Source organism: Lolium rigidum, chromosome 2, assembly GCF_022539505.1.
Source record: "Lolium rigidum isolate FL_2022 chromosome 2, APGP_CSIRO_Lrig_0.1, whole genome shotgun sequence".
NCBI lineage: Eukaryota > Viridiplantae > Streptophyta > Magnoliopsida > Poales > Poaceae > Lolium > Lolium rigidum.
In genome coordinates, this window is record NC_061509.1 from 162,306,916 (window position 1) to 162,421,132 (window position 114,217).

The 114,217-nt window shown below is 46.3% G+C and overlaps 5 protein-coding genes and 1 long non-coding RNA gene across 6 annotated transcripts; 1 reads left to right on the plus strand and 5 right to left on the minus strand.

Moving 5' to 3' along the window:
- Positions 1-24,842: 24,842 nt before the first annotated feature.
- Positions 24,843-25,789, minus strand: LOC124687594 (transcription factor TCP7-like). The gene has a single exon (XM_047221373.1). The coding sequence runs from the start codon at positions 25,787-25,789 to the stop codon at positions 25,205-25,207; it is 585 nt and encodes a 194-aa protein (XP_047077329.1). The 3' UTR covers positions 24,843-25,204.
- A 15,936-nt stretch (positions 25,790-41,725) lies between these two features.
- Positions 41,726-45,077, minus strand: LOC124687595 (E2F-associated phosphoprotein). Its single transcript, XM_047221374.1, has 3 exons — positions 44,935-45,077; positions 44,596-44,761; positions 41,726-42,148 (listed from the first exon to the last, which is right to left on the minus strand). The coding sequence occupies exons 1-3, from the start codon at positions 45,014-45,016 to the stop codon at positions 41,893-41,895; spliced, it is 504 nt and encodes a 167-aa protein (XP_047077330.1). The 5' UTR covers positions 45,017-45,077; the 3' UTR covers positions 41,726-41,892.
- An 18,016-nt stretch (positions 45,078-63,093) lies between these two features.
- Positions 63,094-63,701, plus strand: LOC124687596. The gene is made up of 2 exons (XR_006998250.1): positions 63,094-63,242; positions 63,332-63,701. It is a non-coding gene; the product is annotated as an uncharacterized LOC124687596 (long non-coding RNA).
- An 8,164-nt stretch (positions 63,702-71,865) lies between these two features.
- Positions 71,866-83,461, minus strand: LOC124692523 (bifunctional nitrilase/nitrile hydratase NIT4). The gene is made up of 5 exons (XM_047225921.1): positions 83,143-83,461; positions 74,173-74,364; positions 72,935-73,228; positions 72,371-72,652; positions 71,866-72,249 (listed from the first exon to the last, which is right to left on the minus strand). Exons 1-5 carry the CDS (start codon positions 83,285-83,287, stop codon positions 72,080-72,082), a joined length of 1,083 nt encoding a protein of 360 aa, XP_047081877.1. The 5' UTR covers positions 83,288-83,461; the 3' UTR covers positions 71,866-72,079.
- Positions 83,462-85,492: 2,031 nt separating this feature from the next.
- Positions 85,493-89,156, minus strand: LOC124692524 (bifunctional nitrilase/nitrile hydratase NIT4-like). Its single transcript, XM_047225922.1, has 5 exons — positions 88,987-89,156; positions 87,682-87,861; positions 86,555-86,848; positions 86,068-86,349; positions 85,493-85,807 (listed from the first exon to the last, which is right to left on the minus strand). The coding sequence occupies exons 1-5, from the start codon at positions 89,120-89,122 to the stop codon at positions 85,686-85,688; spliced, it is 1,014 nt and encodes a 337-aa protein (XP_047081878.1). The 5' UTR covers positions 89,123-89,156; the 3' UTR covers positions 85,493-85,685.
- A 6,434-nt stretch (positions 89,157-95,590) lies between these two features.
- LOC124692525 (proteasome subunit alpha type-2) lies at positions 95,591-99,999 on the minus strand. Its single transcript, XM_047225923.1, has 11 exons — positions 99,866-99,999; positions 99,691-99,767; positions 98,486-98,550; positions 98,340-98,386; positions 97,642-97,717; positions 97,445-97,512; positions 96,815-96,884; positions 96,530-96,615; positions 96,269-96,331; positions 96,124-96,189; positions 95,591-95,852 (listed from the first exon to the last, which is right to left on the minus strand). The coding sequence occupies exons 1-11, from the start codon at positions 99,904-99,906 to the stop codon at positions 95,804-95,806; spliced, it is 708 nt and encodes a 235-aa protein (XP_047081879.1). The 5' UTR covers positions 99,907-99,999; the 3' UTR covers positions 95,591-95,803.
- Positions 100,000-114,217: the final 14,218 nt, after the last annotated feature.

A 114,217-nucleotide genomic window follows, 5' to 3' on the forward strand; every position in this document is an offset into this window, starting at 1 on the left:
TCCGTGTTAGTTGCATCCAAAATACACAAATTAGAGGCAAAACAATAGCAAAAGTGTTCGGGAAAGTAGATACGTTTTGGACGTATCAAGGGCGAGCAGGAACTAAGCTTGGGGATGCTTGATACGTCTCCAACGTATCTATAATTTCTGATGTTCCATGCTTGTTTTATGAAAATACCTACATGTTTTGCTCGCACTTTATAATGTTTTTATGCATTTTCCGGAACTAACCTATTAACAAGATGCCGAAGTGCCAGTTCCTGTTTTCTGCTGTTTTTGGTTACAGAAAGGCTGTTCGGGCAATATTCTCGGAATTCGACAAAACAAAGACCCTATCTTATTTTTCCCGGAAGACCCCAGAACACCGAAGGAGAGTCGGAGGCGGGCCAGAGGGCCACCACACCATAAGGCGGCGCGACCCCCGGGCCAGAGGGCCACCACACCATAAGGCGGCGCGGCCCCAGACCTGGCCGCGCCAGCCTATGGTGAGGGGGGCCTAGGCACCCTCCTGCGCCGCCTCTTCACCTATAAGACCCCTTTCGACCTAAAAACGCGACACCAATTGACGAAACTCCAGAAAGACTCCAGGGGCGCCGCCGCCATCGCGAAACTCCAATTCGGGGGACAGAATCTCCGTTCCAGCACGCCGCCGGGACGGGAAGTGCCCCGGAAGCCATCTCCATCAACGCCACCGCCTCCATCATGCTCCGTGAGTAGTTCCCCCATGGACTACGGGTTCTAGCTGTAGCTAGTTGGTACTCTCTCTCCCATGTACTTCAATACAATGATCTCATGAGCTGCCTTACATGATTGAGATTCATCTGATGTAATCGGTGTTGTGTTTGTTGGGATCCGATGAATATGGAATACTATGTCAAGTTGATTATCAATCTATCATATATGTTTTGTTTATGTTCTTGAATGCTCTCCGTTGCTAGTAGAGGCTCTGGCCAAGTTGATACTTGTAACTCCAAGAGGGAGTATTTATGCTCGATAGTGGGTTCATGACTCCATTGAATCTGGGACAGTGACAGAAAGTTCTAAGGTTGTGGATGTGCTGTTGCCACTAGGGATAAAACATCAATGCTTTGTCTAAGGATATTTGTGTTGATTACATTACGCACCATACTTAATGCAATTGTCCGTTGTTTGCAACTTAATACTGGAAGGGGTTCGGATGATAACTCGAAGGTGGACTTTTTAGGCATAGATGCATGCTTGGATAGCGGTCTATGTACTTTGTCGTAATGCCCTGATTAAATCTCATAGTAGTCATCGTGATATATGTATGTGCATTGTTATGCCCTCTCTATTTGTCAATTGCCCAACTGTAATTTGTTCACCCAACACTTGTTATTGGAGAGTTACCACTAGTGTAGATAGCTGGGAACCCCGGTCCATCTCTCATCATCATATACTCGGTCCTATATGTCATTGGAAGTAGTATCAACTATTTTCCGGTGCCATTGCTCTCATATTACTGCTACTCGTCTGTTGTGTTACTGTTACTACCGCTCTCATACTATCGCTCGCTTTCACATCACCCCCGTTACTAGTGCTTTTCCAGTGCAGTTGAATTGACAACTCAGTTGTTAAGGCTTATAAGTATTCTTTACCTCCCCTTGTGTCGAATCAATAAATTTGGGTTTTACTTCCCTCGAAGACTGTTGTGATCCCCTATACTTGTGGGTCATCAGTAACGCCCTTTCTCCTAGCCTGGCGACAAATCTGCTTAAAGCTGCGACTCGTCCAGTTAACTGATATATCTCTTTTAACTTTGTTGGCTTCCGCATCGTCACGATAGCTTGAATTTTCTCCGGGTTAGCCTCGATCCCTCTTGCTGACACCAGGAACCCGAGAAGTTCTCCTGCCGGGACACCGAAAGAGCATTTTGTCGGGTTTAGCTTGAGGCAGAATTTCTCGAGGTTATCGAAAGTTTCTCTGAGATCGTCGATCAATGTTGATCCTTCCTTTGTTGTTATGACGATATTGTCAATGTATACTTGGAAGTTTTTGCCAATCTGCGTGGCCAAGCACTTCTGCATCATCCGCTGGTATGTTGCACCCGCGTTTTTCAACCCGAAAGGCATTGTTCTGTAACAGAATACGCCATAGGGGGTAATGAAAGCTGTTTTAACTTCATCTTGTTCCTTCAGTCGAATCTGGTTGTAACCAGAATATGCGTCCAAGAAGGAAAGACGTTCACAACCTGCCGTGGAGTTGATAATTTGATCAATCCTTGGGAGGGGAAAGTGATCCTTTGGACAATGTTTATTTAGACACGTGAAGTCGACGCACATGCGAAGGACCTCTGTATTTTTCTTCGGGACCAGCACTGGGTTCGCTACCCAGGTGGCTTCTGTGTGTATCTCTTTAATGAACCCAACTTCTCTGAGTCGATTGATTTCTGACAGCATAGCTTTGCGGTTTGGTTTCGAAAAATGCCGCAGAGGTTGTCTGATTGGCCTAGCCAATGGATCCAAATTTAGGGGGTGCTCGGCAAGTTCCCTGGGTACTCCTGGCATGTCAGCTGACACCATGTGAAGATTTCCCAGCGCTAACGAAGGAACTCGACGAGCGCGCTTTCCTACGCAAGGCCCATGTTTGTGGCGATAGCTGTCGTCTTCTTGGGATCTGTCGGGTGTATCTGCACTTCCTTCGAGTTCTTGGTAGTATCAAAGGTTGGTTCCTTAAGCGGCCTCCCGACGTCTGGCAACACGTCGTAGTCTGTTGTCAGCTTTGACGCCATATACTCTGCTTGCATCCCGAAAGTTTCCGACAGACGATGGAAATCCTTGTCGCACTTATCCGCTAGCGCAAAACTACCTTTCACCGTAATTGGTCCCTTGGGTCCAGGGAGCCTCCACAACAAGTACGTGTAGTGGGGTACTGCCATGAATCTTGCATACGTGGGTCGTCCCAATAAGGCATGGTACTGTGATGGGAAATCCACGACTTCGAACTCCAGCCTCTTGATCCTATAATTCTCTCGAGTACCAAACTGAACGTCGAGATTGATCTTCCCCAATGGATAACTTGGCTTGTCTGGTGTGATACCATGGAAACGCGTATCCGTTGATTTTAAGTTCGCCAAGGATATATTCATCTTCCTCAATGTATCTGCATACATAAGGTTTAGGCTGCTGCCTCCATCTATAAATACTCGCGACACGTCGAATCCTGCAATCACCGCTGGTAAGATTAAGGCGGATTGCCCTGGTCGAGGAACTTGCTGCGGGTGATCCTCTATGGTGAAGCCAATATCCTGTCCCGACCAATTTAGATACTCTATTGTTGGTGGATGCATCTTCTCTGCCATAAAAACTTGTCGCGAAATCACTTTCTGAGCTCTGTTGGATGGCCTAGCCTTTTGAATCATCGAGACCGCGCCGTTGGCGTTGGTGTCGATATATGGAGGTGGGTGTGGTGCTGCCGCTATTCGGAGCTGGTGCCGATTTTCGTCCGTAATTACGGGAGGAGGCGGAAGGTGAACCTCGCTCCTTGGCTCCTGAGGGTATCTGTTTGCTGCCTGTGCGTTGGCATGCCCTGCAAATCTGTTCAACTCCTGAAAAGTTCGGCAGTCTTTCTGCAAGTGTCCGGACTATCTTTTTCCATTCTTGGCGAGATAAAAGTGCATTTGGCACGGTCCGTTCATCATATCTTCGGGGGATATGTATGACCTCTGGAACCTTGGACCATTATTTTGCCTGTTTGGGCGGGGACCATCCCGCTGCTCATTGCTTTTTTGACAATCATCTCGATTGTTTCCTTCATTATTTCCGCGGAAGCCGGCCGATATTTGGCCGGGACCGTTGTGATCTGAGTACTGTCGAGGAAAACGCTGTCTATTTTGGAAGTTTCTGTTACGATCCTCCTCGGGCGACCTATGCCGCTTATTATTGACAGCATCCTCTCCATCTGCCCAGCGATTTGCTATCTCCATGAGTGCTGCTATTGTCTTTGGATTAGTCCTTCCGAGGTCCTCGATGAAGTCCTTCCTTCGGATCCCACCGACAAAAGCATCTATCGCTCTCTCGTTAGATACATTTTCTGCCGAGTTTTTGATAATATTCCACCTCTGTATGTACGCCCTCATCGACTCGTCATACTTCTGTCGATGATGACCCACAAGTATAGGGGGTGTATCGTAGTATCTTCGATAAGTAAGAATGTCGATCCCAACGAGGATCAGAAGGTGTTGACAAGCAGTTTCGATGAAGGATTCACTGTAAATGCTCACAGACAAGTATTCGGGGGTTTTGATGTAACGGATGAATAAAGTACGAGTAAGTAAAATGCGAGAGAAATAATTGCAGCGAGTGGCCCAATCCTTTTTAGCACAAAGGACAAGCCGGTTTGTTTACTTATAATGACCAAACGTTCTCGAGGACACACGGGATTTTAGTCTAGTGCTTTCGCTACATACAGATTGATTAATCTTCATTGTTTTGATAAGTGTTGTGTGGGTGAACCTATGCTAATGTACCGCCCTTCCTAGGACTAATACATACTTGTGATTATACCCCTTGCAAGCATCCGCAACTACAAGAAAGTAATTAAGATAAATCTAACCACAGCCTTAAACTCGAGATCCTGCGATCCCTCCCGCATCGATATACCAACGGGGTTCGGGTTTCTATCACTCCGGCAACCCCGCAATTGGCAAACGAGTACAAGATGCATTCCCCTAGGCCCATAAATGGTGAAGTGTCGTGTAGTCGACGTTCACACGACACCACTAGAAGAATAACACCACAACTTAAATATCATAACATTGAATATTACTCAACCATAGTTCACTACTAACATTTAGACTTCACCCATGTCCTCAAGAACTAAACGAACTACTCACGAGACATCATATGGAACATGATCAGAGGTGATATGATGATGAATAACAATCTGAACATAAACCTTGGTTCAATGGTTTCACTCAATAGCATCAACAACAAGTAGAAATCAGTATCGGGAGAGTTTCCCCTATCAAACAATCAAGATCAAACCCAAATTGCTACGGTGGTGACGATGTCCAGCGGTGGAGATGGCGGTGATGATGGTGGAGATGATGATGATGGTGATGGAGATGATGTCCAGCTCGATGGCGGTGACGATGGCGTCGATTTCCCCCTCCGGGAGGGAATTTCCCGGCGGATTCCTGCCCGCCGGAGAGCTCTTTCTCTCTCGGTGTTCTCCGCCCCGCGAGGCGGCTGTAACCCTTCGTGAGGATTCCTCTGTGGCTTAGGTCTTCGGGACGAAGGGTTTCGCGAAGAAAAGGAGGCGAAAAGGCCGAGGGGCCCCACACCACATGGTGGCGCGGCCAGGCCATGGGCCGCGCCACCCTATGGTGTGGGCCCACCTTGGGTCCAGCTGGCTCCCCCTTCTGGCTTCCTCCGTCATCTGGAAAAATAGGATTTTTGGTAAAACTTGCTTCCACAGTTGATCTTCCGAAGTATTGCATCCTGACGGTGCTTTTTCCAGCAGAATCCTGGCTCCGGTGCTCGATCCCCAAATAATCATGAAAATGCAAAATAGATGAAATAACATAAGTATTGTGTCCCAATATGAAATATATCAATGAATAACAGCAAATTATGATATAAAATAGTGATGCAAATTGGACGTATCAGTCGACAGGCTCTCAACTCCTCTATTGACGCACGTTTCTTGCATGTGGACAAGAAATTATTTACGAATAGATCCTCGAAGGTTTCCCAACTGTCGATAGACTCAAGTGGTAAATACTTGATCCATGATCTAGCTGCGCGACTTAGATACACATGTATTCTTTGCATAGCTGTCGCCTTAGTTCCACCCGTCAGCTTTACTGTCTCCAGGTAATCAACCAACCAATCCTCGGGATCTTGCAATCCGTCGAATTTCTTATAACTATCAGGCAACTTGAATTCTGACGGTACTCGCATTTTGCGAGCTCGTCGGGTGAAACAAGGGAGTCCACACAGATCTTCATCATCCCCTTCAGGTGAGTGCCGACGTTCTCTCCTTTCTTGCCGCGCCCTGTCAACCTGTGTCTGCGCTACTGTGTCTCTAGCCGACGTTCTTGGGGGTGGTTGGACTGCTCCTGCAGGTCGTGGACTATTTTGTCTTGCGGCACCTTCAGGAGGTGTGCTCGTACTTGCAAACGCAGTTCCCATGACTCCTACTCCTGCCAAAGCCATGTTATACAGTGCCTCTCTTGGATCTCCTGCAGGTGGCCTGTTTGCTAGTATGAAGGCCTGTGTCGCCATATATCTTGCTTCCGGAGTTTTTGGGATAATGTTCCCTCTTGTGCCTATCGACATGAAGGACATGTCGAGGTTTTGGATCAAGTTTTCTCTGTCGGCCTCAGGTATATTTTGCAGCCGAGATCTGTTTCGAGCTGCTCTGTGACTATCTCCTGAAGTACCTGATTGTCGGCTCAACTCCGCCCTTCGCCTGCTTGACTCGGAAGGTGCCTCTCTTCTTCTATTCAGATCAGCTGTCTGTTTTTCTAATTCTCGTCCAACACGGGCGAGTCTGTATTGGTACGCTTGCAATTCTTCCGCCGTAGCAGTTGTGGTCAATGGTTCCGTACCATCCATGGCTCTTGCGGCTCTGTCCCATGCTGCTTGTGGGAGTTGAACCGTTAGACGCAATGTGGGCCCGAGATATTTCGTGCCTAAACCTCGCCTGAGATCAGCGGGATCGACATATGGGTTTCCCGCATTGTCGAAAGCCTCTGATGTTTCTGGCTCTGCTCGACTTGCCTCCACAATGGCGTATACTTGGTGATGTGTAGAAGCTTGATTGTCGTTGATATCGGTGACACCGTCATATAGATTGGCGAAAACCTCACGAATAGAAGTAGATCTGTCGACGAAATCGAAAGCGTCGATGCTGTCGGAGTCGCTGCTTATATTTGAGTCCGAAAACGACCCGACGGATATGTTGCTGGAGATCTTGATGAGTTCACGGCTTGATGCAAGCTTGGTGGAGATTGCCGACGAAATATCTTCATCGCCAGACTCGAACGATGAAAACGATCCCGATGAACCGGAGCCAGCTGCACCCGATCTCGCCGAATCCGATCTTGCAAGACGATGAGATCCTTCCTTCCCGACGCGGAATTGGAACTTTCCGAACGCCATGTCCATGGGCTCCTCTAGATACGCATATGCATCCATACGGGAGGGTGGGTGAGGAACAAAATCGACTAGAGTGGTTTCGATCTGTTTACCTTGATCCATCGCGTTGCTTGCTTCCGAAGATGTTGATGATGTCGAACGTGCCATCGAGATCAGAACCTTGTCGCCTCTAATTCCCACAGACGGCGCCAATTGATAAGGGATTAACTTATCAATGCCTACGAGTTGCAGACTAGGGTTTAGTTGGAAGTAGAGGGCAAGTAGATCTCGAAGGTTTCAGCCGGAAAAGTACTCGACTGCTATGAAAACTAGGGTTTCGTGAAACAATGAATCGATCCCCTATTTGTCCCTCGACTCCCCCTTATATAGGAGGCGGAGCCGAGGGTTTCGTAATACACAAGTTACAGAGTCCGGGAGGGTTTCTCAACCGTCCCGTAATAATTACAAGTTGATATTCCTAATACAATTCTATCTTTCCAAATTATGTAAAACCTCGGGTCGTGGGCCTGCAGTAAACCCCGGGTACCTTCTTCGGCAGGCCCATTGGGGATGCCTATGTCACCTGGGTACCATTTTAAGCCCGAATTTGGCCCGGCTCGGCTCGGCCCTACCATCTACTCCACCATCCGCCTAAACAGGCTAAACTGAATCAGTCCAGAGAGGCCCAGCCCAGGTAGGCTTGCCGGTGCCCTAACAGCACAGGACACCAGTACACCACGCCTAGCCCACGACCCCCACTCATCCATTCGCTCCCTCTCGTGTCCCAAACAGTGCTCACGGTGATGGCGGCACCCCTGATCTGCTCGCCATAGACCCTTCCTCAACGCCGACCGCTAGCTCCTTCCTCGCCATCGGTCGCTGCAGCTCCTTCCTCGCCGTCCCCCACAGCAGCTCCTTCCTCGCTTCCCCCCCGACAGCAGCTCCTTCCTCGCCGTCCCCCCGCAGCAGCTCCTTCCTTGCGCACAACTTCCGCATCCATCGGGGCCTCCGCCGGACCGAGGGCTTCCGCACGTCCGTCCTCGTCCGCGGCCGCCGCATCGTCCGGGCCTCCAACACGGAGGGATCTCGTCTCCACACCGCCATCTGCCATCGTCAAGACAGGTAAGTTAGTCTTTTTGCTTCTCTGTTGTTTTAGTTGTAGATTAATTTCTGTAGACAAGACATGCAAAAAGAGAACGAAAACTAGTTGACCTAGTTAGTTACACCCCATTTACCCCAATTTTGCGTGAAAACACGTCAGCCACCCAAAACACTCTATCAGACACACATTAATCCACGCGTGTCGAACGAGGCCTAAATAGGTTACCCCAAATTTTATGTGTTTGCTTCGACGTCCGTGAATCTTCCATTTCAACTTTAGGGCAACCTTTTAATTCTCAATCCACAAGGAGTGGCCCGATATAGTCACGAGGGCTGGTGGAGACATTCCAAACTCATGAGCTACAAAGATCTTGAGGGAACATAACACTCATACATGGTGGCCTAGGCCACCACACTCTTCTTTGTGATGAGTTGATGTTATTTGGATCTTAATTGACTTTATTTGACATCTACATGTTCTTATGGGAAATCACTCTAGTTTGGCCTTATTTGCTCAAATCTTCCAAACTTGAGTGATCATGTACCATTAATAGTTTGTGCTATCTAAACCCAAGCCTACACTCATCTATAGCCATTTCCATCTTGCACACAAGTCGTTTTTCTAAAAACTTGGTTTGGAAGTCGTTGGGCGGAGATTGTTGGTCTCCCATCTAGCTAGTCAATTTGCCACCGATACATGACATGATACTTATTGTATTATCTCATATATGGGTGAGTGCAAATAATCGTGATTGATGGGCCAGGTACCTCGAAATTCTGAGAATTTCAGAATTCCGAAATATCTGGCCCTGCTGGAGGCCGGAATTTCCGCCCCACCGGAATTTCCGGCACTTACTTGGATCGGAATTTCTGGCTTGGCGGTTATGGGAAGGATTTCGTAGGGCACGCGGGGTGGGTAGTTGCCCAGCAACCAGACTCCCACCCCCGCGCCCTCTCCTCCCTTCTCAGCCGCCGGCGACCTCCGTGCCTCGCCGGAGCAACTCCGGCCACTCCCCTCCGCGGTTTTTGGCCGGGGATCGTTCCCATCACTGCTAGGGTCAAATCCATCCAAGCACTTTTTCCCATGGACTCCGGTAAACCTTGCTATCTCGTTTTGGAGCCTCAAGTTTTTAATTTGTCAATATGCTTGGAGGATCTGCATCCCTAGTGGTCAAAATGCTGGGCAATACATAGTAGAATCAATCTAGTGTGTCGATCTACTGTCTAGACCTAGTTTTTGCTCGGATTTTGTGCTGTCGCCGGGATGGAAATTCTAGCCCCGACGTTGACCGGAAATTCCGGGGGGGGAGGGGGGAATTTTCGCCGCTCGACCACACCGGAATTTCTGGCCTGGAGACTCCTGCAGCACAACCTTTGAACAACTATGTCCACAATAGTATCGAACCTAGATTGTCTTTACTATATACTGTATTTTTTATATGACTTGTGTGCTCACTCGCCCTTTGCTATCCATCTTATTCCTCTCACAGGTAGCTCGCGCCCGCGTCGCCATCCCTGCAAAGAACCAGTGTTGAGCCATTCTGCTCCAAGGAAGTCTGCCACCATGGGTCGAAAAGGAAAGGAAATGCGCATCAACTACAAGGACATGGACTCCATTGAGTATGCAGCTATCCGACATAAGAACTGGTATGTGGACTTGGAGCGGGACTTGGATATAGAGGACAACCGTTTCTGGTGCACCGAGCAGTTGTTCATCTACAAAGACATTTATCAAAAGATGGACAAAGCAAGACCAATGCATCCTCCTGATCTGAATACCCTTGCTCACAAAGACCACTTTGCAGATGCAGTATGGGTGACTGAACAAATGTGGCTACATAAGCTGATGACACTGCAGCATGACTACATCGATCCACTGATTCATCAGTTTTACTTCACTCTTGCTTTCAAGAAGGATGAGGACCGTACCATGATGTGGATGACTGGCAGTACTCCTTGTGAAGCCACTTTTCACAGGTTCGCTGAGTTTCTTGCATATCCCTTTCGGGCTGGCATTCGTCTCCATGGTCCTACTCCACATGACAAGGACTCACTTGGTGACCTATATTATGAGCATGGTAAAGTTGGCACTATCACCGGTCTCCTGCCACTGTATGATCAGCTGCTTTGTTTCTTCCGGGACAACATTGCCCAAAGTGGAGGAAACCGTGATGCTATCCGTGGAGCCCTGGTGAGACTTCTTGCTCTTGCTGGCGAGTGTGCTGAAGATGAGGAGGAAAAGGACTACATTGTTGATGTTATGGACTATATCTTCCACGAGATACACGATGCGATGGTGAGTCCGACTACCATGCCCTATGCTCCATATATACATAAGCTCATTGATAGCACAGTTGTGTCTGAGGATTTGAGCGGTAACCCTCGATAGCACAGTTGTGTCTGAGGATTTGAGCGGTAACCCTCGAGAGGAACATAAGGTAAACAAGACATATCAGAAGAGGAAGTCTAACTCCCCTCCTGCTCCTTCGGCTGGGTCTTTTATGGGAGATGCCCGTGCTAGTGCCCCAACACGCTCAGATGCTTCTCCTCATCTTCAGAAGGAGGTGAAGAAGCTGAACTGGTTCCAAAGGAATGTTCTCTGCATGAACATTGAGATACACAAGGAGAAATACCAGGCTAGCTGTCAGCGTGCCGATATCCATCATACTCAGGCGGTCATTCTGCACAAGCTCAGTGGTGAGCAAGGCCCTCCTCCTGAGCCTCCTGTCCACCCCTCCTACAGCAGCTGGCACTCTTCTCAGGTTCACTGGCCAGAGATCGAGCAGAGTATTCTTAGGAGCAGCATCTCTCGCACTACACCGGCCATCGATGACAGCGAGGACGAGTACGAGACGGGCTCGGGCTCGGATTGATTTCCTTGGGGCGCTTAGCATCGCTCTTTCCCTTTTTTGGCATTTCGATGTCAAAGGGGGAGAAGTTGTTCTATGTAGGTATCTCCAGGATTTGCATGGGAGGACACAAACATGTGCCTTTTACCACTCTTTGAGAGCTTGTGTCCCTTTTATTTGTTGAACATTTGGCTTTCATTTGTGTTGAGCTATGTTATGTGTGCCTGGAGTATGGTTTATTGTAGGAGACATGGATTTCGGTATTTTATATATCGAGATTATTGCTGCGTGTAGTTGACACGTCCGTTGGGAACCCCAAGAGGAAGGTGTGATGCGCACAGCAGTAAGTTTCCCTCAGTAAGAAACCAAGGTTATCGAACCAATAGGAGTCAAGGAGCACGTGAAGGTTGTTGGTGGCGGAGTGTAGTGCGGCGCAACACCAGGGATTCCGGCGCCAACGTGGAACCTGCACAACACAATCAAAGTACTTTGCCCCAACGTAACAGTGAGGTTGTCAATCTCACCGGCTTGCTGTAAACAAAGGATTAGATGTATAGTGTGGATGATGATTGTTTGCGAAGAACAGTAAAGAACAAGTATTGCAGTAGATTGTATTTCAGATGTAAAGAATTGGACCGGGGTCCACAGTTCACTAGTGGTGTCTCTCCCATAAGATAAACAGATGTTGGGTGAACAAATTACAGTTGGGCAATTGACAAATAAAGAAGGCATAACAATGCACATACATATATCATGATGAGTACTATGAGATTTAATCGAGGCATTACGACAAAGTACACGAGACCGCTATCCAAGCATGCATCTATGCCTAAAAAGTCCACCTTCGAGTTATCATCCGAACCCCTCCAGTATTAAGTTGCAAAACAACAGACAATTGCATTAAGTATGGTGCGTAATGTAATCAACACAAATATCCTTAGACAAAGCATCGATGTTTTATCCCTAGTGGCAACAGCACATCCACAACCTTAGAACTTTCTGTCACTGTCCCAGATTTAATGGAGGCATGAACCCACTATCGAGCATAAATACTCCCTCTTGGAGTCACAAGTATCAACTTGGCCAGAGCCTCTACTAGCAACGGAGAGCATGCAAGAACATAAACAACATATATGATAGATTGATAATCAACTTGACATAGTATTCAATATTCATCGGATCCCAACAAACACAACATGTAGCATTACAAATAGATGATCTTGATCATGATAGGCAGCTCACAAGATCTAACATGATAGCACAATGAGGAGAAGACAACCATCCAGCTACTGCTATGGACCCATAGTCCAGGGGTGGACTACTCACACATCGATCCGGAGGCGATAATGGCGATGAAGAGACCTCCGGGAGACGATTCCCCTCTCCGGCAGGGTGCCGGAGGCGATCTCCTGAATCCCCCGAGATGGGATTGGCGGCGGCGGCGTCTCTGGAAGGTTTTCCGTATCGTGGCTCTCGGTACTGGGGTATTCGCGACGAAGGCTTTAAGTAGGCGGAAGGGCAGGTCAAGGGGCGTCACGAGGGGCCCACACACTAGGGCCGCGCGGCCAGGACCTGGGCCGCGCCGCCCTGGCGTGTCGCCGCCTCGTGGCCCCACTTCGTATCTCCCTCGGTCTTCTGGAAGCTTCGTGGAAAAATAGGCCCCTGGGCGTTGATTTCGTCCAATTCCGAGAATATTTCCTTACTAGGATTTCTGAAACCAAAAACAGCAGAAAACAACAACTGGCTCTTCGGCATCTCGTCAATAGGTTAGTGCCGGAAAATGCATAATAATGACATATAATGTGTATAAAATATGTGAGTATCATCATAAAAGTAGCATGGAACATAAGAAAGTATAGATACATTTGAGACGTATCAACTATGCATTATTATATGGTGTGTAATGTATGGTACTCGGTATTCTATCTCACTATATGGGTATGATCTCTATCTCAAGTCTCAACTATATGTGATCATGTCTCTTGCTCTTATTATTGTGTCATGTTGCCTAATCTATCTGTCAAGGTCACTCGAACCTATATGTGGTGCATTTGTATTCAAATACAAACTACTTATATGCACACAGCTAGGGGGAGTGCCTCCATCTTAATGTCAACATGTTGTATGGTACTAGTAAGTTTATTGCAAATCCGTATGTTGTCATCAAACACCAAAAAGGGGGAGATTGAAAGAACATCTCTCCACCATTATGTTTTGTGTGTTTGATGACAACATATGTGATGATCTAATGTGGCTTAGTGTGCAGATTTAATCTACATTAGAGTTGAGGTGAGAAGTATTAAAGAGGGAAAAGTCGTGGATGAAAAGGAAGAAGAAAGGGAGAAAGCTGGAATTTCCAGGCCAGAAATTTTGAAAATTTCCGGCCCCCAAATTTTCGCTAAGGACTTAAGGGTCCAAAGCCCCTGGATGCCCCCCGAAAATTTGCCCGGACATTTTTGTCGAAGGGGCGGAAATTCCGGGGCATTATCACAAATGTCCGGCCCCCCAAATTTCGCTAAGGACCAGAAATCCAAACGCTCAGTATACCCCCGGATTTTTGCCCGGACATTTGCTTTGAAGGGGCGGAATTTCCGGTGGGGGCGGAAATTCCGGCACCAACTTAGATCGGAAATTCCAGCCCTAGAAAGTCAGCAACGGCTACATTTGGTGGGGGGTATAAATACTCCCCCTTCTTCTTCTACCTCGTGTTGCTCATTCATCCCAAGTTCATCCACCATTAGAGCCACCTCAATAAATACAAGAATCACAAGATCTCCTCCTCCAACCAACCAAAACTCTTGATATTTGGCGAATCGAAGGAGAAGACACCGATCTACATCTTCACCGAAGCGATTTGTATTTCCTCCTCATATGCTTGAGGGCCCCTTTGCTAGTGTTCCTCTTTTGGAAACCCTAGTTGTTTGTGGTTGATTTGTTGTTTTTGTTGTTGTTGTTGTAGATATTGGGAGCTTTCAATTCGGTTGTGGATGTGTGCCCCAAGAACCTTGTAAAGGTCCGGTTTCCGCCTCGAGGAAATCCCTTAGTGGAAGTGGGCTAGGCTTTTGTAGCGTTGCTCACAGGAGACCTGAGTGAAGCCTTCGTGGTCTTGGTCTGGCTTTCATAACGACCACACTTCTCCAAACGTAGACATACTTCCTATCAAAAGGAAGGAACTACGGGAATCATCTCTGTGTTTTCGCGTGCTCCACTCTCGGTTACATTTATCCTTATTATCTCCCCTATATATAGTCTAGCTATATATTGCTTAGTAGTTGATCTTATCATATAGGTAAATTCACATAGTTGCATATCTAGAGAATTTACGTTTGTGTCAAGCCAAAATTGAAAAAAAAAAAAACTAAAAAATGGTTAGCACCTATTCACCCCCCTCCTCTCTAGGTGCGGCATACGATCCTTTCAAATTATCACACGGTCTCAAATTGGTAATAAGTAATAACCCTAGCATGCGCGTGACGAAGTACCCAAAACCGTGCATGAATGTGTTTGCTGATTCTCAGCTTGTATAACCATCGGATCCTACGTGAAGATCGTGCGTTTTTTCTTCCCAGATTGTATTGTTTTTCGTGGGATGCTAGCAGCTCTAGGCCGTCCCAGAAAAACAAAAGATATGGGAATATGGGATAAACAATGCTTCCGACGAGTGTTCAGCCAATGAATGAACACTCTTACCAACACAACACCTACTTGTTTACGGACCCTTTCACCCAGTTTACTGACGTTCCTATAGTTTAAGACAAACTTTAACCTTTAATTTGGTTAAAAATATATAAACGATATGTCTAAGAAAGCTATACCGTTCTATCCATGTTTCAAAAGCTATATGGTTAGAATCATATTTCAAAAAGCTATCCGGAGGGAGTACTCTTTAGCATGAATCGATATAGTCTAAAGTGTTAGCCCTTTGATTTACAATTTCCACTTTTTTTTATTTTCATTTTGTGCATAACCATGTTATAACAAAGAGCAAATGTAACAGTTTTATCTTCATGCTGTTGAATTTTATTACATTGACTTTTTCAAAAAAAGAAATAAATACTTTACTTTAGTCTATTAAATTCCTTGTCGCGAAAGAGTATTCTCAGTGATCTCTTTTATTACTACCTTATTGGTGCAATTGTTATATTTTATCGGTTTTCTAAGTCTCAGACGGCCAAGATTTGAGTTAGAGCTTGGTCGACTCTACCGTTGGATTGTATCATGGTTGGTGATAGCGTGGGATTCACATCTGGGATGCTGCCACGTCTTTTTAAGTTGTAAGTGGGATTTTCAGTTGCAAGTGGATTGGACATGTGTTTTTGTACTTGCAAGTGGATAAGACTAAGATTTTCGAGTTATAAATGAGTTTATTTCAGTTGCAAGTGAAGTTCAAAATGTGGGTTTTTAGTTGAAAAATGTGGTTGAAACGATTTTTCATAGGGTTGTAAATAGCATATTTTTAAGTTGCAAGTGGATCGCAACTAAGATTTTTTCAAGCTATAATTGGATTGCACCTAACATTTTTCTAGTTACATACGAGTTCTAACTATGTTTTCTTTCATCTTTAAAACTGTAAATTAAATTATAGAAAAAGTTCAGTTGCGTAATTTCTATGAAGGATTGTCCATGAAAATGCACAGCCGCTAAGGCCCACACAATTTTTTTTAAAAAAAACTAGCTCTAAAATAGAGGACACATTTCTTGAGAAACCAGAAAAAACATACAGAAAAACCCACAATATCAACTCGAGTCATACAATAGCCTAGGTAGTAGTGCGAGTCCACATAATCCGAGCAATTCCAATAGTGTAGCCAGCTGCTGGCTATAAGTCAAGTGACATGTCATTTATAGCTAATTTAGAGCCAACATATATAATAGTGAGCTATAAAAATGTAGTACTTTATCAATGTATGGCTCACCTTTCACTCTCACAAAGTGCCTAGGAGCACGTGCTAGAGCTGGCTCTTGCATAAGAGTCCACTCTCATTCTCTCTCCTCTTCTCTGTCCTCCAACTAAGCAATAATATACTATTTTAATCCTTATAGCCAGCTGACTAGGACTTATTGTACTTGCTCTAAGGCGACACCGTACCAAGGGCCCCATTTCACAATGGCGGAGCTTCCCAAGACCAAGGGGGCCATGGCCCCTCCCTATCCCCTAAAAAATTCTTAAATATGTTTCTATTATTGATGCACAAAATTTAAAGATTACTAAAAGTTTAAGCATAATTGTTGTTTTTGGGCCCCTCAACACCTCCGCGAAGCTCCGCCACTTGGTCACACAAAAAAGATTTCAAAAACATTAGTATTCTACATGATCTCGTCCCCGCTCCTCCCCTCTTGGCTTCATCTGCGATTATAGGAAATACTCCGACAATGAATCTTATACCCTCACACAACAAACACTCTTGCAATATTCCACGACGTGCAAAACAATCATAACAACCCGGCCCGCCACTACTAGGAAAAAGGCTACCGTTGGCGCACCGAAATCTCCTATCTTCGGAACACCAGGACACGCCGGCGGTATTGCCTTATCACAGGTGCACCAGCCAGGTGCGCCGACGGTATCTTTTGTTAGAATAAAAAATAAGCTCGATCTAGATTAATTGGTCGTCGCTCAGGAACCGTGGACACCAGTTGTGGGCGTCATGCCGAAGGCGGAGGTGGTTGTCGTTGCCAGAGGTGGTCACCGTCGCCGTAGAGGAGGGGTTTATTTTGGGGCCCTAGAGCAGCACGTCACAAGGGCCCCTTGTGCCCAAGGGGCCATGGCCCCCTTCTTACCCCCAAAAATTCCTTAAAGATCTTTCTAGTATTTATGGAAAAAAAATAAAGATTACTCAAAGCTTAAGCATGATTTGTTTTCTTGGACCCCTCGACATCTCCGCCGAGCTCCGCCACTTGGTCACACACAAAAGGCTTACAAAGTAACAGTATTCCGCAACAGAAATTACTAACATCATATAATCCTGTTGCAGTCCCTGGCTTGTGATGCCTTTGCTGCTTCGCTTGGACAGCTGATGGGCCCCTCATCCTCATGTACTATCTCCAGCACACACGCACACGTCACTCCCCTCTCAATCCCCTCTCTCAAACACGCACACGACCAGAGACCACGCTCGCTCCCTCCTGGCGATTTGCTCGCCGCCGTCCCGATTCCGGCCGTCGCCGGCCATATCCGCCTCCGCTGCTTGCCGGCGAGGCTCCGGCCCGATCTCCTCCTCTGTTTGCCCTGCACACGACGCATGCCCGCGTCCGCACGTGCAACCGCGTGAAACCCTAGCTCCAGCTTTGGTCTCGGTCGCCGGCTTGGTCCGGCGCCGCTGCGCCTTGGGCTACTCTCCACTGTCGCCTGCGCCTCCTCTACGACCCTCCTGAGCTCCTTCTCTACTACATCGACGCTGACGACCACCTCTTGGTACCCCGCGTTGACCTCGCCTTCTGGCAGGACGACCACCTCCTCCCCTCCGCCCTCCTGTGCTGCAAGCGGCTTCGCGACACCATGCCTGGCCGCCGCCTCCTGACCCAGCTCTTCTGCCCCGCCGCCGAGGCGCGATCGTCCGTCAGCATCGCCCTAGCCCTAGTTTGACTTTCTGAAAAAAAATAGGCCTTAAGCTTTGGGATGGAGGTAGTACAATAGTGAGCAATAAAATTATAGTCTCCGGGATGGCGACGCCAACACACGTTTTTTCCACCTCAAGATGAATGCGCGCCGCCGAAAAAACCATATCCACCTGCTCCAAACCGACAACGCCGTCGTCACCTCCCACGACGACAAAGCCGCCGCCCTGCTCGAGCATTTCATGGCCTCGCTGGGCACCGCCTCGCCCCGCTCCGCCTCCATTGCTTGGGATAACTTACCCCTTCCTTTGGTCGATCTGTCGGGCATTGATACGCCGTTCACACCTGCAGAAATCTGGGCCGCCGTCAAAGACCTCCCTGCAGAAAAGGCCCCTGGCCCCGACGGGTTCAATGGCATTTTCTATCGCAAGTGCTGGTTCATCATTCGGGAGGACATCGTCGCTGCCTTCGGCCAGCTCTATCGCCTTGCCACGGGCGGCTTCGCGCGCCTCAACTCCGCGCTTCTCTGCCTCATCCCCAAGCGCTGCCCTCCGGCGACTGCCAAAGACTACCGCCCCATAAGCCTTATACACTCCTTCGCCAAGCTCTTCTCCAAGGTGCTTGCTCGCCGGCTTGCTCCGCGCATGGCTGGCATCGTCTCCCCTGCCCAAAGCGCATTCCTGAAAACTCGCTGCATCCACGAGAACTTCCTCTACGTCAGAAACCTTGCGTGCCTTCTGCACCGCCGAAAAAAGCCGAGCCTCCTCATCAAGCTAGATTTCGCCCAAGCCTTCGACACGGTCTCCTGGGAATTTCTGCTGGAGCTGATGCAACGGCTGGGTTTTCCGCCACGCTGGAGAGACTGGATCACCCTTCTGTTCGCCACGGCCAACACCTCCGTGCTCCTCAACGGCGTGGCGGGCCGCCCCTTCAAGCACCGCCGCGGACTCCGTCAGGGCGACCCTCTCTCTCCCCTCCTCTTTGACCTCGCCATCGACCCTCTACAGTTGCTGATCCAGCAAGCAACCACGAACGGCATCCTCAACCCTCTGCCGGTCAGGGAAGCTTCTCTTCGACTAAGCCTCTACGCCGACGACGCGGTCATCTTCGCCAACCCGCACCGCGAGGAACTTGACGTGCTGCTTGACATTGTCGACGGCTTCGGCAACGCTTCAGGCCTCAGGATCAATGTGGCCAAGTGCACAATATCTCCGATTAGGTGTAGCGACATAGACCTGGAACCCGTACTCTCCGGCTTCAACGGCCAAGTCACCCAATTCCCTATCACATATCTGGGGCTGCCGCTTACTTTGGGCAGGCTGCGCCTGGCCAACCTACAGCCACTGCTCGATCGCAGTCGTGCCAAGCTTGCTGCATGGAAAGGAAAGCTCCTCAATGCCGGCGGACGGCGTGCCCTTACCCGCTCCGTCCTCGACGCCCTGACCACCTACGCGCTAACTGCCCTGACGCTGCCAAAGAAGTTCACCCCGGCCTTTGACCAAGTCCGCAGGCGTTTCACTTGGGACATTGATGAAACCTAGAACCGCTGGCGGTAAATGCAAAGTCAACTGGCCAACTGTCTGCTCTCCCACGACCTTCGGTGGCCTGGGCATCCTCGACCTTGACCGCTTCGCGCGTGCGCTCCGGCTTAGGTGGCTGTGGCTCCAGTGGCACCATCCGGAGCGCCCATGGACGCAGCTTGGCACGCCTTGCAGTGCTCTCGATCACTGTCTCTTCGCGGCCGCCACTAGAGTCACCGTCGGTAACGGAGCAAGGACCAGCTTCTGGTGGTCTAACTGGCGCGGTGGCGAGCCCCTGCGATGTCGCTTCCCTCTGCTCTACAAGCACTCCATCCGCAAACACCGGTCTGTTGCACAGGCGCTAACCGACTACCGCTGGGTACTCGACCTGCGACGCGTGCCCCATGGCACCATCGCAGTGGATTTCCTTACGCTTTGGCGGGAGCTGTCAACGATCGTCCTTCAGCCCGACGTCGACGACTCCATTGTCTGGATCCTCGCCACCGACGGCTGTTACTCGGCCAAGTCTGCTTACCTTGCACAGTTCGCTGGCCGCACTTCCGTTGCCCAAGACATCATCTGGGAGACCTGGGCGCCGGCCAAGTGCAAGCTCTTCGGATGGCTGCTGATCCAGAATCGCGTTTGGACTGCTGATAGGCTGCTGCAGAGAGGATGGCCAAACTGCTATTTCTGCCCCATGTGCATCAGGAACCTCGAAACTCATCAGCACCTCTTCTTCGACTGCCCTTTTGCTCGGATCCTTTGGGCGTCCGTCGCTTCCTGGCAACACTGCAACGGCCTTGCCCCAAGAGCTTGGAGCGCATGTGATAACATGCAAGACGCGTGGAATGCAATGATAGCATCAACACACAATGAGAACCAACCTGAGGTTGGGTGGTTAGGAGGGTGGTTGTACCCCCAGCCCACCAGAGTTCAAACCCCAGGTTTGACATCTGTGTGTCTCATAAAGGCGGAATATTCATTCAGTGGGAGGCGACGTTCCCGTCGACAGCGAGACGCCTGTGGTGACTTCGTCAATTTCAAGATCCAATCCGCCGGCTCAGTCTTCCGAAGGTGCTCATAGGGGTAGGGTGTGCGTGTGTGCGTTCATAGGGGTGAGTGTATGCGCGTGTATGTGAGTGTCTGCGTTTGTACTGTGTTTCTCAAAAAAAAGCATCAACACACAATGATCACCGAGACGGACTTAAGTCGATCATCATTCTAGTGTTATGGGAGCTTTGGACTGAAAGAAACGCTCGGATTTTCAAAGATAAAGCCAGCACTATGCGGCAGCTGTTACATCGGATTCAAGATGAAGCCAATGACTGGGCTTTTGCAGGTGCGAAGAAGCTTCAGCGTTTGATCTGGGAACCTCCCTGAGATCTTGCTTTACCCTAACTTTCTAGCTTTTAGAAGCTCTTCCTTCTCTTTATTTCTTTTTTCCTTCTTTCCTTGGCCAACGGCCGCGATGTAATTATCTCTACCTTCTAATGAAAATCGAAAGCCAACAAGTTGTTGGATCTTTAAAAAAAAAAAAAATTATAGTCGATGCATAGTCCACTTTTCACTCTCACAAGTGTCTAGAAGCACATGTTAGAGTTAACTCTTGCATAAAGGTCCACTTCTCTTCTTTCTCATTCTCTCTCCTCCAACTAAGCAACAATATACTGTATTATTTTAATTTTTTTTTTGAAATCGTATTATTTTAGTTTTTATAGCCAGCTGAGTAAGATTTACTGTAATTTAGCACGAAGGGCGAGGGAGTCATATGAGAAAAAAGACATTCCGTTGCAGTTAGAAATTAGGAAATCTTTGTTTATTATAGATAGACCATAGACGTATGGTATGGGTCTGAGAAACGCACACACGACCTCTTGGAGAAACAGCGTGAACTCTGGAGTAGTACGATGCACAGGCAACGACTCGCGAGGAGCTGGAAGTGTTTGGACCGCACGGAAAACAGTCAACAGCTAGCGGCACGGCTGGCAGCGGCAGAAGAGCTAGCACAGCCCAGCGCGGCGCCATAGCCCCCGCCGCCCCGCCGAGCTTCCAGACTCACGTTTCACTTGGGTCGGTGTCACACGCATGCACGGCAGAGACAAAGGTCGCAGCGTCTCCCCAGGCAGCCAGCCAAGCTTATCCACTGCCGCACGCAGGCGCAGGCGCCGCGCAGGCTGCACGAGCCCGACCGACGAGGCAGGAGGCTCCTCGGCGACCGGCGCGTTGCGTGCACCACCGGAGTAGCAGGAGCTGTCCGGATCGGCCAGCCGTTGCCTCGCACGTCGAGCAAGCCACCGGCCGGCCGGAAAACTTGCCCAAGCCTTTGACCGAACGGAAGCCCCGCTACAGGAGCGGTGAACGGCTGACAGACGAGGACAGTGCGCGCAGGGCGGCATGTGCTTCGGACGTACCGCCTCCAATGGCAGCGGAGGAATATGCAGAGCGGGGGACAGCTGTGGCGCGGCAGAGGACGGGCACGTCACCGCGTACGCCAGTCTGCGCGCGTGTTCGACCAGGGCTCCGAGATCTGTGCGAACGAGCAGCAGTTTTGCCCGCCGGAGACCCGGTGTCGATCGGTCACGCTCACGCCGCCCGCCGCTCCGCGCCATATCGCCGCACCGCACACGCGTACTTCTGCTGAGCTACCAGGCTGGCAGCCTGGCACCAAGATATGCATGGCATGCACTGTAGATACCGTAGCTAGGTTGCTCGCATTTTCAGTTTGCCAGCTACTTCCCGTTGCATCTACCTACACCCGTATCCTACGCGCGCGAACCTCTCATCTAAAATAATTAGTGCAACAATTTTCAGATCTACTACCCTATCAATGAAAAAATATCTTAGATTTGCCTAAATTTGCCAAATTCAGACAAATCTATGATGTTCTTTTACGGACGAAGGGAGTACGATCAATCGATGAGTATATAGCATAAAATCACCACTTCAAAACTGAAAATTACCATTTTACTACCGCTTTATGTTTTCGAAAAAATCCACCATATTTTCAAGTTTTTGGCGAAAACACTAAACGCGAATTTACGTGATTTCTGAACTAGTTAGGCCCATTATAAGGGATGAGGTGGAATATGTCCAACTTGCCACCCTGCTGTAAAGTAAAAACATCTTGAGGCTTTGTTCGGTTAATCCCGCCCCAGCCGGGATTCGGACACAAACCTCGGGGATTATCCGGGGTCAGTCTGGCTGGGGATCGATTCCAGACCCTGCTAAGAAACGCGTTCGGTTAATCCCGGCCGAAACCACCCTAATCCCATCCAAAACACCGGGTTTAAAAATATCTTGTGTCACCCCGTGGAACCGTTCCCCATGTGGTTCTGTTGAATCGGTACGACGGAAAAGAAGAATATCGCACTCCTCTGTCTCGTCTCGCTAGATTCAGATGTAGCTCTAGCGGGTAAGGAGGGACGGCGACTCCGGCGTGGACAATGGTACAGCCGCTCTAGCGTCGATGAGGGGACGGCCGCGAGGACGGGGTGGACGGTTGGTCCTGCGGGGACGGGGTGATGACGGGGTGGATGGCGACAAGGACGGAGGTGGTCGGCGGCGAAGACGGATGCTCCCCTAGCCTCGCAGAGTGCTCACTAGCGTCTCTCCCCGCTGCACTTTCTGGGGACTAACCGAACGGGTCAAAGCTTCGAGTGATTATAGGAAGTTTTTAGTTTCTTTGGAGAAAATTAGAACTATATGGCTATTTTTTGTTATGTACGATAATTTTGAGTTTTAAAGTGGCGATTTTATGCTATCTCTCAATGGATAAACAAAAAAGTCGGTGGATCACGTAATGTGTTAGCTGAAGGTAGGCTAGGGTGCTAGGATATGCCGGTGCGGAGTTTGCGTGAAATATTGCAGCTAGCTACGTGTGCACTCTTAAAAATTATTTTGGGGAGGGAACATATTGTACTGCCGCTGTAATGTAAGATGTTTTACATATTTTTAAAATAAGATAGATACAAACTAGAAGGAATGAATCTACACTCTACAAATAGACTTGATAGAAATAAAAGTTAGTGAACCTATAAAAGCGCTAAAACACATTACATTTCTGCAAGGAGGGAGTATTAATCAAGTAAGAGGAGTGTCATTCTAATTACAAACTAAACGAATCTCACTTTGAATTTCCGTCGTTTTAGTGAACATACATATATACTCTCTCCGTTCACAAATAAGTGGACATCTAGCATTAAACTTTGTCCATGAAAAAGTATACTTTTATGTTTTCAATGCACTTTAAATTAGCAAAAGTTGTTTCTCTCTCATTGCACGGAAATCAAACACAATAATATCTAGCACATATTATCTTAATTTTATATATGCACTTAGCCTATTGGAGGTGAAATAATTAAACAGGAGAGAGATGTTGGTTGCATCTTTTCAATGCAATTTTTCTCTCCTTTTACTAATTATTCTTGAAAATTCCGCACGTCCATTTATTTGTGAACGCATGAAGTATTTATTTGACAAAGTTAAGTTAAATAATTTGGAATACATAGTTTTTGTTGCGAGCACGCGGTGCGGTGTGTGCTGTACAATGTACAGTACTCATCGGAGCCTCTAGGCTGTAGAGGATGGTCAGCTGCATGCCGTGTACTGACACAAATGTACGTTGAGGTGCGACCACCAACCGACATGTACGTGCGTCTCTCTTTGTTGGGGACCTTCTGACATTTGACTCAACTTTCCAGTCGTCTACCACGTACGTGCATGCATTGATCATGATGCTGTATCAACATATCACGTGTAAAATTACCAAAATACGTCCATGGATTAGACGTTCTTAAGATTTCGCTATTTTTCATCTAAATCCAGAATATCACGTGTACCCGACGTCCCGACCCAAAACGTACATCAAACATGACTATTTTGGTCTGTTTGTTTAGGTGTGGACATAAAAATAATCATGCCCGCTATATCGTCCGACCAAAATAAACCGCATCGATCCGTCTGCATGGTCCATCGGAAATGCACTAACAATCAGCAGAATCAAAATCAACGGTTCAAACTGAGTAGTGTACCATCAGTTCGAACTCGCGTGTACGACGGCGTAGTGCAGCACGAAATCGCAGCAAGAGGTCAAGCTTGCGTGCTGCCGCAAGGCTGCAACTTCAAGGTCGTAGGAGCACGTATGGTGCTAGGCGAGCAGGGGTTTGTCGTACGAGCGGTAGGGCATCTTTACAGCCGAGAGGCCGAGAAGTTGGCTCCAGCTTTGACACGAATCTGGTCTACATGCACAACGCGGCCAGCCTTTCCCCAGAGGGCAACTGTGCGCCTGCAGCGCCGCAGGCCGCAGCCTTTCCCTTTGTCCCCTCGCCGCTCTCGGAATTCTTGGGACAAAAGTTAAACGGAACCAAAGGGAAGGAAAACTACCCACGGGGGCTCGGTCAGCCAACGTTGATCATTAGTGTAATCTTCATTCATGCAAGATATTTTTCAGAGTCGACCGAGTCCTCTTCGTCTTCCCATCTTACTGCTAACGATGAACTAATCCTTGTAAAAAACAAAAAAGAAGAAGTCAAAAAAATCCATGTAAAAGACAATCAACACAACAGAAATGAGCATATCGGTTTCATGCTTCCAAATGGGCAATGGAGGGAGTCTACGATCGATTGAAACACCAGACACTGCAGCTGCCGAATGCAACATTGTGTCCTCGTGACTGCTGAACTAGTAGTAGCTTCACAACGATACATTCATCGATATCACTAATTGAAACAAGGTTCCATAAGGAGTCGCATTACACGATCTACTTAGAGCAAATGACAAACACCAACACATGTTGTACTTGCAGAAATGTAATACACCGTACTGTAAGATCTAACGAACTCGCATTTACAGTAAGCCACTTGGTGCCGCGCGCGGCAATTCTTCACCAATTAGACTTCCAGAACGAACAAAGGTCGACGATCGATCGAGATCGAGATCGACAGGTACACGAGCAAACAGACCCAGCTGCTACGAACCTCCGATTAATCAAGAAACACTCGCGGTCACAGCTCCCCAAACAGATCACGGACGCCAACGCAAAACGGGCAAGAAGCTCGGTCGGTCGATCTCGAGCGAGTCACCGGGTCTCCTCCTCGGCGCGGCTGTAGGCGCCGGAGAGCGCGGAGAGGAGGTTCAGGTTGAGGTGGTGGTGGTGCGCCTGCGCCATCGGCACGTACGCCGCCTGCGCCTCCAGCGGCGAGAAGCCCCACACGTCCTGCCGCGGCGCCGCCCAGAACGCCGCCGTCGCCGCGTCGTGCTCCTGCTCCTGCTCGCGCGGCCGCTTGCCGAGGAGCGTGTGGTAGTAGGAGGCGGTGGACGGCGCCGAGGAGGAGACGAAGGCGGCGGGGGCGGTGCCCGTGCCCGTGGCCGCCAGGATGGACGGCTCCGCCTGCCGGAGCAGCCACTCGATGGTCTGCCCGTCCGACTTGAGCCCCAGCTCGCGCGTCAGCTGGAACACGCGCGCCGCGCACACGATCGGCATGCGCACCCGCCGCCCGCGCCCGTTCACCTTGCTGTGCCGGTCCTTCACGGCGGCCTTCTTGCGAGGCGCGGGAACCACGGCTGCTTCGGCGGGCACCGCCGCCGCGGGAGTCGTCATCGGTAGCTGCTGGTAGATGTGGAAAGGGCCGGCGGCCGCGGCTATGTCGTCGCGGGAGGTCATGGCGTCTGCTTCTTCCCTGTCACACGGCGGAGAGATAGGGGAGGAGGTGATCCGGTGGGGGTTTGTGAGAGGGCTTTGAGGTGACGGGGGAGAGGGACACACGGCGGAGAGATTTTATAAGGACTTGCTTGAGATGTAGCATTCGTTTGCTAATTTTTCGAGGGTGCAACGAATACGTTGCAATCATTTTATGTTCAGTTAGTACTAGTACAAAATTTTGCAAGCTTATTTTTCGAAACGAACGTTTTTGATTTTTATTTAGGCCTTTTGTTCACTGGTGTTTCACAATATTTTTGTTTTCTACTTACTTACTTCTCTGTGTAGTTCCATCTTTGCTGTTGTTTATTTTTAAACTTTGGAGTTATTACAAATGTGTTTCTATTTGAGGGAAATATTGAGCGAGTTTCGGTCCCGTGGAACAAACAAAGTGCTAATCGTTGGATCATTCAAGCGACCTAATTATCATATGTCACACCGACACGTGACACCTTCGGATTGGTCGCTACACATCTAGTTGCGCCATACTATGGTCCTTTGTTTGTACAACTAATCTTTGTGTAGGGTTGTACTTGATGAGCTCGCTCAAAAGTTATAAAAACTTGATTTTTTTTCCAAACCCCAAAGCTATACCCAAGTTGCAGCCTATAGAAAAACTCTCACTTCTTTCTGCCTTTCTCTCCAATGTCGGCTTAGCCAGAAGGAGTGATTTGGAGCGAGGAGGTCGGGCCCCTCCTGTCCATAGTACTGGTAGTATTTACTTTCTGAAGTATCCCTATGTGGAGTATGATGATATGCCGAAGGGGAGATAGTCTCCAGAGCAGTCGAGCGGCCCATGGTGGCGGTGCTCCGCCTGTTCATGGTGCTCTGGAGGCCGAAGCCGTAGATATAGAGGGAGATCCGCATGGTGCACACTCTAAACAGTCTCGCTTGAGCTTCAGCTCTGACGATTCTTCTTCTTCCTTTGACACCAAGGTGGGGGGAAGATTGAGACTGCCATGGCATTATATTGGTTCAGATCTGCAGTTGTGAGTGTCGAAGTTGATACTTTGGAGTTTTCTAAGAGCGCATCTTCAGCGACGGCGACGCCCCATCCCGTCGTTAATAATGGCTGTGAGCGGAAACTCCGAGCTCTGGTGCCATCTCTGTTTTTCCCTCTCAGGAGGCATGCCAAAGGGGATGGTATTCTGCAGCTCCGTCGCGGTGCTCAACGCCTGCTTGTCTTCAAGTGGTCTTGTCGATCCCCGGTGGCGGCGCGGGTGGCCGTGGTGTTAAACTTGCCTTCTTTGCTAGTAAAGAAGGACTCAATGGCGTCCCAAACTTTATTTTTAGGGTCCTTTTAGTAAAAGTTGAGGAGTGAAATGTAATTTCCTTATATTTTGAGATCCTCTTTGTATACTATAAGCCCACCGCTCTTCAGTAATACAACTTCTGGCCCCTTGAGGGTCCTACTTGTGTTAAAAAAATTGCAACCTATTATTATTACAAACTCCCCAACTAAACCAAACATGCCCTTGTAAGTAAGTAACACTAGCACCTCACCACTTAGCTCTCTGTCTCTAGGTAGCTACAGTTCCACATCATATCAAAAATCTAGGAATAGGAAAACCACAGTAATATGCTAGAAATGAATGTGCAAACCATAGGATTGTAAAGCACATGAATTTGCGAAATTAAGTGGTCCATTTGCAGGAATAGAAAAAACACAGAAATCTTAAAAACGACAATCAAATTATGGTTAGAACAAATGCAAAAGTAAAATTAGGTCATTGTGATGGAACTTATGGATTTGATCTCATTCTTGTGCATAGGAATATAAAAGAGAGATTTGAGTGGATTGTATAATCCTTTGTTTTCCTTTCGAAACATTAAAAAAAACAATGCTACATTTTTCTTATGATTCATTCCTTTGAATCAAATAGATTAATAGTGCCGTCAAAGGAAGATTTCCTACTTCTACATGTTTCCTCAGACGTTCCTATGAAACAAAGAGTCCCAAGATAGAACCCAATCGATATGCAAGTCGACAACGTGCAATTTGGTACTAATCATCTAGGCTACACTATTTTTTTTCGATAAAGGAGCATAGCCCTAGCATCTGCATCAATAGATGCACACGGCTTGCTTTATTAAACAAAGTATCAAGTCACAAAAAATTCATCATCACTTATTACAATCATGGAAAAGCTAGGGTCGATACATGAATCAACCAGCTAAAAATATGGCACTCAGAAAAGCTATGCATTTGCTATTCTATTAAGATGCCGCCACCTAGTAGCCTGGAAAAAGAAGTCCTGAGCAACCACTAGCATCCGATTGTATCCAATAACCATACCCTCCCGCTGCTCCATCGGGAGAAGGAAAATCCATTGCTGAATTGTATGAGCAGCTCGCCGGATAACCTGCAAAAAATTAGTTCCAATTTGCTTGTTAAAGATAATATCATTTCTAGTCCTCCAAATAGCCCAACAAATGGCCGACACACCAATTCTTATTTTTTGTTTGTCATGTTTCTTCGGACCATTCAGCCATCTACCAAATATATTAGTAATATTAGCTGGTGGCAGAATGTTATATGTAAGGTACATCATTCGCCATATTATCTTCGCAAATGGGTAATGGATAAACAAATGATTAACGGTTTCCGTGGAATCACAAAAACAACACTTTTGACATCTTTTCCACTTCCGTTTAGCTAGATTGTCCTTAGTTAAGAGCACCTTATTGCTCATGAACCACATAAATTTTTGATTTTCAAAGGGATCTTTAACTTCCATAAATATTTACGAAGATAAATAGCATGCCCATTCATCCAATCAAGGTACATAGACTTAACTGAAAAAAATACCCGAATCAGTAAGCTTCCAAATAAACTTATCAGGTTCAGATGTTAGGCTAAATGTAATAAGTCGTTGGCATAGATGTAACCATTGTACCCATTTATTTTCATTGAAACCTCTTTTAAAAGAAATATTGATAGGTTCAGTTGCAAGCATAGTCGAAACTAACACATTCTTATGTTGAACAATGCTATATAAAGCAGGATATTGATGAGACAAATGAGTATCCCCCATCCACATATCCTCCCAAAACCTAACAGATGTTCCATTCCCCACTCTAAAAAAACCTCTCTTGAAGAAGTCCTCTTTAACATGCATAAGACCCTTCCAGAAAGGTGAATGGTTTAACCTCTACTTGTGCCAACGTTTTATTTTTAAGGTATTTATTACATAAGAGCTGCTGCCACATATCCTCCTTTGAGAGAAGTTTAAACAGCCATTTGCTCAGCAAACATTTGTTTTTCAGTTCCAACACTTCAATTCCCAACCCACCTTGATCCTTCGATCGACACAAAATATTCTATTTAGATAATCTATATTTTCTCTTGTGCTCATCTGATTGCCAGAAAAGTTTTGATCTATAATAGTCTAACCTCTTTCTCACCCCAATTGGTATTTCCAAGAAGGAGAGCATAAACATAGGAAGACTATTAAGGACCAAATTAATAAGGACCAACCTATCTCCATAAGATAGCATTTTACTCCGCCAACACCCCAATTTGGAAGCAAACCGGTTTTCAATAGGATTCCACTCCGCATTCCTCAGTGTCCTATAATGTACCGGAATCCCCAAGTATTTTAAAGGTAAGGTTCCAGATTCACACCCAAAAATATGTCTATACTGGTCTTCCATATCCTTTGCCTTACCAAAGCTAAAAATTTCACTCTTGTGAAAATTAATCTTTAAACCCGATAGTTGTTCAAAAATGCATAAGATTAATTTCATATTAACAGCCTTAGCAATATCAAGTTCGAAGAACAAAATTGTATCGTCCGCATATTGTAAAATAGAGATTCCCCCATCAATCAAATGAGGCAACAGACTCCCTACTTTACCATCATCCTTAGCCCTAGCAATAAGAATCGCTAACATATCAACGACAATGTTAAAAAGAATTGGAGATAAGGTCTCCCTGACGTAATCCTTTCCTGGTTTGAAAATTATGCCCAATAACGTCATTAACTCTTATACCAACACTCCCTCCTTGCACAAATTGCTTTATTCTATCGCACCAAATAGGATCAAAACCCTTCATACGTAGAACTTGTTGCAGAAAGTGCCATTTAACCTTATCATATGCCTTTTCAAAATTAATCTTAAAAAGCACCCCATCAAGTTTCTTCCTATGCATCTCATGTATTATCTCATGAAGAACAACTACTCCTTCAAGAATGTGTCTCCCAGGGATAAAAGCCATCTCTGCGTTGGTCTAATTACTTTATGTGCTACTTCAGAAATTCGGTTTGTTGCCACTTTAGTAAAGATTTAAAAACTCACATTAAGCAGGCATATTAGCCTATATTGTTGTATCTGTGTTGCATTTTCTTTTTTAGGCAGCAAAGTAATCACCCCAAAATTTAATTTATACAAGGGCAACTCACATCTCTGGAAACTCTCAAATAGAGCCATCAGATCATATTTAATAATCCCCCAAAAGTATTGGTAGAATTCCGCAGGGATACCATCTAGTCCAGGTGATTTATTATGTTCCATTTGAAATATAGCATCGTGAATCTCCTCCATTGAGAAGTTTGCAATTAACACTCTATTCTCCTCCGCCGACAATTGCGGAATATCTGCAGTTCTACCTTGATAATTTGTCGTGCTAAAAAGCAAATGAATCGATGAAGATCGAATGCCTCACAAGTCCACTTGTACAGTTGTACCTTATAAAATAAGATAGAGCCAATTGTAGAGCAGGCATCCATGTCTTTCGTAACCCTCTACGGCCGGGCTCTAGGATTTAGATACAAGTATTGTTCTTTGGGCTTCCAGGAAATTAATTTTATGAAGTAAAAACTCCATTTGTGCGTAAGGTTTTTCAACTAAAATCTACGGGTGATATGTACATACAAAGCCACAAGATTGTTCATTGTCATCACGTAAGAAGAAGTATTGTTCGTTTTGGATTATGTTTTAAAATGAAAATTTTCTTCTTAATTAGTACTCCCTCCGGTCGGTTTAAATTGACGCGAGTGATGCACATACGGTAGGCAATCTGGTGTGTTAAGCAGCGTCGATTAAATACGACCAGAGGTAGTAGTACTTTTTACGTCAACATAGCCTTTATACTTTTCACTTCTACCAAACGAACAACTGATGGTCCACCATCAACGGTACAATGCAGTAGGAGCCTTGGAGGGGTCATCCAGCCAAACATGCATGTTGGATCACATCGAGCCGGACTAGAAATGACATGAGCTACTTTGTTTGCAACTTTGCATCACATGGGTAATGTTTACAGTATACATTTAACGAACTCTGGCGGTAAGTGGTACCACTAGCATTCATCCAAAAATGATGCTGCAATACCATTCCACGTTCTTAGGCGATGCCATGCTTCAAGAACAATATTCGGCATTATATAAGGATTATTGCGCCACAAAAACAATACGTTCGCCTGATGGAAACTTTCCTTCCAAATATATCCTTCATAAGAAGTCTCATTGGTCCTAGATAAGCATCTTGAAATGCTTTGTTTCAACATCTGGAATCGATCCATTTGACGCAAGGATAAAGGATCAGATGAATTTGGATGGAATCCAAATGAGAGTAGTAAAAAAAATTGGAAGATGAAGATCCGCTTAAAACTTAGATATTTGCGTGGTATCTTCGTCTAGAGGTAGTTCCCACCAAAGAAAATCTTAGAACACAATTGGCAGAGAAGTAAAAGGGTGTTATGTCATCAGGATGAGACTATAAAGCATTAAAGCATGGTGCACACTCTAGACAATCACGTTTGGGCGGTCGGCGCAGCGACAAATTCCTGTAGTGCAAGTGTAAATTTTCTAGATCTATACGGCCATCATCCAGATAGTTCTACCTTATACCACACCACGAAACATTGTGAATATATTAGACAATTGACTCAATGGTGATTCTAGATTTAAGCTACTTATTAGGGCGGGAGCAATATTGTCATTATTTGATCGCTTTAGCTATATAGAAATAACAAGATTTTTAAGGATACAAATAATTTTCTTATGCAGATCATCTACCGGTGCATAGCTCCGTTCCATGTATGATCGTCCGTATAATGTGTGGAGCATCGTGATCTATTTATGAACACATCTACACCTTTAAACGAAATTTAGCAAAAGGAAGGAGGTTGAGGATCTGCGAGGGATACATTTACTCTACATAGATGGCAGCATAATCTACGGATTAATCCTTTATCTTTTTTTCTTTCAAAACGGAGGAGACATCCCAGCCCTCCATAAACACTTTTTTACTGTGCATCTCATGGAACGGCTGCGTGCATCCAGTTATGTAAATCTTTTAACTAATAAAGCATCTTTATGGAAAAGAAAATCGGCATTCCTCCTGTATGCATTGTGTGGATCATTTCTTGGTGCATCGCGTAGAACAATCCTTCGTCAAACTTCATGGACACGAAGTTAAACAACACTGCACATCCAAGAGTCTCTTTGCACGGGGAGGCACATCCAAGAGTCTCTTTGCACAGGAACCATGATCGCGCGGGGAGATGGACGCCGTCGAACTGTACCCACTAGGGGGAGCATGGCACATGGGAATCTAGATCCAGCGCCTCTCACTTTGCTGGAATCTGCAGGTCTTTTACAAATAGTGGCAAGCCTAGCAGCGTATCACATCACAGGTCGATTAGCTAGACGGAGGAGGAGGTTAAATATGTTATCTGAAACGGAATCAACTGTGGAGGCACAGTGGAGATAGATCTTGATTCCACTGTCTTTCCCTCTCTCATGGCAAATTGGTTAAGGAGGCACGTCGTAGCGCCATGAATCGTTGTCAATCAGAAAAGGGCAAGAACGATTCACATCGATCTGCTGATGGGGGCCTGCGGAAAAGATTAGATGATTTGCTCTTGGCCTAGGTACGTACTAAAAATCGTTATCGCGCATCTCATCGCCATGGGTTCCGTGCGGCAGATGCCCCAACTTGCATTCGGTCGAATGGACGTGGACATGTAGATTGTACAAAAGCCGTACTGTACACTGCCGCTCCGGCTTGAGGGCGTTGCTTGGTGGTGCAGTAGTGTGACCAACCGTCAAGGAGAAGGCATGACTATGGATTGACGGCTCGACGGGACGGACTTGACGCACCAGCTGGAGCCTGGAGGTCGTTTGGGTTACGGAGTTCTTCGACGCCTTTTCTGGACACACTAAACCATTTTTGGTTTCGCTATATTGGATGGTTAGTTCGGGTCACTAAAGTTGGCTATTTTTAATAAAAGATGGGTCAAAAAAAGCTAAGAGATGTCCGTTTGTTTGCCAAATTTAGTTAGGTTGACTCAATGATGTTAACCCCATGAAAAAGTTTTTCAGGCCTGTGGAGGAAGCCGGGCGGCACGGCTACTTGGCCGGGGTCTGATGCTCTTCATCGGTAGCCATGGAGGATTCGGTGGAGCGGTGGCGGTCCCCGCCCCCGGTGACGGTTCAGCGGTGGTACGCATGATCCGCGCCGCCGTCTTCTTCCCTGGTGATCCGGCAGAGGGACTGGCGGCGTGGGGGCTGCTGGTCTTGCTTTGTTTTTGGTGGCGGTTCTCGGGTTTCTCGCAAGCGAAGATGAAGATCTACCGGAGATCAGTTTGCTTTGATCTGGCTGGAGAGATGAGTTCCGGAAAGCTCCGCTGGCGAATGAAACAGTGCATATTTTGCCTGCAGTTTGCTGGATCGGGTGGTATTCGGTCGCGCCCACCCATGTTTTTATTCCGACCGTTTGGTTCCGAAGGGAGCGCCGCGAAGCTATATTCTGTGTTGACATCAGGTGACTTTTTGGTCCAAGGTGAAGTCAGAAGAAGGAATATCATGAAGGCTGAATTGGTGGACTGGCTAAAGGAGGTTCGAGTCAACGTGATGCTGAGGGATCTGCTTGGCGTTCCGGGCTTGTAGCAGTGGTATGCATGTGGGGGCGGCAGCACAGAGTCTTAACTCTCAAGGTGAAAACCCAAGGTCTGGCCTTAACTGGTTGTGTCTGGCAATATTTTTGTTGGAGGCATTGTTTTGAGAGTGGGGACTGATACGTCTCCAACGTATCGATAATTTCTTGTGTTCCATGCCACATTATTGATGTTATCTACATGTTTTATGCACACTTTATGTCATATTCGTGCATTTTCTGGAACTAACCTATTAACAAGATGCCGAAGTGCCGATTCTTGTTTTCTGCTTGTTTTTGGTTTCAGAAATCCTAGTAAAGAAATATTCTCGGAATTGGACGAAATAAAAGCCCGAGAGGCCTATTTTCTCACGAAGCTTCCGGAAGATCGAAGACGAGACGAAGAGGGGCCACGGGGTGGCCAAACCCTAGGGCGGCGCGGCCCCCCTTGGCCGCGCGGCCCCGTGGTGTGGGCCCCCGTGCCGCCTCTTGACTTGCCCTTCCGCCTACAAATAGCCTCCGTGACGAAACCCCCGCATCGAGAGCCACGATACGGAAAACATTACCGAGACGCCGTCGCCGCCGATCCCATCTCGGGGGATCCCGGAGATCGCCTCCCGGCACCCTGCCGGAGAGGGGAATCATCTCCCGGAGGACTCTACGCCGCCATGGTCGCCTCCGGTGTGATGTGTGAGTAGTCTACCCCTGGACTATGGGTCCATAGCAGTAGCTAGATGGTTGTCTTCTCCCCATTGTGCTATCATTGTCGGATCTTGTGAGCTGCCTATCATGATCAAGATCATCTATATGTAATTCTATATGTTGCGTTTGTTGGGATCCGATGAATAGAGAATACTTGTTATGTTGATTATCAAAGTTATGCTTATGTGTTGTTTATGATCTTGCATGCTCTCCGTTATTAGTAGATGCTCCGGCCAAGTAGATGCTTTTAACTCCAAGAGGGAGTACTTATGCTCGATAGTGGGTTCATGCCTGCATTGACACACGGGACGAGGTGATGAAAGTTCTAAGGTTGTGTTGTGATGTTGCCACTAGGGATAAAACATTGATGCTATGTCTAAGGATGTAGTTGTTGATTACATTACGCACCATACTTAATGCAATTGTCTCGTTGCTTGCAACTTAATACTTGGAGGGGTTCGGATGATAACCCGAAGGTGGACTTTTTAGGCATAGATGCGGTTGGATGGCGGTCTATGTACTTTGTCGTAATGCCCAATTAAATCTCACTATACTCATCATGATATGTATGTGCATTGTCATGCTCTCTTTATTTGTCAATTGCCCAACCGTAATTTGTTCACCCAACATGCCGTTCGTCTTATGGGAGAGACACCTCTAGTGAACTCGTGGACCCCGGTCCAATTCTCTTTACTTGAAATACAATCTACTGCAATACTTGTTTTTACTCGTTTTCTCTGCAAACAATCATCTTCCACACAATACGGTTAATCCTTTGTTACAGCAAGCCGGTGAGATTGACAACCTCACCTGTTTCGTTGGGGCAAAGTACTTTGGTTGTGTTGTGCAGGTTCCACGTTGGCGCCGGAATCTCCGGTGTTGCGCCGCACTACATCCCGCCGCCATCAACCTTCAACGTGCTTCTTGGCTCCTCCTGGTTCGATAAACCTTGGTTTCTTTCCGAGGGAAAACTTGTCTGTTGTGCTCATCATACCTTCCTCTTGGGGTTGCCCAACGAACGTGTGAAATACACGCCATCAAGCATATTTTCCGGCGCCGTTGTCGGGGAGATCAAGACACGCTCGCAAGGGGAGTCTCCACTTCTCAATCTCTTTACTTTGTTTTTGTCTTGCTTTATTTTATTTACTACTTTGTTTGCTGCACTAAATCAAAATACAAAAAAAATTAGTTGCTAGTTTTACTTTATTTACTGTCTTGCACTCTATATCAAAAACACAAAAATTAGTTTACTTGCATTTACTTTATCTAGTTCACTTTATTTACTATCGCTAAAATGAGTAATCCTGAAGTTGAAGTTCGTTCATTTAAGCAACAAGGGGGAGAATGTTTAAAAGATGCTTGGTATAGAATTAGTGATGCCCATAATAGGTGCACTAAGAAACACTCCACCACTATCCTACTCGGGAATTTTTATGTTGGTATCTCTAGCTGGAATAGATATGTTCTTGATTGTCTCGCGGGAGGTAACTTCCTAGGTGCTCCCGCTTTAGAAGCTAGTTGCATTATTGAGAGTTTATTTGGAACACCACCTGTTAATGAAACTAAAAGTGAAACCTCCCTTGAGGATGTTATGAAAAAATTGGAAACCATAGAGAAAAATTTTAGCATTGAAACTAAAATGGAAATATTACTTGGATAATACTGATAAACTTGATAAAATCCTAGGAGGAATTAATGAAAGAATTGCTACTCTAGAAACTTGTGCTATCCATGATAATCAAACCCATAGAATTGGTAAACTTGAAGAAGCCATGAGAAAATTGGGTTCAACTTTTTCTTCTCTTAAATTTAATGAGAAAGCTTATGTGGGTAAGGAGCAAAAATTTATGTATGTCTCTAAGGTGCCTAAACCAAAGAATTACTATAGGCCTAAAATTGATAAAACTCCCAACACCGCTGGTAATGATGTTGATGCTTCATCTCTCGATGTTACTTGATACACACTTTCTGCGCCTAGCTGAAAGGCGTTAAAGAAAAGCGCTTATGGGAGACAACCCATGTTTTTACCTACAGTACTTTGTTTTTATTTTGTGTCTTGGAAGTTGTTTACTACTGTAGCAACCTCTCCTTATCTTAGTTTTGAGTTTTGTTGTGCCAAGTTAAGCCGTTGATAGAAAAGTAAGTACTAGATTTGGATTACTGCGCAGTTCCAGATTTCTTTGCTGTCACGAATCTGAGCCCACTGCCCTGCAGGAAGCTCAGAAAATTATGCCAATTTACGTGCATGATCCTCAGATATGTACGCAACTTTCATTCAATTTGAGCATTTTCATTTGAGCAAGTCTGTTGCCATTTTAAAATTCGTCAATACGAACTGTTCTGTTTTGACAGATTCTGCCTTTTATTTCGCATTGCCTCTTTCGCTATGTTGGATGAATTTCTTTGATCCACTAATGTCCAGTAGCATTATGCAATGTCCAGAAGTGTTAAGAATGATTGTGTCACCTCTGAATATGTCAATTTATATTGTGCACTAACCCTCTAATGAGTTGTTTCGAGTTTGGTGTGGAGGAAGTTTTCAAGGATCAAGAGAGGAGTATGATACAACATGATCAAGGAGAGTGAAAGCTCTAAGCTTGGGGATGCACCCGGTGGTTCACCCCTGCATATATCAAGAAGACTCAAGCGTCTAAGCTTGGGGATGCCCAAGGCATCCCCTTCTTCATCAACAAATTATCGGGTTCCTCCCCGAAACTACATTTTTATTCGGCCACATCTTATGTGCTTTTTCTTGGAGCGTCGGTTTGTTTTTGTTTTTGTTTTGTTTGAATAAAATGGATCCTAGCATTCACTTTATGGGAGAGATACACACTCCGCTGTAGCATATGGACAAATATGTCCTTGGTTTCTACTCATAGTATTCATGGCGAAGTTTCTCCTTCGTTAAATTGTTATATGGTTGGAATTGGAAAATGATACATGTAGTAATTGCTATAATGTCTTGGGTAATGTGATACTTGGCAATTGTTGTGCTCATGTTTAAGCTCTTGCATCATATGCTTTGCACCCATAAATGAAGAAATACATAGAGCATGCTAAAATTTGGTTTGCATATTTGGTTTCTCTAAGGTCTAGATAATTTCTAGTATTGAGTTTGAACAACAAGGAAGACGGTGTAGAGTCTTATAATGTTTTCAATATGTCTTTTATGTGAGTTTTGCTGCACCGGTTCATCCTTGTGTTTGTTTCTAAATAGCCTTGCTAGCCTAAACCTTGTATCGAGAGGGAATACTTCTCATGCATCCAAAATACTTGAGCCAACCACTATGCCATTTGTGTCCACCATACCTACCTACTACATGGTATTTTCCAGCCATTCCAAAGTAAATTGCTTGAGTGCTACCTTTAAAATTCCATCATTCACCTTTGCAATATATAGCTCATGGGACAAATAGCTTAAAAACTATTGTGGTATTGAATATGTAATTATGCACTTTATCTCTTATTAAGTTGCTTGTTGTGCGATAACCATGTTTATCGGGGAACGCCATCAACTCATTGTTGAATATCATGTGAGTTGCTATGCATGTTCGTCTTGTCCGAAGTAAGGGCGATCTACACTGAGTTGAATGGTTTGAGCATGCATATTGTGAGAGAAGAACATTGGGCCGCTAACTAAAGCCATGTTCCATGGTGGAAGTTTCAGTTTTGGACAAATATCCTCAAATCTCTAATGAGAAAAGAATTAATTGTTGTTGAATGCTTAAAGCATTAAAAGAGGAGTCCATTATCTGTTGTCTATGTTGTCCCGGTATGGATGTCTAAGTTGAGAATAATCAAAAGCGAGAAATCCAAATGCGAGCTTTCTCCTTAGACCTTTGTACAGAGCGGCATAGAGGTACCCCTTTGTGATACTTGGTTAAAGCATATGTATTGCGGTGATAATCCAGGTAGTCCAAGCTAATTAGGACAAGGTGCGAGCACTATTAGTACACTATGCATGAGGCTTGCAACTTATAAGATATAATTTACATGATGCATATGCTTTATTACTACCGTTGACAAAATTGTTTCATGTTTTCAAAATCAAAGCTCTAGCACAAATATAGCAATCGATGCTTTTCCTCTATGAGGATCATTCTTTTACTTTCAATGTTGAGTCAGTTCACCTATTTCTCTCCACCTCAAGAAGCAAACACTTGTGTGAACTGTGCATTGATTCCTACATATTCGCTTATTGCACTTATTATATTACTCTATGTTGACAATATCCATGAGATATATGTGTTACAAGTTGAAAGCAACCGCTGAAACTTAATCTTCTTTTGTGTTGCTTCAATACCTTTACTTTGAATTATTGCTTTATGAGTTAACTCTTATGCAAGACTTATTGATGCTTGTCTTGAAGTGCTATTCATGAAAAGTCTTTGCTTTATGATTCACTTGTTTACTCATGTCATCACCATTGTTTTGATCGCTGCATTCTCTACATATGCTTTACAAATAGTATGATCAAGTTTATGATGGCATGTCACTCCAGAAATTATCTTTGTTATCGTTTTACCTGCTCGGGACGAGCAGAACTAAGCTTGGGGATGCTGATACGTCTCCAACGTATCGATAATTTCTTGTGTTCCATGCCACATTATTGATGTTATCTACATGTTTTATGCACACTTTATGTCATATTCGTGCATTTTCTGGAACTAACCTATTAACAAGATGCCGAAGTGCCGATTCGTTGTTTTACTGCTGTTTTTGGTTTCAGAAATCCTAGTAAAGAAATATTCTCGGAATTGGACGAAATAAAAGCCCGGAGGCCTATTTTCTCACGAAGCTTCCGGAAGACCGAAGACGAGACGAAGAGGGGCCACGGGGTGGCCAAACCCTAGGGCGGCGCGGCCCCCCTTGGCCGCGCGGCCCCGTGGTGTGGGCCCCCGTGCCGCCTCTTGACTTGCCCTTCCGCCTACAAATAGCCTCCGTGACGAAACCCCCGCATCGAGAGCCACGATACGGAAAACATTGCGAGACGCCGTCGCCGCCGATCCCATCTCGGGGGATCCCGGAGATCGCCTCCGGCACCCTGCCGGAGAGGGGAATCATCTCCCGGAGGACTCTACGCCGCCATGGTCGCCTCCGGTGTGATGTGTGAGTAGTCTACCCCTGGACTATGGGTCCATAGCAGTAGCTAGATGGTTGTCTTCTCCCCATTGTGCTATCATTGTCGGATCTTGTGAGCTGCCTATCATGATCAAGATCATCTATATGTAATTCTATATGTTGCGTTTGTTGGGATCCGATGAATAGAGAATACTTGTTATGTTGATTATCAAAGTTATGCTTATGTGTTGTTTATGATCTTGCATGCTCTCCGTTATTAGTAGATGCTCTGGCCAAGTAGATGCTTTTAACTCCAAGAGGGAGTACTTATGCTCGATAGTGGGTTCATGCCCGCATTGACACTCGGGATAGTGACAGAAAGTTCTAAGGTTGTGTTGTGCTTGTTGCCACTAGGGATAAAACATTGATGCTATGTCTAAGGATGTAGTTGTTGATTACATTACGCACCATACTTAATGCAATTGTCTCGTTGCTTGCAACTTAATACTTGGAGGGGTTCGGATGATAACTTCGAAGGTGGACTTTTTAGGCATAGATGCGGTTGGATGGCGGTCTATGTACTTTGTCGTAATGCCCAATTAAATCTCACTATACTCATCATGATATGTATGTGCATTGTCATGCTCTCTTTATTTGTCAATTGCCCAACTGTAATTTGTTCACCCAACATGCTCGTTCGTCTTATGGGAGAGACACCTCTAGTGAGCTGTGGACCCCGGTCCAATTCTCTTTACTGAAATACAATCTACTTGCAATACTTGTTTTTACTTGTTTTCTCTGCAAACAATCATCTTCCACACAATACGGTTAATCCTTTGTTACAGCAAGCCGGTGAGATTGACAACCTCACTTGTTTCGTTGGGGCAAAGTACTTTGGTTGTGTTGTGCGGGTTCCACGTTGGCGCTGGAATCTCCGGTGTTGCGCCGCACTACATCCCGCCGCCATCAACCTTCAACGTGCTTCTTGGCTCCTCCTGGTTCGATAAACCTTGGTTTCTTTCTGAGGGAAAACTTGCTGCTGTGCTCATCATACCTTCCTCTTGGGGTTGCCCAACGAACGTGTGAAATACACGCCATCAGGGACTATCTTCAGGGTGAAATCCTAAGACCTTTAGTCGGGCGACGACGGTGCTGGTGCACGGTTTCCTTCTTGGAGGCGTCGCTTTTGGAGAGTCTCTACTTCAGGTGTTGTCACAGTGGTGGTTGTATTCATTGTTGCTAGGTCTAGAAAGCTGTAGCGGGACTTTTTTTCTTAGTTTTCTTTACTTGTTTTTAGCTGTGTGCATCCATACTGCCATGAGGGTGGGGCGTTGTTGCAGAGGCTGTGTGTATTTCGTATTGATATTAATATATTCCCTTTATCGGAAAAGATAAAAAACAAATAGCTAGGTCACGGCATTTTGGATGGCTCAATTGAACGGAAACTAGCCAAACTAAACAGCGTGTCACGTAAATCAGTTTAGCATCCAAAATGGCATGACCAAGAGGATAGAAGTTTTAAAGTGTTGAAAGGCGTCATAAATTAAGCGGTTTAAAGTTTTAAAAAAAGATCATTTAGATCGAGGAACTCAGTGTTACGCCGAGGAAACTTGGATCACAGTTCACAGATTCATAGGTAGGGTCTGAGACTACCTAGTTCTACTTTTTAACCCCAGCGGCATCATTCCACATGAAACTGTTCAAATCTTACGGGAATCCAAAAGAATTTCCGACAAGGTGACTAGAGAATGGCATATCGTTGGGAGAGGATAGGAGGTCCAGCGTGCATGATGATCTGTGCTGAAAGGGAAGGCTGGGGATGGACAGGCCACCATCCTTCCTAGTAGTTTTGGATATGCATGCACTGGTTGTCTACCTACCCGCTCTCTCTTTCAATCTCTCTGCTGTACAATTGGAGCCACTGCCGGCAAAGTCTCCATAGCTTCGTTGGCTATGTCGGCGACCTTTTCTGCCACCTGGTTTTTAACCCACCCAGATCTTTCTTATGAACTAGGATACCCCGAGTTGTTTTTTCTAACAGTTTCAATCTGCAAAAGCCATCTGCATTCCTTATGTTCATCAGGCCTGGCAGCTGCTTGTTATTACGAGCAACTTCTTCTACGTATTATAATGTTTTGAAAGTGTAAATCAGAACTCCCATAGTGTTGTACTTGCCAGAGATATGCCATAGCAATCACAAAAACCAATGGTTTTATGTTGAAATCACAAACTAAAAGAACTGCTGGGACAAGAGTATAGAAAAACTAGATCAAACGTCAATACTTATAATACCTGAGTTACTTGGCTGATTATATCACAGGATTGACAAGTAGAGAAAATATAATCCCCAGAATACTACAGCTGCTCATTGCTTAGGGCCAACGAACTACACTACAGGGACAGTTACCACGACATCACAAGGTTCACGAGTTACTAGGAATGACGTTAAAGAAGTGGTAAACTTCATCCTCATCAAACACGGCAACTTCAGTTGAGCAGACCTCACAGCAAACAGGGTGAAAGACTGGACCCTTGTTTTCAGCCTCTGGTGTGGTAGAATCGACAGCCGTTACTCTGCGATTCCTGCGCTTTCCTTTCCCCTCCCGTAGGATCTGATCGGTCTTGACCTTGCAGTTGCTCACGAACATTGCACGGTACTGGTTCACATACTTTTCATGCCTGCAAAAAACCATTCACAGTTTAAGTGTTTGGAATTCAAATAGAAAACAAATTTAAGCGTTGCAAGATCTACAGGTCAACTGAGGCATTCAGAGTTGTAAAGTGAAAGCTTCGATTGATCCCTCACAGGCTGTGCAATATGTGAATGCAGACAAAATTGACCTTTTTTTAGAAACTCAAGACAAAATAATCAACTGTGCTAGTATAGAAGTGAATAATCAGAAGGAAAAATAACAGGAGAATATTTGAGGCATTCAGAGTTGTAAAGTGAAAGCTTCGATTGGTCCCCCAAAGGCTGTGCAATATGTGAATGTAGACAAAGTTGACCTTTTAGAAACCCGGGACAAAATAAATAAATCCAACCCTTGTGCTCAGCGCCGGCGTCCCTGGCACTGAAGGTACGCAGGTCAGCGCCAGGTACCTTGGCGCTGTACAGTTTTTTCTGTGCTGCCAAATCGAATGCTGCTCGAATGATCTTACATCTGCATCGGTGGAGCTCAACGCCAATATCCCCAAGGGTAGTGATATGGACTTAACAGTTGAGCAGGTCAGTGCTATAAGTCTTGGCGCTAAGATATGTCAGCATACTATTGGTAGTAACTTCCGCATCTATACTGCTGCCTAAAAAATATACGGTTATCTACAAAGGAGCACACGAGGCAGCAGCAGCAGCGCTGCCCTGCACTTGGTGCTGACATGAGCCTGCACAAGCCAGACACCGCAAAGTGACGATAGAGAAGCCGCTGCTCTCCATTTACATACAACCGCACGCTACCACCACAATGGTGAGTCGCAAAGAAACACCACTAATAAAAGACAGAGTTTGGCTCGATCATGTACACAACATGTACACAACATACAGATCAATTCTTGGCTCTTGCAGATGAAATGGATTCGCAGCCGCGAGACTTCTTCTGCACACCGTCAGACAGCGAAGATCTACTAGCTAGTGGTAGTACCCTGGTTGATCGGGTTTCTCAATTTTCTTGTATCCCATCTTAGGTTCCTGCTAGTTTATTGATCAAAGTAATCTACAGTACTACTAGTGACAGTTCTCCCTTCTGTCTTCGTGGACATGATGAGGTTAAGTTTCCCTGACACTCTACTTTTAAGTCTCTGATCAAATGCAATGGGAACACCTTCTCTAAGTCCTCTTACTTTGATGGATTGTCACATCTGTAGATTCTTCCTTGACTCCAAATGGTCACTGCAGTGCCAGATCAGTATAATCTGGTCAAGCATGTAATGAAACACACTCTAAATACTCTTGCTTATCCAACAATGGATAATAGCGCAATCAACCGTGGAGGTGAAACGACATCTACAGTGGAGCTAACGTACACAGCCATGTCAACCCACATAGGAGCTGGTAAGCCAGCTTTGACAGGTGAGTTCAGGTCCATAGGGCCTGTTGCTGACCTTTCATATTCAACGGTAGGGGTACTGGTTCTTAGCAAAACAAAAGGTCAGATTTGGTTGAAGTTTCAGACTAGGGTCATATATTCCTCTAGTTTTGAAGAAGGGTCGATTCTGTGAAATTTCAAGTGCAATACAGTGACAACATTATGTAGTGCACAAGGCTTATGAGACAAACAATTACAGGATGATTACTAAGATGACTTGGCATAATAACATAACCGTAGTAAACTCGGTACAACACAGCACATATCCAAGCCAGGAGACCAACGTGTGTACATCACGGTTGGTTGTGTTATCTTACAGAAAATAAACTATACGTGAGCATTGTGCCAAGAGGAACAGCATCGCCGTGTTTACAGACATATTCAATCAGAGCTCTACAACAAACAAATTGTACTAAATTAGACCTCCAGAGTTTTGCACATATGGGGTCCTTATTCTTGTTCAAATAAATCAGATTGCAAGTTCAGTATAAAGAAAATTTGTACTTGCAAGTGAGCAAATGAACATGCATAGTCAAGTGTGATCCCTTTATACAGTTAACATTTCATCACAGGATAAGCCTACGAAAGTATATTCCCCTTACCGGCTTCAAATAGTGGCTTTTTTCACACAACAGCAAAACCAAATTAAGAAATGAAACCTTCAGGAACAACTGGCCTGTACACAGTTATCCTAGACAAATAAACCGAGCAGAAATACAGTTATTTCTTACTTATTATACCCACTTCAGCAAAGCAATTTGATCACTATGACCCCAAGATTTGCTCACATATACTCCTAATTAATGGCATAATGTACACCAATCCTAAACATGCCAGTAGCCCCTGAATTCTCTGTTAATTAATCAAATGATGGCAACTTTCCTACTCGTGTTCCACAGTGGCAGTAACAGGTTAACAGCACAGCCACAATCTGAGTGCATGTAACAGATATAATCTAACATCAGTCTGATTGACACGCGTCTTATAATGCAATAGAACCCCTCTTTGAGACGAACCCTATGTGAAGCATCGATGGTGGATTACCTCTGGGAATCCAGGCACAAGGTAGTGAAGCAGGCGGGGCAGCTGAGCACGGCGTCGGAGGTCCGGCCTTTCCGCTGCTTGTGCGCCCACCGCTCGTCAACATCGTCTATGGCGGGGTCGTAGAACTCGGGCTCGACAGAGTAGTCTATCTCATCGTCGCTGGATACTGTACCAAATTAGAAAGAAAAGGCGAATTAGATGCAATATTTTACCCAAGCGCAGCAATTAGAAGATAATAAGCATGCGCTGCAGCTTGCAGGAGGAAGAACAATACCAAAAAAGGTTTACATGTAAGATTGGGCATCTGCAGCAGAATAATCGGGGGATTAAGCGAGTTACCTAGGTCGCGAGGATCTTCTGGATCTCCGGCCTCCGCCTCCATCGGCTGCTTCGCGGCTTCCTTGGATCTCTCCGGCTCCATGAATCCTCCACGGCGCGCGCAGTCTAGCTACTCCTTTCCAGCCTTCTCGCTCTTTCCCGTTCGGCGTTCCGGCGTTCGCCTCTGTTCTCCTCTCTTCTTCTCTGAGAGGCTGCGGGTGCGGGGAGGAGGCACACAGCACTGTTGGGCCAAATCGAAAGCCTTGTGCTGGCCCATTAGGCTGGATCTTAGAGCGGTTTCAGTTTGGGTTTTCCTATTTCTGGGTTTAGTCAAGTCCCGTTTTTTTTCCCTCAAAAAAAAGTCCAGTTTTTTTTAACTGCAGTCAAGTCCAAGTTAAGAAACAGAGAAGAGGCCTTGGCCAAAGTGTGGTAAAAAGAGTTGAGGAACTCATTGAGCCTCCTAGCTAGCGATGACTAACACTCGAACGAGCCAAAGAGTCGTCGCCGTTTTCGTCCCTCCCTCGCATGAGTCGTGCAAAATGGGGAAGATATAAGGCATTTCTTATTTACTTGTGCAAAGGACAAAAAAGATATTTGGAAGGAGATAGGTCTAAGAGCATCTCCAGTCGCATCCCCCCAAAACCGTCCCACAAAGAGATTTGGAGCGCATCGGACAAAAAAACGTTCCCACGCGCGTCTCCCAAAGCCGTTTTTTGTCCGGCGCGGCTCGATACGGTGTCCGGCGCCCTGAGCCCGTCCCCGCCCCACAAGGGACGCTCCGGGCACGCCGGACACAACGAAAAGCAAGGCGGGGAGTGGCGGGGCCGACGCGTCAAAGACATATTCAAGTTTGGACCTAACCGTCGCCTACCTCGCGGCGGAAGTTATTCGCGCGCAGTGATACACGACCAAAGTGTCGCAGCTTTACCTTAATGGCGACAGAGGGGCAGGAGAGACGTCTCGTCGCTGTTGCGCAGCCTCCACGCGTCGCCGGCGTTCGCACGCCACCGCGCGTTCCCGCGCTTTCTTCCTGCCGTTTCTCGCCTCTTCCCGCGCTTTCTTCCCGAGGCCGGCGTCTATAAAAGGCCCTCCCGGCTCAATGGCATCCACCACAGCCACCGGCACCCTTTCTCCGCCACAAGCACATCCCTCGTCGCTCCACCGCAGTCTCCTCCACCACCAGTGCGCAATGATGAACCGCCCGGGCGATGGCCAGTTCCCTCCACCGCCGTCTCCTCCACCACCACCTCCACCACCGGATTCGCAGTTCGACATCGCCGCCGCCGCCCAGGAAGAGCGGCGGCGGCGCAAGGCAGAGCTTTGGCGTGGAATGCGTCGGCAGCGGCGGGAGGCACTAGAGCAGCGGGCCCGCCAGCAGCGTGAGGCAGCGGAGGCGGCGTCAGCAGCGGCGTTCTACGCTGGAGACCCCGCAGCTGACGAGAATGTGGCGGCAGCAGCGTGGGAGGAGGATGCGCTGGTGGACACAATTGTGGCGTTCGATGCCTCCACGGCAGAAGAGGCGCGGCGGCGCCGGACGGAGGAGATTGGCCAGCGGCGGGCTGATAAGCGTCGGGCGCAAGGAGCGGGAGGCGCAGTACCGTGAACGGCGGGAGGCTCTCGAGCGCTGGCGGCGGGAGTCGATGGAGCGCCAGCAACAGCTGGCGGCGGAGGAGCGTCAGCATCGGGAGGCGGCACTGGCGGCAACAGAGGCGGCATGGGGGAGGCGGGCGGATGCGTTAGCGGCGGAGGCCGACGTGTTGGCGGCGCGCCTGGAGGTGCGAATGGAGGAGGAGGAGGAGGAGGAGGAGACGGAGGCTGAGGCGGAGGAGGAGCATACGGAGGCCGAGGCGGAGGAGGAGGAGACGGAGAAGAAGGAGGAGGACGACGACGAGTTCGAGTGGTCCGACGACGACGGGCCGCACCCGGATGAGATGGCCGATCAGAAACGCGCGCTCGTCGAGTCCTTCAAGTCGAAGAAGAAGCTCCAGGACGTCGTCCGTGCCTGCGAAGAGGCGCAGATTCACCGCACCGTCGAGCTCTCCCTCTAGGCGGCGCAGCGAGGGAGGGCAGGCGACGACGCGCTGCTGGAGCAGCGGCGTCTGGCCACCTCCCTACGCATGGAGAGGCGGCGCCTGCAGTAGGAGCTGCGACGGAGGGGACATGACGACGGGGCAGGGCCGTCGAACGCACTGCCGGGTGGTCAGTAGGCTAGGGTGATGTGGCCTAAGGGCAAGGATGTGCCCAGATCCCACGAATTTGACCAAGTGAGTGGGTGATTGAGGGGAAGAGGATGAAGAACACAAGATCCAAATAAGAACACACACACACAACCCAACACAAACCAAATTTACTCCCTTGGTAGGTTAGACCAAGCTAATAGAACCACTTCTTAGAGAGACCCTTGGGTAGAATCTAACAAGTGGGAGATTGGTGAGGAGATCTCAACTAGAACTTGGATGAGAGAGGGGTAGCCTTGAATCATCCATGAAGAGTAGAAATCACTCAAGAGTGCCTTGATACAAAGAACATAGTTCTAGGGAGACAAAGCTCATGTAGTCTAAGCCTAATCTTGTCTAACCCTAATTTGGGGAGAGGGATGAGCTATATATAGGCCCAGATCCGTCCAGGGGTAAAAGGGGCATTACAATAAGGTAGTGGTGACAATAGATGATAAATAGACGGTTGGGATGAAGTTGACTTCGAGGGGGCCGGCAGTGCCGGCATGTTCGGGCGGCAGCAGCCGGTGGGGCCGGCAGTGCCGGGAAGATGGGCCGGCAGTGCCGGGTGCGCCCACCGGCGGTGCTGGCCAAGTGGGGGCGGCAGTGCCGGCCTTGTCGTGGCCGGCGGCCGGAGCCCTTCTCCTTCTTCTCGATTCTTCTTCTTCGGTCCTCCCTTCTTCTTCCATGAACCATGTGGCTTCCCTCTCCTCGGCTCCTTGACGCTCCCTTCGGTTCCTTGACGAGATTGGTACCTAACGACATATAGACATAGGCATGAGGTAGCAATCCGTCCAAGGTTATGTCGAGGTCACCCATAGAGAGGAAGGAGTTCACCTTGACATATATGGCGTGGGTTTGTGTTGTTGGTCCACTTGGGGGACTCGTTGGCCATGGTGTAGCGTCAACGATAGGCGGGGCTGCACTTGACGGTCTTGAGGTGGAGGTGTCCGAAGGCCACCCCGCATCATCTCCCCCTTGGGGAAGAGTCGTCCTCGACTCTTGTTCCTCCTCAACGATGATGTAGGCCATGACGGTTCTCCCATGTAGTAATGGGTGGACAAAGTCGCGGTCGAAGAAGAACTTGGGGAAAAACAACTTGCAAATGGAAAGCTTGTGGATGCCAATTTGGTGATCGGCGAATAAGAGGCTCTCAATCAAATACGAAGCATCAAGTCGTTTCTCCAAGAGGCATTTGGCAAAAATGGGAAACGAAAGTGTGTCGATGTATCCAAAATTTGGAAGGGCAAAAATTTGTGCATGTAAGAGTTGTAAGGTGTCAAAAATGTGTGGTGTAGCATTGTCCCAAACAAATGGAACAAACAAAAGGCAAGTATTGGCGGCAAAATTTGGGGCAAAATTGTTATATGCAATGGCAAAGCTATGGAGACTTCTAGCTTGGGAAAGTATGGTTGGCGTGAGCCAAGTATGGGTATCCTCAAGTGTCAAAGAATCCATTTCAATTGCCAAAGGTGAAATGAGAAATCCAAAGAAGAGCAACTTTATGAGTGACATGTGGCACAAGATGCATAATGTGTCTCTCACATGTATTACATGGTCCTTGAGATTCTTGGAGTGTATGATGATAACATCAAGACATACAACAACCATTGTGCCAACAAGATGTGTCAAGATATGTTGCATAAGAAGCAAAAGAGGTGACGAGGCATTGGTCCAAACCGAAGCTCGACAAGACAAGCCGGAAACACATGAGGGCGAAGGCGTTTGGGAACATACCCTTTGGCGTGAATCCCGTGGGTTGGATCATGTATCTCATCCGTGTTGGGGTAGCTCTCAATTGCGCGTTTCGTGAGCTCATGCTCCGTAGCGGTGGAAGTTGTCATTCGGGTACCTATACACACAAAAGAGAAAACAAAAAGCGTGTGTGCATGGTAGAGGAACACATCATCCATCATGATGTTCCTGTCTTGTGCACATCACCATTAGTGTCAATCAAGATAGTATGAAATGCATGGCGATGGTGCATATGGCAAGAAGGTGCATTCATGGCATGTGGTAACTCATGATCATCAAAAATAGAGAAGGCTATGGGGGCCATCTCATGGACAATGAAGTAAGCATTCTTGCATACCAAGCATAAGAAAGAGCAATTGTTCACAATTTTGGATGCAAGGATCATGGAATGGTGTAAACATTTGGGGCAAAGCATGTGGAACATGTTATCTTTGTTGTCGACAACCCTATGTAAAGAGCAAGTGTTCATCAAGGGTGTCACAACACAAGCATGATTATAATCATTATCATTGCAAGCAAGCGGGGAAAATGTGAAGCTCTCATAGCATGGCATGGTCATGGTATCACAAGCAATCAATTTCACATGATCAACAATGTTATCAAGCAAAGCATCACATGGGAAAGTGAAAGTAGCATGTGAAGAAGCAAATGGATCATCGAGATCATGCATGCACTCATAAGTCATCATGTCCACTAGTGGGATCATGGCATCATCAACACCTATGTTGTTACCTTTGTAGGCCGACTCATTTGAGGTAGGTGTTGTGGAAGTAGGAGGATCCATGTGGTCGACATGTCCATCTTGGAGCAAGCATGGTGAGATATCATCATCTTCATGCACCATGTACATCGTCTCCATGAGCGGGAACTCGTCCTCCGTGGAACCTAGTGCAACATAAGAAGACACAAACGAGAGAGAGGTTAATGTGTTAGCAAATGCGATGTCCTCCATGGACCTATCATCTACCTCTCTCAACTCACTTTGTGTATCACTCATGTCCTCCAAACGGAAGCACTCAAACTCACATATGGGGTGGAAGTCACTCAACTCACTATCACTCTCACTCAAGTGGGCTAGGTGGCTCTCATGCTCACATGGGATTGGTACCAACTCATCAATGAAGCATAGGGGAGTAGGCTCGACTTTCTCATCTCCAAGCGCCTCCTTGGTTGAAGGGAGAATCCCATGCTCAACCATCTCAATTCCATCGCCTCCCAAGTCGTCCTCCATCGGTGGCGCCATAGTGTCGTGGAGAGCTAGGCTCGGATCCACATCATCCTTGCGATGGCCTTGGAGGTCTTCATCTTGAAGTGTGGGCGCCGTAGGCTTCTTGGTGGCTTGGCCTTGTAGCTCGTCAAAGTGGAGCATGTCGGCGCTCGTCGATGTGCATTGCCATGCCATGTGACCCTTGGCCTTGCACACCTCACATAGAAGATTGGGACATTCCCGTGGAGGGTGGCCTTGTTGCTTGCACTTGTAGCATCGGAGTCCATAGGCATATGACGAGCGAGGGGCCATTGTGGTGGTGGCACAAGAGGTGGAAGTCGCCGTATGAGCAAGGTATGCGCGATGTGCACTTGCCATCCTTGGAGTGGTAGACACCCTATCATGGTGTTTGTCGCCTTCATGTCGAGGCTCTCGTCTTCGTGCGTCATCACCATGTCTTGAGGAGTGTCGTCGATGATCCTTGGAGGATGTTGGTCGATGGCGATCATGAGGTGGCTTGTGGTGGCGAAGATCATGTGGTGACGTGCGTCTATGAAGACCATGAGGTTGTAGTGGTCGACGACTATCATGAGATGGTGTGAGTCGATGACGGTCCTTGCCATGCCTAGATGATGGCTCATGCGACGTGGCATGTTGCTTGCGGCACCTTGTGGAGCTTGGAGAAGCGTGTCGATGACGATCATGTTGGGGACGCTCTTGAAGCTCCATATGATGTCCTTGATGTCGATGATCTTGTGCATAAGCACTCTCATGGTGGCGCCTTGTGGAGCTCGGAGAAGTGTGTCGATGACGCTCATGATGGGGACGCTCTTGATGATCCATATGGTGCCATCGTGGAGGTCCTCTATCTTCATATGTAGCTCCATTGGCCAAGTAGGGGTGCGTGGAGGCACCGGCGTTGCTCATGGTGGGGTCGAGGTGAGGCTCCGCCATGGTGTTGATGTCGTAGACGTGGCGTTGCTCCACCATGTCGTCCATGCTTGGTGATCCATTGTCGATGTAGAGCTCGTCGAAGTCGTCCTCAAGGTGGCGCTCCACCATGTCGTCCATGCTTGAGGAGCCATTGTCGATGTAGAGCTCCTCGATGTCGGTCATGTCGGTGATGCTCGCGGAGCCATAGTCGGTGTCGAGCTCCACATGTTCCTCCACATCCGCGGTGCTTGAAGAGGAATCCTCCTCGAAGTGCTCCATGTAGTCTTCCATCTCCTCTTCTTCACTATCCATGTTAGCACGATAAAAGCTATATGGTGGGTGTTAGTGGAGAGACTACCTTCGGGTCTTACCTTGAAGTGATGGAATTGGGTCAACTAACGATACCGAGAGCAAAATGATTTGTGTTGGGGTACACACACAAAAACACACGCAAAAGCTAGCAAATATGGTGGTAGGTGAGGAATGGTGGAAAGCCAAAAGTCAAAATCCGAAATCAAGTTTGTTGTTAAGAGTGGGTAAGCTCCAAAAATCAAATGTTCAAATGGTGATCACGGAAACACGAATGATGTGGAACTCACACACGAGATGAATAGGGTTAGTGCGACCAAGGAATGAGCGGAAAAGTTTAAGAACCCAAAAGTAAGGGTGCTCGGTGTCACACTAACACAAGAAGAGATCAAAGCTTTGGTTGCAACTTGAGAGACAACAAGATTCACACGCGGCCTCTCTTCTCTTTTCTCTCTTTTGCTTAAAAGCTTTTTCTCTTTTGTATTTGGTGGCACTTGACACTCTTTTGTATATGTATGGTGGCACTTGCACTCTTTTGCTCTTTTTGTGTTTTGGCGGCTTTTTCTCGCACTATGTTAGCGTTAGCTCGCTTTTGCTATCTTGCCACACGAGTTTTGCTTATAAGCTTAACTCCACACGACACACACACCTCACAATCGGGGCCACGTGCAATGTCTCGCAACACTTGATAAGCAATGCTCGATAGGATAGGTCGCAAAAGGAAGAGGGGCTACAAGGTGGGGAGCAAGTTATACCTAGATGAAAATGTTAGGCGGTGTCGGAACACACAACTTGCGATGATGGCGACGATGGTGTCGTAGTTGCGCCGGAGTCCGGGGTGCCGAAGGTGTCACCGCGGTGTTGATGTAGACGCGGAAGCTTGTTGGACAAACCTTGCACTCCGAAACGGAAACCGAACAAAATAAGTCAATGCCCGAAAATTTGGGTCACGACGAGCGATCGAAGGTGTCAAAATTTCGGAGTCGGAAAATTTCGGAAATGGTGTCTAAATTAGAGTCAATATGAAAAGGGATAACTGTGAAAGTTTGGAGTCAAACGGGCGCCGGAAAGTTGTCAAAATTTGGGGCAAAAATGTGAGTCAGAATGGAGCGAAACTGAAACAGCGTAGACAGTCAGGGCCGGCACTGCCGGGTTGGGACGAGCGGCACTGCCGGAGTGCATAGGCCGGCACTGCCGGGGCGATTCGGCCGGCACTGCCGGACTGATTGCTAGCCAGCGATGGAATTCGTCGGCCGCTTGGGCGGAAGTGGAGCTGGATGGATTCGTGGGCAGCGGTAGTGCGTGCGTTTGGTGAGCTGGGCCAGGCGCGCGGGTGTGCTGCAGCTTGCTGCGCGCGGGCAATGGAGGCGGCCTGGTGGCGTTTGGGTGGAGCAGGCGAGCGAGCTGGGGCGAGCAGCGAGTGAGCTGGGGGCGGGTGCTGTTCGCGGGCGGGGGCTGGTGTCGGCGGCGGCCGCGCGTGGAGGCGAGCTGGTGGCGCGGTGGTCTGTTGTGCTGCGCGTCTGATGCAGATGGAGGCGGGCGCGCTGTGGTGCGTGGTGGGGCTCAGCGTGGGGTGGATGGTGGCCGAGCTGGGAGAGGATGGGTGGCGGCAGTGCCGGCCGTAACCCACCGGCAGTGCCGGTCGAGCGGCAGTGCCGCCGTGCACTGCCCGGCAGTGCCGGCCACCCAAGAACAGCTCGAACTGTTCGTCGATTTTGAGCACGGGCGGACCGAAAATCGTCGGATTTGCACCAAATCGGATGAAATTGAAGGGGAAATGATGGGGGAATGATAGATCAACCTTAGGGACATGAAATCATTGGACCAAAACCACTCAAAACGCAACAAAATCCAGATCTGACCAAAGGCAATTTAGGACTATTTTTTGGGGATTTTTTGGAGAAAATTTTTGGGGCGAATTTGGGTGGATGGGGTCAAATCCGGGCTAACCAAGAGCTCTGATACCATTTGATGTAGCCTAAGGGCAAGGATGTGCCCAGATCCCACGAATTTGACCAAGTGAGTGGGTGATTGAGGGGAAGAGGATGAAGAACACAAGATCCAAATAAGAACACACACACACAACCCAACACAAACCAAATTTACTCCCTTGGTAGGTTAGACCAAGCCAATAGAACCACTTCTTAGAGAGACCCTTGGGTAGAATCTAACAAGTGGGAGATTGGTGAGGAGATCTCAACTAGAACTTGGATGAGAGAGGGGTAGCCTTGAATCATCCATGAAGAGTAGAAATCACTCAAGAGTGCCTTGATACAAAGAACATAGTTCTAGGGAGACAAAGCTCATGTAGTCTAAGCCTAATCTTGTCTAACCCTAATTTGGGGAGAGGGATGAGCTATATATAGGCCCAGATCCGTCCGTGGGTAAAAGGGGCATTACAATAAGGTAGTGGTGACAATAGATGATAAATAGACGGTTGGGATGAAGTTGACTTCGAGGGGCCGGCGAGTGCCGCATGTTCGGGGCGGCAGCAGCCGGTGGGCCGGCAGTGCCTGGGAAGATGGGCCGGCAGTGCCGGGCGCGCCCACCGACAGTGCCGGCCAAGTGGGCGGCAGTCGCCGGCCTTGTCGTGGCTGGCGGCTGGAGCCCTTCTCCTTCTTCTGATTCTTCTTCTTCGGTCCTCCCTTCTTCTTCCATGAACCATGTGGCTTCCCTCTCCTCGGCTCCTTGACGCTCCCTTCGGTTCCTTGACGAGATTGGTACCTAACGACATATAGACATAGGCATGAGGTAGCAATCCGTCCAAGGTTATGTCGAGGTCGCCCATAGAGAGGAAGGAGTTCACCTTGACATATATGGCGTGGGTTTGTGTTGTTGGTCCACTTGGGGGACTCGTTGGCCATGGTGTAGCGTCAACGATAGGCGGGGCTGCACTTGACGGTCTTGAGGTGGAGGTGTCCGAAGGCCACCCCGCATCATAGGGTTTAGATGAAATCTAGCCGTTTTCATTTAAACTTTGTAATATATAATCAAATTTGAATGAAAACCTTTATTTTCTGCACTAATATTTATTATTTTGTTTGGGGGACGCGACTGGGGAGCGACATCTCCCAAACACGGCACGAACAAAACACGTCCCCCAAACGCTCAATCCGGCGCCGTTTGGAGGACGGTTTGGGGGACGCGACTGAAGATGCTCTAAGTTGTAGTATTAGAGTATACTAGTTGAATGCCCGTGCTTCGCCACGGCGTCTTAATTGTTCTTAGTGTCACACATAAATATTCTTGAATAAAGTAAAGTGCACATAAATAAATGCATATACATTGCAAATCAGCTAGCAAGCATTATATTTTCAAAGACTAATGGTCTCAAATGTGGTCCAGCTACGCCAACATGAAACGCGCATGGGCTACCCGAGGTCTCTGTTATGTCCACATGCATCCTCTTATCCTATCGGTCTGGGTTGCAAGCCATTATCGGGAAGATGTTAGACTTGCCATACTTCATCGGGGTTTTCGTGATGTTCACATATGTCCTCTTATTTGGAAGTCTACCGGGTGCCACCGACGTAATAAAGATATCGACATTCATTCTCTACATTGTGGTCCTTGACCAGTGACCTCAAATTTAAAGAAAATCATTAGTATGCGAGTGAGAATAAACTAAATAATGAAACGTTGGTGCATGAAAAATTAAAGATCTCATCTCGATACATACCTTTCCGCGAGAAAAAAGTAGGCATTGACTAAACACCAACAATTTGAGTATCAATCTTCTAGGAAGTGGTCCTGAAAATAGATATAATGTGAAACTCAAAGTTTAATTCTGTAGGGTCGGGTCTAGAATAAATCATATATACTACTACTATAAGATCATGTAGACAAATATCTGAAGAGAGAAGGATTTGGTACGGTCCATAACATCTAAACAATCACATAGTTACGAACTATTAAGGTGAAACCTACGAATACATAGTGTCACAGATCAAGAAATTATGAACTAAATGTCACTCCCTAAAATACTCCACGCTTAACAAACCCATACCCGAAATTGCTTTATCTCTCTCTTCAAGTTTATATGATATAGTCTATCTCCTAGGGAAACAAATAACAGAAGAACCACTTATGCTAATTACAGTTTGAAAACCGAGCTTCCCAATTCTCTTGAGCCTGTAATCTACAAAAACCAAATAAATATAAGTAAAAAATGCACAAACTGACATATTTGTTATCTGATTGTATCCTCAAAAGATCAAGCCAATAGTACACCAGCTACTTGAAGTTGCAAAAGAAATTTCGGAAACTCTCTAGCTTCAGAATTCTACTTCAGAAATTGGAACTTAGACAAGCCTATCAATCAACACAAACAGTGCCATATTAAAACTTTAGTATACCTTGAACAGTAAGCACGTCATTGCTAGATTGTCAGATGTACAACATCTACTGCTGAAGTACTGTAATTTTCACATTTTAGTATGACTATCAATCTGAGAAAGAGGATAAATAGCTTAATGGAGGATGATAATCTTATAAAGCAGTAACCATGGAGAGAATAGTGGAGGATGATAATTTAGAAACCAAAAACAGTGAACGGTTTCCGCCTATAATACGTACTATTCTAGAGAACTCGCCAACATAGACTAACCGCAAAAAACATGTACATCAGTCCAGTTTCCTAGTTGCTGAAGAGCTTCGGTGCGTGTCACTTTCTGAAGGCAAACTAATTCGGCCCCTTGCAGTATCATGATCTCTCACATATTAGTTATGTAATGTCATATTCCCTCCGTCCATAAAAAGACGTCGAAGATTAGTTTAAATTTGGCTGTATTTATACACCAAAAGATGTCTAGATACATCTAAATTTAGACAACTTTCCAATATCCATTTATAGACCGGGGTAGTATTATTTCAGGGTAGAACTCAGTTGCACTATATGGCCTGGATGCTTAATTGGGTTTTATACAAGCATAGCCAAATGAATCTGGAAGCTAATATAACCGAGACAAACCACTGCATTTTAATTGGGTTTTATACAAGCATAGCCAATATAACCGAGACAAACCACTGCATTTTATTGAGCAGATTTTTTTTTTCGAATTTTCAACCGGGGGAGAGGTTCCCCACCTGAATTATATTGAAAAAAGGGGCAAATCCTCAGATGGTTACAGCAGAGGGGGAGAGAGAGAGAGAGAGAGGAGAGTTTGAACAAAAAACAGAAGAGAGATGGCAAGGAGGGAGGAGAGGGCTAGGAGCCTCCCAGGCAACCACGCCAAGCGTCAACATGAGGCCGTTGCTCGGCAGGCAAACGGCCGGGCTGGAGAGCCGCGTCGTCCTTGCAGAGCTTGAGAAGGAGTGGGAGGGAGGGTGCAGTATCCCTGAAGACGGCAGCATTCCGTTGCTTCCATAGCTGCCAGCAACACAGAAAGGCAAACGTCGGCGCCGTTTCTGCTGCAACCGAGTGCGGCATATGCAGGAGGTGGAGGTCGCGGACATGCGCATGCGGCGGCACGGTGACACCCACCGCAGCCCAGAACCGAGTAGCGATGGGGCAGCGCAGCGCCATGTGGCTCGCTATATCCAGCAGGTCGTCGCAAAGCGGGCAACCGGCCCCAGCCACCTCAACAATGGTCTTGCAGAGAAGGACGTCGCGCGTGTGTATGCGAGACATGGAGAGCAGCCACCCAAAGAACTTGACCCGCGACGGAGCATGGTTGTCCCAGATGAAGCGCGCGTTGGCGGAGGTGATGCCGCCGAAACTGCAGAGCTTGTAGAGAGCTCCTTCACGAGTTTATTTTCTGGCCCGGAGCAGCGGGCGAGTGTGCGATCGTCCGCCTCGGCACTGAGTGTCACCGCGTCCAAGAAGGAGCGGAGGGAGGCCAACTCCGCAGCCCCCACGCGGGTGAGATGTGGAGCCAGGATGCTTTCCACGCCGGCAGTGTGGGTGTGGGCGACGGTGGCCTCCAGACAGGTAGTGTGGGAGAAGAGCGCGGGGACATGGGTCGAGAGCGGACCCACCGGGAGCCAGGAGTCATGCCAGAACGACGTGCGTCGCCCGTCTCCGACCGATACGCGGGTGAGGGAGTGGTAGAGCGGTGCCAACCTGCGCAACGCCGCCCAGTGCCCACCCGAGGTGGGAGCAGTTGAGGTAGAGGCAATGGACCCGGCGCCGATCTCAGCCCAGCGCCATGCAGCCCAAGGAGAGTCGGACTGAGTATGGAGCTGGTGCAAAAGTTTGACGAGAAGGCACACGTTTTGCATCCCGAGGGCACGGACGCCGAGGCCTCCCTCCTCCTTGGAGCGGCAGACCTTGTCCCAGGCGACGAGGCACTGGGCGCCCGAGGCGCGGTCGTCGCCAACCCCCCAGACGAAGGAACGACGGAGGGCGTCGAGAGCAACGATGACTGCAGGCGGGAGCTGCAAGGCAGCCATCGCGTGCGTGGGCAACGAGTCCAGGACCGCATTGACGAGCACGAGGCGCCCCGCCGGCGAGAGCAAGAGGGCCCTCCACCCCGAAAGGTACCTGTCAGCCTTGGCGATGAGAGGGGAGAAGGCGTTGAGCGTGAGCTTGTCGCAGGACAACGGGAGCCCAAGGTAGGTCTGTGGGAAACCTTCCACGGCGCACCCGAGGGTAGCGGTGGAGACGACGAGGGCCTCGCGTCCACGGACATGGGGACGAGGGTGCTCTTGGTGAAGTGGATGACGAGGCCGGCCGCCGCAGCGAAGTCGTCGAGGATACCCTTGAGCCGCAAAAAATGTTTTTGAACTTCCATGTTATATATGCTTTATAGTAACAAGAGCTCAGATACTTAATACTCAGATGGTTTCATTAGCGCAACAGCCTACTGCTTACTTGAAATATCTTAAATGAAATAATGTCTAAACCAGTTTCTTCACATCATAGGCAAATTGTAAAATAAGAAATTTCCCTAAACTTCAATTCAGCCAAAACTGCGAACTGCCCTAGTTTCATATTCTCTCCGTCTAAAAATAGGTGGCTCACTTTTGTTTAGATACAGATGTATGTAGATGTATTTTAGTTATAGATATATCCGTATCGACACCTATTTTGAGACAGAGGTAGTACATGAATTTGTAATATTTTGGTTATCTAATTATTTTCAGTCCCTTAATTAGCTTTTAGAAGGCACTTATAGATAAATCCTCACCTTGCAAATTTGGCGCATCAAGACGAGCACCTCGTGGCATGCCTCAAGTACCAGTCCATTCTTTCCTTCACATCCTCCAAGCTGCACACTTCCCGAAGGCTTAACACAGCCACCACCATGGTAGGCGTCATTCCCTCCTCCCCTACATTGATCCCTTAACGGTGCTGCTTGTGGCTCCTCCGCACATCAGCATGTAATCGAGCATAGCGCGTGATTGCCTCCTCAGAAGATATTTGGATGGTTATGGGAGATGCAGCAGACGAAGGGGTCGCGCAGTAGGATAAGACTATCGGACAGAGCGCCATGACGAGAGAAGGCGAAGGTGCTCGCGGTTGGACTCGACATGAGCGGTCTAAACACAACTGGTGGACCTCTAGCGCACAGAGGCGTCGAGCGAGGGACGACATAATCGTGACCGTACTCAACAGTCAACACGACAGCGAGACGTGACTGGTCGAGCTCAAGCGCGTGCAGCCGGCGAGTGAGGGGAGCCGGACGGCGACGCCAACGATGGCTTCCTGCGGCTGTGGGCATATATCACAACGCCGGTGAGGGCCCTCCCACGGGCTAGCGCAACGGGATCGCAGCGCCGGCGAGGGGCTGTCCTACGGTTGAGGGGCACCGTGGCGGGCATGGAGTGTTGTTTTGCAGGCGGAGAAGAACGGGCAAAGAGATTTGAGGGCAAGCTTTGCGGACACGGAAGTCAAAGATGTTGCAACTAATATGCTGTGTTTCAGGTGGCGTTCTAATCGTGTGAGAATCAGGCGCGCAGCATAAGTAGGATCAGCATGCTAGTTTATAGGCAGATTTCAGTTGTGCCGTCTAGTTTGTTGAGAGTGCGTGTGCGGTGGCATATTTTGTAATTTCTAGTTTGTTGAGAGACGTGGGGGGTATTATTGTCCATCCTAAAAATATGACACCAGGCATTCACCAGTTTGCTCTTAATAGTAGAGATCTTGTGTTGTCTGAAGGAGAAAGCTCCGGTGGTCGATTAGTTGCACTTGCAAGATCTAATTGCAGTATCTTGTTGGTATATATGGTGGAGGAAGCGAGTGAAGGGAAATCAAGTTCCTACCCCTACTGGCTCGGCTTTTGCCATCAATTCTTTGACGACAAATTTCAGTTAAGTCCAACACAATGCAATACCAAAAAATCCAATGGATGACAAACCAAATTTTGGTGACCAAAATCTTAAAAATTTGTGCAGTTTTATGCAATCATTGAGGTGAAGCTATTGCGAGGATGACTTGCACTCTAGATAATGTGTTGAATGCAAACTACCGCTGAAGCTTTAGCCTTGTTGTGTTCGATATCAAAGACGACTAACTTAATCTCTCCTAAAGTAGGTCCAACTAGCATTTTCCTATGAGCTTCTCAAAGACATTTATGTAACTTCTCAACTAAAGACACACGCATAATAAATTTATCAACACCAAGCAAATGTTTGTATAATATTTGTAGCATATTTCAAAATATCATCACCCCAATGATCAAACCCAAGCACTAGATCAACCAAGGGATCTTACGGTGTGTTTGGTTTGTGATTTTGGTTGAGCTATTCCTTGCTCACAAGTTAGTTTAAGTTGGCTTAAAAAAATGAACTAGAGTTGGTAATGGAGCATTGTGGCAAGCCAAAAGGTTGCCAGCCTTTCCAAATAAGAATCAATCTTTTGGCTATGACAAACAATTTGGTAAGCCATGCTTTGGTAGCAATCCAAACACATCCTTATTCTTACACTCCTGACCACTAACTTTAACCATAAAATACTTAGTAGTACAATCCCCTTCTAGCAAGTCATTTTTTTGGATCTTTGTCTCCACTTGATCTCCTCACCCGTAATTCTATTCAACTTAACAACTAAGAACTAACTCACATCTTAGATTATATAAAGTAGGAGATAAATTAGAGTATATCTTGTGTTGTCTGAAGGAGAAAGCTCCGGTGGTCGATTAGTTGCACTTGCAAGATCTAATTGCAGTATCTTGTTGGTATATATGGTGGAGGAAGCGAGTGAAGGGAAATCAAGTTCCTACCCCTACTGGCTCGGCTTTTGCCATCAATTCTTTGACGACAAATTTCAGTTAAGTCCAACACAATGCAATACCAAAAAATCCAATGGATGACAAACCAAATTTTGGTGACCAAAATCTTAAAAATTTGTGCAGTTTTATGCAATCATTGAGGTGAAGCTATTGCGAGGATGACTTGCACTCTAGATAATGTGTTGAATGCAAACTACCGCTGAAGCTTTAGCCTTGTTGTGTTCGATATCAAAGACGACTAACTTAATCTCTCCTAAAGTAGGTCCAACTAGCATTTTCCTATGAGCTTCTCAAAGACATTTATGTAACTTCTCAACTAAAGACACACGCATAATAAATTTATCAACACCAAGCAAATGTTTGTATAATATTTGTAGCATATTTCAAAATATCATCACCCCAATGATCAAACCCAAGCACTAGATCAACCAAGGGATCTTACGGTGTGTTTGGTTTGTGATTTTGGTTGAGCTATTCCTTGCTCACAAGTTGGTTTAAGTTGGCTAAAAAAATGAACTAGAGTTGGTAATGGAGCATTGTGGCAAGCCAAAAGGTTGCCAGCTTTCCAAATAAGAACCAATCTTTTGGCTATGACAAACAATTTGGTAAGCCATGCTTTGGTAGCAATCCAAACACATCCTTATTCTTACACTCCTGACCACTAACTTTAACCATAAAATACTTAGTAGTACAATCCCCTTCTAGCAAGTCATTTTTTTGGATCTTTGTCTCCACTTGATCTCCTCACCCGTAATTCTATTCAACTTAACAACTAAGAACTAACTCACATCTTAGATTATATAAAGTAGGAGATAAAGTAGTAATTTCACTCTTCTTAGCAATAGTATCTATTATTTGGCTGGAAACAATCATCCTTCTTTTCTTGTTTTCGTCTTCTATATTTGGCTTCAAGCATTTCAAAATACGACTGCTATTCACAAGAAATCTATGCCAAAAACTCAAAGCACTTCTACCTCTTTTAGTTTCGTTCCAAATATTTTGCACCAAGTCAAAAGAAATTCTGGCCGTTGAAACCAACATAGTATCTCAAATTGGAAAGTTTCATTCTAGGGGAATTTTATTGTTCATAATTTTCCGGATTTGCATATATAATTCGAGATTGAATAGAGATGGGCTATACAAAGCAAGTCCCGAGTACGACCCATCTTTACAGCTCGGCCTCCTCCTGTCCTCCAACTCCAACTCAATTGGAATTACGCTCGGTCGATTCATCATGATATAACCTGACAACCTGAGCTGAGCTAAGTATAGATTAAGAAGTTGTCAAAAAAAGTATAGATTAAGAAAGAAAATATGCATGTACGTATGTGCGGATCCATGAGAAATTAGGGGAAAGGTTATGTTTTTGGCTGCTTAAGAGGAAAATTAGGTTGTGAACAATAGGGGAAAGTCGTGCCGGCCGGTGTGCCGATCGAACAGCAGATATACACAAAACCTAATCGTACGAGTAGGAGTACGACGATCCGATCGATTCCCCAGGGCTAGCTAGGGAGCTCGCCTCGCCATGGCGTCGCCGGACAGGCTGAGCCAGCTACCGGACTGCCTGCTCCAGACCATCCTCTCCTCGCTGGGCGCCAGGCAGCTCGTGCAGACGACGGCCCTCTCGCGGCGGTGGCGCCACGTCTGGCGTGGCGTGCCGCGCCTCGACATCGACCAGCGGGAGTTCCAGGCCGCTGACGCACCGGCCGACCGCCACGGCAGGCGCGACAAGTCGCTCGAGCTCGACGAGTGGGCGAGGTTCGACGATTTCGCCGATAACCTCCTCCTCTCGCACCACCACGGCGGCAGCGACGGCGACGACGATAACCTCCCCCTGGACGCGCTCCGCCTGCACGTCGTCGACAAACGGGATGCCAGCCGGCGGAGGCTGCCGCTCTACGCCAGGTGGCTAGACTGGATCCACGGCTGGCTCGACCGCTACCGGCCCGCGGCGCTCGAGATCCACAGCGATTTCGACATGACCGTCGACCTGCGTCTCATGGGCATCCGTTCCGATCTAAGCCGACTCAACGCCTTGCGCCTCCGCGGCATCCTCCACGCCGGCGGCTTCGGCGACGATTCCGAGTCCGCCGACTCCGTGTCCGTGTGCCCTCAGCTGGAGCACGTCGAGTTCACCAGCTGCGCCATTGGTTTCGAGGGGGTGGTCACCGCCCGCACGCTCAAGACGCTCGTCATCGACCGCTGCTGGAGGAGAGCCGATACCAAGGAGGAAGGTGCTCCGCGCCCGCGCGTCCAAGCTCCCGCCCTTACTTCTCTGCGCCTGGTCATGACCTTCCAGAGTGACATATGGGTGTTCGAGACACCGTCGCTCGTCGAGGCATCGATCCGTACCACGAGGTTCTTTGTCAACAGGGACGACGAGTATGAGCTTCTTTGCAACCTCTATAATGTGACAAGATTAGAGCTGTCCGGCTTCCTGGCGCTAGACAAGGTTTGGTTCTATGGCGATCTTCTTTCTCTGTTGAGAAATCTAGACATACACCTATATTTTATTCTTGAGACATTACACAGCGAGCAACCTCGTATATGGCACTGAATTATTCCTTGCTTCATCAGATTAGGCCGAAAAACGGAGCGCATCAAGATTTGCCAAAATTCCATAACCTGACTACGCTGCTCCTTGATGACTGCGACTTGACCGGTGAAGTTTACAACTTGTTGGACTTGTTTCTGTACAATGCTCCCAACTTGGAGAAACTTACTCTGCAGAACTGCAAGGTAACTTACATATCTTCTCTCAATATATATCATTTGCCTTCTTAGTGCTAACTAATAGTTAATCATACACTGATAATTAATGTTGAAAGCTTCCGCAAGAATGGTCCAAGTCGAAGAAGATGTGTCTGACCCTCAAGTTTACCGAGATCAATTGTCATAAGAAGGACGATGTTTGCCAGGTCAATCATTGACTTTTGGCTGGGCATTTCAAAGAACCGCCAGAAGACCGCGATATCAAGTAATCAGGTGCACTTCTCATATTAATCATAGCAGATTACCAGGTCAGCGGGTCGCAATAAACACTAGTGTTTTTCCGCGAAAATGCAAATTGCATTGAAAAGGCAGAGTTTAGAGTTACAAGCCTCCTAGGAGAATTTCCTTGGCATTTCTGACAACATCTGAAGGTTCAGTAGTTACTGGGAGTTTGGAGTTATTCATAGCAGGCATTATCCTTTCTTATTCCTTGATGTCCGTTTCAAATATGTACATGAAAATTTGTGATGCTGTGGATGCATACTGTGCTAATATTGTAGAGAAAAGAAAAAAATCGTGGCATTTCTGACAACATCTGAAGATTCGGTACTTACTGGGAATGGCATTGAAGAAGTGGTAAACCTCATTATTATCAAATACTCCAGCTTCAGTACCTCATAGAAAACGGGGGCCCTGTAATACAACAGAATTAGGGGGAACCGGTTCAACCCTCTAGAGGTGGCCTATCACATATATATATATATATATATATATATATATATATATATATATATATATATATATATATATATATATATATATATCCCTCAATCTTAGCCACTTTCTAAAGAATCGAGAAGGGTAAGATTGCGCCTACAGGCCTAACCTGATCCGTAATCGCTTCTCTGACACACGTTCCCGTACAAAGTGATAGTCAACTTCGATGTATTTCGTTCGGGCATGAAATACCGGATTTGCAGAAAGGTAAGTAGCACCGATGTTATCATACCAAAGGATAGGAGGCTGCGGTTGGGATATACCCAATTCCTGAAGCAAGGACTGTACCCAAATGATCTCAGCAGTGGCATTGGCTACAGCCTTATACTCAGCTTTAGTACTGCTACGTGACATAGTAGCTTGTTTCCGAGCACTCCAGGCGATCAAAGTAGAGCCAAAGAACACAGCATAGCCCCCGTAGATCGCCTGTCATCCGGACTGCCAGCCCAGTCCGCATCAGAATACGCCGAGAGGACCCCATAGGGAGTCGGTCGGATAGAGAGCCCATAAGACACAGTAAGTCGAACATAGCGCAAGATGCGCTTGACAACCGACCAATGAGTGTCGCGAGGCGCCTGTAAATACTGACAAACTCTGTCGACAGCATAGGATATGTCCGGTCGTGTGATCGTCAAGTACTGCAGACCACCAACAATAGACTGTCGCATCCTCAGAAGGCAGAAGCTCACCATCAACAGCAGTAATCTTGTCAGTGGAAGACATGAGTGTAGTAGTCGTCTTACACTTAAGCATCCCAGCCCGCTGCAACAAGTCCAAAGAGTACTTCTTTTGTGTCATAACAAGTCCAGCACCTCGAGACGCAACCTCCACGCCAAGAAAATAGTGAAGTTGCCCAAGGTCCTTGACAGCAAAATCAGCACCAAGTGAACGAATAAGAGCATTAGCAGCAAACTGAGAGGAGCTGACCAAGATAATATCATCCACATAGACCAACAAGTACATAGTGACTGCATGCTTCTGTAGAAGAAACAATGAGGAGTCAGCGGCGGACGGTGTAAAACCATGAGCACGAAGAGCGGTCGCAAGACGGGCATACCAGGCACGAGGAGCTTGCTTCAACCCATACAGTGCTTTAGTAAGATGACATATGTGATCAGGACGATCAGGATCAGAAAAACCAGGTGGCTGTCGCATATAGACCTCCTCCTCCAATAAGCCATGAAGAAAGGCATTCTGCACATCAAGCTGACGGAGGGACCATCCACGAGTGACCGCAATAGAGAGAAGAAGCCTGATTGTGGTAGGCTTGACCACTGGACTGAAGGTATCTTCATAGTCAAGACCATAACGCTGTCGAAATCCTCGAGCAACAAGACGCGCTTTGTAGCGCTCGATAGTCCCATCAGAATGCTTCTTTACCTTGAAAACCCATTTAGAGTCAATGACGTTAACTCGCGGTGGTGGAGGAACAAGAGTCCACGTCTCATTACGAAGAAGAGCCTGATACTCCTGTTCCATAGCCTCTCGCCAATGAGGAATACTCATAGCAGCCTGATATGTGCGGGGCTCGGAGGACGGATCCGCAATGGCAGCAGTCATACACGCAACATGCCAAGCAATAGTACCGTCAGTGCGCTCCTTTGGGCGAAAAATGCCATTGCGGCTGCGCGTATGCGGACGCAGCACGGGAGCTGTCGATGTCGAAGGAGCAGCCGAGGAGGGACTGGAAGACGTCGACGGAGAGGACCTAGCCGACGATGGGTTGGGCGATGGCGACGACAGTGGCCCAGTCGGCGAGGGACTGGGCGACGCACTGTGCGTCGGAGAGACCGAGCCAGGGTCCGCCAAGGGCGTCAGAGGCTGTGAGCTGCACGGCGAGGGAGGCAGCCCAGGAGAGTCTGGCGACGAGGGCGAGGCGGATGTGGGGCTCGGCGTGGCAGGCCAGGTCCGGGGCGAGGCCGGCCCAGCGCCAGGAGGCGAGGCAACCCGCGGCGTAGAGGGCGGGTCGGGCGAGCGTGCATGGGAGCTCGGACCGAGGCCATGCAGAGGCGCAACACGATCGACGTGCGCGTCAGATGGCACCGGCGGTGGAGGTACGGTGATACGGGGACTTGGCCCGATCTTTCACGGTGCATCTTCTTGATCCATAGGATCCGATAAGTCTCCCAACCACGTGTGCAATACACGCAGCCTGAAGATGGGGAACGCCAATCCGGCGAGCAACTCGACGAAGAACGCCGAACCTCAAGCAGAATAGACACGCCAAGAAGCTCGACTACCCTTGACAGATTCAAGGACCTCCGAGAACACACGATCACTCTTGACAACTCAAGAACTCTCATATCTTTATTAGATAACCGGACGAACGTCCAAGACGTCGTCACGCACGCCGATCCCATAGGGACGGTGATAGTATGAACTCAAAGTTCTACATATTCTGGATTCAATCTAAAACTTCCCTAACCCTAACCGTGCCATCTCCTTATATGAGAGGGAGAGCTGGCCGGCCGGCCCCCTTATTGGGCCTAACCTAGTTCGACTTGGACATGCCCAAGTCAAACAGACTCTATTAAAACCCTAGATGGCCCACAGCATGACCTGGCTACATTATTATTTCATAATAACAAGACTATGATAAAATACTGATACAACCTTAGACTTAATCATCATATCAATGGCTGTCCTAGTGTACCAGGCCTGGATATCCTCATCATCCTCCCCTTCTTCAAGAAGCGTTGTCCCCAACGCGTGTGGGTCTGCTAGAAAAAGGGTGATGTCAGATAAGTAACATCGCCGGTCTTCATCCTCAAGCCTCGCCAGTCTTCCACACCTCATCCTCCCTCTCGACTAGCTTGTCTTGACCTTGGCGCCCCTTTGGTCTTCGACGCCATCAACCTGATTGAAGACACAAGCATCCTCCCAAACGCAACTGAAGTGCGCCATACATATCACCCAAAACAAACAGAACAAACTCCTGTCCGCCATGGATCCAAATAAGCTGAACACACCCGAGTACGCACTCTCTTGGATCACCAATGTCTTCCTTCTTTGAAGAATTTTTTTCATACACTCCACGATGAACAAGCACCAGCAGCAACAACAGCAGCAGGAAACAGCCAAAAACAGACTCACGGCAGAAAATTCCTGTCGCGGCAGAGAAACTGGCAGAAATCCTGCCGCGGCAGAGAAAACTGTCAAAATTTTGGGAAGGCCGGCAGTGCCGGGGTGTTGAGGCCGGCAGTGCCGGTGTGGCCAGCAGTGCCGGGGTGTCAAGGCCGGCAGTGCCGGTCTCCTGACGGATCTGACCTTCTTCCTCGCGATTTTTCCTGCCGCGGCAGAGAATTCTGGCGAACTCCTGTCGTGGCAGAGAATCTGCAGCACTACTCCTTCCTCTCCCTTGCTTCCGCCTCCTCCTCCGCATGAACGAAGGCTTCCTCGATCTTCACCAACAGTATGGCGGCGACGTACCCAATGGTATCCACTCCAAATAGAGAAAAACAATGGCGAACAACAAACAAACCGCACCGTGATCAACCTAGCGCTCTGATACCAAGATGATACGGGGACTTGGCCCGATCTTTCACGGTGCATCTTCTTGATCCATAGGATCCGATAAGTCTCCCAACCACGTGTGCAATACACGCAGCCTGAAGATGGGGAACGCCAATCCGGCGAGCAACTCGACGAAGAACGCCGAACCTCAAGCAGAATAGACACGCCAAGAAGCTCGACTACCCTTGACAGATTCAAGGACCTCCGAGAACACACGATCACTCTTGACAACTCAAGAACTCTCATATCTTTATTAGATAACCGGACGAACGTCCAAGACGCTGTCACGCACGCCGATCCCATAGGGACGGTGATAGTATGAACTCAAAGTTCTACATATTCTGGATTCAATCTAAAACTTCCCTAACCCTAACCGTGCCATCTCCTTATATGAGAGGGAGAGCTGGCCGGCCGGCCCCCTTATTGGGCCTAACCTAGTTCGACTTGGACATGCCCAAGTCAAACAGACTCTATTAAAACCCTAGATGGCCCACAGCATGACCTGGCTACATTATTATTTCATAATAACAAGACTATGATAAAATACTGATACAACCTTAGACTTAATCATCATATCAATGGCTGTCCTAGTGTACCAGGCCTGGATATCCTCATCATACGGGGTCCTCCAGAATCTCCAAACGAGCTCCACATCCAGTGCCTGCACCATGGTTAGGCAATAGTACAGGAGAGTATGCAACATCATCAAATTGGTCAGAGGCAATAGATGATGAATGCAAGGAGGAAGACTCATCGGTGGAGACAAGGAGTTTGGCAAAGGGAAAAACATGCTCATCAAACACGACATCCCGAGATATGTAGACACGATTAGTAGGAACATGAAGACATTTGTAACCTTTATGAAGGGAACTATAGCCAAGAAAGTCACACTTTTTGGATCTAAATTCCAGCTTGCGTTTATTGTATGGGCGAAGATGCGGCCAGCAAGCACAACCAAACACTTTGAAGAAAGTACAGTCAGGCTGTTCATTCAAGAGAAGTTCAATAGGAGTTTTCATGTTGAGAACACGCGTGGGAGTACGGTTGATAAGAAAGCATGCAGTGGTGAAAGCATCACTCCAAAACCGAAACGGAACCGATGCATGGGCCAGAAGAGTAAGACCAGTCTCGACAATATGACGATGCTTACGTTCTACAGAGCCATTCTGCTGATGTGTATGTGGACATGCTAAACGGTGAGCGATCCCAAGCGACTGAAAGAAGGAGTTGAGGTTGCGATACTCACCACCCCAATCCGACTGAACATGAACAATTTTATGCTTGAGGAGGCGTTCAACATGTTTTTGAAACTGAACAAAAATATCAAACACATCAGATTTGCGCTTGATGAGATAAAGCCAAGTAAAACGACTGTAAGCATCAACGAAACTGATATAATAATTATGACCACTAACAAAGGTTTGGGCAGGACCCCATACATCTGAAAACACAAGCTCTAGAGGATGTTTGACCTCCCTAGTAGACTCCGAAAAAGGAAGTTGATGACTCTTCCCCTGCTGACAAGCATCACACACTGCTACATCTTTATTACTAGGTGTGGTAGGAAGCTCATGACGACGCAAAACATGGCGAACAATAGGAGTGGCAGGATGACCAAGACGAGCATGCCACTGTGACGGCGAGACGCAAACTCCACTGAAAACGCGAGAGACGCCAGGATGCTCCAGGCGATAGAGGCCCTGGCATAGGCGCCCACTAAGAAGCACGTCCCTCGTGTCCCGATCCTTAATAAAAAGACCAAACGGGTGAAATTCACAAAACACATTATTGTCAAAAGTGAGTCTAGGAACTGAGAGTAGATTGCGTGTCACAGATGGTACTCTAAGAACATTGCGAAGCTGAAGACTCCTATTTGCATGGCTAGTGAGAAGAGATGCTTGACCAATATGGGAGATGTGCATACCTGCTCCGTTGGCGGTGTGGACTTTTTCGGAACCGTGGTAGGGCTCGGTGGTGTGGAGCTTCCCATCTCGCTCGTCAGGTGCTCCGTTGCCCCAGAATCCATGTACCAATGCGGGTCGATGGAGTAGGACTGAGTATGCCCCTGGGACTTCGGAGGCGGCGCGGGGCGGTCAGCCATGGCTGCTTGACGCGCATTGTTGCGAGTACCCCGGCCATCATTGCCAAGGCCAAGAAAGCTCTACTGGAAGCGACGATGACACTTGGACGCCCAATGTCCATCAAGGCCACAGAGCTGGCAGACTCGCCGCCCCCCACTGCCAGGCAACGTCGAAGGAGGAGCGGACGAAGACGAGGACGGCGCGGGCCCCTTGCCGGACGTCGGGGCGCCCGATGCGGGAGAGCTGCCCTTATAGGCAGCATGCGGGGAGGGAGAGCCACGGCCGCGGCTAGCACGACGCGCCTCAACACGCTGCTCGGTGAGAAGAAGGCGGGAGTATATCTCATGTGCCATCATGGGATTGGAGTGCCCCCGCTCATTGATGATCTCAACCAGGCCATCATATTCTTCGTCAAGACCGTTGACGATGAAGGAGTTGAACTCGGAGTCCGTGAGCGGCTGTCCAATGGACGCCAGCGTGTCAGCAAGGGCTTTGACCTTGTTGTAGAATTCCGTGGCCGTGGTGTCAAGTTTCTCACACTCGCCGAGCTCACGACGGAGGGCACTAGCACGAGCTTGTGACTGCGACGCGAAAGAGCGCTCGAGAATGGTCCATGCCTCATGAGAAGTCTTGGCAAAGACGATGAGCCCGGCAACAGCCGGGGTAAGCGACCCTTGGATGGAGGAGAGGTTCGCCTGATCCTGCCCCATCCAAACACGGTGCGCCGGATTGTAGACCGGACCGTTCACGCTGTCCACCAGCGCAGGAGGGCAAGGAAGAGAGCCGTCGACATAGCCGAGCAGGTAATGGCTCCCAAGGAGCGGCAGGACCTGCGCGCGCCAGAAGATGTAATTATCTGGCGACAGCTTGACGGTGATGAGGTTGCCAAAGTGAAACGGCGGAGGCAACGAGCCCGTCGTGAAGACTGCCGGGGGCGCGTACGCCATGGGGGCAGAGACGGGCGGCACGGGCAGGGGCGCGGAGGTGACACCCTCAAGAGGCAATGGCGTCGTCGAGGATGTGGACCCTGCCGGAGGCACGGACGCCGTAAGGGCAGGGTGCACCGAGGCAGGCCCCGTGGCGGAGGATCCAACCGTCCAGGCCGGCGAGACGGCCGCAGGCGCGAGGGCCAGAGACCCAAGGGTGTCGGCCGAAGAAGCGGGCGAGGAGGCGCCAGAGGTGTGAACCATGAGCGCATGAGGGTTGGAGAAGAAGGAGCCAACGCTCCTAGTCCCGATCAGAGGCGACTGCAGAGCAGCAGAGTAGATGGGGCGAGAGAGCAGGGCCGCGAGCGAGGCCGGAAGGTAGCCCGCGTTAGAGGAGCCGGAGGCAGCAGCGCAGTCCATAGCGACGGCGAAGATCGGCGACGGCGGACAGCGCGGCGGCTAGGGTTTGATGGTGGCGGCGGAAGCGGAAGATCGAACCAAGTCTGATACCATGTAATACAACAGAATTAGGGGGAACCGGCTCAACCCTCTAGGGGTGGCCTATCACACACATATATATATATATATATATATATATATATATATATATATATATATATATATATGGGTGTGTTACAATGGTACAATACGTACACGTATACAGAATCTATACATAGTCTAACAGGCCCTTGTTTTCAAATTCTGTTATATTAGAAGCAACAACCATTGCATTGTGATTCTTCGTTTTCTTTTCCCCTCCCTAGGATCTGATCAGTCCTGACCTTGCTGTTATACACGAACATTGCGGCGGTACTTGGTTGCATGCTTTTCATGCCTGAACATGAACATACAGAGCCTCTAACTGCCAATGTTTCTTGCAATTGTAATGGTGGAGAGCTGCTATCTATTTTTTTCCAAATATTTACCGTCTAAGTAGAGGTGTTAAAACTTAGAATAGGCCGACGGGGTTGTCTATTTCAGCCTTTGAATAGCTTGGAGAAAACTGTATTGCACTCCAGTATATACAAGTCCTCAGCCGGTTGGACGTTTCTGGACTGTAAGGATCGTTGATTCAATCAAAATTCGTGCGTGGCTATTTGCAAGACAGTTCTCAATTATCAACATTAAGTTCCTCACATTTTACAGAAAAGACCTTCCACATAAGCTACTACACATTATTCAGCCCCTCCCATTCTTTGTCTCATTATGAGCATGGAGAAATGCATGAACATCAGTCTCGGAACATGAAAAAAGAAATGGCACAGTACCTGATCTGCAGAAAATTTCGTAAACCAGTATTACTCCCAAGCTAAAGCCAGCTTACCCAAAAGTCTGAAGTGATGTAGAGAAAAGTGGACAATGCACTCAGCCTATATTTATTTATTTATATTAAACGGTGAGAACATTTGGATATCAGATGCATCATGCGTTGTTGTACAGACCTCGGCAGATTGTTCTGGCAGGCGTTTGACAAGCAGCAAAAGTTACAGCGGCAGTATGAGCCTACATTTCATTGGCCTATTAATGCACCGACAGAAATCAATTGCTTGTAGATACTTGATGATCCTTAGGGCTTTGCAGTGGCCTCACTCTTCGCAATTGAAGTCTTCTCAGCAGCAGAAGTGAAAGACACCGGGAGATGAGGTTTGTCATTCACTACCAAGCTCAGTACCTCAGGTCGAGCGTAATGGCCCACCACGTCAAAATCAAACTTGGCTCTAACAATTTCTCCGAGATCTGCACAGAACATTTATTAGAATCTTCTGAGACGAACTGTGTGCCCAGCAACTCCAGAGATTGTATAAAAGCAACTGCATGGTCACTACACTAGAACCGGGTACAGAAACGAATGTCTTACCGAGGTCAGCTGTAATCAGTGCCTCTCCATCATAATTGGGGCCTGCCAATACTTCTCCAGTTGGTGAAATGATGACACTACCTCCAGGGCAGACAACAGTGTCTGGAGAAGGCTCCTCCCCTAAACTAGCAAATGCATACTCAGATGGCGGCGGGTAGTCCTTTCTGCGGCAGAATTGGTTTGCTGACAAGACAAAACATCCCCCCTCCAAGGCAATATGTGTCATGGAAGCTTGCCAAACTGGCCTCGAATCAGCCGTGGGAGCACAGTATATCTCAATACCTGCACACAACAGAAAATGTCTGAAAAACTCAAGTACTCCCTGTGTTCCATAATGTAGACAGTATGTGTTGGCGAACTATTTACGCCAAAACATACTACATTATGGAATAGAGGATGTATATAAGATGCCGGTGCAATTGTTCATAACCCATATGACTTGTAGTACATATTTCAAGGTTTTCAAATTATCATTTCATGAGGTCAAGACACTTCCTGATATGTTGGCTATAGACTTCTATTAGCGTACAACATGAGAGCATATGTTCCAAAAAAGAGTCTTACCTTTTCCATACAGAGCGGTCCTTAAAAGTGGCATCTTATTTTCCCAGCAAATAAGAGCTCCAATCTTTCCAAGTGGAGTATCATAAACAGGAATTGTTGATCCATCTCCAAATCCCCATATTATACGTTCTAATGCCGTTGGCATGAGCTTGCGGTGCTTGCCCAGGTATCGACCTAGAGGATCAAAGAAGAGCACTGAACAATACAATGTGTAACCTTCCCTCTCAATCACCCCCATCACCAAAAAAACCTTATATTTCCCAGCCATAGCAGCCAAGCGTGTCACCTCCGGACCTGCAGGCTTTTCTGTCAGTAGGAAGATACATATTGCTAGTTGAAAAGAAACCGAGTGTCAACAATAATGAAATAGCCAGAGAACTTGTTCACTACAACTAACAAAATAATTAACATAATGGAGCATGCAAAATATTTGTAAGATGTGGAGTTGCTGGGCGAAAATCAATAACAGAGACTAAAAACATGATCATAAAAGCTGGAGCTGCAGGAACAGGTATCAAACAATCAATGGTCTACGGTAGATAATTGTCCATACTTTTTGGAAAAACTATACTCCTTAATAATTATCACTTATATCAGGAAACACAACGAGCAAACGGATACTCAGTTTATTTTCATCATCAAACTAACCAAATGGATATCTACCTTTGACGACACCGTCCAAGAAATCCTTACTTCTCAAAACTCTTGGATGGTTTTATAGGAACCACATTTACGTAATGTTCAGAAAAACATGCAAAAAGATGTTTGATTTTCCATTTTATATCCAAAGAGCCAAAAGGTCACGAAAATAATTCACTTCTTCCCGTACCAAATAAACAAAAGGCATGACTCCGTAGTTAGGCGATTGTACATATACAGTACGGTCAGTACTAAGCTTGCGCCTTCAGTATAGTAGGCCGATGGTGTCATTAATTTAGTGCAAGGGGAATCCCCTTGAGTATTTTTTTAGGTCACCGGTGTCAATTGACACCAGACCTTGAGCATAGTTCCGCCCTTGATTTCGGTTCATGCTAAAAATGACTAAATTAGATTTCATCTGTTCTTCATATTGCATAGATATCCAGCCACATAAAAAACAGTACTGTAATAACAAGATCCAATTCGGGCAGAATAGTATTAGGAATATAAAACCTAAGTGCAAAAGTTAAACAAATTCAAGAAAAATAAAAAAAATTCTGTAATAAAGAGCAGACATACTCCACTACATTGTCACGTACCAGGTACCTCTATGGAAGCTGCATAATACTTCTGGAATTCACCCTTTCCCTTGTCTTTTGGGTTAGTGAGACTAATACTGATGCCAAAGCCAAAGGTGGATCCACGAGGATAACCACCAATAAAAGCTTCCGGGAACACAACCAACTGTGAACCATACCCAGCAGCCTCAGCTATTAATCTCTCTGCTTTATCTGCCATGGAAATAGCGGTATTAGCAAAAGGTTCACATACACATAAACCATGTTGGTAAATAACCATCTAGAAATGCATCCTCCAAAATGTTACTAAAGTACATGTATCCCAATAGCAGAGGTAGTGGAGATGGATGGGCACTTGGACGTGATAGTTTTTGTACCTTCATTATACATTTATACATGTTGGTATTTGGCTTGGTACAAGAATCTCAGATGGGTTTCATTAGTGGTTTGTTCCAACTGAATAAGTAAACGATGCATTACGTAAAAAAAAGTGGCATATATGTCACATGTCTACTAGATTTGTTTAACATCAAGGTAAAAGAGATAAATCATAATGAAGTCTTCAAAGAAGCTCTTAGTTTGAGTGATACCCTTGCTGCCTAAATGTTCTTTAGTGGTATGAATCAACCAGAGCGAATATACAACTCTAATTTCCCTATCCACAAAACCAAAGAAGCATCAACAAGCTTGCCATCGCTTTGCAGGGGGAGGCTAAGACAAGGCTTATGCATTAAAATCAAGGGATGGAGTCATTAATTACAGGCGCAAGCCTGCAGCTTCTCTATCACTGCATTGCTATCTTTTGTGCCACCATCTCATGATGATGTGGATGAGTATAAGAGAAAGCAATCTTCTCTACCGGTGTGCTTGCCCTAAGATGCAGTAAGAAGGTGTGGACTGAGGTGAGGGCCTAACCTGAGGTAGAAGGAGGCTGCAGGGAGGAACTCTCTCCTATTAGGGTTACAGAGATAGAAGCACCTTATATAGGTCAGGACTGTGCTGGGCCAAATGGGCCAGAACAGAGAACAAGAAGATAGCCCAACAGACACACCAATAGCTGTCCAACACTCCCCCTCAAGATGGGTGATAAATGTCAATCATCCCCATCTTGGCACAGGCTAGATTACACTCCTTTGAGCCCAGTCCCTTTGTTAAACGATCCGCCACCTGTTGTCCCGATCTCACATAAGCCAATGAGATAATCCCCGCATCAATCTTTTCTTTAATAAAGAATCTGTCTATCTCCACATGTTTAGTTCGCTCATGCTTCGGACGAGGTTATTTGCTATGTTTATGGCGGACATATTATCACACCACACTTTCAAGCTTCCTTGCCTTAAAATTTTCAGCTCTCTTAGAAGGTTTCGTACCCACAACATTTCACCCAGGCCCCGTGACATAGCTCGTACTCAGCCTTCGGCTGTTGATTTCGAGACAACAGATTGTTTCTTACTTCTCCATGACACCAAATTTCCTCCAACAAAAACACAATACCCGAGGTGGATCTTCGATCATCTAAGCAGCTAGCCCAATCCGCATCACAATATCCATCTACATTTAGGTGTCCATTACTTTTAAACAACACTCCTTTTCCCGGAGTGCCCTTCAAGTATCTCAAGATTCTTTGAGCTGCTTCCAAGTGTCCATCCCTCGGATCATGCATATAGCGACTCACTACGCTCACTGCAAATGATATATCCGGTCTCGTGTGGCATAAGTATATTAGTCTTCCAACAAGTCTTTGATATTTCTCCTTGTTTATGGGTTCCCTGTACTCTGCTGTGATTTTAGTGTTCTGGTCAATAGGTGTTGAAGCCACTCGGCACCCCAAGCATGCCCATATCATCTAAGAGATCCAATGTATACTTTCTTTGAGATAGTGATATCCCTTTTGACGATCTTGCAACTTCTATTCCAAGGAAGTATCTAAGTTTTCCCAAATCTTTCACCTCAAAGGCTCGACTCAAGCATCCTTTCGGCTTTGCGATTTCCACAACATCATCTCCCGCGATGATAATATCATCAACATACACAAGCAAGGATAGTGATTTTCCGCTCCGAATGTCCGTAAAATAAGGTATGGTCTCCATTGCATTGACCATAACCCATGCCACACACCACTTGTCCGAACCTCGTCAAACCAGGCCCGTGGAGATTGTTTGAGACCATATAGAGATTTCTTCGATCTACATACCTTCCCTTTAGTTTCGGGTGTGACAAACCCCGGTGGCATCTCCATATACACCTCCTCTTGAAGATCACCATGCGAAATGCATTTTTGACATCAAGTTGATGCAAGGGCCATCCGAAATTTGCCGCACAAGAGATCAAAATTACGACAGGTGCTCATTTTTGCCACCGGTGCAAATGTCTCATCATAGTCAATGCCATAAGTCCGACTATATCCTCTTGCCACAAGTCTTGCCTTATATCTCTCCACTTTTCCTTCGCATTTTGTTTTACGTAATAGATCCACTTACAGACCCTCATTGTATTCTTTCCTTTAGGGAGATCTGTCAACTCCCATGTTTTATTTTTCTTCAAGGCCTCTAACTCTTCCATCATAGCATTGCACCATCTCGGGTCCAACCTGGCTGCCTTCCAATCCTTAGGAACAGATACAGTTTGCAGTGAAGCAACAAAAGCCCGAAAGGTGGGTGATAATGCCTCGTAAGAAATATAATTTCCTATGTCATAGTCATCATAACTCAGTCGCTTTGGGGGCCCAACTTTCCTTATCCCTTTCCTGATTGCAATTGGCAAGTCTAGGCTATTATTGGACTCGGTCCGAGATTGATTCTCCTCTGCAGTAATCTACACTTGTGCTTCCTTGATTTTCCGGTCCAATGGGTTGCTCCCCCGTCCCTGGTCTTGTTGCTCCTCCGAGTGCATCTACTTGTTCCCTTTGTACTTGTCTTCTAGAGTACACAAGTGGATTCTGCAGACCATCTTTGTGGTGGTACAGGTCTAGGTGGTGTAGGTGTACCGGGAATTGCAGGAATCTCCGCAACAATAGGAATTTGTTGATGTTGTTGTTGGTCACCATCTTGTCTGCTCTTGATCACCACCTTGCCGTTGCCCCCCTCTTGAGCATCACCAAGATGGTCAAGCCCCCGGAACAAGCCACTAAGATCACTCTCACCGTCATAAAATGGTTCCGACTCGCGAAACGTAACATCCATGCTTACAAATGTCCTCCTATCGGTGGGACTCCAACACTTGTAACCCTTCATGTCCGGAGGAATAGCCAATAAAGATACATTTGATAGCCCGATGATCAAGCTTGCCAACAAGATGGCCCGTGATCCCTTACAAAACATGTACGACCAAAGAGTTTGGGTGGTACAACAAAGTCATTGTTATTGAGAAGGAGTTGGCAAGGAGACCGCATACCTAGAATCTTTGAAGGCATTCTGTTGATCAAATATGTAGCGCTCATAACCGCCTCACTCCATAAGAATTTTGGAACATTCATGGTAAACATAAGAGATCGAGCCACTTCAAGGATGTGCCTATTCTTCCGCTCGGCAACTCCATTCCGGGGAGGAGTGTCGGGACATGAAGTCCGGTGCGAGTATACCTTGCGAAGATAAGAAAGCAACAAAAGGTTTGTTGATATATTCGGCACCATTATCGGTTCCGATCACTTGCACTCGAACATTGAATTGGTTTTTCACATAGGCACAAAAACTCCGGAAACAAGTGAACACTTCATCTTTGTGACGCATAAGATAAATCCAAGTCATTTCGGAATAACAATCAATAAAAGTCACAAAGTACTTCATGCCACTTATCGACACAACGAGACACGTCCATACATCGAGTGCACTAACACAAATGGGGATACACTTCGATCCCTCTACTAACATAAGAGGTTCTCGTATGCTTAGCATATTCGCAGTGCATCACAACATAATTTGGTTTTGTCCACTCCATTCATTACATCGGAAAAACTCGAAACATTTTATCAAACGCCATGTGGCCCATTCGACAATGATGAACTAGTGCCATACTCTCCTTTCCTCCAACAATCGCAGCAAGCACCGAACTAGCATCATGCCCCATCTTGTCACGATCTATGTGCCAAAGACCTCTATGCCCGGTTGCAGTCCCAATCTTCTTGTCGCTCTCCCTTTCCCGAATTAAACACATATATCTATCAACTATTATACGGTAGTCCTGCTCGATCAATCGGGGCACTTAGAGATAGCAGATTTACTTGGAAAAGCAGGAACATGTAGAACCGATGACAATTTTATGTTGGGTGTACATTGAACCGACCCTCCCCTTTTATAGATTGTGTCTGTGCCATCTGCTGTTTGGATAGTGCCTCTATGTGTGGGAGGATACCGAGTATAAGAGTCAAACTCACTAATATTTCCGGTAACATGTTTGGATGCTCCGGAATCAAGAATCCAATCCGAATTAGCATTATGAGTGGCTATAGAAACTCTATCAATATTACCTTCATCTTTGTAGACATAGTGAGCAAAGTTCCCAAAGGTTGCTTCATTTTGTCCTTCTTCCTTTGATTTTCCCTGAGAGGTACTGGTAGTTGACTCTGAAGCTGCTGCCATATGTGCCTTGGGTGATATAGCGTGTTGCTGTCCTCCACCCTCGCCATATCGATATCCATATGGCTGTCCACTACCTCTGCCATAGTGTTGTCCACCACCTCTTCCATAGTGCTTGTCCATATGGCTGTCCACTACCTCTGCCATCACCTCTTCCTCTCGTAGCTTCCTCTCGCCATGTGTGTATCCTCCTCTCCCCCTACTGGATGTAGCAAAGGAGGTACACCGATGCTTCAAGTGTCCCTTCGCCCGCAAGTATAGCAGCTCTCTCATCTCTTGTCTCTCGGTAGTGTAGAAGGTCGGATGAGGGACAGAATCGCTTCCCTTTGTCATATTCGGACGCACTTCCTCTCCGGACATAGCCGCAATGGCTTCTTTGAGAGAAGGGGTAGTGGTTTGATGCGATAAAGCAGCTCTTCTCCCCTCAAAATCTTGATTAAGACCCTTCAAGAACTTCATGACTCGCCGACGTTCAATCCAGCTTGCAGCAAAGACTCACACATTCCCCATGGGCAAGTTCCGGAGGATCAACATGATCTAAATCTCCCCAAAGATGCCGCAACTCAGCCACATATGCCATCACGGCTTTGTTTCCTTGTTGCAAGTCATGCACTTTATCCTCAATCTCAGCAATCAACATAATGTTCCCCTTTCCGGAATAAAGATTTTATAGGGTGTCCCATACCTCCGAAGCTTTTGTGAGTGCCTCTACGATAGCAGCAATGTTAGGAACCAAAGAGTTAAGCAACCATGCCACAATCGGAGAATTTATGGCATTCCACTGTTTCCATTCCGGACCGGTCTTGTCCGTCGGTTCTGCAGCCTTCACCACTCACACGTTCATCCAGCCCTTTCGAGTTCAAAATCAGCGGCGCCCTCCTTGACCACCGGAGATAGTTGGCCACTCCTTCCAACTTGATTTCGTTCGCCGTGCACTCAAGTTTCGACCGATGTTGGTATGGGGAACGATTGCTCCCCTCCAGACAGATCCTCCTCCATCTCCTTTGGTAGTGATAAGTTCTGCCAGCCTTCTCCAGAGCCTTGGCCAAATCCCGTTGTCCCCCATGCTTGACACCAAACTAACCTCTCCGAACCACCAAAGGACTTACCCGCAGGATGCCTCTTCGTCTCCTTACTTGTCACCGCCTTCTCCTCCTTGCCGCCGCAGCGCACCTGCTCCCTTCCTCTTCCTCCTAGCCACCGCAGCAGCCTACTCCCTTCCTCTTCCTCTTCCTCCTAGTTGCCACAGCAGACTAGGCTTCCAGATCGGCAGTCCTTCCCATCGCTGCCCTCACTGCCCCTTGCTCTGATACCATGTGGACTGAGGTGAGGGCCTAACCTGAGGTAGAAGGAGGCTGCAGGGAGGAACTCTCTCCTATTAGGGTTACAGAGATAGAAGCACCTTATATAGGTCAGGACTGGGCTGGGCCAAATGGGCCAGAACAGAGAACAAGAAGATAGCCCAACAGACACACCAATAGTTGTCCAACAGAAGGCATGCCAATCATGGCAAAGCAACAACATATGACAAATTAGGTGCATGATTGTTCCTGGTAGACACAGAACACCAAAGTCGGAACTCCTGCGGATTCAGAAATAAATTGCACAAAAGACCATCTTAGACTAGTTACAATGCATAGTATCATATAAAAGTATCATGTGTATGATACTACTACATGTTACTATGTTCACAATGCATGGTATCATGTACTAGTATCATAATCTTCTTATATTAATTGATTTGTAGAATCTCAGTGCAGATCTATGTTTTTTTCAAAACGGGGGAAATATCACCCCAGCTTATGCATCCAAGGGATGCACACGGTTTTTTTATTAGATTATTCACAACACCTTACAAGAGCAATACAAAAGATCAAACTCGAAGCCACCTCGCTAAACCTACAGAGGTATGAAGGGGGTGACAATTCACCAACTCACATCATCCAAAAAACCAAATGCCTTCCCAGGCCGCCCAATAGCAGAAGGGAAGCACATCCAGTCAAGCAGACTCTCAGCGCACGTCAACGCACATGCCATAGAAGTTGCTACCGCCGTCTTCCTCGAGTCCATCTTCAAGAGAGATCATCGCATTGACCATGCCAAGCCTGCCATCGATGCCGCCACAACGCCAGACGACTCCACCATCCTGCGCGCGTCCATCACACTGCATCCGTCTCCGATACCACTGCACCATGCCACGGCGACTCAACGACGCCGACACAGCAAAGCACACCGCTCCACCTCAGCACCACCACCATCTGTTGTCTGCTCCAAAAACGATGTCCCCAACAGGTAGAACGGCGGTGCCCGCCGCCATCGTCCGATCCGGGAGACCCGGGTCTAGGGTTTCCCCTGGAGCAGCCCAGGCGAAAAACAGAGACTGCAGAGACAATGCCTTCAACAAGGTAACGACGAACTGCGCCGCCATGATCCGCCATGACCGAAGTCCGGGCCGGCTTTCACCGGCAGCTACGCCTCGCCATCGGGAGCTAGACGACGGATCGCGAGATCCGCCAAGGCTAGCCACACAACTAGCCGATCTCCTCCGGCGAAAGAGAAGACCACCACCGCGGTGCCACGTCAGCAGCACCGGACGCCCGCCACCCGTAGCCAGGTCGACGCCGTCACCGCCATCCAGGGCCGCCGCCCTTGCTACCGTGATCCCAGACTTGGACGAGGAGCAGCACCCCGTAGCCACCCAAGCCCGGCAAGGCCGAGGCGAGGAAGGGAGAGGAGGGCCGCGCCGCCAGGCCGGGGCCATCCCCCCAGCACGGAGGCCAGCCTCCATACTGCCGCACCAGGGGACCCGCGCGCAGATCCCCGCCTCCCCCATCACCGGCTGCGCCAGGCTTCGCCGGCGGCAGCCTCAGGGGACGGCGAGGAGAGGGAAGAGGGGTGGGGAAGGCGGGGGCGGGGGGTTAGGGTTTTCGCCCCTGATTCGCCAGGAGGGGACGACCCGGGGGGGTTCCCAAAGCTCGGTTTTAGGGTTGATATTAAATTTTCTAGTACTACATGCTATGATACGGTATCTACCTATGATACTACAATCCTCTCTCTCATCTTTAATTGCACTGCCACATCAACTTTTTTGCATGCATGAGATGCATATACTACCTATGATACTTCTATTGTGGGTAGTTTTAATGATTTCACTTCAGCTGATGACAACTATATAACTAAACCAACACGAGAGTAATTTATGCCAAGAAGAGATGACAACTACTACAACAGTTATGACACTGCAATCAACCCTGTTAGTGTAGCACCAGGGCCGGTCCATAGATTTCAAGGGCCCTAGGGCAACACGGCACCAAAGGCCCTTCTTTACAGTGTCGAGCTTTTTAGGCCAGGGGGCCATGGCCCCCTACTATGGAGAATTCCTTAAAGATATATATTTATGCTATTTTTTACATTTTATTCACATTTTAAGTACGATTGGTGTTCTTGGCACCCCTAACAATCTCTGTCATGTTCCGCCATTTGGTTACGCATAATTTTACAAAATATTATTAGTATTCCACAAGAGAAATATTCGGGTAATAAATAGCAAACTAAATAATATTTACATTTGAAAGATCCATGGTCTTTGAAATCTCAGTAAAGATATTGAAACTATTTATTTCTATTGTTCGAGAAAATTATATATCATTATTCTTATTTTTACCATAGCTACATATACATATATATCTCTAAAATTAATCGGAGAAAATTTATGAGAGTCGGTGTTGTGGTTCATATTTGGAAAGGCTAGAGAGAAATCATGTCACCAGGAAAAATTATTTAGAAGTATTGAATTATTTTTGTAAAAGGAGTCAGAGTAGAGGTATGATTGGATCTTTTGTATTTTCTAGAATTATTCTAAGCCGTATGGCCTAAAGAGTAATTGTTGATTCTTCTGGTATTAGGAATCAGAGTAGAGAAGCGGTATGCTACATCATAAAACATCTATATATTCTAGAATTATTTTAAATTATACAACCCAAAAAGTATATGTATAAGTGTATTAAATATGCAAACAAATCTTGGGCCAGGGCCCCTAGCTCCTGGAGGACCGGGGCGAGCGCCCCTCTGCCCCGTCCTATAGGCCGGCCCTAGCAACAAGAGTTACAATATATAAGGTTCGTATTCTAATCCCCAATCACCTAGAAACAGCATGCCACCAAAAACATTAGGTACACACTTTATTCAGTTCACGATGTAGGTTGTTAGAAGAGGAAGCAAATTCATATTTGTTAGAACAGCTCTGCAGAGACAATGAAGCTAACACCTCGCGCACAGGACCGGTCCAAAGCAACTAAGCAAGCACGTGCTGACAAGCTTGCCAGAGGCAACCGAGGAGCAGCAGGGCTGGAACACGGATTAGCTAATTCGTTCCATTTACTACTAACGCAGGGGAAACGCCGGCGCGAGTGCTTACCGAGAGTGGCGGGGGTGTCGTAGAAGACGGTGGAGGCCTGCACGACGGTGGCTCGTACCATGGTGGCGCCCTGGTCGGCGCCGCCGTTCATCTCCACCTCGGCAATCACCGGCGCGCTGCCCGAGCCCGATGGAACCAGAGCCATCAGTACGGCCGGGGAACTCGCTAGTCGCGGTACACGGGTAGGGGTAGAGGCTAGCCGCCGGCGAGCTGGAGCTCGATACGGTGGAAGGGGAGCTGCAGGCGGCGCGGAAGGTGGGGTGGTTGGGGGAGTGGGTCAGTGCACTACTGAACAAGAGAGAGCCAATCCGAACTGGTGTGGTGTGGGTGTGGTGATTGGTCTGATCGAGGACTCGGGGTCGGGGAACGACAAAGCACGGATGCTTCTAGGCCAGACATGCCTTCTGCCTTCGTTTCACACCACCACCTGGGCTCCCTAATAGTGTAGCCAGGTGTTGGCATTATAAGCGCCAATTATAAGTTAATTATAGCTAACTCATGCGATAATTAGGCTTAAGCGATCGATAACTTTATGTGTAAAAGACCCACCACACATACTCACAAAGTGTCTAGGATCACGTCTCTTCTATCTCCACTTCTCTCTCATCCACCTAAGCAAAACAATACTATTTTAATCCTTATAGCCTGCTGAGAGCAAGTACAATAGAGTCCAGTCAGCTGACTATAAGACATTAAATAATATATTTTATATGAGTTGGAGAAAAGTGAAGAGGAGAGAGAAGGGAGGTGGGCTACTATGCAATAGCCAGCTCTTGCACGTGCTCCTAGGCACTTTGTGAGAGTGAAAGGTGGGCCGTATGTTAGTAAAATGCTTCATTCTTATAGCCAACTATTATACATGTTAGCTATATGATGACTACAAATGATATGGCATCTTGTTATAGCCAGCAGTTGGCTATACTATTGGAATTGCTCTGAGTCAGACTTATTGTACTTGCTCTAACGAAATCTTCAACCTTGTAATAACAACAACAAAAATACTACTGCAACAATATTTTTGTAAAATTATTATCTTTTGAAGATGTTACAATCAACTACGCGGGCTAGTTATGGGACGATCTAGACCTAACTTAATTCTTTGACGTCACCTAATTTCATGTGTGCAATTTCTAGTGATCGTAGTGCAGGATGCGGAAGCGAGGGTGCCCGCCAGTACTATTGTGCCGTGTCGAAGACGAAATTGACGCGGTCGTTGCCAGACGGGCTCGAGGCAGAGGGGTGCAGTCACATGGCGCATCCGCGCCGACGCATTTCAACCCTAAATTTAGGTCGTGTTTGCGTCCCTGCGGAATGTCGGATATTTTGCGCCAGCCGATTGGGCTGGAGTACAAACCCATTTATAAGCCACGCAGATGCAAACGGTCGCTTGCATCGGGCAGATGCAGATACCATAAGGAGTAGATGTTGGCAGCTTTTATTTATTGAACTAGCGACGCAAAAACTCACGGGTCGTTGCCTCTATTCGCCGGCCCCGTGCGCGATCCGGTCCCGCTCATCATTGACTATCCAGAGAAGCAAGAAGTAGCAAAACTAATCACTCATCCAACGATTGAGGTGAAAAGTGGGGGTGAAATTGGTACGGCCTGGCCAAAATCAACGAACCAGATTGATGTGCCCCTTTGAAGCCCTCCAATGAGCGAGTAGTCTAGGAACATTTATAGATAGAAATTCGAAAGAACTTTGTCCAAAGCTCTCGAAAACTGATTTTGGAGTGGTGTAGCCCGTCGTTAGAGATGCTCTCAGCTAAGTAGATGTTGGAGGCTTTTAGAGTACTTATTAAATTCGAAAGAACTTTATCCAAAGCTCTCGAAATCTAACTTTTGATCCGAGTCCTAGATCTGGGACTGGGAGTCGGTTCTTTTGTTGCTTGCCGAGGGTGGTGTTTACTGTAAGAACTTAATCTTGTTAGTTGGTAACCCCATTAAAAGTAGGACGATAAGCAATTGATCGAAATGTACACCTACAACTGGCGGCTAAGAGAAAGGCCTGGCGACGAAGGGAAAGGGAAAGTTATGTGTTCAATGAATGCAGATGCTAATGCTCGAAAAGGCGATGGTGCGCTTCAATGTAAAATTCTTACTACAGCAACTAGGAGTGGCGGCTAATGGAAAGGGTTTTCAAGAGGCCTCGTGCGCTTTACCCACATAAACCTGATGGAGTTAACAATTTTAGCCACAACGAACGACAGTAGGAGTAGCATCCGAGCTATCTTCTTGATTGCTTAATCTTATCATATGAATGTGTGCTCTGCAAGAACTTCTTGACCTAGCTGGTGACTTCGATGGACTGAGACTGACAGCAAACTAAAAGGCATGACTGACAACAGAAGGAACGAACGGTAAGACCTGTAAATTAGGGTCGTAATTGTTTGTGCTGACAAACATCGCCTCCAAGTCTTTACAAGAAATACAAAGGCACAATTATTGTTGTAGTGTCAAGACAGAGGCCGAATGATAATTTTATTATACACAGCAATGTAAGATTTGGGTCTTAAAGCATCTTCGCACTTTGCGCCTAAAGTCTTATCCGGTGAAAGACACGGCGTGTTTTGGTTCGGTCTTCACATTCAAGCTCAGCACCTCAGGTCGTGCATAGTGTCCCACAACATCGAAATCAAACTTCGCTCTGACAATTTCTCCAAGGTCTGCAAAGCATATCACAAAGTTTCTACTAAGAATCATATGATTGTGATGTTTCGGTCACACTACAAATTTATTGAGGTGACAGCTGCTATGATTGTGATGTTTCGGTCAAACTACAGATTTGCTGGGGTGACAGCTGCAGTATTGATAATTGTAGATAACCAAAAGCATATAAAACATCAATATACACATGTTCTACTACGTAAAAATACCCAGATGACATGTATATTTAGCAGACTTGATGCCCTCAGGTTCTTCTTACCTAGGTCAGCTGTGAGGAGGGCCTCGCCTTCATAGTTGGGACCTGCCAACACTGTACCAGATGGCGAAATGATGGAACTCCCTCCAACACAAACAGCAGTATCTGGGGATGGCTCTTCATCCAGGCCACCAAAGGTATATTCAGGCGGGGGAGGATAATCTTTTCGGCGACAGAACTGGTTTGCTGTCAGAACAAAGCATCCCCCTTCAAGGGCAATGTGTGTCATGGAAGCCTGCCAACTTGGCAGTGTGTCCGCAGTGGGAGCACAGTATATTTCAACACCTGGATAAACATAGAAAAGCAAATAAGAGAAAATACTCAGGTACATGCCATGGTTCATTTGCAGCATTTATCTCTTGTTTTAGATACATCCTGCCATTCTTCTGTCCATCAATGCCTTGTGCGGATCCAGTAACTCCTAAGTAATCTTTACAAAGAGAAAGTATTGAGGTTGGGCAACATATCATGTTGCAAGAACTTGGAATACCTTTGGCATACATCGCTGTCCTGAGAAGTGGCATTCTGTTCTCCCAGCAGATGACAGCACCAATTTTACCAAGTGGAGTATCATACACAGGTATGGTAGATCCATCTCCGAATCCCCAGAATACTCGTTCCAGTGCGGTAGGCATCAGCTTGCGGTGCTTTCCTAGGTATTTTCCCAGAGAATCAAAGGAGAGCACTGTGTTGTACAATGTGTAGCCTGCCCTTTCAACAACCCCCATCACCAAGAAGACCTTGTATTTTCCAGCCAATGCAGCTAAGCGGCTAACCTCTGGGCCTGCATTTGTCGAATGTCTGTAAAATGATACTGGCGAAACATTTTGTGACGGGCAAAGATAAATCCACTGGGAACTAGAACATAAGTATCAAAATGAATCTATTAACAGAAATGGCAAAGATGGAAATATGCTCAATGCAAATTCTGACTACTAATATATGGTACCAATGCTGACAGTTGACCAAATGGCCCAAATTTACTGGATGTGCTTTGCTGATTTATTCATGTTCATCAGTGCCAGTTAACAAGAGGTGCATGCTCGCAAAAAAAATTTACTATGCGAACAATGAATTACACCATCAACCAGAAGAATAATACAGAAATTTAACAAATACAGGTAGCGAGGACAAAGCCTAAAATGTTTAGTCAGTTATGGAGCTGTACTTATAGAAATGATACAAAACACAGGAACAAAAGCCAAATATACACTTCAGTTCAGTAACATGCCACCTGTAATTTATCACCTGGTGGTCCGGACAGCAAGTTTGAGGTTTCTCTGGATTGGTTTTTTTTTTTTTGGATGATGCAGGAAAAGAGGGATGTGTTGTATTACACTTTTTTGTGGGGTATGGTTCATTTCTAGCACTGAATGTTCTAATATATTGTCAATGTAACTGTAATACATCAAATATAGTGGTGTACTTTGAAATTATGGATAGAAACTGTAGTTCCAAAACAGGATAGAAAGTTCAGTTCTGAGTCCATCTTTAGTTTCTCCAAAGCACAATGCGCAAAACTGATAAGTATAAAGCAAAAAGGCAAAAACATGAAGCATAATGACTATCGTGAAAAATAATGTACAGTGAGCATATATTGATAGTATCTTGGAATACCAGGCACATCTATGGCAGCTGCATGGTACTTTCGAAAGTCTTCTTTTCCCTTGGCAGATCGACTGCCAATAGTCAGGCCAAAGGTAGAACCATGAGGGTAGCCACCAACAAAGACTTCTGGAAAAAGAACCAACTGTGAACCATATCCAGCTGCCTCCGCTATCAATTTCTCTGCTTTATCTGCCAATAAATGCAGTTAGGAAATTAGCAGCAATATAATAATCTCCAATCCTGAAAGGGTTTCATCATTCATAAGTGGATTACGCATACAAGATATCCTACCAACATGCATTTTCCGTTTCAAACCTGGAACTATTCAGGCTTAATATTTATTTATTTATTTTGTTCTTCACTAGATTTGGTGGAACATCGTTTATTGCAGTTAAGTCACTGATGACATCATGAATGGAATGACTTCAGTAACGGGAAGTATCATACAAAACAAGGAAACAATGTATAGTCGGATTTTATCCACGCAAAAGGATTCTCCTACTAGGAGACTGTAACTGTAAGTTAGTCTTCGCTACCTTAAATATTGCCATCACAGCTATATTGCCAAGCAAATAAGTTTGATGCTGAGAAGTATCCAATGCTCCTACCCCATAACCACAAAGCGTAGAGCAATAACCGCTTCAACACATACATAATTGAGAAAAAACCATGTATGCCATTAACATTTGTCTCCTTGATATCCAAAATAAAAGTTTATATCACACCAGCTGACGCAGTATTCCATCAGCAAGGGGCGACTAATTAAGATACCTATGATCTTTTTGCCTAATATGCATCTGTCGCGCATCAAACACCTTGTTTTCCGAGCAAGAAAAACTGTCTATACAGCATACTAACTCGCTACTAACAAAACTACACTGACTACTCCCTCCATCCATAAATAGATGTCTTAGATTAGTGTCTATATACATCCAAAATTTGATAAACCTAAGACATCTATTTATGGACAGAGGTATTACTATTCAAGATAGTCTGCCAATTCCTTTTTGATTTAGCATCGACACTGAGAAAACACGGCACTCCATTTCTACATCTGCTGAGACCATAGTCAAGAAAGGAGAATAACATCACAACTCGACTTTGATCAACGCACCGATTTTAGTTTTATACTATTTGAGGCACCAGTCTAATCGATAACAGGAGGGCGAGCTCGCGCTAAGTAGAAAAGCAAGCAGGCGCCGGTGTGTGCAGCACCAGTTCCAAACACACACGAGCGAGGCAAACGATCGAACACCATACGAGCTACTAGCAACAACAGAAAACAAACAGCTAGACCAGAGCCGGAGCACGCACCAAGCGTTGCAGGGGTGTCGTAGAAGACGGTGGAGGCCTGCACAACAGTCGCCCGCACGGTGGTGGCACCCAGGTCGGCGCCGGCGTTCATCTCCACCTCCGCAACCACCGGCCCGCCGCTGGGTGCCAGAGCCATCGGAAGGGCGGGGATCTCGTGGGGATGCGCGCGCGGCTACTTGTCGTGCTTCCTGCGCAGGTAGTCGCGGACGAACTGATCGCGGGCGAGCGTGCGCGCGCGCTGTGGCTCGATGTTGACGTAGGAGAGGTGGACGCCGTAGCTGAGGAGGCCGGCGCCGAAGGCGAAGAGCGAGATGGTGGATAGCAGCTGCCGAGGAGTGGACGGGGAGCACCAGCCCATCCGTGGGGAGTTTGGTGGGCGATTTTTAAAGGTAATGCCAAAGCCGCCGGAGGAGAACGGCAGAGGGACTGGAGGATGACGACGACAGACCAATCTTCAACCTCTTTTTTTTTTATACCTTTATAGCTTCTTTTTTTTTTTGACAATATACCTAAAGGAAACCAAAAGATCCTTAAGGCTAATCATAGTAGTAGTATCTTATCTAGTATCATGCATATTGGTCCCACAAAAATGCTGATGTGGCAGCTAATTAAAGAGGAGACATGAGTTTAGAGTATCATAGGTGGATACTGTATCATATCGCATATCACGAGAAAAATTAATACCAAACAAATCTTGTACTGTACTCCCTACGTCCCGGTTCACAGGGCTTACATGAATTTGCATCGTGACCAAGACAGCAGTTACTAGATGATAAAATTGTTCTCAACGCTTGCCTCCCTCCAATCAGCTGTCTCTATTTAATAGGGAATGGTAACCGACTCCTCATGCAAAACTGGAAACAGACCCACCGCGCGCAGATTTTGCATGCAATCCGCGCGATCGTCTCCTCCCTCTCCCTCCAAACCTTCCAAAACGGCGCGAAATTTACGAGCGAAATCACGCGCGAAACTTGCCTCCTAATTATTCGTTTGATTTCTAAATCAACCGCGCTAATTTTCCCACTAATTCCTCCTTTAAGTACTCCCTCGTTCGAGTAAATCAACCGGACGCGTCAACCGGACGCGTCAACTAAAAACCCAAGGACGTAGTCACGGCACGAGTAGATCATCGGCACAACACTGTGACCGCATACGTTGCAAGATGGGAGAAGTTTCGGCAAGGCAAGCCCGCACCCACGACAAGCGAATGAGGAGTTGTCGCAAGCGACATTGCAATAATCGCATACACGTGGCCTTACGCACCCCGCGCAAACTGATTGTTAGGCGGCCTTCATCTTCGCCTTCTCGAACTTCTTCTTCTCTTCTTCATATTCGAGCTTCTTTGCTTCCAACATCATCCTCTCATTCTCTCATTGTCACTCTCTTTCTCAACTTCTTCCTTGTGTTCCATCACTTTGTTCTCCACCACCTTCTTCCAGTCCAGGTCCTCGCTGCCAGTCATGCTTCTCGTCTTCTCTTTTCTCTCCGGTGGCAACAATGGTGGGTTTTATAGAAGAAGCAAAGAGCTGGGAAAAGGCCAATCCCGTCCACACTTGGTGCATGCAGCCAAAGGCCAAACAGAAAGGGAGAAAGAGAAAGTGGGGAGTAATTAGAGGGGGTTACTACTTGTATTTAAATGCATGCAAATCTTAGTGGGAAGGTATTATGGGACAAATGTTTTTTGAGAGTAGGTTGTGAACCGGGACGGAGGGAGTACTACTCCATAATAGTATCATACACAAGTATCATATGCATAATACTACGATATGATATTTAGCACTATGGCCAGCCTAAGACCTCATTTGGAAGCGGTGGATTTCTGTATCTGGTAGAGTATTAGAGCATCTCCAGTCGCGTCCCCCAAACCGCGCCGGATTGAGCGTTTGGGGGACGTGTTTCGTTCGTGCCGCGTTTGGGGGACGTCGCTCCCCAGTCGCGTCCCCCAAACAAAATTTCGCAAATTTTAAACTTAACTAGATTCGATTAGATTCGTCCAAATTTACATAGATTCGAACGAAATTTGACTAACTTTAAAACTAAACCTAATCTAGAACCGCTTGCGGCGGTCGGAGGCGTCGTAGTACTGCTGGAAGTTGTACATATCGTCGGTGACGACCTCCTGCTTGCCGCGCTCGTCGACGGGCTCGTCCACGGGCTCGTCCTTCACCAAGCCGCTTGGTCCTGCCTCGCCGTCGTCGGTGAGGTCCACCGCCGGCTTGCCGGAGTCGAGGATGGACATGGCGATCGCCGCGTCCGTGTCGCCCTCCGGCGTCCTTGTCGTCCATGGACGCCATGAACGCCGCCCGCAGCCCCGGGCAGTCCTCGGGGTTGTCGCCGCCGGCGATGAGCCGCTGCCGCCGCTCGTACTCCGCCGGCAGCCGCCGCCGCGATGCTTCCTCCGGCTCCTCCTTCACCTCCGGCCGGGATGAGGAGGGCGCCGCCGCGCCTCCCTTGCTGCCGCCCGCCGCCGCCGCCGCCACGCCTTGTGTTGACGGGCGTCGCCGGCTCCTCCTTGACCTCCCGTTTGGGGACGGTGTAGGGCGCCGACCGGTACGACGAGGACGGCGTCGATCGCGCCGGTCCCGAGGAAGACGAGTGCGAGGAGGACGAGTACGTCGTCCTCCTCGGCTGCCATTGAGGAGACGGCGGCGGCGACGACGGCATCTCCAGCCCGCGGAGCGCCGTTGCGGATGCCGCGGATGACGTTCTCGAGGGCGCGCCCGGAACGCCCGCGAACGGGCGCGGCCGTCCTTGTTCCAGCTGTTGGGGCCGCCGACGAGCCCGTCGGTGCCGTGCATCTCGACGTCGTACTTGGCCTTGAAGTACGTCGTCCACCGGCGTCGTTGTTCTCGACCGCCCACGTCGGATCCCTCCGCTCCTCCGCGGTGAGTTGAGCCCGCCGGGCCATGACGGCGTCCCACCATTGGTCCGTGCGCGGCCGGCGGCGGCGGAACGCCAATGCCGTTCACGGCCATCCTCCAGCCCGCCGCCGCTTGGCGGCCCGCATGTCCGGCGGGACCGGATACCGGGCGCGGTACGGCGCCCACGCCTCCGCCACGGTGAGGCTGCCGCGTCCGAAGCCGTTCGCCGCGGTGATCTTGCGGGAGGACGACATTTTTTGAGCAGCGAGGAGAGGATCCGGGAGTGGAGGCGGCGGCGACGAGAAGGATGAGCGGCGCTAACCGCAGGCGCCTTAAAACAGCGGCGGCAGCGGGTGGTTGCACGCAATAACTCCGGCGCGGACGGCCACGCGGCCATGCACGACGAGACGCGTCCCTCGCGTCGCCCGGGAAAACAGGGACGCCATTAACGTCGCTTGACCAAAGGTAGGCGACGGGGTTTTAGCCTTCCGTGCCGCCGACGGGTCGGCCCCGCGTCGGTTGGCCTCGCTCGTTGTGTCCGGCGTCCCCGGAGCGTCCCCCGTGGGACGGGGACGGGCTCGGGCGCCGGACACCGTATCGGGCCGCGCCGGACAAAAATGGGCTTTGGGGACGCGGCTGAAACGCTTTTTGTCCGGCGCGCCCCAAATCGGCGGTGACGGCTCGTGACGCGACTGGAGATGCTCTTAATCAACGTGTTTTGGGTGGACACCCTATACCCGTCGCCAATCCGTAAAACGCGAGTGAATAAAACGTGATGGCCACCTCGCGTCTCAAAAACTGTTCAACCCGACGAGTTTCCACTAGTTTAATTGGGCTTACACTGCTAGACACCGGCCTGCCAAATAGGAATAAAGTGTATTTTCGAGTAATTAGCTGGGCTGGTGTAATACATGTGTATCTACTAAAATACCGGGCTGCCAAACAAGGCCTAAGAGCAGGTCTAACAGGCCCCTTATTTCTCTGCCCCGTATAACGCGAGTTTCTCGCCCCGTATCCTAAAAGTGCGTCTTGCTGAACCATTTCGTCTAGCAGACCCCGTATTCCGCCCTGTATTTTAAAAATTAAAACCTCGGGAAAATTAAACCATAGTTCATCTTCATTGATCATACACTGGATCATACATATACATAGCGATCTACTGTGATCCTAGCTACTCGAGGATGATGAATGGCACGAAAGGCCCCCTGGCGGCAGCCTCCTCCTCCGCCCTGGCGGCAGCCTCCTTCGCCTGGAATTCCGCCACGGCGGCGATGGCCGCCGCCTCCTCTTCTGCCTCCGCCCGAGCTTTCGGCGGCATCCGCCTCGGATTCGGCCACCGCACGCCGGATGGCCGCCTCCTCCTCCGCCGCCTCCTCTTCCTCCGCGCCGCCTCCGCTTCCTCCGCCGCCGGTGCTGCCGATGGTCGCCCTCCATGCCGCCTTCGCCGCGCGGTCGCGCTGCCACTCGGCGAGCCACTTCTCGAAGGCTTCGCCGCTCATCGGCTTGAGCGGCGGATCTTGCCGGTACCACCGCCCACCCGCGGCGTACTCCCGGAGCGGATCCGACACGTAGAGCGCGCCGGCGTACCGGCACGCCGCACGGCGGCTCCCCGCGGCGGAGCGCTTGCACTTGAGCCTCCAGGCTTCCTCCACGGTGTCCGGCGAGCGGGATCGCTTCGATCCGCTCGCCGGCGAGGCGCTACTACGGCGGCGGGAGTCCATGCAGGTGGCGGCGGGTGGAATGCGGCGCGGGGAGGGAGGAATTGCTCGCCGGAGCAGGGTGGAGGCGGCGGCGGCGCACGGCGGAGCTAGGGTTGCGAGTGAGGGTTAACCCCTCACTCGCACTCGCGCCCGGTATAAGTAGGGGCGGAGGGGCCGATTTCCCCGGGCCCCGTATTCCGCCGAAACGGGGCGGCCCGAATACGGGGCCTGCTAGACGGCCCAAACCGCGCCTGCCCCGTATCTCGCCGGAATTTTACGGGGTGGGCGGGTTATAAGGGGCCTGTTAGACATGCTCTAATAAGTCCGGCACCATTCCACTCGTTTAACTCCTTAAACGGCTCCAAATGAATTGTGTTGTACATTTATTAGAAGGTTTGGATCCTTATGATTTATATTTTCAACGGAAGTCCTTTGATTGAACTTCTACAAATATTATTTTTGCAATATGTTTTGGGGGGGGGGGGGAAGTTCTCCACTCCAACCTTTTTTATAACTTTTTTGTTTTTTCTAAGCAATTAACCACGCATTAAACACTCGTGGATCCAAAATCATGTACAACCTCTATCGAGATGTCACAAATTTATCTAAATTTAGATGTATGTAGACACTCATTCGAATTTGGAAAATCTACGACTTTTTTGGTGGACGGAGGGAGCAGTTTTTCTAATCTCGTAGAATTGAAGATCTCATATCAGTCGAATCCTGTGTTTTTCCTATTCACGTGTTTTAAAAATCGTAATCAAAGGAACCGTAATTGTAGCATCATTGGATCTCGTTTATTTTTGTACACCATGGGCCAAACTAAATCTATTTTTTGATGATAAATATCCATGAATAATTCAAAATATATATACTACACGTATGATGCTTCAAGGTACTTGCAAAATTCCAAAATTGTTAAGAAAGATGACAAAGTTTGCACATGTAATGTAAGAATAGGCACAAATTATTGTATGTACTCCCTCCATGAAGATTGCTGAGATTTGCAAAAAATTGAACCTAGATACATCCAATTTTTTGCATATCTCAGACAACCTTCATGATTAGGAGGGAGTGCTATTGCATTCACACGGAACGAATGTGTGACCTCCACTTCATAGTTTTGTAGGGAAAGTCATTCGTGCACTTTATCGATCACTCACAGTTACACCGTTCAAAAGCAAATGCAGAAAAGAAAATTAGGGGGTTCATCGACCCATGTATAAGATTTAGATGAAAAGGAAACAAACCTAGTAGCTAACTTATGCGCCACCATATTAGCTTCTTTTGGAGAATGCCCAAACTGAATTTCATCAAACGCATTTGGTCTAATCATGTAGTCATGGAAAATTTATGAACTAGCAGCCGCCAATACTCCTCCAGCCAATAAGGTTTGGATCCCTACTTCACAATCAGAGGGCAAAATAATTCTTTATCTTGTACATCCCTTTCAGTGGGCAACTCCATCCCTGGCGGGATTTAGACTGTCTTATTATAGATTTGTTTATAATTGAAAGCAATAGCTCCAATTGACATGATCGATCTTTGGAGACTGATCTAAAAAAAGATCTTGTGATAGACTAAACAGTCTCATCGGGCACCAGTTGTCTCCTTTCCCACTCTAAGTTTAACCAGGTTTATAGAAAATATACTGATATCCCCAACGCCAAATATATAGATACAAATACACATTGAATGATGAACCTAATAAATTTTGTTTTCCTTAAGATATGTAGATGATGTCTCACTATTAATCTAAACCTAAAAGTGCTCTGAAATTTGGATGGTTCTGATTCACAGGTCTCACAAGTAAACGGTCAATATCCGGAGTCAGAAAAAAGAGGCTGGGTCAAAGAGACCTCCTTCAAGGGAGGAATAGATCATTTTGCCAATTTACTACCAGGAAATCTATTTGATTTAGGCTGAGTGGTCGACTAGCAAATTCATGGATTACTGAATCATCAAGTGCGCCCATGGTAACTAGTCACCACCGATTGTAGTGTTCCTTTGTGACTCGCATCGCAATCATAGGCACGAGATAAAAAAAAAAATAAGTAAATCCAGAGATTCGACAAAACATACACCTAACACAGGTTATCTTAGCTGTCTACAATGCATTCACAGGGATTCAAATGTAGCTCGTCCGTGTCACAAGAGCAAATCAGTTTAAGTGGCAAGTTTAGAACATAAGACAAGCTTCATGGAGACTGCTCGGACACTTTTCTTGCTGGAGACAGTAAGTTGTCAGCGGGCAGCTTACTCCACCTCTTCCAAGAAATCCTTGATCTCTGCTGGGGTTAGAACTCTGCATTTTGTACAGGGAGTGTTACTACTCAGGATGAAGACAGAAATTTTCACACTAATCAAACAGCCTTATTATGACATTTATAACTGATAAAACATGAGCAAGAGAAACTTGAACAGATGAGTTGAGAGTAGTCAAACTTGTTAGCGAACAAAAGAATGTTATTACGACAATGTTCAGAAGTTAGGAAGGGATGCAAAAGAGGCAAAAGAAATGTTGCCGCTATAACTATGTTGCAGAAAAAGCAGTGTCATGGACTTTGTGTACATACTTGAATTCACGGTCAGCTCGAATAACTCCAATCTCAATGTTGTTCGCAGAGATTTGACCTTCATATCTGCAAGTCAAGAAACCGTCAATACTCAAGAAGCTATGCAATTAGCAGCATAAGCCAACTACAAGAAAAATGTAGATACCCTTCTTTCAATGTCAGAATTGCAGTATGGATGGCATCATCAAGCTCCATGTCTTCAGTGTATCTACAAGTAAAAGCTATGTCAGTTAAATCAAATGAGCATGGAAAAAAATAACCTTGGCGACATAAACGCTGATTATATTAATGAACAGCTAGAAGGTTATACAGCAAGGGAATGCAATTTAATATGACCATCATATTCAAAAACAGCACCGAAGCCTTAACTGTGATCAATACTAGTGATAAGAGATCTCCGGTCTACCTTTTCTCAAGAAAGGTCTTCGCGTTTGACACATTTTTTCCCATAGCTGATGCTTTCCAGGAGAAGTAAGATCCAGATGGGTCAACCTAAAGAAACAATAAACAGTATGTGACAGGTGAAATATCAGTCAAAAGTAGGAAGATTCATTCCACAATGTGATGTTTCGTTACTACATAAGCCGTAAACACATCCAGTGCATTGTTGAGATGCAAATTAGCATGCGGTTGAATCTGAGATAGTGAGAATGAAGATAGCAAGGTCTATCATGTAGCTCTTTACACATACCTGATACAACTGCGGGCCATTGTCATCATAACCAGCAATCAACAGCGATACACCAAATGGTCTTACACCACTGCAACAAATAGATTATGAGTACAAAATATTTACATCGTATGTATTAAGTAAAAGATAGTACCGGTTTTTAACATGATGGTGTATAGTTCTTAAGTATATATTTCTTTGAAGTTTGAGGAGAAATTTTGGCTGATATATGTCAAATAAATTGAAAAATGTGTGTGACAATCAAATCCTATCTATTATTACATGTATGAGTGCCGAGTTGCGTCGTGACTGTAAGACTTTAAACCAGTTTCTCAAGCTCACCCATTAAGTCAAAAAAATCAAAAAAAAACGGTCATAGACGGTTCACTCTGGCAATGTGCAATACAATGTAATGTTTCACATTTGTAAGTGACTAAATAAACAGACATCAAAGTTATATTACACATTATAGTTCTTACTATCAAAAGCAAGTACTATCAAGTGACATTGTGAGGCTTTAGGTAAAGTTATCAACAACTTATTTTCTAATAGCAAGAAATTTTGGTATAACAAGTGCACGACTGATTTTAACAATTTCACAACTTCAATAGTAGTATAATAAGAAAAAAGTGCCTAGTATAGTAACAATACCCAGATTGTGTGAACTCCTGCATAACGGCAGCAGTCTCTCGGACAAGCTGGGTAACAGGGATGGTTTCCTGCATTTGGAATTTGGAATTGAACAATAATGAGAAAACATATTTACTAAGAAAATAATGATAGGGCATGACTACAGGTGGCAAATTATTAAAATGATGTCTAAACCAAATAAACTTTCATGAATATACCTTGTACAATCGATAATACTGCTGGGCCTGCTTCCGACTTTTCCTGACAAGAACGCGAAAATCTGGACCCATCCCACTGAAAACAATGAGTAGGTAAGTGTACATCCAAGCAATAGGACACTTGGAAATTGCAACACACCAAATGTCAGTAATGATTGGAAACTGTATTAATGCAACCATGGTGGCAAGCTGGGAGATATATAATAAACAATTTGAAAAAAGATGTGGTTATTCTACTTCCTTAGCTGTTATGTATAACACAAGTGAGTTGAGTCACTACACCTAGTTCGCGTGGTAATAACAAACACAAATTCAAATTATATTCCCTGGTTTCCCAATCCCTATCAATCATTTGGTTTCCTTGCATATGTTGGACATGTGCTTAAATCTTTTGCCTTCTCAGGGGCGACTACAATTAAGATGAAACACATGAAGGCAGAAACCTTCAAGCCAATTTTTTATTTTATCCTTCTATATACATAAACCAGCCAGTGATGGAAGTGCAAAAGAAATGTAGCATTGAACACAGCAGCACTAGCTCAGACATTATTGAAAATTAAGAACATTAATCAATATATTATAAAGTTGGGGTAAGGGCAGGGTAAAGGTAGAGTAACAGAAGTAAATAGGTTACCAATAGTTTAAATATATCCTAGATAAAAAAGTAAATTGCAAAATTAAGCAACACTGGAAAATACCTGTAGACGACTCCAATATTTGGAGTCAATGACTGAATCTTTTGCACCTAGAAATTTGCAGAAACATGTTAATTAGCATTTCTGAGGTAACAACAGAGGATGGCAAGTAGAGAAGGAATTAAAATTAAGGATGGTGTTACACTTACAGATGTTTCGTCCACTAAAATAGAAGGCAGTTTCTTCTCGGTGGCAATAACTACCCCATTGGCAGCTAGAAACATAACACATATCACAAAATCAATAAGTGATCGCCTTTTTACCTTCCTCAACAAATAAAAAACAACAGCTAGGTATGCTGAAATGCAAACTAATGGTCTTATGGAAAGAAAGTAAACAAACAATGTGTGATTTTGCACCTATCATGAATTTATATGATTCTAAATACAAGAATGTAGGAAGAAGTCCAAACTTTACAATGGACAATCCTACAGATTAAGTAGTTCGCAGAACATACAGATACTAAAGAAAATATGTCACCCCAAACATCAACTTTGCACTCACAAGAATGCAGTATGTAGAATAACAAACCCAAATATGTCACCCCAAACATCAACTTCGTACTCACAGGAATGCAGTATGTAGAATAACATCAACTTCGCACTCACAGGAAAGCGGTATGTAGAATAACATCAACTTCGCACTCACAGGAAAGCAGTATGTAGAATAACAAAACCCAAATATGTCATCCCAAACAGCAACTTCGCACTCACAAGAATGCAGTATGTAGAATAACAAAACCCATCGGCATAAAAAAATACAACAAGGGTGTGTGTCTATCAATTGCATTAGATTATTAGCTCTAGTGGTACAGTCTCCGTAGACGTCGAGAAGCTACTGAAGCTCAGGCATGAGATCTGCAAATAACCTCGGTGTATTAAATTGGTAGGGTAGCCTTGACTACGTCCAGCCGAAAACAAAAGGGCATGGTTATAAGTAATTGTGTGGCTAAAAAGGCCTGCGCTCCTATTTAGAGTTGTAAGCCTGTGATGTGCAGATTGATAATTTCTATGGCACATACAGGCATGAAATATATGCAACTGCCAAGTCCCACAGCTAGCACTACCACACAATTCTACGAAGCCAAGGATACAAGAGAAAACCTAGCTAAAGCACAGACATCAGCAATGGCCTAAACCTCATCATGTCAAACCCTAAAATCTGAACTTACTTCACGCATCAAGAATGGAAACCCTCCGCATTGACCTAATGGTATTCGAAGTACATAAACCCCACACATCGCTGTCTCGAAATCGTCTAAAGTCGCAAAACTTCCGCTGCAAATCTATGCTGGCAGCGCAAGGCCCCTAGTAGCAGCAGAAAGTAGAGGGCAGAGTTAGTGCGCGGATCGCACCTTTGATGCCAAGCGAGGTCTGGCCGGATCCGACGGCCGTGAGCGCGTGCTCGATCTGCACCAGCTTCCCCGACGGGCTGCAGCGGAATCGAAGGGGGAGAAGTCAGATCAAGACACCTGCGCCGCACCAAATCAAGCCCTGGCGAGAGAGGGAGGGAGGGAACAGAGCACAAACCTGAAGGTGGTGAGGGAGAAGGAGTACTGGCTGTCGCCCATGGCGGAAGCGCTGGACTACCTCGCCGGATTCTTCGGGTTGCTGGAGGAGATCGGATGGAGAGACCGGGGCGGCTGCTAAGGAAAAGGGGAGTAGAGAGAGAGAGAGGGAGGGCAACCAGACGGAAGTCCCCTTCCCTCTTCAACTTTCTGCCCACGCTCAGGCCACTTCCGCGCGATATTGGCCGTCAGATCTTTCGCTGAGAACCATCTGAACCGTCCGTATGTGCTGATTTGGGAACTTTTTTTTAATCCTCGTTACGTCCATCCTTATGTAACACCCGCGGTAGAATTGTGGTGGATTTTGTGAGAATTCTTTTCAAAAATTTCACCTATCTGTTAATAATCAACAAACAGTACACATATAATTCTAAAAGTAATAATAATATAAATATAGCATTGATCACATAGCGACGAATATAGACACTAGTATGATTGTATGAGCTGAAGGAGCGTTGTCGTCATCACCCCTCCATCAGTAGAGCCGAGCAAAGCTTGTCATACTAGAGCATGTTGTAGCAAATAAATAGAAAGTCATCATGCTAACCAATGCACCAGAGCAGCATCCATCGCAAATGATGACAACAGTAGATCGAAAGAGACCTAAAACCACACCAACGAACACGAAAACTGATCGAAACACAGGAGATCCACCGGATACACAACTCTACGCACCCTTCACTGGCACTAGACGCACCATCGAACCGAAGATAGGATGTGATGATCTTATTTTGATTTCATGATGTAGCCGCCGTCTCACCATCATGAAAAAGACATTGAAAAAACATCTAAACAAAGTATTGGAACCCTCCCGCCGGCGTTGGTCCATGGTCTGCCACACATCCAAGGCACCAAGGGCACCGAAACCGGAGTGGAATGGCAGTGCTAGCTACAATCCCCCCCCCCCCGATCGCCTCTGGCCTCATTTTGGCCTCACATACCGGTTTGGTTTTTTTAATATTTCTTTCCAAGAGAAATTGAAAATGAATCATATGGTACCCAGATGTGTTCGTCGGGTTAGTGGGGAAAGGATACTCTAGAGCTAAGAGACCCTAAATTTCATCTTGTTTTTTACCTCTTACCTCGCACGACATGGCCGGCTATATATGGGTCACCTACAACCCTTTTTTTTGCAAAACACGGTACAAACACACACGCTCATAAATACACACATACACTCACCTCATTGAACGCACACAAGCACACCCTACCCCTATAAGAACCTCCGAGCTGAGTCGAAAAATTTGATAATCTTGTTGGTCTTGATATTTAAGAAGTCACCTCGCTACCGACGGGAACGTCGCCTCCCACTGAAATAATATTCCAATCTTTATGAGATACCAAAGTGTCAACCATGGGGTTTGAACTCTGGTGCCTCCCACTGAAATAATATTCCAATCTTTATGAGATACCAAAGTGTCAACCCTGGGGTTTGAACTCTGGTGAGTTGGGGATACCACTGCCCTCCTAACCATCCAACCATAGGCCGGTTCTCAAAATAAATAAAAAATCTTCACTCTTAACTTGCACCATCACTACTGATCTTTTTTGTTAGCAAAATTTTTGCAAAATTAATTCTGCATTTATCAAATCACGATAGTCAAGCCTAGATTTTGTGCTTGTAAAGAAAAGAGGTGGTGGCCCTTTTACATACCAGGTGTTCTGTTACACAACATAGGGCGCGTTTGGTAGTTTGGACCTAATTTGGGGCTCAGTGGGGGCGGGTTTCAGGGACGGTAGTCCGTTGCAAAAGGGCCACGGGCCAACTTTGGTGCCTTGTTTGATAGGCTATGCTACATCAGTTGCTACCCAAGCGCCTCTTTGTTTGGTTGCCTGTAAAAAAAATTGTAATCTCAACACATGTATTTGGTTACCGCTTTGGGCACATGTACACATGTTGTATCTTCTCACCAAATTTAAATATGGTGAGCTTACCATCACACAACTCATGCACACGATCACAACAATAATGAAGCATACTACACATCATATTAACATCTAACATAGTACTTACCAGCTTAATTCTAGCGTCAGACTACTAACGCACACATAATTGAGCCTAATCAATAACATACTTACACCAGAGGTGGGCGTACCCACGTTATACTAGCAAGTGTCACAAGACACTGGGTGAAATCCATTTTCTTTGCTACAATTTGTACATTTGTAGTGTATGTCACCCCTAGCTCTAAGTGAGAATTTTGTCTAACTCATACAATGACACTGGCTTGATTTGGCTCTAGGTCCGCCCCTGCTCCTGGCACAAATAGAATGTTCAATAGCCTCATCAGACCAACATTACAACCATAACATCACAAAGCAGCTAGCCAAGTAGACAGTTAACATGGACGACTCCCTCTCTGAGTGACCTTCAAACCGAGGATCTGCCCAAGGGCTCTCGCGGTGCTTCTTGCAACTCTGGATGATCTCCACGAAGGTGCCCTTCTTGTAGAACTTGAAGTTGAAGCTGCCATCCATGGGGGTGAAGACGGGTGTATCAAAAGAACACTTATTCACAACAATATCTAGACCTGATAAACATGATTGCTAGTAAAATACCTAAATCCTTCGGAATTCATTAGTGAATTATTGGTCTAACATATGCTACTTTGATGAGCGTGACCCTTTCACACCTCCATTGCAGCTGGACATTAATTGTTCTCACAGTATTTTCTCAGATATAGCGGCGTCTTCACAGGCTGACAGTTCTTCGGCTTGTACCTCTTGATCAATAGTTGGTCCATGGCGGGCGACACACTGAGGACGAGGAGCAGCCCCGTCTCCAGGATATGGGGGCCCCGGCGCGACTTACAAAATGGAGATAATTTTTTTTTTCAAACTCAATAATGAAACCATATATTCCGTACAATACTCAAACATATATCAAGTTTTCATTCTAACAGAGAAATATAGCACTAAAGTAATAAACGAATCTTATGTTCTACCGAAAAGCATCATTATTATGGTATTTCTTGAAATAAAATCTTCAATCATATCTTTATAATTAATCTTCTTCAAGGTATCATTTTCTCGGGTGATATTGTCGCCAATCCACTGTGTCTTTCTTGTGTCATAGTAAAACACATGTAGAATTTTAGCAACTTCGATCTTGATTTGTCCTATTTAACAAACTAGGAAGCATTGGCGCGGCACCACGCCGCGCCCGTCGAGTGATTTAAATTGACAGAGGGCTCTCATACAATGTTTATCTATATACCTTAAAGAATTTGTTCACATGGAAAGCAAATTTTGCGGAAATATAAATCAGTTACACATTAACCCTTGGTTGTCCCAAATCAAAGTACCGTGAGATCTGACACGCCACTACCTTCCCCACGGCTGCATTTGTATTCGATGAATCCATCTAGGAAATGCACGTGTAGCTCAGTCATACCACATGACTCCTCTTATGATTACTAACTAATATATGACCCCGAGTTCGTGAACTCCTGCACAAATTGCTTTGTCGCTTGCTTTCCATCTCACGTGCCAGATTGCCCTAAGGACCACACATTTTCGGAGGTGCTCATGCGTTAGTGATACAAACATGGAGATTGTTTTGCTGGTCCATCTCTGGACATGGGACATCAACACAGTACATGTGCTATATGTTGAAGGTTGAAAGCTTGAAACACAAAGACATCACTGGAAAACATGTAAAATAAAGGGCCGTGACCTCATCCTTAGCAGCGAAGCAGACACAGCTTCTATTCACCTCACATGCTCAATCAGAGAAATCATAAAATATTAGAAAAAACTCAATATAATTTATGATAGTGCACCACCTCTAAAGAAAGACACAAACTACAGTACACAATATTGCAGAACATCTAAGAGAAGAATGGTAGGTAATCTGAACGATATTTGGTTCAGGAGATTGCCTTTGATCTATACATCACGAAAATCAAGGTTTTGTCAACAAAAAACTTAGGAACATAGACATAACAGATTGTGAACAAATGCTCATTTGTTAATAAATTGGAAACAAATCAATGCTATTTTTTATTGAACTGTTGAAAAATCGAGATTTCTGTACGTCGGTCAAACAGAAAAATGCTTGCCCATCAGTAAAATAAATTAACATTTAAACCTGACATTTACATAGGGTGTGCACCTTAATTTAATTTTGTTTCTTTGAGATAATTATACATATAAACATGGAGGTTTTCTTTCTTGAACAGCAATCAGTATATACAGAAACAGTCCAGAGTCTATTTCTGTCCTTCATTATCATCGCACAGAAGATTCAAGGAAAGGAACTACTTAACAACTAACCTGAATGGTAGAACCAATATCTCAACCTGTGGTCAATTGGTCATCACTATCATTGGAAGACTGAGGCCATGTACAAACAGTTAGAAACTTCAGAAGGTGCGATATATAGTCAATGTGAGGGTCTACATCACATATCTAAAATCCTTTTTATTAGCAACAATGCAATCAGTGAAAATAGAATATAAAATTTCTTTAAGAAAATCTAAGGAGTGATACTTCAAAGATAAATTAGTATGGAATTTAGCATAAAGAACATATGAAAAATACAGAATAACTTGCAGATGCACAAACTATCCGAGTGTGATGCTGAGGTACAATGGATGTGAATTTTATCCGTTCAGTTTTTCTTCAAGCTTCCATGTGAAAATTATGAGAGCACATGGCAGATAAAATTCCCAATAATACAGCCTATGTTTAATCCATTCTCTGTTTGCATCAATAAGACACGTGCATACCAAAAGTAGATTGCATAGCCTGAATATCTAGGAATAATCAATCCAACTGCAATCATGAAACTCTGAAAGTTTATATCTCTAGGACTCCTGTTCAGTAACATTAGTAGTTTAGGTAGTTTTTAACTTATAAGTTACAGTTTTGTTCTCACATCTACCATTGCTGGAGTACATGATATTCCTTTGGAAAGTAGAAGCAAACCCAATCTGAAGATGATATGACCAACTTACCTAGTTGTGGCCTTTTTCTGAACATATAATTAATCTGTGTTGTAAAATCTGCAGGTAAAAAGGCCACTGATATTTAGATTTAACATCGCGGAGCCTTGTGGTAATCATGCAACAGGTAGCCTGCTGAAAACACACTTTTGAGCTTGTTGTGTGTCTACATAGATTTAAAAAAGATCACTGCCATGTAGTGAGAGATGCAAGAAAGAAAGTACCAAACAAACATTCGTTATCCGTCCTAGGCAGACCCGATGGAAGCAAGCTCCTCATCGCCCATCCGTGTGTGATGAACACCACAAGGCGCTGCATCTCCATGTTATTCAAAAGGAGGTTATCGACTGATATTGCTCAACCTTTTCGTAATTTCCTTGTTTTTCCATCTGCCGTGGACGTATTAAGAGTACTAAATAATAAACAATCAACTTTCTATGGATGACATGGTGACTTAGACTTAAGACGGTATATAACAAACTGCAGGATACATGAAAGCTAGGTGCTAGCTTGATTTGATTAACAGAAAATTGTATAGGGAACACACGTGCATCTAGATAAAACCTTGCCATAAAAAACATAGAAAGTTGCTATATGCTGGAAGCGAACATAGTACACCAGTGGAAGTATCTAAACTGAAAGTTGAGAGCACTTTGACATTTGTTAGTCTGGTCCCATATACAAAGGCATATCCATATGTATGCATCGGCTGAATGTGAGGAAAAGAAGTTATCATCCGCTAAGATTCTAGCTGAACTCCCTCCATTCACATTTATACTGCTATAATTGGCGAGGAGGGGGAATGAAAACTTAGCTACTATTTTCATGTCCATAGACCATCTAACTATTGTAGTTGTAGCCGTTGTTATTCCAAAAAGAACAAACCTAACGCTAAAGCAAGTACCATGAACCTTCCATTAAAGACACAAATACCAATTGGTTAAATTCATGTCGAAAAATAATTTATAAAGTAAGATTACCTTAGGCTGATCCAATATATACAAACATCTAAGGCACTTATAAGCATCACCATGGAGATGTTTTATTTCCACCGCAGTTAAGATCGACACCAATCTTCTTGTATTGTCACCGAAAGAACATTTGCGTTGACACATATCTTCTTTGACTGCCACTGAAAAGAACATTCAGAAAATATAAGATCTTACATCAAAATCGGAGCTTCAGGATAGCACGCGTAATGACTAATATGATCCATCTACCAGAAACATCGAAGATGGATGGCGTTAGCACAGTGTCATTCTCTATACAGACAGAGTATTTATTCAGGCTTGCCGTCTTAACCTGCAGGAACCTACATTGATAAATTTTCTTGTTAGCAGAACTGTAAAATTATTTTAGATAAAGGGATAGAGTACAGTTCACTCAGATTTTGAAGGAAATAGTGCTCAGAATAATATCACCTTAGAGGTGACATGTGTTGTTCGTGGAAATTTATCTGCTTCTTAAATTAGCAAATCCACAAATGAGCTTTTACAGAGATGTTTCAATTCAGAAATCAACACTCGCCCTCCGGTCACAACTCCTCTTTATCGGAAGTAGAACATTGCTACTTAGGATATTTGAATAACACCATAAAGTCGCTGTAATGCCTAACCGATGAGTGCAAATGGAAAATGACTGTACACTTGAGTTGTCCACAATATTGCTTCATATTTTTACACCATGATGATATAGAAGATGTTAACATAACATATGAGAAGGTGCACTGACGTCAAGAGCAATTATTAAAAAAAACGTGAACGGCAAGTTAAGCTTTATTGTCACATCCCAAATTCCTAATATTTTTGGTGCTGTCTGCAGCTCTTCTCGTGTGGTAATGCGGATCTCATAGAAGGAACTGGATGTCATCTCAATTTTTTACCACCAAACTAAAACACCACAGGTAATGGGATATGAACTTGCCAGAGGCATTACTATCCATAGCACAAAGCCTCATTCAAACACACAGACCGCAACTCTTTTTGGAATACCAACACAGCAAGAAAGGAAGAAAATAGAAAGAGCAGAGGTAGCTAAGTATACCTGCGCCTTTGGGTTAAGGCATCTTTGATCTGAAAAAAAAAAGAGCGAGCAGCTCGATTGTCATGGTATTGAGGGCGACCGCCAAGCCCTCCATGGAGGTTGGACCAGTCGAGTGGGAGGTAAGGCGCCGCCGCCAGTAGACGCCATGGAATCCATCACCCCTGCCCGGCCAGCTCCCTTTCGATGGCGTACGCCACGGACTCCGCCCCGCCGGTGGCCGCCTCCATCCCCGTCGCTGGAGTCTGGACGTCACGTTCTCCATCCCTTCCGCCCCGCCTGCCTCCCTTCACTGGTGGACGCCCCGACGTACGCGGTACGCCCCGGCGGTGGCCGCCTCCATCCCTATCGCTGGACGTAGCGGTCTCCATCTCTTCCGCCCCTTCTACCCTTGTCGGACGGCTCAGCCTCCATCGAGTCTTCCAGAAACGCCCAGAAAAGCCAGATGTGAGGAGAGGACAGGGAGGATCAGCAGACGCGCCCACGACTCCCAGCCGCCGGGCCGTGCTGGCCTCCAGCTTCCCCTCCACGTCTCCCCCGTGGCAAGCCTGCCTCTGTACACCCTGCTCCAGAGTCCAGACCGCTTCAAGAACCAGGACCTCCTCCGGCTGGAGAGCGGAGATGAGGCTCCTGGTGGCGGGCACGCGGTGGGCGGGGACGGCACCGTGGGCAGTGACCGAGGAGCGCGGCGAGGAAGACAACGCGGGTGGACGCTTGTGACTGCTGCAAGTGGAGTCGTGACGCGTGACTGGTGAGGTGTTGAGCGGGGATGGGAGAGGACGGAGCTGGACGGAGCAGGCGACAAAGATGGGGAGCTTATTGAGTCCATTTTCTAAGTTTTGTTTTGGAGTTTAAAGCGGTGGAGCTCTGTGCCGCTTTGACCACCGCCCACCGCTGTAAACGGCGAGATCACAATCACTGGAAAGATAAGGCAAGTCTGTAACCGGTAACCGGTAACATTTGTTGTGAAAAAAAAAGAACCAAAAGAGAATAAATACGCTGAATTAAAGAGGAGGAAAGATATGTATCTACGCGTCGCAGCAAGAGTGGTGATAAATAGCCCATCTACATTTACCAAAACACTAAGAGATGCGCTAAGTTGATCAACTTTTATATAGGGTATAATTAACAAAATAAAGAATCATGAGTTCATGACTATGTTTGTAAACCACAGATTACTGCGCGACAGCTCTATGATGTCTACGGGTGCTTCTATTCTTGTATATAGTGTTGGGCCTCCAATAGCAGAGGTTTGTAGAACAGCAGCAAGTTTCCCTTAAGTGGATCACCCAAGGTTTATCGAACTCAGGGAGGAAGAGGTCAAAGATATCCCTCTCAAGCAACCCTGCGATCACAATACAAGAAGTGTCTTGTGTCCCCAACACACCTAATACACTTGTCAGATGTATAGATGCACTAGTTCAGCGAAGAGATGGTGAAATACAAGTAGTATGAATGAATATGAGCAGTAGTAACGGCGCCAGAAAAGTGCTTGCTGGCGTGCAGTTGATGGTAGTAATATTGCAGGAAGTAAAGATGCGAAGAAACAAGAAACAAGCGATGATTGCAGTATTTGGAAACAAGGCCTAGGGATCATACTTTCACTAGTGGACACTCTCAACATTGATCACATAAATAAATAAGCTCTCTTCCTTTGTGCTACATATACTCCTGTTTGATAATGAACACCATTCATTGTGTAGGGCTACGAGAGCACCTCAATGCCGGAGTTAACAAGCTCCACAACATTCGACATTCATATTTAAGTAACCTTTAGAGCATAATAGATCTTTGCAATTTAAACCGAGTACTAACATAGCATGCACACTGTCACCATCACACTACGAAGGGGGAATAAATCACATCAATACTATCATAGTAATAATTAACTCCATAACCTACAAGAGATTATGATCATAGCCTACGCCAAGTACTACACGATGCACACACTATCACCATTACGCCGTGAAGGAGGAATAGACTACTTTAATAACATCACAAGAGTAGCACATAGACTAATAGTGATACAAAACTCATATGAATCTCAATCATGTAAGGCAGCTCATGAGATCATTGTATTGAAGTACATAGGAGAGAGATTAACCACATAGCTACCGGTACAGTACCCCGAGCCTCGATGGAGAACTACTCCCTCCTCATGGGAGACAAGCAGCGGTGATGAAGATGGCGGTGGTGTCGATGGAGATGCCTTCCGGGGGCACTTCCCCGTCCCGGCAGCGTGCCGGAACAGAGACTCCTGTCCCCCAGATCTTGGCTTCGCGATGGCGGCGGCTTGATACGTCCAATTTGCATCACTATTTTATATCATAATTTGCTATTATTCATTGATATATTTCATATTTGGAGATAATACTTATGTTATTTCATCTATTTTGCATGTTTCATGATTATTGGAGGATCGCGCACCGGAGTCAGGATTCTGCTGGAAAAAGCGTCGTCAGAATGCAATATTTCGGAAGATCAACAGCTGACGGAAATTATATGAAAAATCCTATTTTTCCGTAAGACGAAGGGAGCCGAAGGGGGACCCGAGGGGACCCGAGGTGGGCCCACCCCATAGGCCGGCGCGGCCCAAGGCCCGGCTGCGCCGCCCGTGAGGAGGGGGCCCACGGCCCCCTCTCGCCTCCTTTTCTTCGCGTACGCCTTCGTCCCGAAAACCTAAGCTCCAGGGGTACATCGCGAAGAGCCACGGCCGCCTCGCGGGGCGGAGAACACCGCAGAGAAAAGAGCTCTCCGAGCAGGCTGAGATCCGTCGGGAAAATTCCCTCCCGGAGGGGGAAATCGACGCCATCGTCACCGTCATCGAGCTGGACATCATCTCCATCACCATCATCATCATCTTCATCATCATCACCACCGTCTCCACCGCTGCACGCCGTCACCGCTGTAACAATTTAGATTTGATCTTGATTGTTTGATAGGGGAAACTCTCCCGGTGTTGATTTGTACTTGTTATTGATGCTATTGAGTGAAACCGTTGAACCAAGGTTTATGTTCAGATTGTTATTCATCATCATATCACCTTTGATCATGTTCCATATGATGTCTCGTGAGTAGTTCGTTTAGTTCTTGAGGACATGGGTGAAGTCTAAATGTTAGTAGTGAAGTATGGTTGAGTAATATTCAATGTTATGATATTTAAGTTGTGGTGTTATTCTTCTAGTGGTGTCGTGTGAACGTTGACTACACGACACTTCACCTTTATGGGCCTAGGGGAATGCATCTTGTACTCGTTTGCCAATTGCGGGGTTGCCGGAGTGACGAAACCCGAGCCCCCGTTGGTATATCGATGCAGGAGGGATAGCAGGATCTCAGAGTTTAAGGCTATGGTTAGATTTATCTTAATTACTTTCTTGTAGTTGCGGATGCTTGGAAGGGGTATAATCACAAGTTTGTATTAGTCCTAGGAAGGGCGGTACATTAGCATAGGTTCACCCACACAACACTTATCAAAACAATGAAGATTAATTAGCCGTATGTAGCGAAAGCACTAGACTAAAATCCCGTGTGTCCTCGAGAACGTTTGGTTATTATAAGTAAACAAACCAGCTTGTCCTTTGTGATAAAAAAGAATTGGGCCACTCGCTGCAATTATTACTCTCGCACTTTACTTACTCGTACTTTATTCATCTGTTACATCAAAACCCCCTGAATACTTGTCTGTGAGCATTTACAGTGAATCCTTCATCGAAACTGCTTGTCAACACCTTCTGCTCCTCGTTGGGATCGACATTCTTACTTATCGAAGATACTACGATACACCCCTATACTTGTGGGTCATCAAGACTATTTTCCGGCGCCGTTGCCGGGGAGTGAAGCGCTATTGGTAAGTGGAATTGGTAAGGGAAATTTCTACTCGTTTGTGCTGATTTTATTTCTCGCCGTCGCTATAATTCATTATGGAGAGATCTTCTCTTGAGTGTTTATTTGGGAAATCTACTACTACCGCAAAGTTAGTGGATGAGGCGCTGGTAAGAAAGAAATACCATACAAAATACCTATGAAAATTATTGAACGTGTAGTGGATAACCGTTATACGTGTGATGGAACCGTCCACCCCGGAGATCATTTACTCGTTCTTACATGAATTATGCGGTTTATTCAAGTGTGCAGGTATTGCTATGGATGAAGTGAGGAAGAAACTATTCTCTATATCGTCGTCCGGTAAAGCGGCGCATTGGTATAAATTACTCGGATAATGGGGATTCTCTTGAATGGAATGATATTGTGCCCCGGTTTTATTCTAAGTTCTATCCTCCAAGTGAGATTCACAAAGATCGGAATCGCATATATAATTTTTGGCCTCATGAAGGAGAGAGTATTGCCCAAGCGTGGGGGAGATTGAAGTCTTTAATGCTCAAATGCCCCATTCATGAGCTTCCCGGTAATATTATTATTGATAATTTCTATGCGAGACTTTCTTTTCAAGAGAAGACCTTGTCGGATACTTCTTGTTCCGGATCATTTACACGCAACAAGGAAGAGTTTAAAAGGGACCTTCTTAATCGGATCCAAGAAAATACTCGAAGGATGGGAGAACGACAAGGATAGAGAATCGTGTATAAATTATGATTATAAATGCATTGAAGCTTTTATGGAAACCGATAAATTTCGTAATATGAGTGCTACTTATGGTCTTGATTCTCAAGTTGCCGCAAATCTTTATAAAGCTTTTGCTTCTCATTATGAATTGCCTAAGAAGAACTTTGATAAGTATCATGAACCGTATAAAGATAAAATTGATTCATTTATAAATAAATGTGTTGTAGTTGAAACTGTTGATCATGTTATTCCCGAAGCTTATATTGAAAAAACTCCTTTCCCCGCTAAAATGAAGGAGTACTCGTTATAAATAGTGCGGTTCATAAAAGTGAAAATAAACCTATAGAACCCGAAGAACAAATAAAAGTTGAACTCCGTCGTTGCAATTGTTAAAGATCTTGTGACTCGAAAATGTGGAGGATGGTCATATTATTTTCTGTGAAGATGCCTCTAATATTGTTTCACATCCTAATAAGTCCAAGCAAGCTAGTATTCCTATGCTATCTGTTAGAATTGGTGATCATTGTTATTATGGTTTATGTGATATTTGTGCAAGTATTAGTGCTATTCCTTATGAGCTTTACACGGAGATTATGCACGAAATTGGTTCTTGTGAACTTGAAGATATTGATGTGGTTATTCGGCTGGCTAATAGAGAAACTATCTCTCCAATTGGTATTGTTCGAGATGTGGAAGTTCTATGTGGTAAGATTAAATATCCTGTCGACTTTTTGGTACTTGGTTCTGCCGCTAGTAAATATTGTCCTATCATTTTTGGTAGACCTTTTCTAAATACCTGTGGAGCTATTATAGATTGCAAAAAAGAGAAAATTTTGACTAAATTTGTCTGGTGAATCTTATGAGTTTAACTTCTCTAAATTTACCAAAACTCCTTATAAAATTGATTCGCCTAATAGTGATTTTAAAGTTGAACAAGTGTGCATCTATTGCTCTTGCTCCTAGTAATCCTTTGCAGCAACATTTGGAGAATAGTGAGAGTGAAGTTTTTAGGGAAGAAAGAGATGAGCTTGATGAAATTTTCCTTCGTCAACCTATTCTTAAGCATGATTTACCTAGTGGAAGATCTGGGTACAACACCACCACCAAAGGAAGATCCTGTCTTTGGTTTAAAACCATTGCCTGATAATCTTAAATATGCTCATATTGATGATAAGAAAATATATCATGTTATTATTATTTCTAAGCTTTCGGAGTTTGAAGAAGAAAGGTTATTGGAAATACTGAAGAAACACCGAGGTGCTATTGGCTACACTCTTGATGACTTGAAGGAGATTTCTCCCTCTATTTGCCAACACGCCATTAATATGGAAGATGATGCGAAGCCTGTTGTTGAACCTCAGCGTCGTCTAATTCCTAAGATGAAGGATGTGGTAAGAAATGAGGTATTAAGACTCCTTGAAGCTGGTATTATATATCCTATTGCCGATAGTAGATGGGTTAGTCCTGTGCATTGTGTTCCTAAGAAAGGAGGAATGACTCGTTGTGCCTAATGATAATGATGAGCTCATCCCTCAAAGAGTAGTTGTAGGGTATAGAATGTGCATTGATTATCGAAAAGTTAATAAGGTTACTAAGAAAGATCATTACCCTTTACCATTTATTGATCAAATGTTAGAAAGGTTGTCTAAAAATACTCATTTTTGCTTTCTTGATGGTTATTCTGGATTTTCACAAATTGCTGTTGAAACTAAAGATCAAGAGAAAACCACTTTCACTTGTCCTTATGGAACTTATGCTTATAGGCGTATGCCTTTTGGTTTATGTAATGCTCCTGCTACTTTTCAAAGATGCATGTCCGCTATTTTTCATGGCTTTTGTGAGAGTATTGTAGAGGTATTCATGGATGATTTTTCTGTCTATGGGAATTCTTTTGATAATTGCTTACGAAACCTTGATAAAGTTTTGCAGAGATGTGAAGAAACTAACCTTGTTCTTAATTGGGAGAAATGCCACTTTATGGTTAATGAAGGAATTGTATTGGGACATAAAATTTCCGAGAGAGGTATTGAAGTTGATAGAGCTAAAGTTGAAGCCATTGAGAAGATGCCCTATCCTAGGGATGTTAAAGGTATTCGTAGTGTTCTTGGTCATGCTGGGTTTTATAGGAGGTTTATTAAAGACTTCTCCAAGATTTCAAAGCCTCTTACTAATCTTCTTCAAAAAGATGTACCTTTTGTTTTTGATGATGATTGTAAGGAAGCTTTTGAAACTCTAAATAAAGCCTTAACAACTGCCCCTATAGTTGAACCTCCTGATTGGAACTTACCATTTGAAATTATGTGTGATGCTAGTGATTTTGCTGTAGGCTCTGTTCTTGGACAGCGAGTAGATAAAAAACTGAATGTTATTCATTATGCTAGTAAAACTCTTGATGCTGCTCAAAGAAATTATGCTACTACCGAAAAAGAATTGTTAGTTGTAGTCTTTGCTTGTGATAAGTTTAGATCTTATATCATTGATTCAAAAGTTACTATTCATACCGATCATGCTCGCAATCAGATACCTTATGCAAAAGAAAGATGCTAAGCCAAGGCTTATTAGATGGGTACTTCTGTTGCAAGAATTTGATTTACATATTGTAGATAGGAAAGGTGCTCGATAATCCCGTTGCTGATAATTTGTCTAGATTGGAAAATATTGCTTATGATCATGTTCCCGTTAATGATAGTTTTCCAAATGAACAATTGGTTGTAATAAAGGTGAGCTCGCGAGACAGATCCTTGGTATGATGATTATGCTAACTT

Excerpts from the sequence above, each read along its gene's own strand:
- LOC124687595 (XM_047221374.1), bottom strand. The coding sequence starts at position 45,016 with ATGGAGCCGGAGAGATCCAAGGAAGCCGCGAAGCAGCCGATGGAGGCG. Across the intron at positions 44,762-44,934 it reads AGAAGATCCTCGCGACCTAG|TATCCAGCGACGATGAGATA; the intron begins GTAACTCGCTTA and ends AATTTGGTACAG. Across the intron at positions 42,149-44,595 it reads TTGTGCCTGGATTCCCAGAG|GCATGAAAAGTATGTGAACC; the intron begins GTAATCCACCAT and ends GGTTTTTTGCAG.
- LOC124692525 (XM_047225923.1), bottom strand. The coding sequence starts at position 99,906 with ATGGGCGACAGCCAGTACTCCTTCTCCCTCACCACCTTCAG. Across the intron at positions 97,513-97,641 it reads AGTATTATCGATTGTACAAG|GAAACCATCCCTGTTACCCA; the intron begins GTATATTCATGA and ends TTCCAAATGCAG. Across the intron at positions 96,616-96,814 it reads ATGGCCCGCAGTTGTATCAG|GTTGACCCATCTGGATCTTA; the intron begins GTATGTGTAAAG and ends TTGTTTCTTTAG.
- LOC124692524 (XM_047225922.1), bottom strand. The coding sequence starts at position 89,122 with ATGGCTCTGGCACCCAGCGGCGGGCCGGTGGTTGCGGAGGTGGAGATG. Across the intron at positions 87,862-88,986 it reads CGACACCCCTGCAACGCTTG|ATAAAGCAGAGAAATTGATA; the intron begins GTGCGTGCTCCG and ends ATTTATTGGCAG. Across the intron at positions 86,350-86,554 it reads GACAGCGATGTATGCCAAAG|GTGTTGAAATATACTGTGCT; the intron begins GTATTCCAAGTT and ends ATGTTTATCCAG.
- LOC124692523 (XM_047225921.1), bottom strand. The coding sequence starts at position 83,287 with ATGGCTCTGGTTCCATCGGGCTCGGGCAGCGCGCCGGTGATTGCCGAG. Across the intron at positions 73,229-74,172 it reads AGCTTCCATAGAGGTACCTG|GTCCGGAGGTGACACGCTTG; the intron begins GTACGTGACAAT and ends AAAAGCCTGCAG. Across the intron at positions 72,250-72,370 it reads ACTGATTACAGCTGACCTCG|ATCTCGGAGAAATTGTTAGA; the intron begins GTAAGACATTCG and ends TGTTCTGTGCAG.
- LOC124687594 (XM_047221373.1), bottom strand. The coding sequence starts at position 25,789 with ATGACCTCCCGCGACGACATAGCCGCGGCCGCCGGCCCTTTCCACATC.